This window comes from Podarcis raffonei, chromosome 2, assembly GCF_027172205.1.
Source record: "Podarcis raffonei isolate rPodRaf1 chromosome 2, rPodRaf1.pri, whole genome shotgun sequence".
In the NCBI taxonomy this organism is placed as follows: Eukaryota; Metazoa; Chordata; class Lepidosauria; order Squamata; family Lacertidae; genus Podarcis; species Podarcis raffonei.
The window spans coordinates 6,776,430-6,893,543 of NC_070603.1; the positions used below are offsets into that span (position 1 = coordinate 6,776,430).

At 44.7% G+C, this 117,114-nt stretch overlaps 4 protein-coding genes across 5 annotated transcripts; all 4 read left to right on the forward strand.

Moving 5' to 3' along the window:
- The first annotated feature begins 6,260 nt into the window (after window positions 1-6,260).
- On the forward strand, window positions 6,261-23,435 carry LOC128405510 (keratin, type II cytoskeletal 4-like). Its single transcript, XM_053372225.1, has 9 exons — window positions 6,261-7,077; window positions 10,389-10,603; window positions 11,305-11,365; window positions 13,673-13,768; window positions 13,907-14,071; window positions 15,741-15,866; window positions 18,504-18,724; window positions 21,521-21,555; window positions 23,192-23,435. Exons 1-9 carry the CDS (start codon window positions 6,598-6,600, stop codon window positions 23,380-23,382), a joined length of 1,590 nt encoding a protein of 529 aa, XP_053228200.1. The 5' UTR covers window positions 6,261-6,597; the 3' UTR covers window positions 23,383-23,435.
- Window positions 23,436-31,545: 8,110 nt separating this feature from the next.
- Window positions 31,546-55,562, forward strand: LOC128405484 (keratin, type II cytoskeletal 6A-like). The gene is made up of 9 exons (XM_053372210.1): window positions 31,546-32,192; window positions 34,264-34,478; window positions 36,608-36,668; window positions 38,390-38,485; window positions 41,821-41,985; window positions 43,897-44,022; window positions 46,096-46,316; window positions 51,624-51,658; window positions 53,441-55,562. Exons 1-9 carry the CDS (start codon window positions 31,638-31,640, stop codon window positions 53,758-53,760), a joined length of 1,794 nt encoding a protein of 597 aa, XP_053228185.1. The 5' UTR covers window positions 31,546-31,637; the 3' UTR covers window positions 53,761-55,562.
- Window positions 55,563-72,518: 16,956 nt separating this feature from the next.
- On the forward strand, window positions 72,519-89,820 carry LOC128405471 (keratin, type II cytoskeletal 6B-like). Of its 2 annotated transcripts, XM_053372191.1 has the most exons (10): window positions 72,520-73,282; window positions 78,377-78,591; window positions 80,258-80,318; window positions 80,837-80,932; window positions 82,940-83,104; window positions 85,065-85,190; window positions 86,810-87,030; window positions 89,249-89,283; window positions 89,380-89,490; window positions 89,521-89,820. In XM_053372191.1, exons 1-10 carry the CDS (start codon window positions 72,734-72,736, stop codon window positions 89,727-89,729), a joined length of 1,788 nt encoding a protein of 595 aa, XP_053228166.1. In that variant the 5' UTR covers window positions 72,520-72,733; the 3' UTR covers window positions 89,730-89,820. The 2 variants fall into 2 exon arrangements, with proteins under 2 accessions (XP_053228156.1, XP_053228166.1); XM_053372181.1 differs by having other exon boundaries at window positions 72,519-73,282; window positions 89,380-89,820.
- Window positions 89,821-103,374: 13,554 nt separating this feature from the next.
- LOC128409637 (keratin, type II cytoskeletal 7-like) lies at window positions 103,375-113,315 on the forward strand. Its single transcript, XM_053380202.1, has 9 exons — window positions 103,375-104,118; window positions 107,257-107,468; window positions 107,954-108,014; window positions 109,141-109,236; window positions 110,117-110,212; window positions 110,403-110,528; window positions 111,848-112,068; window positions 112,642-112,660; window positions 113,154-113,315. Exons 1-9 carry the CDS (start codon window positions 103,375-103,377, stop codon window positions 113,313-113,315), a joined length of 1,737 nt encoding a protein of 578 aa, XP_053236177.1.
- The last annotated feature ends 3,799 nt before the right edge of the window (window positions 113,316-117,114 follow it).

Below are 117,114 nucleotides of genomic sequence, written 5' to 3' on the forward strand. Positions count from 1 at the left end.
GAGCTCCCGTTTCTCGGTCCCTGCTCCTGCCAACCTAGCAGTTCAAAAGCACATCAAAGTGTAAGTAGATAAATAGGTACCGCTCCGGCGGGAAGGTAAACAGCGTTTCTGTGTGCTGCTCTGGTTCGCCAGAAGCGGCTTAGTCATGCTGGCCACATGACCCGGAAGCTGTATGCTGGCACCCTCGGCCAATAAAGCGAGATGAGCGCTGCAACCCCAGAGTCGGCTACATCTAGACCTAGTGGACAGGGGTCCCTTTACCTTTACCTTTACTCGTGTTTCACCATAAGGTCCCAGTACAAATGTAACAAACAATTTCTAAAAGCAATAACAAGCACTTTTACCAGCATTTAAAAGCAAACCAGAAAAACCTGCTTGGAAGGTGCCCTCTATTTCCAGCTCTTTTCTGGTCCAGGTCTGGTGTAAAGAAAGGAAAGGCGTGGCCTTGAAGTTGTCTGCCAACGTTTATTCCAAGCAGGTACACAGGTCACTTGGCCACAGTTTCCCCCACTATGGTGAGATGTACTTATTCCTACAGGAGGCAGTGATGGCTGCCAACTTGGATTAATCTAATCTTTTAAAAGAATTAGCTTTATCCTCCCTTAATTTATCTAATTCTTTCAAAAGATTAGATTAATCCACTGACACTTTTGCTCGGCCTCCGCAATTGGAGGCGGTAATGGTTCTGAATACCAGGTGCTAGAAGCCACAAGAGTGAAGAATGCTTTTGTGTTCAGGTCCTGCTTAGATTTCCCTTGGGGGCATCTGGTTGGCAACCTTGAGAACCATCATGTGGACTAGATGGGCCATTGGCCTGATCCAGTAGGGCTCTTTTTATGTATTTGGATTTGAATCTTAGAAATTATTAATAAATGTGCATCTATTCATCTAAATCAGCACCTGCCATTTTGATGCTAATCTGTGTCCTCTTTTGCCCTCTCTTTGTGATGATGCATAATTGGCCACACCCTAAGAGGTTACACCTCTGCAATACTGTTCTCTGCAATAGATAAATTCTGGACCCCACCCTAATGAATCCAGCCTGTTTATCCTGTCTCTTACCACACTTCTTCTCCTATATATGCACCTACACCTTCAAGTTGCAGTTAAGCCTGTGTTATTCTCTAAATTTCTGCTGGTTCATATGGTTCAGTGTGCCCAGATCTTTACTGCTCAGTCTAGGTGACACTGACCTCTGTCACTTTCCCATCTTGCTCACAAACAGACCTGGTTCATAGAGTCCCAGGATAACAGAGTGAGAAGGAAGCAACATACCACATAATATTCAATCTTAATGTCACAAAGACTCAGCATTTTTGCCTCCTCCTTGGACTCTAAGTAAATGATGTCTCATCCACACTACACATTAAAATCTTAGTTAAACCTCCATTTAAGTCCATTTTGGGGGCCTAATCCTGCCTGCCGGTCAGTAAAAAACCCTCAACGACCTCAATCCTAAAAGAAGCTCAACAGCTCCAACCCTAAAGAAAGCTCAACAACTTCAATCCTAAAAAAGGTCAACAACTTTGGTTGGCCCTTTGGTCGGCCCCCATGGCCCTTCACTTCATCAAATCTGGTCCTCTTTGAAAAAAGTTTGGACACCACTGACCTAAACTATGGGCGTAGGATACCTAAACTATGGGTTTTTGTGACATGCCTGACCCTAGCATGATCCAGTCCCTAGGCCAACTGCACACTTCCAGGCTCCACCTCAATCTACCAGAGACATTTTGCCACGACCTGCTAGCCTCTCAGGCTCTGCCCTGACCCCCAGGGTCTGTATCTCTGAAGATTTGGGCAATAATATCCAGACCGCCACCACAAGCCCTCAGTAACCCAAGCCTTAGTTAACAGAACACTTGAATCTAGCCAATTTATTTCATGCCAATCTGTCCAGGTGCTTCTCCACCTGACTTAGGGTTGCTTGGTCCACTGAGATCCTAAGACCCAGAGGGCAGAGGCTATAACAAGACAGGGGTGGAGAACCTGCAGATATGTTGCTGGAATACAGCTCATATCATCTCTAGTCATTAGCCATGCTGGCTAAGGCTGATGGGATTTGGAGTCCAATACCATCTGAAAGGCCACAGGTTCCCCTTTTCTGAAGTAAGGGGTGCTGCCTGATAGGTTATGGAGTGGAGTCTAGTGGAATGGGGCAGAAGCCTAGCCTAACCTGACAGGAAAGAGAACCTGGTAGATGAAGGGACCAGATCCTGGCTGTGTCTGGTGCATCAGAGGTTGGAGACTGATGAGTATGGGTGTGTGTGAAAGCTAACAGCAAAGGTTATGAAAGATGAGCAGAAATAACCCTTGTGGTCCCTTCCAACTCTGCAATTCTATGATTCTATGAAATTGGTGTGCCCTCTCTGGTTCTGATCTGTTGCCCAGATACTTTAGCTTTGATTCTCTGACAGTTTGCAGCTATGATCATCTCTTTGTCCCAAGGGTGGAGATGCTTTCCTAGCTTTCGGAATGATGCTGCAACCACAGCACAGAGTGCAAAGAGTTTGGCAATCCACCTCCCCCCCAATGTTGCCTAAGTACCTGCACAACACTTGCCAAACGAAAGCAAGCATTTCCCAGTTGCCTAGGCACCACAGGCACACACCCTACTCTTTGCACTATGTTGTAAGGATGCTGTGCAGCCTACTGAACTACATGGACCATTAGTCTGACTCAACAGAAAGCAGCTTCCTATGTTCCTTAGTCAAGCTCTAAACTCTTGCATGGCCTTTCAATTTTTCTAGGGCAGGGGTGCACAAACGTTTTTTCAAAGAGGGCCAAATTTGATGAAGTGAGCATGCATGAGGGCCGACCAAAGTTGTTGAGCTTTTTTTTATACTGATTTTTTTTATACTGATTTATACTGCCACGGGGGCCAGATTAAATTGACCGGCAGGCCCAGATTAGGCCCCCAAAACGGACTTTGGACATGCCTGTTCTAGGGTCAGATGAGCTAACCAAAGTCCAGAATGGGGTTAGACTAGAGTTGCAGGACCTTGGATAGCTCCAATCGGACTCTACCTGCCTGACTAACCACCACCAAGTGTTTGTCAGAGTAGTGGTGGTAGGTAATTTTAGATTCTGGACTTAATGATCTTATGAGAAGGCCATATGTAGTTGGTCTTATGACCATTGCACCTCTTTATGTGCTTTTGGCTACAGTAGAATGATCGTTTCAAGCCTAATTTCAGCAAGGTGGAAGGAGAGGGTCCTGTGGGCACCTGCAAAGTCTTTGAGGGGCCCATGTGTGCCCATGGGCACCATGTTGGCAACCTCTGCTTTAATATTATATTAAAAGAAACCCAAACAATTCATTTATACATTTACTACACACACACATGTACCATATCAATACAAAAAACATACAAAATTATCATTCATTATTATAGGATGGACAAACCATCCTATAATAACAGTCCCTTAAAATAAGTTACAGTGGTACCTCAGGTTAAGTACTTAATTCGTTTCGGAGGTCCGTACTTAACCTGAAACTGTTCTTAACCTGAAGCACCACTTTAGCTAATGGGGCCTCTTGCTGCTGCTGTGCCGCTGGAGCACGATTTCTGTTCTCACCCTGAAGCAAAGTTCTTAACCTGAAGCACTATTTCTGGGTTAGTGGAGTCTGTAACCTGAAGCGTATGTAACCTGAAGCGTATGTAACCCGAGGTACCACTGTATAGCCATTTTTAAAATTATTATTTCCTAATCATATTCTTACAGCATTCCAAAGATCCCAATAGGCCCACATTTTCCTTAAACTTTTTAAAAAAATCCACCTCAGTACATCTTACGTAGATATTTAACATGGTTAATGAATGCAAGTGACCCTGGTCTAGAGACACCAGAATACTAGTGGCTGGGAACTGTGGAAGGGGAGAATGCTCTTGTGCTCAGGCCCTGCTTAAGGGTTTTCCCATGGGCATCTGGGTGGCCCATGGGAGAACAGGATGTTGAACTAGATGGGCCATTGGTCTGATCCAGCAGAACTCTTCTTAGGTTCTTGTGACACTCAGTTGGATGTCTGTAAGTGGTGCTCCATGTTAGGATTCTTGCTCCATGTTTGCAGTCATGGGATTGTTGTTTAGCACATGATGGTGTATGTTTTCAATCAACAGTGTGGGAAGTGACGGAGACAGGATGTTTTGTGTTACTGTGTTCCGCGATGTAAGACTATTGTCCTTTGTTTCTTTCTCTCTTTGCTTTCTGATGAGAAAGAGGAAGGGGCTAAGGCAGAATGCTCTGAGTGTATTATATGTAAATACAGTGGTACCTCGGGTTACATACGCTTCAGGTTACATACACTTCAGGTTACAGACTCTGCTAACCCAGAAATAGTACCTCGGGTTAAGAACTTTGCTTCAGGATGAGAACAGAAATCGTGCTCCGGTGGTATCAGTTGCTGTGATGTTCGGGCTGAAGAAAGCTTTTGAAGCTTCCGAACGACAGACCAGGAGGGAGAGAACTTGCCTCTGCCAGGGTCCTACACGAGAGTAAAGGTAAAGGGACCCCTGACAGTTAAGTCCAGTCGTGAATGACTCTGGGGTTGCGGCGCTCATCTCGCTTTACAAGCCGAGTGAGCCAACGTTTGTCCGCAGACAGTTTTTCCGGGTCATGTGGCCAGCATGACTAAGCCGCTTCTGGCGAAACCAGAGCAGTGCATGGAAACGCCGTTTACCTTCCCACCGGAGTGGTACCTATTTATCTACTTGCACTTCGTGCTTTTGAACTGCTAGGTTGGCAGGAGCAGGGACTGAGCAACGGGAGCTCACCCCGTTGCAGGGATTCAAACTGCTGACCTTTTGATTGGCAAGTCCAAGGCTTAGTGGTTTATACCACAGCGCCACACAAGAGTAGGACGATCCTAACATGGTTATGGGCCCAGGAATCGGGGCCACAGACCCAGTGCCAGCAGATGAAGGACCGGGGGCTGTAAAGTTGTCTGGGTTCTACACAGACACTCTAATAAACAGGAATGGGGTAAGTGTCCCTCTTCTCACACATGCATTCACTGCCCAAGGCCTCCTTAGCATTTTAAAGGGGGTTTGTTTTTTCCTTGGTAATCAGGTCATTTCCCCTCCTAAAACATAGCATTTGTAGCTGGAGGACTGTCTGTGGCAGGAAGTCAATTTCAAAATTCTTAACTTAGAAATCCACATGTCTCCCTTTCTGTATTTACAGATTGCCTTTCAGAATTGTCCCTCAAAGTGGATAATTAAATAATAATATATGCAACAATGGCAGCGAGAATGCTACTAGCCCAGAGATGGAAGGAAGGAGAAGTACCAACGAAAGAAGAATGGCAGACGAAACTGATGGGGTATGCAGAGATGGCAAAACTGATGGGGAAGATCCCTAACCAGGAAGATCAAGTATTTTTAAAAGAAAGTAGGAGTAATTTTTTAATTTATTTAGAAGACCACTGTAAATAGTTAAAATCACTGGCGGGGATGTAATGACACTTGTAATGTGGAATTAACTATGGTAACTATGGATATATAACAGATGGACAATGGTAAAAGATGCAGTAAATTTAATCTTAAATATGGAACACATTGAGGGACGCAGGTGGTGCTGTGGTCTAAACCACTGAACCTAGAGCTTGCCGATCGGAAGGTCAGCAGTTCGAATCCCTGTGACTGGGTGAGCTCCTGTTGCTCAGTCCCAGCTCCTGCCCACCTAGCAGTTCAAAAGCACATCAAAGTGCAAGTAGATAAATAGGTACCACTCCGGCGGGAAGGTAAATGGCATTTCCGTGCGCTGCTCTGGTTCACCAGAAGCAGCTTAGTCATGCTGGCCACATGAGCTGGAAAAACTGTCTGCGGACAAACGTCAGCACCCTCGGCCAGTAAAGTGAGATGAGTGCCGCAACCCCAGAGTCGTTCACGACTGGACTTAACTGTCAGGGGTCCTTGTCCTTTATCTTTATGGAACCTATGGAGGGAGGGAGGGAGGACTCAAGGTTCAAAAGAACCTTTTATTTTAATGCTTGAAATGGTTAAGTTAAAATGTATAAAATTGTGAAAAAACCAATAATATTCTTTCTTTAAAAGATAATTAAATAATAATAACTTCTGAATGGAAGGGGGAGGGGCAATATATTTCACAAATTGTCAACCACTCCCATAAATTACCAGTGAGGGAGGGATAGATTTACTTGACTTCAGTAAATAGTAGAAAGAAACTAAAGGGGGGGGGGGAATAAAAGCTTTCTGAATATTTATAGCTGACAATTTAATACCTATGTTGGTCATGAGTGACAAGGATGATGAAATATGGATTTCAACTAGAGGCAGATACTGTGTTAATTATATAGGGGTAGGCTTCTGGAGTTAAAATGTTTGCAAGGTGAACGTCTGATAATCTCAATGAAAGTCATTTTTTGCATTTCACCCAGACCCACTAGGTGTGAACATATTATTTAGTGGGTTTCAAGAAAGGATGGGCTGGTGCCAGACTAACCAAGCCTGTGAATAGTTCGAATTTCTTTCATTTCACTTCTCCAACCAAGCCCAGCTTCTGAAAGCCATATAAAGGAAGACTCGGAGAGGATTTTGGACTGTTCATCTCTCTCTACGCCGCCACCTTTATGCCGCAATGAGTCGACAGCTGAATGCCAGAGCTCTGAATGGAGGGAGGGGGTTTAGTGCTGGTTCTGCAATTGTTTTCGGAGGGGCCAGGATCAATGCCTCCTCTCCTAGCCGAAGAAGCGCCGGAGCAGCAAGTGGAATTGGTGGCATTTACAGTAGAAGCCTTTACAATCTGGGGGGTACTAAGCGCATCTCCCAGAGTGTGGTTCCTGGAGGTGCACATCGCGGAGGTGGATTTGGTAGCAATGCTGGGCTTAGTTTTGGTGGATTTCTTGGTGGTGGATGGGCCAATGGCAACTTTGGCAATGGAAGAAATGGCCCTGGGTTTCTTTCCCATCCTCCGGGTAGCATCCCAGAAGTCATCATTAACCAGAGCCTCCTGGCGCCACTTAACCTGGAAATTGATCCTGAGATCCAGAAAGTACGCAGAGAAGAAAGAGAGCAGATCAAGAACCTCAATGACAAATTTGCTTCCTTTATAGACAAGGTAGGATTTTTGAGCTCCTGTGTTAACTAACCGTTTCGTACTGTTGTTACATATTACTAAACTGTTACTAAATTCCTTTGTCAAACAGGAAATATTTAGCAGTACTCCAAATTGATATCGCTGTGATTATGTTAGTTCATACATTTTTGAATTATATATAATTTATCTGCCTCTTTCCCCCTTCGTGCAAACACTTTATGATTCTTATCTCACTTGTCACCACCAATGGACACACTGACGGTTATATTGTTGTTGTTTAGTCGTTTAGTCGTGTCCGACTCTTCGTGACCCCATGGACCAGAACACGCCAGGCACTCCTGTCTTCCACTGCCTCCCGCAGTTTGGTCAAACTCATGCTGGTAACCTCGAAAACACTATCCAACCATCTCGTCCTCTGTCGCCCCCTTCTCCTTGTGCCCTCCATCTTTCCCAGCATCAGTGTCTTCTCCAGGGAGTCTTCTCTTCTCATGAGGTGGCCAAAGTACTGGAGCCTCAGCTTCACGATCTGTCCTTCCAGTGAGCACTCAGGGCTGATTTCCTTAAGAATGGATGTGTTTGATCTTATTGCAGTCCATGGGACTCTCAAGAGTCTTCTCCAGCACCATAATTCAAAAGCATCAATTCTTCGGCGATCAGCCTTCTTTATGGTCCAGGCTCTCACTTCCATACATCACTACTGGGAAAACCATGGCTTTAACTATACGGACCTTTGTTGTCAAGGTGACGTCTCTACTTCTCAAGATGCTATCTAGGCCTGTCATTGCCCTTCTCCCAAGAAGCAGGCGTCTTTTAATTTCGTGGCTGCTGTCACCATCTGCAGTGATCATGGAGCCCAAGAAAGTAAAATCTCTCACTGCCTCCATTTCTTCCCCTTCTATTTGCCTTGCCTTGGATCACTGCCTTGCTGTGGCGAAGGGGCTTGAAGAACTCAGAGAAGCTATGAACTACGCCAAGCAGGGCACACAAGATGAATAGGTCATAGTGGAGAGTTTTGACCAAACGTGATCCACCTGGAGGAGGAACCGGCAAGCCACTCCAGTATCCTTGCCAAGAAAACTCCATGGACAAAGACAACAGACGGTTATATAGGCATCTACTTTGGCCAATTATTATCTAAATCTGGGAATGGGTCAGCTTTCTTGGATTCTGCCTGTCTTTTCATTATGGCAAATTAAAATACTTTAAATGAAAAATAGACATTTTAGTAGAAACACTGAACCTTAATTCACAGAATGGGGACAGATGGATGATTTAATAAGACTGTCCTTTTTCAAATTGATTTCCAAATCTAACGAAGCTTGGTGATGTTAAGGAAATGGGCTCTTTTCAGTTAGCCAGTGTGGTGTAGTGGTTAAGAGCGGTGGACTCGTAATCTGGTGAACCGGGTTCGATTCCCCACTCCTCCACATGCAGCTGCTGGGTGACCTTCAGCTAGTCACACTTCTTTGAAGTCTCTCAGCCCCACTCACCTCACAGAGTGTTTGTTGTGGGGGAGGAAGGGAAAGGAGAATGTTACCCGCTTTGAGACTCCTTTGGGTAGTGATAAAGTGGCATATCAAATCCAAACTTTTCTTCCTATTTACATTTGTAAGAAGATCTTCTAACAATGTATTCTGGGTACATCCCCTGTTTCCATTTCAGAGAAAACATCATGTGGTAATATGGCATGAAGCATTTGGGTTGAAGTTACTTTTTGGACAATTCTTAAAACCTGCTGTGATAGATAGATAGATAGATAGATATAGATGATAGATGATAGAGAGATAGATGATAGATGCTAGCTAGCTAGCTAGCTAGATATAGAATATTGAAAGGCAACTCCATAATGTAACACCACTCCATAACACATATCTTGACAAGTCTTGTGGGAGCCCAACAAACTCTCAGCATTGTTCTTGCTGGGGGGGGGGAATGAGACGCAAAGCCCAAGGAGGATAAACAAACAAACAAACAAATAAACAAACTGTAGAGCAGCTTCTCGTTGTTCAGGAAGCATGTCTGAATCAAATTCCATACTCTAATATTTGTAAATTAAAATTCATAGTTTTCCATCTAAGCCAGAGGAAATTTACCTGGCCATTTTAGTGTAGGGGAACATGGGTTGCAAGCTACATAGTAAAGCAGTCAGGTGATTTCTTCAATGTAGACTGGATGGGACACACAATACACCACAAGACTTTCTGTGATGCTGCTTCCTATGTGCTAGAGAAGAAATAAAATTGAAAAGAAATTTTCCTAATTTGATTCTCTTCCCCCAATTTGAAAGCTTTATGATTGCTTATTAAGGCATGCGTCTCCATCCAGCAAGTGATATCCATTTGCAGAAGTAGACATTTGTGTGTGCAGCCAGTCAATGGATATTAACATCTTATTGCTCATGCATACTGCAGTGTTTATCCAAATCATATTGAACAGAGAGTAAGACCACTTTCATCCAAGGCCAACAATTGTTTCTGCAACCACAGCTGAATCAGGACCAGGGTGTTTAGAAAACATCTGGTATGTACAGGATTTGGCAAGGAAAATAATAATAGAATGTTAAGCATTATCATCCAGACTTAACATTTATTCAGTCAGTCATGCATCCAATGTCACAGTGTGGAGTGTTCCAGTTAAGGGTTCCAGCCAGCCAGCCAGCCAGCCATGCCCTTTTCCAGGACTCCATTCCATTTCCTCTCCCTCCTCTCAGGAAGTTTTCCATGCTCTCCTTCAATAGCCAGCATTTTGTGGTCCACAATGTGCTGCTTTGGAAGTTCCCCTTTCCACATGGTGTTCTGATTTTGTGTGTGTGTGCTTTTGCAAAATTGGGGTTCCCCCATGAGTGCAGATACCACCATCTACAGCATGGAGGGAATTGTTTTGACTACACAAGGATCCATACCTTTGCAATTCATATCAGGAATAGCCAGTATTGTGAGCTCCAGTCAGATGCTGCTAAACCACAACTCCCACCATCCCCAATCATTGACTGTGCTGGATGGAACTTATGGGAGTTGTGGTCCAACAGCTTCTGAAGGGCATTACATTGGCTACCCCTGATAGAGAGTGCCCTGTCCTTTAGAGTCGAAACCTGAATTTGAGCATTTTGGACTTCAAAATGTGCACTAAAAAAATTCAACAGTTCAGTTTCTTTTCTTTTATGTCATGTGACATTTTAGTACAATTGTTTTCCATGCTATGCCTGGAAGGGCTTAGAGCTGCAGTGTGACTACCCTTGGCCATTCCTATATGCATGTTGAAGCTGCTCACCACTGCTCTGTTGGGTGCTTGCAAAGCCACTCAGCCTCCCTTTCAATCTGTTTGATCCTCAGGTTCGATTCCTCGAGCAGCAGAACAAAGTCCTAGAGACCAAATGGAACCTCCTGCAGCAGCAACCCATCTCCCATGCGAAGAGCAACATGGATTCCCTCTTTGAGGCCTACACCAACAGCCTGAGGAAACATCTAGACTCTCTAAAGGGTGAAAGAGGGAGGCTGGGTTCAGAACTGAAGAACATGCAGGATCTAGTGGAAGACTTTAAGCGCAGGTAGGTGAGGAAAGGCAAGGCCAGCGCTCAGTTCTTCCCACCCGGAGTGCAATTCCCCAGTGATGGAGACGTACATTTTGAAGTTCAGGAGCTCATCATGACAGCCTTCATAGCTATGATCCGAACAGCAGCTCTCGAATGGAGGCAGCTGTGTTATCCATATCTTCACAGGCACTTCCCTGTACCAAAGCAGCAGTGTGTAGCATAACACTAAATTTAATTAGGAACAACTGACAAGCCATAGATGTTAAAGAACAAATTCATCTGGTAAAGCACATCAGGCTTGAACCAAAGATCTTCAGCCCAATGAAATGCAACCTTTAGCTTTTAATTAGAAATGCAAACAATCTTGCAAAAGTACCCAGCTTCTCCTTGACCATTTCCCTCATTCTCTGAGTCTTTAAGTTAATCAGTCACATATAAACTAGCAATCCTCATCAGCACCACATTCACTTGCCAGTGCATTTGCCTGCCGCTCTTTGCTCCTGTTTTGAGAAAGGTCTCTTATCATGGTTTACACATTTGATGGAAAGTGCCAATGTAGAATAGAAATTAGTAGAGCCCCTTACTCTCTCTTTCACCTTGCCAGTGGCGTTTCCCCTGGTTTTGTGCCCCCCTTTTTTACTTTAAACATATATTGAACAGATTATGGCCACAAATCCATCACAATCTTTGCTTTTGTTTTCGTTTACTCTCAAAAGGTACGAGGAAGAAATCAACAAGCGCACCACTGCTGAGAATGAATTTGTGCTGCTAAAAAAGGTAAGTCTTGAAATGCACACAAAGTGATGACACTCGTTATAAATCAGGGGTGAAATACCTCAGGCCTGAGGTCTGAATATAGCTCTGCCCAGGCCTCTTTCTGGCTCTGGGGAATCATCCTGCACAACCACACACTCTGTCTCCTCACTGTCCTGGCTTCATAGCCTCCAGGCTGTAACATGAACTCTGATATTGACTCTTGTGTGCCAGGGTGAAGGCTAGAGCCTCTCTCTCTGTGTGTGTGTGTGTGTAAAAGCCAACCTTCTGTACAAATGTAAAATCTACCTTCCTTTCCCTGCCCACATGGGCCTCTGGCCCTACCCATTATTGCCATGGGGCGCCTGGGGGGCTGCACAGAAGGGAGTGTGGCCTTTGCTCTGAAAAAGGTTCTCCACATCTATTCCAAATGGAGGTAAATGAAGGGGTATGTGAGTGTGGGAATATGTAAATATACAGATGACCTACCCAACAACTGTCCTGCTTTAAGCGGTACATCCTGGAATTACAGAAGCTTCTGATCAGATCCCATGATGTCCTGTTTTGGCTCACATGAGAGCGCAGCCCTGGAAGATGTGCATTTGGGGGGGGGGGCACGTTCTCACACAAGTCACATGACTCATGCAGGAGCTGCTCTCCCAATTTTCCTCTGTGGCATGTTGGAGGGTATGCAACTAGTGAATTTACAATCAAAGCAGTGCATGAGTTTTGTTAAATTAAAAACAAACAAACGAACGAATGAACACATATGTCTAGAATGAGCTCCGTGTTTGAGTGGGCACTGGGAAAAAATAAAGCCCTCTGGTGTGCCTCCTCTGATGTTGATCTCTCCTGGTGGGCTTACCTGCTAGAGATTATGGTGGCAGCAGTGGCAGGCAGCTGTAGCAGGACTGGTGGCAAAGGCAGCACGGTAAGTCATCTGCCATGTAGATTTCCCACAGTGCTCTAGAATGATGCTATGTTGGGGGTGTTATGAGTATCTGAAATGGTGGGTGACTTCCAAATCCACCATCATCTGTACTGGGCCCTGCCACAGCACTGGAGCCCTAGCAGCTGCTCAAGGATATCAACTGCTGATGCCATTGACGATAGATAGATAGATAGATAGATAGATATAGATAGATAGATATAGATAGATACAGTGGCGTAGCGTGGGTTGTCAGCACCCGGGGCAAGGCAAGTAATTTGCGCCCCCTAACCCGTGGATTTTAGGTAGGGGCAGAGAGCTGTGAGTGCGAGCGCGCCCCCTCCAGATGTTGCGCCCGGTGCGGCCGGCCCCCCCTGCACCCCCCACGCTACGCCACTGGATAGATTAGATAGATACATAGATAGATAGATAGATAGATAGATAGATGATAGATGATAGATAGATGATGATATAGATAGATAGATAGATAGATAGATAGATAGATAGATGATGATAGATAGATAGATCGATAGATAGATAGATAGATAGATAGATAGATAGATGATAGATAGATAGATGATGATAGATAGATAGATGATAGATAGATGATGATATAGATAGATAGATAGATAGATAGATAGATAGATAGATGATAGATAGATGATAGATAGATAGATGATGATAGAGATAGATAGATAGATAGATAGATAGATAGATAGATAGATAGATGATAGATAGATAGATAGATAGATAGATAGATGATAGATAGATAGATAGATAGATGGATAGATAGATGATAGATAGATAATGATAGATAGATAGATAGATGATAGATAGATATAGATAGATGATAGATATAGACTGATGATAGATAGATGATAGATACATACATAGGTAGATGATAGATAGATAGATGGATGATGATAGATAGATAGATGATAGATAGATAGATAGATAGATAGATAGATAGATAGATAGATAGATAGAAGATAGATGCACAATCTCTTCCATTCAACACAGGATTTAAGTTTGGGAGAGTGGGGGGGGCACAAATCTCAGATCTAAGATGGTAATTTCAGGGCTTTTAGCACTTCCAAAAAAATGAGGGCCTATGTTTGGAAGGTGGGATGCAACGTGTTTCCATTTTTACCTTCCTGCTCCAACTGGATTCACCTTTTTTTGGTGTGTGGGAGGTGTGTTTTCAATGTTCTTCCCCTGCAGGCCCAGGACCTTGCATTGTAGATTTGAAAGGACCCTAGAGTAAAGGAGGAATGCCCCACAGTCTGTGATTTACTCCCTGCCGTTTCATCAAATGCTTAGCTTAGGCTATACCTCTACTGCTGTGTGTTCATTTGACTGGTTCTTAACCCTTTATGATCTTCAATGTAATTTCCCCCTCCCAGGATGTAGATGCGGCCTACATGAACAAGGTGGAGCTGGAGACCAGGGTGGCTTCTCTGACAGATGAACTCAACTTCTTGAGATCCCTGTATGAAGTGGTAAGGATACTTTGTGCTCTCCTAAGGACCACCTGAGATTCCCTGCATGAAATAAACTGATTTCAAACATTCCTACCCTTATCTGGATTCCATAGAGCAATGGCTACCCGATGATTAAGATTTTTGTGTGACTTACAGGAGCTCTCACAGATGCAAGGGCAGCTAAGTGACACCAGCATCATCCTCTCAATGGACAACAACCGTGACCTGGACTTGGACAGCATCATTGCAGAAGTCAAAGCTCAGTATGAAGATATGGCCAACAGGAGCCGAGCAGAAGCAGATGCCATGTACCAAAGCAAGGTGTGTACATATGGCTTGGGCAAGTAACATGACAAGCGATGCAAAATGTGGCTGTTAAAATGCCACTCGAATCCATATGAAACTTGACAAATTCATCAGAAGAAATTTGGACACCTGGAGCAGATTGAAGCTATCCTTTTTAGGAAGGCTCTCTATAATAAAAATGAATGTGCTCCCCAAACTATTGTTTCTCCTTCAATCGATCCCGATATTGGGTGGGACGGACTGTCTCAGGGAATGGCAATGATATATTTCAAAATTCATCTAGCAGGGGAAGAGTCCCAGAACAAAACACCTAGTCTTAATTGATATTAAGGACAGAGGAGGCTTCTCACTGCCAGGTATACTGTAAGTCTATACTATGAGGTGGTCTGTCTCACCTGATTGAGGGACTGGTGTTCATTGGGGAACCCAGACTTACTAGATCTTGAAGGATTTAATATCAGGTACGGTTGGCATGCGTATCTGATCTATGGGAAGTACATAAGGACTTTACCAATCATATTATCAGAAAATCCTTATTTATAGCCTGGGAGAAATACAGAGACCTTCTAGAACAGAAGATGCCATAGTGGATCTCACCAATTGAGGCAGTGGCTGTAAGGAGGAAAAACTCAAGTGGAAAGTGGCCCACGTACTGAACATTACTTAAAGAAACTTGACAAATTCCAAACAGGAGAGTTAATGAGAATTTCCCACCTAAAAATAATTCCCGCAGTTAGAGCACTGTAAAGGTAAAGGGACCCCTGACCGTTAGGTCCAGTCGCAAACAACTCTGGGGTTGCGGTGGTCATCTCGCTATACTGGCCAAGGGAGCCGGCGTACACCTTCCGGGTCATGTAGCCAGCATGAATAAGCTGCTTCTGGAGAACCAGAGCAGCACAGGGAAATGCCGTTTACCTTCCCACCGGAGTGGTACCTATTTATCTACTTGCACTTGATGTGCTTTCAAACTGCTAGGTTGGCAGGAGCAGGGACCAAGCAACGGGAGCTCACCTCATCATGGGGATTTGAACCGCCAACCTTCTGATCGGCAAGCCCTAGGCTCATGCTTTCTTGTTGCAAAGAAGAGCTCAAAACAATAAAAATCTATTGACTTGCTTCTAAAAAAAAATCTAGTCCACTCTTGTCTACTCTGGCTGGCTGCTATGGCTCCTCAAGGTCTTGGGCAGAGAGAGGGAGAGGGCTTTCTCATCACATGTCCCTTGATCCTATTGATTGGAGATGCCCAGGGACCTCCTGTATGTAAACGCATGCTTTGCCACTGAGCTAAGATCCTTCTTGTCTGGGAATTTCTGCATTCAAAAGCCAAAGATGAGAATCTGAGGGACACTCAAGATTCGGAGGGTTTTTTTTGTTTTTGTTTTTGTTTTATCGCTTCTTGCTCTTGCAATTGTATGCTGAAACATGCCATTGAACTAATGGGTGGAATTCAACTTAGTGCTAGGTGCGGTATGCACTTGCGGATCAAGGTCTGCTTGCGCAATGAGACAAACCCACTCTATTCCACCTGCATGCCTCCTAAACCTGTTTTGGGGGCATAGTGCTTCCCCCCAACTCCTCTTTAACCTTCAGCCACTGGTAGCTACAGGCAGTTGCAACTGGTGATGGATTTGGCCTAAGACTGGCTGCTGCTGCTGTTACGCTTTATGATGTCACTTAAAATCAGTTTCAGGAACTTCAGCTCACAGCGAGGAAACATGACGATGCCTTGAAAAATTCCAAGATGGAGATTTCTGAGTTGAATCGACTCATCCACAGACTAAGATCAGAAACGGAAAGTGTGAAGAAACAAGTAAGATGCACATTGCTTTAGCAGATATGCATAGCAAAGGTTGTTTGTTTGCATCCAGTGAATGCTCTGCTGCGGAGGTTCTCCATAAGTTGTTGGAATTCAGTTCCTATCAGCCTCAGCTAGCAAAATCAGAGGTCATGGATGATGGGAGTTGTAGTCCAATAATGTTTGGAGAGCCACATGGTTCTCATCCATGGTCTAATAATGTTACAGTGAATAGTGCACATTGCAGTGGTTTGGGAAAAGACTTTTAATGGAGTGAATATATTGTTAGCTAATTAAGAATTTAATAGCAGTAATGCTTTCTGGAAAACAAGTCAATCCAGCACTAATTAGCTCCAGCAGTTCTACTATGGTTTTGCAATATTTGGGGTGAGTTTATATACACTCAGGGTGGGGAAACTGTGGCTTTCCAGATTCTGTTGGACTCCAACTCCCATCAGCTCCAGACAGCCTGGCCGATGGTCAATGATGATGGGAGTTGTAGTTCATCAAGATTTGAAGTGCCACAGGTTCCCCACCTGTGATATTCACCCTGCTTTCAGGATGTTTTAGCATCACCTTGTGAAGAAATGATCTTGAGTTAAGCCCAAGGCTGGCAATAATATTTATGTTTGATTCTACAAATATGCCTTGAATCCATTTCAACTAAATAATTCAGTTCCTGGTTTATAAATATTTTTGCTGATTCCACAACACAGTATGATTCTCTCATTTACCTGTTTGGCATTCCATAAATGCAGGTGTGTCACGGATCCTTTAAATTATGACTGCTACAAACTTCAAAATGTAAATATGGATTTTTGAGTTGTGAACATTTTTTTAAAAAGTTTTCTTTTTAAAAGATGTATTCTAGTCTGATAATCTGTAACATGCTATGCCTCAAGAAGTGCAGGACATAATTTTACTTTTGAAAGAATTGGGGGTTAAATCATTCTTATTAGTCATTCTGGCTGGGGTTGCTGGGAGCTGGAGTCCATCTAGAACAGGGGTAGGCAACCTAAGGCCCAGGGGCAGGATGCGGCCCAATCACCTTCTCAATACAGCCCGCAGACGGTCCAGGAATCAGTGTGTTTTTACATGAGTAGAATGTGTCCTTTTATTTAAAATGCATCTCTGGGTTATTTGTGGGGCATAGGAATTCATGTCCCCCCCAAAAATATAGTCTGGCCCACCACATGGTCTGAGGCATAGCTGTCAACTGTCCCTTATTTGGTGGGAAACTCCCTTATCCCAGCGCCGTGTCACGCCGCTGTCCCTTACTGATGATGTCCCTTAAATTTCCTGGGTTTCAAAGGAAGCAGCTCCTCTCCCTCCCTGCCTGCCGGCCAGGGAGGAAGGAGGCTCCAACTGGGTTGCTTGGCTGCATTGCTCACCCAATAAGGAGTCTAAGAACGACTGTGGGGGGGTGGAGCTTGCATGCCTTGTGCTGATCAAATCGGCCGCGTTGTCTGGGGACTTGCCTTTGCTCAGCGCTTCCCAGCAGAGAAGTGACAGTGGTTTTCCTTGCTGCATCCCCTTTGCCGGGTTGCTGCGCTGTGAGAACCACCCCTTGAGGCTTTGTTTGGCTGATGGCTGGGCTTTCTGCTTTTGGCTCAGAGGGGCTCAAAAGTTGAACATACCTGTGCCCGGAAAATCCCTTATTTTGGCTGCTGCTCCCTTATTTTCAAATCTGTGAGTTGACAGCTATGGCCTGAGGGACGGTGGACCGGCTCATGGCTGAAAAAGGTTGCTGACCCCTGATCTAGAAGGCACCAAATTTTATGCACTACAATGATTCCTAAGTTGTTTTTGACTTACTGCATAGCTACATCTGAGAGTTAAGGGCATAAAAATGGACTCCAGGAATCCAAATGAATGAATCATTCATTTAGAGGCAGAAAGAAGCATTTGAAACATTCAAAGCACTGTCACTTGTGGTGTAAATTCTTAAAGCCCCAATTATTAAATTTATGGGTAGACCTTTCGTCAAGACGTTTCCTAACTTGTACTTGACAATGAAATGGAGATTGTGATTGTGTAAGGACTTTTGCCTATGGCTCTGTTATTTCAATTTGTTAGAAAGCTGTGCGCTATGTTCTTAAGAGGGATGCGGGTGGTGCTGTGGGTTAAACCACAGAGCCTAGAACTTGCTGATCAGAAAGTTGGTGGTTTGAATCCAAGTGACGGGGTGAGCTCCTGTGGCTTGGTCCCTGCTCCTGCCAACCTAGCAGTTCAAAAGCACGTCAAAGTGCAAGTAGATAAATAGGTACCACTCCGGCAGGAAGGCAAGCGGCGTTTCCGTGCGCTGCTCTAGTTTGCCAGAAGCGGCTTTGTCATGCTGGCCACATGACCCAGAAGCTCTCCGCCAGCTCCCTCGGCCAATAAAGTGAGATGAGCACCGCAACCCCAGAGTCGGTCACGACTGGACTTAATGGTCAGGGGTCCCTTTACCTTTATGTTCTTAAGTTAGTGTTCTTATGGTAATTCTTGTATTAGTTTGAGACTGTACTGGGCATATGGAAAGTTTCTGAAAATAAGAAATAATAATTAAAATGGCTAATGCTTGCCCTGAAAAAAAGCTCCCTAAAAGAAGCTCTGGTGATATGGGCTGATTTCTATGTGAGCTTATTTCTGTTCTTTGCGTTTTCTCCATAGTGTGTCCATCTTCAGTCATCTATTGCTGAAGCTGAGGAACGTGGAGAGATAGCCCTCAAAGATGCAAGGGAAAAGCTGTTGGAACTGGAGAATGCCATGCAGAAGGCTAAGGAGGAGCTGGCACGCCTTTTGCGTGATTATCAGGAACTTTTGAATATTAAGCTAGCCTTGGATATTGAGATTGCTACCTACAGGACCCTCTTGGAAGGAGAAGAATGGAGGTGGGTTTGGTGAAAACCAATGTCATGGCTGATAGGCTGTCCACACTAGGACTAGTTGCGTGGTGAGTTCTTGCCTCCCCCCTCAGAAATAACGACACGAGACACAAGAATTCGGGTTAATGGGTCAAATTAGGCCACAACTTTATTGATTACAGGAATTGAGCGTTATTGGCTTAGGCACTGGTCCTAACAACTACCCGGCTTCAGCCCGCTTGCTAGAAGGGTTAACCACCAGTAGGGGGAGTCCTGCTGAGGCACGTCAACTAGGAGCTCCCCCCAGAGTTACCGCTTGGGGGCGTGCCGTGGGCCCACACCTCCATAGGCTTAGGACAAGGCCACGCCCCCCGGAATCCTTTACCGGACTACCCTTTTGTTTTGGGGGAAGGTGATGGCGCTTCCTTCCCCCTTCATCTGCATGGGTCGGAGGGAAGGGAAAAACCTGGCTAGCTGCAGCGCGGAAAAAAGGAAGAGCCTCGGCCGTGCCAGACCTAAATGTAGCGTGGCCATGCCCCCCGGGCCAGCCGATTGGCTGGCCTGGGGATGACGCGTCTGAGGATTCCCTGATATCGCGGGGGCGGAAGGCAGCCCCCGTGAGTGTGGGGAGGGGTGTGAAGCCCGCAACCCCACCTCCTCCCTAGCTCGGAAGTGGCTTTGTTTCCATACTCACCATTTTCTCTGGCATTGATGCGTTTTACTCCTCAATTTATTCTTGAGAATCCAGGAACTGATCTCGAAAGGTTCTGTTCTCATTTACCCTGTTGCCCTGTCTACTTCAAATGTTGATTTGTTCTTTTGTTGTTGTTGTTGTTGTTGTTTAAATCTCATCACAATCTTCTGAGATCAGAACAAACACTGGACTCAGCTATACAGCTGCAAATAAAACCTTTTAAGTGCAATATACAACGTGACACTGGATGGCGATGGTGAGCCTTATGGAAAATTCAATGTATTTTTTAAAATGCTGTAAAAAAGCATTTTCAGAACATTTTAAATATGTGTTTAGATTCCACCACCATTGTCTCATGTAACGACAAGCAATTTTACATTGTTAATGTTGCCTCCTACATCTTCATCCTCCTGTACAGTCAGTGTTGGAGCAATAATAATAATAATAATAATAGCAATAATAATAAATAAGCCTGGGTGATACTAACAAGCTTCTAGCTAGTTTGATGAAGCTCAGTGCTATTGGGGCAGGGGAAGCCAGTTTTGCCAGCAAATCCTGAAGAGGGCACATGATCAGGATCATTCAGTGCTGCTTGAAAAAATAATGGAAAATGTTGCTTTCCCCTTTATATAAAGACTAAATAATGCATTCACCCAGTGAACAGTGGCAGTACTAGTATAGCACTAATGCTTGTTTGTTTTAAAAAAGTTGTCTGGCAGTATTCACTGTATGTGACTACAATCTACACAATGTAAGTAGATTATCAAGCAATTTGCTTTGCTAACAATAATGCTAGCAAGTACAAATGAATTCAGTCTAGCAATGCTCATATTCAGAATGGGAATCCTATGATCCTCCATGTGTTGATGGTCTACAGTTCTCATCATCCGTGATTGTTGGTCATGCTGGCTGGGAGTTTGATTCCGACAATGTCTGGAGGGCATGGGATCCTCATCCCTATACAGAGGTGATGCTTTGCCACATTTATGAGCCATAAGCAACAACGGATAACAACAGCAAGGCTGCAATCCTATACTGTACTTACATTCTCAATGGCAGGGGTATACTTGAATGTTGTAGAAATCGAGTTTTCATTCACACTTTAGCCAAATTTCCTTGACGAAGAGCATCAGCAACTGCTGCTGAATCACTACTGCACTCTGAGCCATTTTTTTTATTATTTATCAGAACCTATTCCTGCAATTGTTCGAAAGCACATCAAAATGCAAGTAGATAAATAGGTACCACTCCAGCGGGGAGGTAAATGGCATTTCCATGCTCTGCTTTGGTTCACCAGAAGCGGCTTAGTCATGCTGGCCACATGACCTGGAAACTGTATGCCGGCTCCCTCAGCCAATAAAGCGAGATGAGCGCCGCAACCCCAGAGTCAGCCACGACTGGAGCTAATGGTCGGGGTCCCTTTACCTTTATTCCTGCAATTGCTGCAGAAAGAATGAGTCTGACTGCATTTTAGCAAATGCAGTGACTCAAATTGCACCACCAATTTCTGTGTCAACTCTGTTTTCCCCATTGAAGCAAATTTATAAAATTTATCCTTTCACAACAATTCTAAAACAACAACAACAAACAACAACTGGCAGATTTAAACTTTTCAAGCTAAGAGAGACAACCAGTCTTTCATGGAGAAGAAAGCAAGTTGCAGGCAGGTGTAAGGTGGGAATTTTGTTTTGTTTTGCTGAGAACAAAGACACCACAAGAGCCTGGGGCACAATAGCATCCCTGCAGCCCAGAATAATCAACATGCTGTTAATGTTAGCTGTGCCATCAGTTGCAACTGACATTTCAAGAAACAACGAGACAATTGAAATCAATTTTGCAATGGACAATTTCAGGTTGATTTACAAGGCATTTTGTTAGCTGAATGATTTTATGAGACCCTTTTGGGCAAGGTAATTTCAGCAGCCAACAAGCACCCAAATACCAGTGAGTTCCATCCCTGCTCAACAGTAAGATCCATTGAACCCTATATACTCTTACTTGGGAGTAAGTCCTATTGAATTCAGTGGGGCTTAGCTTGGAGTAGACCTGAAAGTATCTGCAGACTAGCTTGAGAAGGAGGACATAGAGTACTGAATTGCTCGCTTTTTTCTTTTTCTTTCCCCAAACAGGATGTCTGGAGAATATGGCAGTGCTGTAAACATATGTAAGTAGCCAAAGATTTTGTGCTGGCATTCTGGGTTTCCAACAACAGCATGTTTCTGAAGCACCTGGGCCAGATTCAAGTACACTATTCCACTGGCAAGGACTGTCGCTGGTGCAGTGAAGCTTTCCCTCTCTCCTCTCTCTGCACTTCACCAAATCCACTCTCCAGATGCACGAGATGCCCAGTACAGCATGTGGGGGCAGGAGAGAAGATAGTCCCTTATACAGTGGTACCTCGGGTTACATACGCTTCAGGTTACAGACTCCGCTAACCCAGAAATAGTGCTTCATGTTAAGAACTTTGCTTCAGGATGAGAACAGAAACCGTGCTCCGGCGGCACGGTGGCAGCAGGAGGCCCCATTAGCTAAAGTGGTGCTTCAAGTTAAGAACAGTTTCAGGTTAAGTACGGACCTCCAGAACAAATTAAGTACCATATTTTTCGCTCTATAGGACACACCAGACCATAGGACGCACCGGACCATAGGAGGGGGAGAATAGGGGGAAAAAATTCTCCCCCTCTCTGCTCAGCGCCCCTTCAGAAAAGTGGCAGGAGAAACGGAGCCCCTTCCATTTCTCCCCCCGCTTCGCTGAAGGGGCGCTGCACAGATCTCCCTCTCCGCTGAAGTCAGGAGAGTCTTGCTCTCCCGGCTTCAGCAAAAGGAACCCGAAGCCTTCGGGGCGCAGCGCGAGGTCCCACTGCGCTCCAAAGGCTTCAGGCAGCTATCCCTGAAGCACCGACCCCTCTCGCTCTCCAGGCTTCAGCGAAAGCAACGCGAAGCCTCCGGAGCATGGAGGGAGCTCTCCCTCTGCACTTCGGAGGCTTCGCGTTGCTATCGCTGAAGCCAAGGAGCCTGCATTCGCCCCATAGGACGCACACACAATTTCCCTTAATTTTTGGAGGGGAAAAAGTGCGTCCTATAGAGCGAAAAATACGGTACTTAACTCGAGGTACCACTGTACTGCATCAGACCATTGGTCCATTAGCTCAGCACTGTCTACTCTGACTGGCAGTAGTTCTCTGGGGTTTCAGGCAGAAATCCTTTTACCTGCTCTACCTGGGGATACCTGAGGTTGCAGCTGGGACCTTCTGCGTGCAAAGCAGTTGCTGTACCACTGAGCTATGAACCTTCCCCAAGTTACAGCCCCTAATGAATAAGGATTCAGATTGTTTGCACATTAAATGTTCCGAATATTCCCAAAGCTTTGAAGTGTGAATATCATACACTAACAGGGAACTCTTTCTCCTAAAGTGGACCCTTAGTTTGCTGAAGTACTTTTTAAAAAAAGTAGGAGGACAAGACCAAAAACAACTCATTGGGGACTGAACATCCTCAGATGGTGTAGAATAGTCACTGTTAAGAGAAAAATGGGGAAAAAATGGATGAGGGGAGGTGGGTGAGATGGAATTTCTTAGAAAAGGACCTGGCTGGCTGGCTGGCTGGCTAGCTGCTGGATTTCAGAAAAAAAAGGAACTCGTCTCTACAATGTTTTGATGCATGGGCAATTTGTATTATGCCAAATTGTATCATATCCTGTACAGGCTTAACTAAATGAGTGTCTCACTTGGGAATCTCTCTAAAATTAGTGTGTCACAATTAAAATGATTTTCTTCTTCTTCTTCTTCTTCTTTCTGAAGCTGTAGTTAGCAACAGCGGCATGGGAGGAGGAAATGGACTGAGCCGCAGAGAAGGGCTCAGCATCAGAAGTGGTTCAAGTTCTGGAAGTGGCAGGGGCATTGTGGGATATGGCTCTGGAGGAGGAGGAAGTTGCTCCGGCCTGAAAATCATATCAACAACTTCTACGAGCAAAAGGACAACCATCAGATGAACCATAATCATAATGTACTGAAGGACCAAAGTGACCACTTGCAAAGCCTAGAGGCTGTCAACACTAAATATCTGCTGTGAAGAAACTTGCCCTTTGTGTGCAACAACTCTTTTTCATGGCTTCAGAACGGGGTTGGGAAACCTGTGGCACTCCACATGTTGCTAGACTATATCTCTCAGCAACCTTAGCCACTGACCATGTTGGCTGGCACTGATATATATAAAATCTCCTACAAGCATTTAACTTTAACTGCTATGGCTCCCCACGCTTCCAAATCCTAAGAACAGCACAATGCTTAGAAGCCTCTAGTTAGGCTTCACTAACCACCCTTGCACAAAGAACTACAATTCCCAGGGTTCCCTTTAAAGAGAGGGTGACAGTTAATTCAATAAAGTGGTACCTCTAGTTACGGACTTGATCCGTTCCAGGGTGCTGTTCACACCCTGAAAAGTCCGCAACTAGAGCACCGCTTCTGTGCATGCGCACAGTGCGATAGAGCGCTTCTGCACACGTGCGAATTGCGCAGAGCACTTCTGCGCATGCGTGCACGGTGAAACCCAGAAGTATACACTTCTGGGTTTGCTGCGTTCGTATCCTGAAAAAATGCAACCGGAGAATGATGTAACAAGAGGTAAAGGTAAAGGGACCCCTGACCATTAGGTCTAGTCGTGGCTGACTCTGGGGTTGCGGTGCTCATCTCACTTTATTGGCCGAGGGAGCCGGTGTACAGCTTCTGGGTCATGTGGCCAGCATGACTAAGCCGCTTCTGGCAAACCAGAGCAGCGTACGGAAACGCCGTTTACCTTCCCGATGGAGCGGTACCTATTTATCTAATTGCACTTTGACGTGCTTTCGAACTGCTAGGTTGGCAGAAGCTGGGACTGAGCAACAGGAGCTCACCCCGTCACGGGGATTCAAACCACCGACCTTCTGATCGGCAAGTCCTAGGCTCTGTGGTTTAACCCACAGTGCCACCCGCGTCCCCCGTAACAAGAGGTACAACTGTATAAATCTGTGGTGTGCTGGGCTGTTAATATGCTGTCAATATTATTCCGCACTGTTGCTTTGTGTTGCAAAAAATGGTTTGTGACACAGCAGCTCAGAATGGCACCCTAACACACATTCTCTCTCTGCTTCCCCCATTCAAACAGTTTGATCTTGCAAGCTTGAGTTCATCTAAAGTGGGCCTGGCTACCATTATGGCCCTTTAGGTGAGGGGCCCACTGCCCAATCACCCATCACTTGCTCTCACCGTGCTTTCCTTCTGGGATGTCAGGACCTCCCCAAAAGTACTGATCTTTCACTTTACTGATGAGCTTGTATGGCACAATCCCAGAATGAGAAAAGAATCGCAGGCCTACCAATGCTTGTTTGTGAGAACATACTATCTCCCAGGTTTTTTGAGGAGGGGGAGGGAGAGGGGACTAAGGGAACATCCCATCTATAGCTCCCATCCTGAAAGAGAAAATCCCTGGAGGACAGAAAGTTAGCAAGAATGCACTTTTCTGCAATGACTAATGAGCAAACATCCCCAATGGAATCCCATTTCCTCATTGGCTGTGAGTAGAGCATATGTTATCTCAGCAGTGAGCAAAGGGCATGAACCTCCTGAGCCACCTGGTTGTGCCTACACTAAAGTTGGGGACTGCCTGCTGACCCAGCCAATAAGCCCTAGCCAGGCATTACATGGGTGTTGGGCATTCACCTTTTGGAAGTAGGAATGCTCAATGGGTGGATGTCCGGGGGAGGGGGGGTTAAGGGGCGGGGCTTGTGATATCAGGGACTGTAGTGCAAGACTGCTTCCCCTTCAACACAGGAGTGTCCTAAAGGTAAAGGTAAAGGGACCCCTGACCATTAGGTCCAGTTGTGACCGACTCTGGGGTTGTGGCACTCATCTTGCTTTATTGGCCGAGGGAACCGGTATACAGCTTCCGGGTCATGTGGCCAGCATGACTAAGCGGCTTCTGGCGAACCAGAGCAGCGCATGGAAACGCTGTATACCTTCCCGCCGGAGCGGTACCTATTTATCTAATTGCACTTTGACGTGCTTTCGAACTGCCAGGTTGGCAGGAGCAGGGACCGAGCAACGGGAGCTCACCCCATCACGGGGATTCGAACCACCGACCTTCTGATCGGCAAGTCCTAGGCTCTGTGGTTTAACCCACAGCGCCACCTGCATCCCCAGGAGTGCCCTACACGTCTGTAATAGATGAACAGGGCTACTCAGAGGCTCGTGGCTGGAGTTCAGGGTGGGGCCTAGCACTGGACACTTCTCACCATCACAGAAAGTCTCTGAGCTCATGGGCAATTATAAGTTACTGTGAAATGTCACCGTTTTTATTATGGCATCTTTTTCATCTATCCACACATTGGCTAGGGAAAAGAGGCATGTCACACTCACATATCGTCCTGGCATCTGTGTTCTATGTACATCATAGGCACCAACTCCTCGGGGCCAAGGGTCTTTCCCCCCCGCTCAATAAAATATTTGAGGGTGCCAGGACCCCCCCAAATCAATGGGCATTGCTATTCAAATAGTGTACATGCACCATGTCATGTGCTCTATTATGTGGGGCATGGCTTACCTGGCCTCCCTCCCCAATATTTTATTCAAGTTGGCTTCCCTGATGTACAGTGAGGTGAGGTGGAGACTGTGGTTCACATACAACTTCCTTTCCCTCCCACGTAGAGTAAGGTAAAGGTAAAGGGACCCCTGACCATTAGGTCCAGTCGTGACCGACTCTGGGGTTGCGGCACTCATCTCGCTTTATTGGCCGAGGGAGCCAGCATACAGCTTCCAGGTCATGTGGCCAGCATGACTAAGCTGCTTCTGGTGAACCAGAGCAGCGCACCGAAACACCGTTTATCTTCCCACCGGAGTGGTACCTATTTATCTACTTGCACTTTGATGTTCTTTCGAACTGCTAGGATGGCAGGAGCAGGGACCGAGCAACGGGAGCTCACCCCGTCACGGGGATTCGAACTGCTGACCTTCTGATTGACAAGTCATAGGCTCTGTGGTTTAACCCACAGTGCCACCTGCGTCCCTCCCACGTAGAGTAGGGGTAGGGAATGGCCCTCTAGACGCAGTTCAACGACAACCCCCATCAGCCATCGGCCATTGGCTATATTGCAGCATAGTTTGAACTGCGGAAAGGTGGCATACAATTGCAGGTATGTCTGAATGTATGGTGCGAGTTAGAGTCTACCAATATCTGGTGGGTTACAGGTTTCTTATGCCTGACACAGAACATAGGGAAGGGACCATAGTTCAGCAGCAGAGCACATGTTTGCATGCAGAAGGTCCTGGATTTAACTCCCTTCTCCATTTTTTTAAAAAAGCAATATTCATATGGCGAGTGATGTGAAAGACCTCTGACTGAGGAACATTTGGGCCCATCAGCGTAGACAATACTGGACTAGATGGACAAATAATCTGGCCCCATGCTGGGTGGCTTCTTATGTTCCTAGAGTGTGTGATGTGAAGCATGCATGCTTACACCTCTTTGGGTGGATGGAATCTGCACACATGCACAAGCCTGAGGGTGAACATCACATGATTATTTCCTACATGTTCCTTATGTTTAAAGACCATCACTGCCAGAGTTGTATGTGAGCCAGCCCTACATTTGTCATACGCCAACCCCTGTACCAGAACTCCTGATACACAATTCCAGAATGGAACTTGTTCTGTGCTTGGGGAGAAGAAAGGCATCTGGTCCTCTGGACTGGTGACAGCAGTCATATTTGAACGCTTTCCTACATAAAAAAAGTCTCTGCTTATTAAGAAGTCATCATTGCCAACACATGTTTTATAGCCTTAATCATCCCGAAATCTTAATTTTCTATGAGCAAGTAGTTACTGCATTGGGGAGAATTCATATATGTGACCCCCTTCCCTTCCATCATGCATTTGAGTCCAAAGTGGCACTGTCTGCGGAAAGTTGTACCATGCACTCTTTCTGAATGTGTAGATTGGCTTCACCGGCCGCTATATGTTATGTGTCATGGCAGCGCATGCAGTTTCATCACATGAGGCAAAATGGGAAGGCGCCTCCCTGCTCTGATGTTGCTGCACCCCCAATGCCCCCCTTAACTGCCCAGTACAGTGATACTGGAGGCAGTTAGGGGTGCATTGCCTCTTGAGCGTCTGCCGCCTGAGGTGGTTGCCTCAGTCTACCTCGTGGGTAGGCTGGCCCCAATATGTGCTTATCTGTTTTTACTATATTCTTGATCCCTCTAACCCTCCAGAATGAAAGCATATCCTTACTTTAATGATGCCAGTAGGAGACCTCCTTAAAAACAGGAAGATGCAACACACATACAACCTGTGGCTATACTCACAAAGAAAAGGTAGAAAAGACTGGTAGTTGAGAATGAGACCTATCAAGAAGCTATAGAATAATCAGGTCACGAGGAAACAGAGGAATTCCCCCCCCCCCAACACCTCATATTAGATTTTTAATAAACATCCCTCTCTTTGCCCCCTGAGGCACATGGCAGTTTGAAGCAACTCCAGCTTGGAACATGAAACATGAAACAATGTGCTCCCCAGGGATGGTATTTGATAGGACCCACCTGCCTTGGATCCCCCAACATTTGGCTGCTTTTGACTGACTGTGTGCAACATTACTGCCTACTCAGATAATACATTGCTTCAGGCCAAGGCAGGTTCTTTCAAATAATGAAGTTAATATCCTGCCAAGGAGTGGGCTTTCTGCCAGGTTGTTTAGTACTGTTGGCACTGTGGCATCTGCCTGTAACGTACGAAGGACCAGAGCTCTTCACCTGTAGCATAAGATGCTATACTGTGCATAAGACCAGGGGTGCTCTGTATTCCACTACCACTATTACTACTAGTGGTAAATAATATGATAATTTTATCATATTATTTAGAACACAGATAGCATATGTGGTTCTCTCCAGTTGTTGGGCTACAATTTCCATCATCCCATAACCTCTGGCCATGCTGTTTGGGGATGATGGGTGCTAGTAAAGGTAAAGGTACCCCTGCCCGTACAGGCCAGCCGTGTCCGACTCTAGGGTTGCGCGCTCATCTCACTCAAGAGGCCGGGAGCCAGCGCTCTCTGGAGACACTTCCGGGTCACATGGCCAGCATGACTAAGCGGCATCTGGCGAGCCAGCACCAGTGCTGCACACGGAAACGCCGTTTACCTTCCCGCTATAAAGCGGTACCTATTTATCTACTTGCACTTAGGGGTGCTTTCGAACTGCTAGGTGGGCAGGAGCTGGGACTGAACGATGGGAGCTCACCCCGCCGCGGGGATTCGAACCGCCGACCTTGCGATCAGCAAGTCCTAGGCACTGAGGTTTTACCCACAGTGCCACGCGCATCCCATGGGCTACAATTTCCATCATCCCATAACCTCTGGCCATGCTGTTTGGGGATGATGGGAGCTGTGGTCCAACAAATATCAGGCTACCTCTGATTTAGAATGCTTCTGTTCCATTTCTGAGCCCAGAGAGGCTCTCCAAGTGGCTTACAAAAAGTTCTCAAAACACAAACTCAAATCTAGAACAGGAACAGAAATCACATAGTGTCCACAAAGAATCAAGATTATTCAGGTAGCAACTCCTGGATTCATCCTGCCCCCCTACCCCCCCCAGAATCATACAGTGGTAGGAACGGTAGAGTGATTTGATTTCTGTGAATTCCAACATGAACGCACCTGATCCGCACCTCCCAAACCAATGCGTGGATCGTTATTTTTTTGTGAGAACTAGGCCAACCAGATATCCAAACTCCCACCAGTCCCAATCAGCATGGGTAGTGGTCAGGGAGAATACACATAGGTGATCTTCCCTGCAGAATGATGGTGGGAAGATCACAAAGCTTGTCTCTATGCATCACTGGATTCATGACACTGGGGGACTTGAAAACAAAACAAAACACCTATCTGCAGAGCAGATGGAGATGCACAGATGTTGCTTTGTTGTTGTTTAGTCGTTTAGTCGTGTCTGACTCTTCGTGACCCCATGGATCAGAGCATGCCAGGCACTCCGGTGTTCCACTGCCTCCCGCAGTTTGGTCAAACTCATGCTAGTAGCTTCGAGAACACTGTCCAACCATCTTGTCCTCTGTCGTCCCCTTCTCCTTGTGCCCTCAATCTTCCCCAACATCAGGGTCTTTTCCAGGGAGTCTTCTCTTCTCACGAGGTGGCCAAAGTATTGGAGCCTCAGCTTCAGGATCTGTCCTTCCTGTGAGCACTCAGGGCTGATTTCCTTAAGAATGGATAGGTTTGATCTTCTTACAGTCCATGGGACTCCCAAGAGTCTCCTCCAGCACCATAATTCAAAAGCATCAATTCTTCGGCGATCAGCCTTCTTTATGGTCCAGCTCTCACTCCCATATATCACTACTGGGAAAATCATAGCTTTTACTATACAGACCTTTGTTGGCAAGGTGATGTCTCCGCTTTTTAAGATGCTGTCTAGGTTTGTCATTGCTTTTCTCCCAAGAAGCAGGCGTCTTTTAATTTCATGGCTGCTGTCACCATCTGCAGTGATCATGGAGCCCAAGAAAGTAAAATCTCTCACTGCCTCCATGTTGCTACAACTCCCTTAATCCCTGACCATTATCCTTCCTGGATTTGGGGCTGATGCGTGTCGGACTCCAACAGCATTCAGAGGGCACCATGTAGGCTACCGCTGCTTTAGAGTAGCAATTTTCAAGCTTTCAACTTTGAAATAATCGAAAGGATCCACAGACTCTTTCATGCATCCTCTTTAACCATGTGGAAGGGAGAGACTGTAATGTAAAACACTGACTGGGCAGGTCTTCACACCACACCATGGAGGGAAGCCTACATGCTTAGAGAAGGTTCTCTTCTGCAGACATGACCCCCAGTGTGTAGATGGTGGGGAACCAGCATTCAGTGCCTCTCCCCCATTTCTATTCCACTGCATTCAGGTCAGCCACATGTTGCAGAGGATTCTGTGCCTGTTGTAGGCAGCAAGGTTGGCTCAGGCAGAGCCCTGGCTTAGATCTGCTGGGCTCCTTTTTAACACCTGCATAGACTAAGGTTGCAAGGACTAAACCTTCTCTCTCCTTCACATGTAGGGCGAGAGATGAGCAAGCCTCCTTTCCAGGACCTCTTGTTCTGCTGCTTAAAAGTCCTCTGATGTTTGGGGAACTGCTGCTTTCTAGCTTTGTTAGGCCTTCCTTTGGCTTCTGCTGTTCTTAAGGTAGAAGAAAGAAGCACATGTCTCTCTCTTTTTTTTAATTAATTTTTATTAAAGGGTTTTTTTATAACAACAGAAACAAAACAAAACAATACAATACAATAAACACAACAAACAAACAAACAAAACCAAGTACAATTTCAGATCTTATTTTCTTGTACCTTACTTCTCCAACTTCCTCATGCCTCCCCTTTCTGTATTCCAATTTCTAATCATTTATTCAGCAAATCTTCCCTTATTTTAACTTAATTTAATCTTACTTATTCTCCTTATCTTATCCATTACCAATAGTAACTAAAGAAGCACATGTCTCAAGGTTCCTGGGGAAAGGCTGTCCTTTCAACTACAGCGGCAGAAGCAGCAAATGCTGTTGCCCAGGGCAGCTGCTGGGACTGGCCTTGGGCTAAGAAATGTACTGTTCTTGTTCCAAAAGAAGATGAATGTCATTCCATGGCTATATGGGAAAGAGAGCAAAAAAGAGAATTGAACCAGAATCACCTCAGGGATTCCATGTGATTCATCATAGCTCTCGGAGGCACTATGGATTTCAAGCCAATGATGTGGGGAGGGGAAAATAGGGAGCTTTGAAGTAAGATGCTGAAGAGGGATAATCCACAATTAAAGCAACTTTTTAAAAAAATAGTTGGGAAAAGAACCATTTGCTGAGGTGTATTTATTATTATTTGGCTGAGGTGTGGAGGTGGTGGTGAGAAAATTAATTTGTTAGCATAGTTTTTGTGCCATTAAAGCCTGCAAGCCAAGCAATTTTGGTGCTTTGCTTCACTTCAAAGGAACACTTAGAGGACGTTTTTTAAAACAATCTGTTGCTGCCAAACATAGCCCAGCCCATTAACGAGCTTATTCTTGATTAATTACCTAACTCCAGCCAAGCCCACCTCAACATACATATGCGTGTATATATAGGGAGAGGAGACAGAATTTCTATCTCAGAGAGGGGTCTGGCGTCCTTCTCTCTCTTTCTCCCTCTCTCTCCCTCTTTTCCATAATAACTTTTTGCTAAATATTCTTCCCTATACTTTGAATAAGACACAATGAACAGGCAGTTCAGTTCCAGGTCTGGGGGTGGGGTCAGGGTCTCCCGCGGCTACAGTTCTTCGACTGCGGCCATTCCTGGAGGGACAAAAGGCAGTTTCACCTCAGTTTCTTTATCCCGGGCTGGGAGAAGCAGTGGAGGGCTAGGCGGTGGCTTTGGGAGCAGAAGCCTATACAGCCTAGGAGTTAACAAAAGCAGCTCCATTAGTCATGGTACAGGTGGAATTGGAGGCTTCTGGGGTGGTGGGATGAGTAGTGGTGGTGGGTTTGGTGCAGGTGGGTTTGGTGGTGGAGGATTTTCAGTTGGGGGGTACGGAGCTGGAGGTGGTTCCTTTGCAGGCTTTGGTGGTGGTGCATCAGGAATGGGGGGCTTTGGTGGTGGTCCAAGGATGGGCTTAATAGTTCCTCCTGGGGGCATTCAGCAAGTGACCGTCAACTCCAACCTCCTGTCACCACTCAACTTAGAGATTGACCCCGAGATCCAAAAAGTGCGTGTGCATGAAAGGGAGCAGATCAAATCCCTCAACAACAAGTTTGCATCCTTCATTGACAAGGTGAGTCAATTGAACGCAACATTGTGGTAGAGTTTGCAGGAAAGGGATGGGCCGCTCAAGGGTACGCTGGATGAAAGCAGATTGCAGGCATCATTCTTCCCAACCAAGGTTTCAGTCTGCCTCCTCTGTAGTTTCCCACAAACCATGTCTGGAATTGTAGATTGTTAGATGTCACGGATCTCTTTCACAGGACTACATTTCCCAGAATCCCATGGGAAGAGGGAATGACTATTAAAGCATAGTGTGGGTTTGCCTGCTGCTGCTTCTTCTCCAGCTGTTTGCCTTATTAAAGCAGCTGCCACACCCCATCCCCATTAACAAACCTTAGGTTAAGGTAGTGGGCCTTATTTTTAGTAGAAGACATTTTCAAGCCTGAGTCACCATTATAAGCAAGAGCATTTATGTCCATGTTCATAGATGTTATGGATTTAGTTCAGGGGTAGTCAATGTGGTAACCTCCACATCATGGGTAGGCAAACTAAGGCCCGGGGGCCAGATCTGGCCCTTCTAAATCCAGCCCGCAGACGGTCCGGGAATCAGCGTGTTTTTACATGAGTAGAATGTGTCCTTTTATTTAAAATGCACATCTGGGTTATTTGTGGGGCATAGGAATTCATTCTTTTTCTTTCTTTCCAAAATATAGTCTGGCCCCCCACAAGGTCTGAGGGACAGTGGACTGGCCCCCTGCTGAAAAAGTTTGCTGACCCCTGCTCCACATGTTGTGGCCTGCAACTCCCATCAGCCACCTATCCATTGGCTATGCACTGGAAACCCTGATTTAGATTATGAGTTGCCAGCTTGTAGCATGGGAGGGGCAGAAGAAGCAGGGCTTTCTTGTGGCACTCCTGGAGAGAAGCAGAATGGCCTGTGAGCCTGGCTATGCTATAAAGGCTAACCTACATTCTTGCCTGGCTCTCCCATGTTGTGCTGCTGCTTGTTCTCCTGCTCAGTAGATCAGAGGCAAAACACCCTGAAGTTGCCTATATACTATAGTGCACACTACTAAGATGTTATGTAATACATTGGGCTTGACTTTTTGGTAGGATTGCTACCTTCTCAGTTTTCAACTAGCCACTTAAGTTGTGCCTAACAGGACCTTTATGTGAGGTTTTAGCTGGTGAAAATACTCCCCCCTCCCATGCTGCGGAAACTAAATTTTCGCTTGCAAAGCTGCTGTTCAAAGGCACAAGCAAAAGCACATCTGTTTTGCCACCGTCAGCTGGCAACCTGGGTCACTCAGTGCTCTCAACAGCACAGCTATTTTAGGACTAGGTGGGGGTAGATTGAGATTAAAGTAGCATACAGGTTGACTCCTCGTAAGTAAAGAGTCTCCAAGAAGATTCTGGAGGCAAAGGCATGCTCATTTTAAGACTGTCATGTTTTGGTGAAGAACAAGCTGCTGTCACGGGTAGAAGACCAGTCCAGGAATGGGGAGGAGGCATGTTTTTGGTCATTTGGCAGTACTATTTATGGGACTCTTGTCGGAAAGGCTGGCTGCCATTGATTTAGAATCATGTTTCACAAAAAGGAGGGTACTGAATTCCCTTTATATGTAGCAATGATGATTAGTTGAAGCTTATTTTTGCTGTAGGAGGCCTCAGGATCCCACCAACACAAGCAAAGGCAAGATTCCTGCATCCTCCTTATGATGTCTTGAGAGAGATGCTGGCACAGCAGAGTGGCCAGGAGTGTGAGCCAGAAAATTCCCAATTCTAGTTTCATCTCAGAGAGGTGGATTTAGGCAAGCCTCCATTGTCAGCCTCTGTTGCCATTGCAAAATGTGGATAATAATACTGGTCTGCCTTACAGGAGTGCTGTAAGTGCTTTGAAAACTTGAAACATTCAGCGGTATGCATGGCAATTTAAGCCATTCCCGGGGTGTTTTGCATTCATTCAAATATGTGTATCTCCAGGGTTTTTGATGATTTAAGGGGATTCGTTGAAGAGTGCATCTAATCCTCATTGGTCAGTATGTAATAAGGACTGGGCTCTGGTTCCAGTATGCTTTTGACTCAGTTTATAGTTGTGATGATATGACTTTACATACCATGGGTCTCTTGATGGGTTTCAGGTACGGTTTCTGGAGCAACAGAATAAGGTTCTAGAGACCAAATGGGACCTACTACAGCAACACAGCAGCACAGGTACTAAGATCAACATCGAGCCAATGTTCGAGGCTTACATCGCTAATCTCAGGAGACAGCTGGATACCCTGACTGGTGATCGTGGGAGGCTGGATGGAGAACTCAGAAATGTGCAGGATCAGGTCGAAGACTTTAGAAAGAGGTGAGTGAGCCATGAGGGCCTACTTGGGTAAGAAGACTCAGCATACTCATTGATGCAGCAGAATAGTAAAGAAAAGGGACCCCTGACCATTAGGTCCAGTCGTGGCCGACTCTGGGGTTGCGATGCTCATCTCGCTTTACTGGCCGAGGGAGCCGGCGTACAGCTTCCGGGTCATGTGGCCAGCATGACCAAGCCGCTTCTGGTGAACCAGAGCAGCGCACGGAAACACCGTTTACCTTCCCACTGGAGCGGTACCTATTTATCTACTTGCACTTCGTGCTTTCGAACTGCTAGGTTGGCAGGAGCAGGGACCGAGCAATGGGAGCTCACCCCGTTGCGGGGATTCGAACCCCCAACCTTCTGATCGGCAAGTCCTAGGCTCTGTGGTTTAACCCACCTTGAAAAGGAGGCATGGACTGTACCATTTCAGACTGCAGGAGTGTGTGTGTGTGTGTGTGTGTGTGTGTGTGTGTATGATTCCATTTTTAATGCCCGCCTTAATATAAACTGGAACAAATCTTCCTGGAAGTAGAAAATGGGCATGTAATTATGAAAAGTAGCATAGCCTGGCTCTCTATATCATCATCATCAAACCTTTTATTGGCATCACATACAAACATCCAAAACAGATCAATACAGAATTACCACTTCTCCAGTGGCACAAAACATTTGCTAAAAGAAAGGAGGCAGAGCCGTCTATCATCACATCTCCAGGTCTCCAGGGAGATCAGACATCTGCAGTGTATTTCGACGACAAGAAACCAAATAGAGATATTTAGACACTAACTTGGTGAGCTCCTGATCAGGTGCTGTATATGCTGTGTTTATTTTCTGCTTGCAAGGAGGTTGTTGTTGTTTTTTAATGTAGGGATTGGGAGCATTTTTTTTAAAAAAGAATTCTGTTCCTGCTGTCTGAAATGGGGAGAGTGCCTCATGAGAAGCCCATAGGCTTCTGGTTGGCCACTGTGAGAGAAGGATGTTGGACTAGATCAGCCATTGGCCTGATGCCACAGGCTCCTCTCAAGTGGCAAATTCCATCCTACTGCCATCTCAGGTCTCTGATGAGCTCAGTGGTCTGTCATGTGTCAATCCAGCATTAGGAATGAGCTGAAGATGCAATCTAGGTGTTTTCTGGCCTCATAGCAATGCTATCTTCTTTTCTTGGCATGGATTCCACCTTGCGGTTTAGGCTGGAGAAGTTTTCATTGCATATTAAAGAAATGAGGGCATTTAAAGCAAGTATTTACAGGATCATAAAATGCAGCTTGGCTCACAAAAAGAGCCATAAAAACGTGCAGCAGCAAATTCTGTCATATATATTCATGATTCCTTGGCCTGTTGAAAAGTGTGTTGGTAGAAAAACACTGTAGAAACTTAGGGGCACAACTGCTTTAAAGGCAAGTGGGACTGAGGCACTTGAGACAGACTTTTAGGACCCCCACACAGATGGGATAGTCATTATCCTCTGACTTGGCTGATTTGAAGAATATTTTTGTATGCACTCCCTCACATATATGCAGCACACACAGATGGCCATGCATGCTGCTTGCATGCCTACAGCAAAACCCAACAAGTGTAATCTAGGCCCCATCTGCACTATACCTTTAAAGCACTATTATCCCACTTTAAACAGTCATAACCAGGTACCCCCAAACTCAGCCCTCCAGATGTTTTGGGACTACAACTCCCATCATCCCTAGCTAACGGGACCAGTGGTCAGGAATGTTGGGAATTGTAGTCCCAAAACATCTGGAGGGCTGAGTTTGGGGATGCCTGGTTATAACTTCACCCCCTAGAATCCTGGGAATTGTAGTTTGTTAAAGAGCTGTAGTTTGCAGAGAGTTGCTAGCAGACGTTTTACTTCCCTTCCCAGGAAGGGGGATGGACTGTGAATTGTATCCCTTTGAGGAGAATAGGGGTGTCTCCTAATAACTCTTAGTGAAACTTACTTCTGTGTAATGCATTTAACACTAGTATGTAAGGTTGCAATCCAGATTTCTAAGTAGCAACTAACCTACTCATCTGAACCAGAATCGCATCAAAGGAGGGAACCATTTTATTGCTATTCTTCCTCTCTCTCAGTTCTCCTTGTTCTCAGGAGAATCCAAATCTGTTTCTTCTCTTAATAGATATGAAGATGAAATCAACAAGCGCACTGCAGCTGAAAATGAGTTTGTTGGCATCAAGAAGGTGACTTTTTATTTTTTTAAAAGCAGCAGCAATAAGTAGGAGTCTACTTTCAAGGGGAAATAGCATTTTGTCTCAGCTCTTAGAGGAGTCCAGATTAAATGAGTTTCAAATTCCAGCTCAGCTGGCTGTTTCCGGAATAGTTGTCTACTGGCTTTATTATTATCAATAATCAATGAAAGGAAGATGTAGTCAACTGATTGAGGCTGCAATTCTATACCCACTTACCTCAAAGCAAGCATTATTGACCTCTATGGGTCTTACTTCTGAGTAGATATGTAGGACACTTGGCTCTGAGTCAGGAGGCCCTTGGTTCAAACCTTTGCAATGTAAGGCTAATAGTACTGACCTTCTTTACAGATTTCTTGTGACAAATAGTGAAATAACATATGTGAAGCTCTGCATATGCTTTAGCATGGCTAATAGGAGCCTCCATAATACAGAAGAAGCAGTGGCGTAGCGTGGGGGGTGCAGGGGGGGCCGGCCGCACCGGGCGCAACATCTGGGGTTAGGGCAAATCCATGGGTTAGGGGGCGCAAATCCACGGGTTAGGGGGCGCAAATTACTTGCCTTGCCCCGGGTGCTGACAACCCACGCTACGCCACTGAGAAGAAGCACATAAGTGGATCACCACTTCTAGGGGACAAACAGCATTGCCTTGCGTGTCGAGGTCCCCAGGGCCACCCCAATAACTCACACATCATACCAAATTTTTTGTTTAAGGTTTTTGGCATAATTTTGGCCACAACTTTTTAAAATTAGAAACATGTGAGTGGTTGCTTAGGCATTGGTTGCGACTATCTGCCCCCACCGTGGGGGACAGACTGACATTCCGCACGCCTGCGAAAGTCAGAAAAGGGGAATACACTTGGGGGTAGCGATGGAGCAGGGAACCTGCCCTCAGCCCTCCCCAAATGCAGCCAGGAGCTCTTGCAATGGCCCGAGTCCCCTTGACAGGGTGGACAAGCAATAGTTAGCCCCTGATTCCTTTAACGGAGTCCCTTGCAGCAGCAGCATTGGAGGGGCAGGCACAGCCAATCCATGCCCCTCCACCAACCAAACCATAAACCAATGCCTAACCGCAACCTTACAAGTTGTGACGATTTGCTACGCAGTAGGCAAAAACCAAATGGCCCCAGCCAATCAGCCAGGTGGACAAAATTCCTAACGGGCCCCTGCCCCAAGAGCAGACGACCCCATGACAGGCATAGCAAGGTCAAAGCGAACAATCCTAATTCTAGGGAGGGGGGGACGGGCAATCCGATGCACAGGCGAAAAGAGGAAGCCCTAGCCTCGTGCAAGGAGTTTTAGCATTTCTGGCTGTCAATCAACAAATGGCAACATTAACTTCTTCCCAACAACAAGGGAAGCCCAATCGCATCAGTGGGCAACAATCAATTAGCCTGCCCCACAACTTTGGAGTGTCCTGGCAGCCCCCACCTCAACACGTGCTCTCCATGAAGGAGAACACGCTTTCTTTGTGTCCTGCTCATAAGCTTCCAGACGCATATTGGAAAATTATGCAGAACTTCATGGAAAACACATGCTTTGGTTGAAGGAGGTCCCTTAAAGTATCTTTAAGGTTTTCTAATGCCCCCGGGAAAGTCCTCTACCAAGTTGGCTGCCAGTCAGAGTTACTGGGCTGAGCACCAACAGCTGTCTATGACTTCTAGCTCGACTCTAGTCATGTTTAATGTAACACGAATTCAATGCATTTATTTCAGGATGTGGATGGTTCCTTCATGCACAAAATAGAGTTGCAAGCAAAAGGTGATAAACTGAGAGATGAAATCGACTTCTTGAGAGCCCTCTTTGAGGCAGTAAGTGCTTAACTTTCTTGATTCAAAGAAATCAGAGTAATATGGAAACTGATGGGCTGTGTCCTCACTGCTGGAAGCCAAGTTACTTCTTGCAGAAAGAAGTGGGCTGACTCACGTGAGAAAGAGCACATGCAAAAGATGTTTCAGCTGAATAAGTTGAAAATGGGACATGTGACTGGCTCCTTGGCAGATTCTGGAGGACAACATTTCATAGGTCTGCTGGGGAGTTAAATGTGAGCCTTGTTCAGTCATTTTTGAATTTTGCACAGACCTAGGAATGATTCATGGGAGTTATGAGTGAACTGCCCTCAATATTGCATTGATGGTGCTCTAAAATATTTGTTTTAGAGTTGGTTAACTCTCCATAAGTTCAAAGTGGTGTTAGGAATCAGAAATGGGATACTGCAGGACAGCAAGGGAGGCAAAATGAAAACAAAACCAGTTACTCCTATCAGGCAGAGCCTTGTTGTTGTTGCTTAGTCGTTTAGTCGTGTCCGACTCTTCGTGACCCCCTGGACCAGAGCACGCCAGGCACTCCTGTCTTCCACTGCCTCCCGCAGTTTGGTCAAACTCATGCTGGTAGCTTCGAGAACACTATCCAACCATCTCATCCTCTTTCGTCCCCTTCTCCTTGTGCCCTCCATCTTTCCCAACATCAGGGTCTTTTCCAGGGAGTCTTCTCTTCTCATGAGGTGGCCAAAGTATTGGAGCCTCAGCTTCACGATCTGTCCTTCCAGTGAGCACCCAGGGTTGATTTCCTTAAGAATGGATAGGTTTGATCTTCTTGCAGTCCATGGGACTCTCAAGAGTCTCCTCCAGCACCATAATTCAAAAGCATCAATTCTTCGGCGATCAGCCTTCTTTATGGTCCAGCTCTCACTTCCATACATCACTACTGGGAAAACTAAAGCCTTACAAGGGGACAAAATCTGGCATGCATTAGACATAACCTGGGGTTTTTTTTGGGGGGGGGGTTATTGGGTTGTCGTTTTTATTTTGATTATATATTTTTATTTTGCTCTGTAAGACCTCTGGGTATAGGGCGGTATATGAATAAAAATAAAATAAAATAACCCAGTTATTTTATGTGATGGGGAAAGCCCTATACATTCAAAGGAAAACATCTGATAGGGAAACATGAATGCACAGGAGTGCCCTTTGCATGTCACAACATAAACTCTGCTATGGGTCAGATGGTTCTTTGTAGAACTGGATGGGGAACCTGTGTTTCTCCAGACGCTGCTGGACTACAACTCCCATCATCCCTGCCCATTGGCTGGGGCTGATGGGAGCTGGAGTCCATCCACTTCTGGAGGTGCCACAGATTCCCCATCTCTGTTTCAGAGCTTTACTTTAAATGAAGGACAAAAAAGTTATTTAGAGTCTAGCCAGAGAGTGAAGAATGTATGAGAGGGAAATTCTATGCAAGTTTATTTCTAAGTAAGTAAGTAAGTAAGTAAGTAAGTAAGTAAGTAAGTGGTACTAACTCCCAGGTAGGTAGGTGTGCATAGAATTTCACTGTGAGTCACATTTTATAATATGGCTGCCACACCCAGTATGCCTGAAACTAATGGCTGTTCCACATGCTAGAGTGGTAAGAAATTAAGGTTGCCATATATCCAGAATTTCCCAGACACAGCCGGGATTTGGCCATCAAAAAAAGTGTCTGTGCGGAAATCGCTGTAAACGGCCTCGGCCCAGTATACCTGAACGGGCGTCTCCACCCCCATTGTTCTGCCCAGATGCTGAGGTCCAGCGCCGAGGGCCTTCTGGTGGTTCCCTCATTGCGAGAAGCAAAGCTACAGGGAACCAGGCAGAGGGCCTTCTCGGTAGTGGTGCCCGCTCTGTGGAATGCCCTCCCATCAGATGTCAAAGCGATAAACATCTACCTGACATTCAGAAGACATCTGAAGGCAGCCCTGTTCAGGGAAGTTTTTAATATGTGACATTTTAGTGTATCTTTCATCTTTGTTGGAAGCCGCCCAGAGTGGCTGGGGAAACCCAGCCAGATGGGCGGGGTACAAATAATAAATTATTATTATTATTATTATTATTATTATTATTATTATTATTATTTCCAGGAAAATCCATACGTATGGCAACCCCTGTCAGAAGTGTAGAATTTGGCAAATTTCTTTCAAAAAAGCTCAAAAACTTTGGTGTCCGGATTTCCCGTTTTTGAAATATGGCAACCCTAAAGAAATCATTTCAGAATTATTATGTTTTTGGCGGGGGATGTTCCTCCTGCTATTTGAGAGCAGCTAAACTCCTTGATTCCATTTCAGATTTGAGGCTTGCCATACTGGGCTCACAAACAAACATATGCCAGGTTTTGCCATGAATGCTCAAAGGCCTCCTGCACTTGGCACTGGTCAGTCATGTCACTGACCCATGTTGTTGTGAGACTCATGGCCAGGCATAGCAAGAACAGTGAGTCTGAAATGGTAGAGGTCTTTGCAGAATGTGCCACATGATGCTGAACTCTGCTAAGTCTCTTGTATAATTCTGTTGTATAATTCTACAATATCTCTAGTAGCAAGCCATATGGCCTGGGCCAACACGTGGGTGGTCCCCCAACCACCCTCTGTGTGGTTTATCTCCATGCCACTGCCATCCATTGGCAGGAATGTTTGATAGCAGGATGGGCGATGAATCACATAGTGGAGGCCTGGTCTGTGTTTTGAGCTGGTACACACATTATAAAGGTTTCCATGTGGAGCAACTGCCATGCAGAGGCAGAGAAAGATGGTCTCCCTGTGGTGGTCCCATCATGGAAAGGTTTTCTCATTTAGCCACTTCTTAATAATTAAATTTTTCACTCAGCTGTAATCCTAAAATCCCTGGGTAGGTTGTTGTTGTTGTTTAGTTGTTTAGTTGCACATAGGATGCAGCTGTCTGCCCCTGTTGTTGTTTAGTCATTTAGTCATGTCCACCTCATGGACCAGAGCATGCCAGGCACTCCTCTCTTCCACTGCCTCCCGCAGTTTGGTCAGACTCATGTTTGTAGCTTCGAGAACAGTGTCCAACCATCTCATCCTCTGTCGTCCCCTTCTCCTTGTGCCCTCCATCTTTCCCAACATCAGGGTCTTTTCCAGGGAGTCTTCTCTTCTGATGAGGTGGCCAAAGTATTGGAGCCTCAGCTTCACGATCTGTCCTTCCAGTGAGCACTCAGGGCTGATTTCCTTCAGAATGGATAGGTTTGATCTTCTTGCAGTCCACGGGACTCTCAAGCGTCTCCTCCAGCACCATAATTCAAAAGCATCAATTCTTCGGCGATCAGCCTTCTTTATGGTCCAGCTCTCAATGGGATACTAAGAACTTATTTTTTCATGCAGGAACTGGCTCAGATCCACGGACAGATCAGCGACACCAGCGTCATCCTACAGATGGACAACAACCGAGATCTAGACCTCAATAGCATCATTGCTGAGGTGAAAGCACAGTATGAAGACATTGCTAACAGGAGCCGGGCCGAAGCAGAAGCTTGGTATCAAAGCAAGGTGAGACCTTCTGTAGACTTTATCTCTGGCGCTCAGTGACTAAGAGACCTCTGGTCCATATCTGGGCCCTATTTTTCAGTCAACAGAGAAGCCTGAGGCAAATGAAAACTACGTTGAACTTGCAGACCAAAAATATTTTAAATCCAAAATGTTCCATTTTAATGGGAATATTTGCCAAATTGGATCTCAATTCCTAGTTTCAAAATTCTAGTTGGATCTGGAAGAGAGTAAAATCAACCACCGGTGGAAAGCCTCTGTTAAGCAAAAGGCCTACTACACCCAATAGCACTGCCGTTCTTACTTGATATGGGAACATCCTGGATAGCTCAGTTGGTTAGACCATGGTGCTGATAACACTCAAGGTTGCAGGTTCAATCCCTGTATGGACCAGCTGCATATTCCTGCATTGCAGGGGGTTGGACTAGATGATCCTCAGGGTCCCTTCCAACTCTACAGTGCTATGCTGTGCTATCCCAGAAGCTCACAGGACCCTAGACATATTTCTTTATTGTGCATTCATGATTATTTTTTGCTCATGGCGGCATGAGGGTGATTATATCTGCAATCCCACTTCCGATGACATTTGTGACTGGAAAAAGTTTCGGGGTGAACATACTGCTTTGATTTCAATTGTTGCATGTCCCATGGCTTCCTGTGGAAACCCTGTAAGTTTTTGTGCCACAGATATTTGGAGCTCCTCTTTGTCCTGCCCCTCCAAATGCAATAACGTAGAACCATCAGGTAAGCATCACAGAAGGATGTGCAGACAATGCAGTAGAGAGCCAACACTAATGCACTATTATTGACTCAGTGACATGTTGCAGAATACACCCTTCTTTAAAAAGTGTGGAAGGATTCAAAGAGGCAGTGCAAGAAGAATCTTCTGGGTGGCAAGCCTATTACTCAGGTTGCCTAGACTATTATTCTGGTTGTTGTTGTAGTATTTATTTATGTCCCACCTTTCTTCCTGGTGGAATGCAAGGCAGCTTACAGATTAAAGCATGAATTGCTAAAAACATAGAAAAATAATAAACATTAATAGATTCAAAAGTATTGTTGTTGTTGTTTAGTTGTTTAGTCGTGTCCGACTCTTCATGACCCCATGGACCAGAGCACGCCAGGCACTCCTGTGTTCCACTGCCTCTTGCAGTTTGGTCAAACTCATGCTGGTAGCTTTGAGAACACTGTCCAACCATATAGTATATAGTATATTGTATATAGTATATAAAGGTAAAGGTACCCCTGATCATTAGGTCCAGTTGCGGACGACTGGGGTTGCGGTACTCATCTCGCTTTATTGGCCGAGGGAGCCGGCGTTCAGCCATGTGGCCAGCAGGACTAAGCCGCTTCTGGCGAACCAGAGCAGTGCACGGAAATGCCGTTTACCTTCCCGCCAGAGGGGTACCTATTTATCTACTTGAACTTTGATGTGCTTTTGAACTGCTAGGTTGGCAGGAGCTGGGACCGAGCAATGGGAGCTCACCCCGTCGTGGGGATTCGAACTGCTGACCTTCTGATCGGCAAGTCTTGGCTCTGTGGTTTAATCCACAGCACAACCTGCGTCCCATTATATAGTATATAGTATATATATATATATATATATATATATATATATATATATATATATATATACTATATAGTATATAGATATATTTAAAAATTCAAGCATTTTCTACCAAGGAAGCTATCAAACCACTTATAATTATAATAAAAACAGCACGGCACCAGCACTTTAGTTAAAAGCAGTCCTTTCTCAAAAGCCTATTGAAACCAGAAGGACAACAAGGAGGGAGCCAGTCTCGCTTCTCCAAGGAGGGAGTACCAGAGCCTAACCAAGCTCCCCTTTCCCAAATCCTAGAACTGGTAGTGCTTAAAGTAGCTCAGTTACCGAAATGTGTTTCTGCATTGCAGTTTCAGGAACTTCAGAGTACAGCAGCTGGTCACGGTGATGACCTGAAGAGTACCAAGAACGAGATTGCAGAGCTGAATCGAATGATCCACAGAATGAAATCAGAAATTGATAACGTTAAGAAACAGGTGGGGACCATTTTAATATAGCAACGACTGAATCTATGGCATGTGTGTATTTCATCCCCCTCCTTCTTTTTTTCCTTCTTTTTATTATTTATTCAATTTGTATTTTCTTGCAAGTTCAGGCTGGGTGGAGCCTTTGCTCAATGGCAGAACACATGGACGGTATGCACAAGGTTGCAGGTTCAATCTCTGCCTGGTGATGCACATGGTGGGGGAATATGGGCTAGCATTTTGATGTCAGTGACATGGTGTGGGTGGTGCATGCATGAGTAGTGCTGGTCCCACAATAGACACCCACCTGGAAGCAGCCACAGACAGCAGTTCCTGACAGTTCTCCACCACTCACCATTCTTCCATTCCAGATCTCTCTCACACTATAAACTTACTAAAACAGGAGCTAGAACCCTTCTCAAAAGTGTCATCAGGCCTAATATTTGTCACCGCTGTTTGGTGCTCAGCACTAAACTGGGGAAAGCTGAGAAAATCTCAGTGGACACGGTGAAATTTATTTCTGTCCTGCTGCCACTTCTGCTTTTCCTCCTGAGCCCCTTGATTGAAATAGCAGCAGAAGAGGAATAAAGACAGGAACTGTTATAGATTCACTTTCATGGCTAATAGTGGCTTTGGGGCTGTAATGGGAAATAGTTCAAGGTAACAAATCCTGCAACCCTGACTCAATTTGTGCCTGCTGCAGCTACTTTTACTTTAGACTTGCATTTAAGCAAAGGTTTTTATAGAGCCAGACATGGATCTCTCAGTCCACTGGGGGACGTCTGTTCATGCACCGTGATACTAAAATAATGTATTGGTATTTGACACATCAAATCCATGCTAACTTAAGATGTTTTAAGTTAAAGCTGGGTGTATAATTCCAAACTACTCCTGAAAAGAATCCGTTTGGCCCTGTAAGTTACCTGGTTGAGAAACTGCCTAGGAATTGTATTGGGCAGCCCATATGAGTTCCTTGGAGCAGGATTGTGTAAATAAATACATATATACATACAATAGGTAAAGGTAAAGGGACCCCTGACTGTTAGGTCCAGTCGCGGACAACTCTGGGGTTGCGGCACTCATCTCACTTTATTGGCTGAGGGAGCCGGCGTACAGCTTCCGGGTCATGTGGCCAGCATGACTAAGCCGCTTCTGGCGAACCAGAGCAGTGCACGGAAATGCTGTTTACCTTCCCACCGGAGTGGTACCTATTTATCTACTTGCACTTTGACGCATTTTCGAACTGTTAGGTTGGCAGGAGCAGGGACCGAGCAACGGGAGCTCACCCCGTCGCAGGGATTCGAACCGCCGACCTTCTGATCAGCAAGTCCTAGGCTCAGTGGCTTAGACCTCAGCGCCACCTGTGTCCCTATACATACCATCGATAGCCTTAATTATAGTGAGAGACAGAAAATAATCAAAATTCGCAGAGGATTCTATGAGCTACACTTTAAATTGATCGCCTTTCGGTTTGATGTTTATCTGGCCAGCAATCCAGACTATCATCTGGAATATTTAGACTGACCTCTTGAGAAATTTACAATGCCTCCAGCTGACCCTTTCCATTCTGACACCGAAATGGGAACCAAGGTATGACTGTGTGTTCACGAGGAAAACTGCTATCACTTCATGAAAACAGGGTTAGGTGTCTCTGCGCTTCTTCCGTAGCAGATGTATGGAAATAATAATAATAATAATAATAATAATAATAATAATAATAATAATTTTTATTTATATCCCGCCCTCCCCAGCCGAAGCCGGGCTCAGGGCAGCTAACAACAATAAAACAATACAAAAGTACAACACAAACAACACTCTAAAATCATTCATTATAAAATTAATTAAATTCAAGCCACTGGCCACCATTGGGCCAGAGCTCCGCGAAGATTGCCGAGGGAGGGAGTCAGGCTGTGCCCTGGCCAAAGGCCTGGCAGAACAGCTCTGTCTGATTTGTGGCCAGTGGGCTCTTGAACTATCTACACGTAATGCTGACAAGGCAATATTACATATTATGGTGTATGTAAAATAAACACTTTAGGAAGTAGGAAGCTACTGACTATTTGACTTTCCTGATACCTGCTGCAGATTGCTCAGCTCCAGACAGCTATTGCTGATGCTGAACAGCGAGGGGAAATGGCCCTGAAAGATGCCAGGATGAAACTCACTGATCTTCAGCATGCCCTACAAAGTGCCAAGGATGAGCTGGCGCGCCTACTGCGGGATTACCAGGAGCTCATGAATGTCAAATTATCCCTGGATATTGAGATTGCTACATACAGAACTCTGCTGGAAGGAGAGGAATGCAGGTGGGTTCCATCTTGCGATGGTTTTATTTCATACCAGGTGCAGTAGCGTACTTTCGTTTGACACAACATGGCTAATGCCAGCATACTTGGGGTGTGAGTATCCATATTCAAATCTACACCTATTTTAATACCCTAAAACTATACATTTGGTTTTGTATAACTATCAGATACCTTCAGCAAAGATATGCCTGGTTAGTTTGTTCACGTCAGGGTGTGAAATGCTGCCTGCCCACTCTTTGCCCTTCAGTGTTGCCTTAGGTCTCTGATCTTAGCCTCCCAGTTTCTCCTGCTTGCCCATTCTTTGATCGTGGGTTACGAAGACCATACTTGGGCCTGCCTCCTTTCTCTTTGGCTCCTCCTCCCATTGAGCTGATGTTTCCTCTGTCCCACTTCCCCTCAGATCTTTGCTTCCTCCAACCATTATTCACAAGTCCAACTCACTTAGCATGCTCTCTCCCTTCAGCAATGCTGCCCCAGGATTCCCTGCTCCTTAGATGCCTTCTCTCTCTCACTTGGTCTTCCTGCCCCTACCTGCCCTCTCTCACCTTCCACTCCCCTTCCTATCAGCAATATATACAGTGGTACCTCTGGTTAAGAACTTAATTCTTTCCGGAGGTCCGTTCTTAACCTGAAACTGTTCTTAACCTGAGGTACCACTTTAGCTATTGGGGCCTCCCGCTGCCGCCGTCATGCTATTTCTGTTCTCATCCTGAAGCAAAGTTCTTAACCCGAGGTACTACTTTTGGGTTAGTGGAGTCTGTAACCTGAAGCGTTTGTAACCTGAAGCGTTTGTAACCTGAGGTATCACTGTACAGCAGCGGGAGGCCCCATTAGGTAAAGTTGGTACCTCAGGTTAAGAACAGTTTCAGGTTAAGGAATGGACTTCCAGAATGAATTAAGTTCTTAACCTGAGGTACCACTGTACTCCCTCTTGCCCAGGGGAACCAGATACACAGACGTATGCACACACACCCTTCCACACACACAAAGTTAGTTTCTATATTTTTAATGGTTGTGTAGGAGAGGTTATGTTAGTACAAGAGGCCTTTCACTCTCATTCAAAAGTTTTCTCTTCTGTACAACTATCAAAGGTTGTACAGGACTCTGTACGAAACAAATGCAAGAACTCTGTATTTGAATCTGGTCACCCTACTCCTGTACCTAAAACCTATGTGAGATATTTTGTAGCCAAATGGATAGTACACATTTCTGTGTGGGAAGTGAAATATCTCAGCCTAGACTGATCCTTTGCCCCACATTCCACCATACCATGCAGAATACTCATGGACATGCTATGCCATCATGGTAGCTCAGAAAATACAGTGGTACCTCGGGTTAAGTACGTAATTCGTTCCGGAGGTCTGTACTTAATCTGAAACTGTTTTTAACCTGAAGCACCACTTTAGCTAATGGGGCCTCCCGTGCCGCTGTGCCGCCAGGGCACGATTTCTGTTCTCAACCTGAAGCAAAGTTCTTAACCTGAAGCACTTATTTCTGGGTTAGCGGACTCTGTAACCTGAAGCGTATGTAACCTGAAGCGTATGTAAGCCGTGGTACCACTGTAGTTAGAAGGGGGTTTCAAATGATAGGCATCAGCCAGTTTATAAACATAGAACTTGGCATGATTCGCCCAGTTTGGGATTTTGCAAGAGAATCATTCAGGTGGTGGCACACATTATTCCTGCTTTTTATTACATTTATTCATGTGGGCATTGAAACGCAGATACATTTGCATGGCATTTATCCAATCATGTAAAATGTCTCATATTTAATGGATCTCTTAGCCAATATCTATGTGCATACTTAGGAAGTATTGCCTGCTGTTGCACATCATAAGTAACATTGCATGCATATGTCATAGAATTTTGTGTTTCCACATGCATTTTATTTGCATTCATATTAGCTGAAGCAGCTTATAACATTGGGTGGATTTTAAAAATGCAAATGCACAAATGTTTTACATGCATATAAGTAAGTCTGTGTTTATTTATTAGTAGATGTGTATCTAATGCATTTTTAAAAAACATAATGCTACTTAGAGACTATTCATAAAAGGAATCTCTATTCATAAAAGGGTCTCTTAGCCCCTATCTCAGGCATGAAAGGCCTACTGACAGTTATGCAATGGTGAAAAACAGGTACTCTGTGCATGCTTAGAGGAACCTGCAACTTTATTATTATTTGCTTATGTGCCTAAGGCTGACGTCTGGCATTCAAAACAGATTCCAAGTATGACTCATGTTGCTAGCATGATAAGTCTCAATGAGGAAAAGGACCATCCATTCATTCCTGGTCAAAGTGCTCCCACATATAAGCACCCTGGCCACTTGAGGGAGCTCTTTGGTGATTGCTCCATGGCTGAAGTTGCTTCGGCTATTAATTGGCCCCTGGGGGCAGGTTTTGCAACTGGGGAAGGGAGAGGGAGTGTGCATGGCAATGTCAGGGGTGATTACATGGACTTACACCATAGTCCCAGTGGCAAAATGTTTCCCATTGAGATCTGAGCTAAACCGCACAATGACAGCAACCGTGTAATGTAGACTATCTCAGAAGCAGAGCACTGGTTCCACTAGTTCGACTGGTGTGTCCTCCACCCCAGGATTGTGAGAAATGGTTAAGCCTGAAGCTGGCAAACAACCCCAGAAACCACTGTCAGTCTTTCACTCTGAGGCTGTGATTGCAGAATCCCCAGAGGCAGGGATAATGAAACGGCTTAGGACTGCAGCAACTGGGGAAACAAAATGGTGTGAACTGCCCCTCTGCTTACCAAATCAGAGCCCCCTTTTCTTCACAAGCCACTCCCCTTCATACGCCTCCAGGGGGCAGGTCCAAGGCCTTTTGTTTCTGAGATGATAGACAAGACACTGACTCCCTTCCCTAATTTGATGTACAGAAACCAAATGGACCGGCAGCTGAATTGTATTTCAATGCTGGCTAGCCTCTACTACACCTGACAGCTTAGCTTATTAGGAGTGGAGCAGACTGTGTGGCATCAATCCCTACCTCCCAGTATTTGCTGGGAGAGCATGTTGAATTTTTCAAATTCCAGTTATGAGGGGTGCTACAAAGTTGTGACATTACTTGGAAATTCAAAAAACATTCAGGTTAAATTAATATAATTTAGTTTTACTTGGTAAAATTAAAAGTATGTAAAATTGCATAGGAAAAATTAAAAATGGTTGTCAGACACTTGCATTATATAATATTATAAAATACATAATACACAATACATAATATTAATTATATTATATTCTTACTATTTATTCTTATTATTACTACTCCCTGACATTTTCAGAAGGTAAAATTAAATTTCTTTGGTTTTCTGAAAGCTTTGTCATCAAATGTAGACTTACCAAGCTAAATGTTGTCCAAACACAAAAATAATAGCGGATTTGAATTCTTCACACCCAAAAACATACGGTGGAACCTCGGGTTACATACCACCCTCCTCATCCTCCTTATGAATGCTTTGGGTAACGAGCTCCAGTAACCCGGAAGTAGATGCCCCTAGTTGTGAACTTTGCCCCGGGATGCAAGTGGAAGTTGCACGCCAGTGGCGCGGCGGCAGCGGGAGGCGCCATTAGCGAAAGCGCACCTCATGTTAAGAACGGTTTTGGCTTAAGAACGGACCTCTGGAACGAATTAAGTTCGTAACCGGAGGTACCACTGTATTTTAAAGACTGCTCACTGGAAAACATTGCAAAATTATGTTTCACCCCCTAAAATGACACACCCTATTGTGGTTGCATCATCCTGGCCAATGGTGGGGCCAGCCCTTTGAGGCCTCCCACAAGCTCAAACCAAACCTGTGTCCCTTTCTGCCATTTAGTCAACATGTCAGAACAGCCATTTGGTTGAGGAAAAGGGCAATCTCACGGTCACTTCCTAGAGGCCCCCCGCTTTCAAGTGTTGGAGGACGGGATAGTTTGTCAGAAGGTCAGGCACATGAATTCCTTTTAAAAGGGGGGAAATTCTCAAGGAACAATGTGCAGTTTCACCTGAGAGCAGTATCTCCTGTTCCTGTAGTGGCTCTAAAATATACTCTGAGTTGAAAGGTCTCTCTCTCCACTCACAGTATGTATGGTGAGGTGCTGGGCATTTCTGTGAATTTGCAAATCATAAACCTATGGCCAGTACCATCTGTAAGGCTGTGAGTTGCCCATTTCTGCCTTAGGACTGCTGGGCCAGAGCAATGTGGAAACCTGCTATATGTAATTTTACACCAACAACCCAGGTTAGGGTGGAAGATGTTGCCGGCCGTGACACCAGTGATGGACAAGGGCAGGAAATGCTGCCTGACTAATCCTGGTAGTGTAAACGAACCATTGAGCCTCCCCAGGCTACAGAGTGGGGCCTTCCAGATGATGCTGGACTACAGCTCCCATCATGCCTGATGCTCGCTGGGAATGATGGGAGTTGGAGTCAATGATATTTGGAGGGCAAGAAGTTCCCCATCCTTGGTCTAAGGTATGCAGATGCAGGACTGGGATCTAGAGGAGGGCTCTTTAGTAGGTTTTCTTGCAGGGAGAGACATGCAGCTTCTCTTGACCTTGGATGGCATGCTTCATTTACTAGGAAATCTCCTTTTGTATGCAAGATACCAGGGGCCCTAACTTCCTCCATGTCTGATCTCCCCACTGAGTGACTAAAGTGCCAGGCAGAGTTTCTTGCTCTGTGTCTGGAAACTGTCCTTATGACTTCTTCTTCTTGTTGTTGTTTAGTTGTTTAGTCGTGTCTGACTCTTCGTGACCCCCTGGACCAGAGCACGCCAGGCACTCCTGTCTTCCACTGCCTCCCACAGTTTGGTCAAACTCATGCTGGTAGCTTCGAGAACATTGTCCAACCATCTCATCCTCTGTCATCCCCTTCTCCTTGTGCCCTCCATTTTCCCAACATCAGGGTCTTTTCCAGGGAGTCTTCTTTTCTCATGAGGTGGCCAAGGTATTGGAGCCTCAGCTTCACAATCAGTCCTTCCAGTGAGCACTCAGGGCTGATTTCCTTAAGAATGGAGAGGTTTGATCTTCTTGCAGTCCATGGGACTCTCAAGAGTCTCCTCCAGCACCATAATTCAAAAGCATCAATTCTTCAGCGATCAGCCTTCTTTATGGTCCAGCTCTCACTTCCATACATCACTACTGGGAAAACCATAGCTTTTATTATACGGACCTTATGACTTAGCAGACATATTTATTTTGCCTGGGCACTGTTTCAAAGGATTGTACTGTGACGCACCTTAATCATTTTGCTCAAAAGCATTTCATCCTTGAATGATTGGCTGACTTGCCTTCAATGTTTTTCTCTCGCTAGGATGTCTGGAGAACTCACCACCCCTGTAAGCATGTGTAAGTATTTTAGTTATACTACTTTTCACTATGAATGTCCATGATACCGCACTCTCTCCCATAGGGTTTACCTCTGGGCTGAAGTTCCTGGGCTGAAGTTCTCCCAATCTAGAATTGTGCAGGACTTCCGAAGGCTCTTTTGAGAACTTCATAGAGTTGGGAAGAACGAAGGGACAGGGAAGCTTAGATGGGGTTCATCTGCTTTGTGTGCAGGAGGTCTCAGATTTCATCCTTAGCATCTCCAGATAGCAGATTAAGCTGAATTAAACTGAAATCCCACATGGCTGCTGCCAGTCAATGTACTGAACTAGATGGAACAATGGTCTGACTTGCTATTAGGCAGCTTCCTATGTTGCTATGAATCTCACATCCATACCATACATTTAAAGTATATGACTTCTCCCAAAGAACCCTGGGAACTGCAGTTTCATTGGGGTGCTGGGAACTTTTAGTTCTATGAGGGCTGAGCTACAGTTCCCAGGATACTTTGGGGGAAGCTTTGTGTGTTAAATATGTTTTAAATGTATAGTGTGGTTTCTAACAGACGCCTTGCCACGTATCCCATCAAGAACCTCCAGGGAACAAAATTTCATAGCTTCTAAGTGGCCAACTTTGACTGAAGACACAAAATAGTTTCCTTCCAGAAACCCTAGACAGTCTGAAGGAGGGGTCCTTGCCTGTAGTGTCTGCACTCATCCCCTCTGTTGACTGTAGTAAAGAGATTTTGTAGGTTTTTGTATTGTTTTAAAAATACTAAAACATGTGGTTATGTGTACACCACTGGCAGTGATGCTTCTTATATACCATACCTTGCCAAAGCCCCTTTCAGGCTTTATACTCATATATATTTCTCTATATGATCTCTTTGGATGGAAACTTACTTAAAAAGTTTATTGGTACTATTGCGTCACCTCACATCTCAAACCAAAAGTTTGATGGTGATCTGTAGATGAAAATATATATACAGGAGAAGCCAGCGGTGGATGTTGTAATTATGAGTTAGCAAATACCACAGGTTTACCAAAACGCATTAAGGTTACAACAGAGAGATCACATTTCTAGATACAATAAATGATGCCACCCTAGGAATAATCTAACTAGAAAGGAGGCAAGCTTTGAAGTAATCGTGAGTGCTGCCCTGGATCTGGTGAAAGATGTAAGTGTTCTCATACCAGCTGGTGCAAATAAGTCCAAGGGGATGCCTGTGTGGTTAACAAGCAGAATCAAGGAATAAAAGCAGAATAAAAGGCAAGAAGGATTCTTTTGGGAAAATGTAAGCCTTGCCCAAATGAGGAATATAAAAAGGGGCACAAATTTTGGCGGGAACAAAAACGCAAGTTGACAAGAAGGCAGGTGAAAAAATAATAGTAATTTGAGAAGGGTATGTAAATAAGAATAATTAAAACTTATGATAAGTAATGTATCAGAGGCAGGGAAATAAATCAGAGGCAGGAAACAAGTTGGCTTGGCCTCTCAATGGGGTGCTGAATTGGACAGATCCTCGGTCTGATTCAGCAGCGCTCAGTCCTGAAACAAATTTATATATTATATTTGTTTTATTGCATTTATACCCCATCTTTCCTCCAGAAAGCTCAAGGTGGCTTACTTCCTTCTCCCTTGACCGATTTTATTCTCACAGTCACCCTGTGGGTTAGGTTAGGCTGTGAGGCAGCGATGGGCCCAAGGTTACCCAGCGAGCTTTGCAGTGTTTTGCACGCCGTGGCATCTGCTTGGAGAATTTCTCTGGAGCATCTTCCAGTAAAATGCCTTTTTTCCCCCCAGCGGTGATCAGCAGTTCTTCTACCATGGGCGGAAGCAGTTACGGCCTTGGCGGCAGTGGCGGCGGCGGCCGAGTGAGCAGCGGAGGATTTTCCCTGGGTGGTGGTGGAGGAGGAGGAGGCAGCGGCGGCGGCGGCAGCCTTCATCTCGGAATGGGGGGTGGCAGTGGCGGCGGTTATGGCATGAGCAGTGCGGTCACTGCAGGAGGGGGCAGTTACAGCTCTGGCTTTGGTGGGGGGCTGAGTTCAGGAGGGGGAGGGGGCTCCTCGAGTGTGAGATACAGCTCAACAACCTCATCATCAAGCAAGAAAGTAGTCAGATAAAAAGGGAAACAACCATGCTCACACAAGTGCAGCCACTTCTAGAAAATGTTCATATCTGTTCTAACTGCCCGCAGCAACACCCAGCTTCCAAGCTAGTTGTCCTTGACTCAATGCTGGGAGAAATGGTCCCCCAAATGATCACACACAGAAATGCAGTGGATATTCATGAAGAATGCCTTTCCACAGTGCCCCCTAGCCTATAGATTCTGTTGTTTAAGGCTATATTTCCCAATTAACATCATCATTGTGGCTGCACAAACATCTAGACCTCATTGGAATAAATGAGAGCAAACTTGACCAGAGAGCAGCGCAACTCCCACTTTGTTTATCTTTTCCATTCAGTCCCTGTTTTCCCGCTTCTCTCTGACACGGTTAACATTGGCTGCAGTGCAAGAATTCAGAACCACTTGCAGCGTGAATGAATCGAGGCACCCACATTAAATTACGTCAGCTGCTGTCTCTGTTCCAGTTGTTTGGGAGGGAGCGGGGACGGAACTGGCATGACAGTTTGAAATCTTTCAAAAAGTCCGACAAAACCAGCAGGAAATTTACTTCAAATTTTGGGTATATTTTTTCTCTCCATTGAAGGCAAATAATATGACACTTGGATCCCATTGTAATATTGCAATCATTTGGGGGCGTGCTCCAACTGCAAAAAAATAAAGCACTTTAATGCCCTGCTGATTTCAGTGAGAGAATTAAGGATGTAATTCAACTTTGCCCACTGAAATGAAAGTGGCTGATAAAATGCTTAATCTTTGGCTGGATTGTACTGCTTAAAAACAAAACAAAACAACACCCTAGAAAACTTGAGTATGTCAAAGAATGACATTTATTTTAGATCATAGCTTCACTTCAAAAGACACATTTAAAATAAATCCCTACTTCTAATGACTTTGTTCTAAACTTTAGGCAGCAACTGAATGTACAGTTACACACAGGGTTTTAGAATGTGTAACACTATGTGAATTGAAACCTTAACGTCTGTGTTTTTTCCTATGAAATTCCATTGCTCCATTTGCAGATTTGTGGACTGATCTCTTGGAGCATTAAGAAGTGTGGCATACAATGTATATCATCCTCCAGCCAAGGTGACACTGGGAATATCAAGTACCATTTTACATATTGAAATAATTTTGCTATAAAAGGCATCTGATATCCCCGTCAGTGCAATCTGATGCACATCTACTCAGAACTAAGCCCCATTATGTTCAGTAGGACTTACTCACAGGTAAATGGCTGTACTCTTATGAATCCTATACCCACTTGCCTGAGTGTAAGTCCCCTTGAACTTAGGGGTCTTTACTACAAAGTAGACATATTGCGGATTGCACTGTTCATTTATTTTGAATTATTACAAACCACTTCTGACACCATGTGCCACAGGCACAGTCGGAACAGGGAATTGTTTAATGAACAAAAGGAGCAAGTGCACCAATCAATCAGCTTTGATTCCTTTTTAATTTTCATGAGTACCCAGGACAATGATAGAGTTTGGCTTCATCAACCTCACAGCATTCATTCCAGTGTAGTGGTCTTTAGGTCACATACCACTTGCAGCTCCTAAGTGGAGCACATATTTGCCTTGGTTGGGTTGTTTTGCAAAGTGATGAATTTTACAAGTTTGAATAGAATTGACACACTGTTGAAGATTTTAAGGAATCCATAACTTAGCAAGCACATTCACCTTGATTGGTTTCTGTCTGCTAGTGCTTATTGTAAATAAAATTGCAGAGGCCTGTCCTTTTCTCACTGTTCATTTTCCTGCATGATCTTTATTGCCAATAAACTGCATTGTAATATTTCTTTCCTGCAAGTGTTTTTCTTAAAAAATAAAAATTTAAAGTATAATGGAAGGATACTATGCAGCCCTGCAGAATTGCCTGGATCACATACAATCTGGGCAAGGAAGAGTCTAGTATAGGGAGCCTGTTGGGTCTCTGGTGAGACCAGAACATACTACCACATGGAAATACAGGAGTGAACTGAGCTCCTGTAAACGAGGATGGCAGGAAATGTGGTTTTGTGTGTGGATGTGTGTCTGTGGATGTGCTTTAAATGTATGATGCACACACAGTCAGAGTTTCAGAATTCAGTTGTCATCCCAGCTGAAGACGGCTAAAACTCAGAGTCAAATCACCTACTGAAGTTTATTAGATCAGTCGCAGCATCCCTAGTGCCATGGGCCACATGACAAAAGAAAGCTCAACTCCAGTATAGTCTGATGAAGCATGGAAAGATTACTACTGCCCCTATATCTATGTGCATATATTAAGAAGGAAGTTACATTGAGATTGTATTTGGTAATGCCAACTAAGAATAGGACACAGACTTACACCTTGATGCCAATTAGGGTTGTTCCGATGTAAGACTCATTGAGCCCAAGGGACCTCACTCCCAAAGAAGTATGGAAAAGACTGAAACTCTTATTGTGGAGGACATCAGATGATGGCCAGGCTGACAATACAATTTATTTGCTGTCATTTGCAGCGTTAGCATACTAGATGATAGATAGACATAAGATGTTGCTGTTTAGTTGTTTAGTCGTGTCCGACTCTTCATGACACCATGGACCAGAGCACGCCAGGCACTCCTGTCTTCCACTGCCTCCTGCAGTTTGGTCAAACTCATGCTGGTAGCTTCGAGAACACTGTCCAACCATCTCATCCTCTGTCGTCCCCTTCTCCTTGTGCCCTCCATCTTTCCCAACATCAGGGTCTTTTCCAGGGAGTCTTCTCTTCTCATGAGGTGGCCACAAGTACTGGAGCCTCAGCTTCAGGATCTGTCCTTCTAGTGAGCAGATATAAGATAGATATAGATATAGATACAGATATAGATACAAATATAGATAGATGATAGATAAATGATAGATAAAATATTTTTTCCACTGGATAAATTTGGTGAAATGTTCTCCCCCTCCCCAGTTTCTCTGACCACAAGTAAGATGGAGAATGGCAAAAGGTCATGTGCTCAGAGCTCACATACAGGAAATGTGAGAGTCAGTAGATAACTGTTTTCTGACCTGATCATTGGACCTGAAGGTGCAGATCAAGACAGTTTATATCAGAATCAAATAAACAGATCGAATTCCTAAATGAATCCATTTGGATTAGACACAGCGCATAATACATTCCAGGCTACCGCCATGACCTACATGCATGCCAAATTTTCTGTGTGAACCTTCTGGGAGAAAGAAGGCTGTGGCATGAAGACTTTTCCTGCAATCACCCACACCCACAAGAGGATTTGGACATCCTGCCTTTGAAGTAGAAGCCTGGTATATTAATTATAAGGTTTCATGATGTCCACAGCCATATATGCATGGTACTTGTCAATGATAACTCAGGTGCACCCAAGATACCAGCTCCAGCTTGCTGTTCCAAACTGCTATAGCGAGAAGAAATTTCCTAAGACAGCCATGGAAATGTTCTTGTGGTCTTCTCCATTTCACACCTTTGTGTGAATCTCCAAGCTCCTGCCAGCTAGAAGCTCAAGATGTAGCCCAGTCAGAGATCCATGAGGCAGGAGATCATAGTAGCCAATCACTCCAAACTAAATCTGTCCCAAATGAACAGATGTGGATCCAAAGAGGGATGGTCAAATCAGTCTATCTTTAGATGGATATCACTGTTGTATGTGTTTACTTGCAAATTTGTTCTGTTTCATTTATGTATAAATTGGTGAATAAAAAAAAAATCAGTATAAATGTATTTTGATCAAAATATGCATTTCTACAAAATGTATTTGGATACTATTTTCCCCACACAGGAACTGTACAAGCCAGCAGAGATGCTGTAGTGGTGGTTCCTGAGTCTGGATAATGGGGCTATTGCCTGTTTGGATGGGGCCACACTCCTGTTGAAGGAGCAGGTTCATAGAGGCAGGGTGTGCTACTACTGGATCCATCTCTGTCACTAGTGCCCCAAGTGACCTCAGTGGTTAGGATTGCCTTTTCCCAGCTTTGGTCCATGTGCTGGTGACCTCCAGATTGGATTACTGCCATATATAGAGTGAGAATGACCTGGAAGCTGCAGCTAGTGCAAAAGTGCAGTGACTCGACTGCTCCTTGGGAAAGAAGATCACCATTATATTATGCCAGAAAGAATGGCATTGGCTGCCCATCAGCTAACTGCCTAATTCCAACCTGCTGGTGCAGATGAACAAAGCCATATATAGCTCAGGACCAGGAAACTTAAAACAGTGTATTATATATACTCAACTGATTGCTGAGTTCTGCAGGAGAAGACATCCTGCAGATACCGTATTTTTCGCTCTATAACACGCACCCGACCATAACACGCACGTAGTTTTTAGAGGAGGAAAATCCGTAGGCATGCCACCCGTAGGCATTCCCTCCATAACACGCACAGACATTTCCCCTTACTTTCTAGGAGGAAAAAAGTGAGTGTTATGGTGCAAAAAATACGGTAATCATCTTTCTTTGGTCCCTTTTACAAGTCCCAAACTGTGTCCCAAATTCAATTCTATTTCTGGAAACAGGTGAATGCCCACTCTCCACCAAAGCATGGTAGGCTGCCTTGAGATACTGGCTCAAGATCTCAGTATTTGGCCGGGGGAAGGGATTATTAGTACATTTAACCAACGAGATGGCTGAAAACTATGGCCAGAAAAGCCTCCTCGATTGGACTACCATCATCCCTCTTATATCATCTGGGTTACGACACTGCCCTTGAATCCCTGAGGCAAAGGCTTTGGGACATCTCACATAGCGACCTGCGATCCCAATCATATGTAATTTGTAGCCCAGTCACAGCTGGAATCCAATACAGGTACGACTTTCAGATATCCTCATACCTTACGAATTTGTCTGTACCTACCTATCGGCATTTATTTACCAAAGCCAAACTAAATGTATTTCCCTCAGAAGTTCTAAATGGCAGACTGAGGGGCATCCCCTATCAGAATAGGCTTTATTTATGTTCCCAGGACTTCGATTGTATGAAGCATATCCTACTGCATTTGTGGGCAATATGAGCAAGCAAGGGATCAACTGATCAAACCCTTACTGACAAATTTGCTGGGAAAATCCGAAGCCTCCCATATTAAATATCTTTTGGAAGACACGTCAAACGATATTCCACTGGCCGTGGCAAAGTTTCTTTCAGGGGTTATAATAAATAAAGATCATTATGCCCTAGACGGGACGCGGGTGGCGCTGTGGGTGAAACCTCAGCGCCTAGGACTTGCCGATCGTATGGTCGGTGGTTCGAATCCCCGCGGCAGGGTGAGCTCCTGTCTTCGGTCCCAGCTCCTGCCCACCTAGCAGTTCGAAAGCATCCCTAAGTGCAAGTAGATAAATAGGTACCGCTTTCTAGCGGGAAGGTAAACGGCGTTTCCATGTGCTGCGCTGGTGCAGGCTCGCCAGAGCAGCTTCGTCACACTGTCCACGTGACTTGGAAGTGTCTCCGGATAGCGCTGGCCCCCGGCCTCTTAAGTGAGATGGGCGCACAACCCTAGAGTCGGACACGACTGGCCCGTATGGGCAGGGGTACCTTTACCTTTTTATGCCCTAGATACAACAAAATGACTGCCTTGGTTTCTTCCACCTGTCTGTCTGGTTGATTTAACTGTATCTAGTTTTGAAATTGTTTTATGTTTTATGGGTCTTTGGACCGCAATAAAATATTGTTTGATTGATATCATCTTTATAAGGAGGTACATTCTGCATGAAGCCAGAATTGGGCCTTTAGTGTGGTGGCACCTCCCCTTTAAAACTGCCCCTCTTTGTATATTATGCAGGATATTATTTTTGGTGTATGTTGAAGAGTTGCCTCTTTCAACAAACCTTCCAAGTGCAGCTTTTTTTTAAAAAAAGAAGATTTTAATTGGTATCTGTATAACATCTGAAACTGTGTAATCGGCACATTAGTATAGGAGCTGCAGGATCAGATCCGTTCCCACCAGAGTTCACAAGAATTGAATTTTTCAAGCACTCCTTGAAGGGGGCAAGTTTCCATGCAAAATGAGCACTATAGCTTTGCACATTTAAGAAGTGTAATAACATTCCCTTCTCCATATGCATTTTTTTTAAAATGATGCAAAGGTGGTAATGATTAGAGGAAGAAGGGGGAAGTTGGTACCCTCTCAGGAATCTGCTGCCTTTATTCACAGCTTCACTGTGCTTCATTGTTGGTACAGCCCTGCATGTAGGGACTTGTGCTCCCACAATTAAAGCCCAACCCAATGCCTGGGAAGTAGGGCAGGCTTGCCATATATGGCTGCTGTAAGTTTGCATGGGCCTCTGTGGATGCTGTCTGGGCTGGAGGCTCATATATGATGGCTAGTGGGATCTGCTTAAGGTGTTACACAAAGGAGACCCAGTGCGTTCCCATCAGAATCATCATACAGTGGACCCTCCGGATATGAACTCAATTCATTCCGGGGGTCCGTTCACACCTGAAAATTACGTAAATAGAGGCGCGCTTCTGCGCACGTGCACGGCGTGTTTAAGCGCTTCTGCGCATGTGCGTGTAGCAATACACTTCTGGGTTTGTCATGGCTGTAACCCAAAGATTCTGTATCCAGAGGGATACGTAAGTAGAGGTACGACTGTACTTTTTCATTCATTCATAAACTTTATTGCGCTAGCCAAAGGCCATGGCATTGTTCACAGGGGGAACAAAAGGAAAAACAGCAATAACCATTAAAACCTTAAAAAAAAACATTTAGAACTACCGGTGCAATAAACCACGGTCAAGTCTCCTAGAGATTATTTGTTGCATAAGCTAGAATAGCAGGGAAATCTCAGGTAAAATATGCCAGCTTAAATGTCCAAATCCCCTTTGCAGTTGACCGCTATTTTCTCTAGCTCTTTTCTCCTGATCTTCTTAGCTGCCAACGCATATAATGCTACTTTATAAGTTACAAAGGACTGTACTTCCTTTGCCTGGTACACTCAGGGCAGGGCAAAGGCAGGAGGTAGCAGGCGGGCCAACACTAGAGGCCAAGGGGTCTTTGGTCCCCTCAATATCTAGAAGAAACAGGCCAGGGGCCCTGAATGTTTGAGACCTCCTTCCAATGGCTGGCTATTGGCCTCCTACAGTCTCACATATGACACACGAAGTTCCAAGGTGCACTGTGCTCATCAACAGAGCCATGCCGGAGGGCTGGATCTTCAGCATGACCCTTTGAGGAGCCCAGCACACCAGTGCTGCTGTATGGTGTCACACATGTTTGATGTCATTCATGTGTGACATCATGCAAACCCTCAATGTTGGGTGCAACTTGGTGCCTCTGGGAGGTTGCCTAGCAGTTGAGTTTGTTTATGTTTGTTTATTTAGCAATAATTATATACCACTTGATTGAAACAAAACCTCCAAGCAGTTTACCAGAAATATTAAATTTATCAATAAAAACTTTCAAAACTATTAAAATCCAGAACCAGCAGGACTAGGCTTTTCAGAAAGACTGGAAAAAAATTATGCTATATTTGAAAGACAACTGTAAACTATTAACATCGTTGGTAGGGTTATAAGAAGTTTTGTAAGGATAAAATTATCATTCATTACTAATTGTATTTAAGTAATTCTATAAGGATATAATTTAATAGGAATAAGAAATATAGGAAATTGCAGTATATGGAGATTAGATTTGAAAACCATCATTCGGGGAGGAGGGAAGTCACAGGCTCACGGAGCCAATTGTTTTATTTTTGCAAAGTATGATGTTATGTAAGAAAATATCTGTAAAAACCAATAAAAATGTTTTTTAAAAACGCAATCTACCGTATTTTTCGCTCTATAGGACGCACTTTTCCCCCTTCAAAAATGAAGGGGAAATGTGTGTGCGTCCTATGGAGCGAAGACACAATAACCCCGCGGCCCTCTCCCGGCTGGAGAGGTAACGCGCGGCTATGGCAGGAGCCTCCATAGCCGTGCGTCACCTCTCCAGCTGGGAGAGCGTGCGCGGAGCTAAAGCAGCCCCCCCGCGACCCTCTCCCGGCTGGAGAGGTGACGCGCGGCTATGGCAGGAGCCTCTCCGCTGCGCCTTTCCGCTGCTCCCTGACCTGCTCTTTGGGGCTGGTGGTGGGCTTCCCCCTGCCAGCCCCAAAGAGCAGGTCGAAAGGAACCTGAAGCCTGGAGAGCGAGAGGGGTCGGTGCGCACTGACCCCTCTAGCTCTCCAGGCTTCCAAGGTAGCCGCCTGAAGGCGACTGAATGCACCTTAAACGGCACCTTGTTTTAGAGTGGGAAAACAAGAGGGGGAAAATTCTCCCACTCTCTGCGCAGCACTTCCTGCCGCTTCGCTGAAGGGGCGCTGGACAGAGAGCGGAAGAATTTTTTCCCCTTGTTCTCCCCCCTCTAAAACAAGGTGCGTCCTATTGTCCAGTGCGTCCTATGGTGTGAAAAATACGGTAAATCAGCAGTAAACTAAAAAGGGATTAAAGCATGTCAACATCTGTGTACCTGGGTGGGCTTGTCTAAGCAAAAAAATGTTTTTGCACAGTTTGGAAAGGTATAAATACAAATATAATACATTGGAATAAATTGAGACTCTCCATCATCTAAAATGATGATTGTAACTCAATTCCTTTTTTTGTTTGTTGTTTGTTTCAGATGCTGCCAATTTGGATACCAATAGCTCATCTGAACAAATGGCATTAAAACAATTAATAAGTTTATATTTCAATTGGACTGATCACGTATTTAAGAAATCTTTATTATACCCAGGGCTTTTTTTCAGCCGGAACTTTCCAGAACTCAGTTCTGGCACCTCTCATTGCCATGATAAGAAGAGAACAAGGTAGGCATTTATGGAGAGTTCTGGTACATCTTTTTACAGAAAAAAATAGCACTGATTATACTTCCACCAATCAGGCAGCAGTTGGGGCATTCCAAACTTAAGTAGCTATTATGAAGGGAGCCAATTTAGCCATACGGTGGAATTGTTGTTGTCTAATAAGAGAACCCATTGGTCAAAACTGGTGGATAAAGAAATCCATATTGTTCCTATAGGGGTATTGACATTAATAATAAAAAAAAGCTTTGATCTCTGAGTTGGCTTACTAATTCCTATACACACAAATCATTTAGAATATGGAAAAAATGGACATTTTATCATGCTTGGTGAACATGTAAAAAAGCCAAAACATATTGAATACAAATACATGCATTGATATGGAGAATTTTGAAGACTAACTATCAACTGAAGCCAGAATTCTTCCTGCTGGAACATATAGATAAACAGTTAGAAAAGGACTATGGAACTTTGCTTCAATATTTGATTATGACAGCGAGACTTTTAGATGCACAAAGATGGAAGGGCTCATCACTACCAACAATGGAAGAATGACTATTAAAATTAACAGATTCAGCTGAGATGGAGAAACTGACATGTTTAATGAGAGAAAAGTCATTGTTAACATTTATTAAAGAGTAGAAACCTCCCATATTTTTGCATGAAAAAGAAAACGAAATAATGACATTTGGATCTGAGGATGGAAGATAATGTTTGTTTATAAGAAGTGGCTTTTTAGGGTGTTATACTGGAGTGGTTGAAATGAATATTGTATATATACAGTGGTCAGACGAAGAAACGAAAGTTCTTTAATTTCTGAATTTTATTTCTCTCTCTCTTTCTTTCTATTTACCTGCTTTTATTTCTCTCTTTTTTCTATGTTCTTATTGTACAGTGGTACCTCGGGTTAAGTACTTAATTCATTCTGGAGGTCCGTACTTAACCTGAAACTGTTCTTAACCTGAAGCACCACTTTAGCTAATGGGGCCTTCTGCTGCTGCTGCGCCGCCGGAGCACGATTTCTGTTCTCATCCTGAAGCAAAGTTCTTAACCTGAAGCACTATTTCTGGGTTAGCGGAGTCTGTAACCTGAAGCGTATGTAACCCGAGGTACCACTATATTTAGATTAATGTTTTAGTTATATATATATATATATTTAAAGGCTATTTAATATTAAGCCGATAAAATATAAAATATTTGAGAAGGCCTGGCCCACCCAAAGTTACTGGGCATTGCCATTCAAATGATCTTGTGATCAATTGTGTGGTACAGGGCCCCAATATGTTATTCAAGTTGGCACTCCTACCTCTGGCCATACAAACAGAGCTCTATATGATGCATGTTCCCCCCAATGTCTCAGATGTGGTGGAAGATACTTCTCTCCCCCGCCTCTTACTGTCAAATTAAGAGTCAATTGACAGCCTTATCAGATTGTTTGTGGAAGAGGGAGGGATGCTATCTTATCCTTCACTTCAGGAAACAAAATATATTGGCCCAGTCTTGAGCTTAGATTGATAAACAGTGCGTCCATGACATATTAGCTGATAGGACCAATGCCTAAGCCAATACCCCTCAATTCCTGTAATCAATAAAGTTGTGGCCTAATTTGACCCATTAACCTTAAACTCTGGTGTCTTCTGTCTTTATTTCCCTGGGGGGGGGGGCGGGAACTCGCCACGCAAGAGAAGACTCCCTGGAAAAGACCCCGATGTTGGGAAAGATAGAGGGCACAAGGAGAAGGGCACAGAGGACGAGATGGTTGGACAGTGTTCTTGAAGCTACGAACATGAGTTTGACCAAACTGCAGGAGGCAGTGGAAGACAGGAGTGCTTGGTGTGCTCTGGTCCATGGGGTCACGAAGAGTCGGACACGACTAAATGACAACAACAACAGTAGTTCAACCAAGAGGTTACTAGAGCATAGTCAACAGAAGATAGGCTGCCCCTGTCCAGATAAACTCTAATCTGATGGAAGGCACACTGGGCCACTGAGGCTACTTGAGCCTCAAGCGACAGGAATGGTTCCAGAAGTACCCATAGATATGTTCCTGCTCCTACACAGAGAGTGTTTCCCCACCCAGAGCAAGCCACATCTTACCCATCCAGTCTAGGGAGCCACCTTGGGACTTGTGTCCCTTCTTAGCATCCCTTTTGAAAAAGCGCCCTGATGTTTTGCCTGACCTTGGCATCCCTCACCATCAGAAATGCTGTACGTCTCTTGGAGTCAAACATGTGCAGGCACGATCAGAAAGGAGTCTCTTCGTTTTAAGGCTTGATGTTATCAAGGCAACACAATTCCTCCTATCATGTTCAGTCCTGTATTATTAAATGGTGGGTTGGCCACTACGCTGGCCTAGGATGAATGAAAATGCTTTGAGTTCACAAGGGAAAGAGACGGAGCAGGTGGAAGCCTCATTCCTGCCCATCTTGCTCGGCATCAGCCACCTTAGGTGTGGCTTCCTGAGCATTATCCTGGATGGCACCACAAGTTTTGGCCAACTCCGTAGCTATACAGGAGAAGGCTTCAGGATATAGAGTGATGAAAAGAGCTCCTTTGGTGCTTAGGGATTCTACAGAAGGTTCATTATGCCATTTCTCATTTTCTCCTTCTCTGGGTGGGGAACCATTTTCAGCCTGAGGATTTCATTCCCTTCTGGATAACCTTCTGAGGGCCTTATGCTAGTGGTGGGCGGGAGCAGAGGCAGAGAAATGAATGTAGGGTTGACCTTTGTGCAGTAGGCTAGTTTCTAGAAACTCACATGCCCTTCTCTACTGTCTTGGCATGCAAGAGGCAGTATCAGAGTACAAGGCCACATCTCAGACAGGGAAAAACAATGACTGAAGCAAGGGCCAGTGAGAGATGTGGCCTGAGGAGAGTATGAGGGCCAAACAGAGTTACATTAGACACACATTTGGGCACATTCCCCACCCTTGTGTGCTCTCTCGCTCCCCCCCCCCCGGCCAAACAGATTGGAATATTTCCATAGCAGGGAAAATAGATGAAAACTGAGGAAAGGAAAAGCTAAACTGATGGACTTCTTTGTGGCCTGACACCAAGAAGAGGTTGTGTGGCTGGGGAGATGGTGTGGTCTGTGCAGAGTCCCAAGGGCTGCAAAGAGTGCCCTGGAGGGCCACATTTGGCCTGAGGTCCTCCCCAAAAAATACATGTTTAAATATGCCCTCGTCAGCTGCATACCCAATGTAACCTTACTGCTCGCACTGCCCTAAATTTGCTGATTTGATTTTTTTGAGGAATCTTAAACAATGACCACTCCCTGCTTAAAACGGGGGGCGCCCTTTGCGTGGACACGCGCAGCCCCTGGATCTGGAGCGGCTCCATCAGCATAGGCTTGGCTTTGCCTTCCCTCAGGTGGGATACCTAGAGGTCTCCGCCTACCTCAGTCAGTTGTCCAATCCCACCTGGGGGAAGCGTTGCCAAGGAGACCAGGCCAGGTAGGGGAGGGATTACCTGCCCACACAATAGAGGGAGGATCTTACCTGGGAATCCTCACTTGGCTCCAGAGCTTCTCCCACCCTACCCACCCTCAGTTAATGTCTTATTTTGCAGGTTAACTTTTCTTCACAGGTATGTGGGCGCTGCTACGTTAAGGTCGCTGTTAAAGGGCCAGAAAGGAATTTCCCTGCATTGGCAGGTTTCGCCTTTCCCGTAGCAAAACGTCACAACTTTGGCGGTATCAGGCCTTGGGCGGAATCCTTTAGTCCATCTTCCTCTTTGCGGCGGCGATACCAGGGTTCCCAATTAAAGGGGGTTTCTGAAGGGAGGCTTTGACCGTACGCCGAAAGGTCGTCATTGCTCTCCCCTGCGGCGGTGGCGTAACGGGGGCGGCTATCTCTGCTTGAACATATGTTCTCTAGAGCCGGCCCATCCCCCACCACACACTGGATAACCCTGATGCTCCCTAGGTCCCCGGCTGGGGACTGGGGAGGGAGAACGCCCAATGCCTGAGCCAAGGTCTACCCACATTTGAAATTTAATAAAGTTGTGGCCAATTTAATCCCATAGCACGTTGTCTTGAGTCGTTATTCCACATGACGGGGGGGACCGCTCGGGATCTGGGGACCTGTCCACACAAATGCTTAAGAACTTGAGAGTCTGTTTGGAGCAGGGTTCAAATCCAGGGTTCAAATCCCCACTTAACCATGAGGCTCACTGGGTGACTTTTGCTTATGGAGATCAGCATCTTCAACACTTTCCATTTCCTAATGGTGAGTTGCCCTGCTCTTTCATCATACATGCTGGGAAGTTGGGGGAACATTCTCCTATATGAGTAGTCTTCAATCTTTTCAGATCTAGGAGCCACCTTAAACCCCTCATATAATTGTACTGTTGTTGTGGCCCAACTTGGATCAGGCTGCAAGCCATAATGGGTCCCAACTGAAGAACAATGCCCTAGATTGAGCCTTATTTGGATTGCAGAGAAACTGAGAAAGTTTTGTTTCATAAACACCCAATTTTGCTTTAACTGTTTTTTTGGGAAAATGCCCATTTTGAGCCTACCCTTATTTTTTATTTTTTGTATTTCTAAGATCTCTTGATTCCATGGGCATGTTGATATCCTCCCTCTTGTGCATGGCTACAGAATCATCCTTGATGGATGTTGGGTCCATTATGTAATTGGCAGTGCTGTTTTGGCAGCATAAACAACAGCACCTACCCCCTGAAGATTGATGTTAAAGGGAATGATAGCTGCCTTGGTGGGAGGGTCCAGATAAGGCCACAAAGCATTCAGATGAGATGCAAAATCTTGCCTGAAGAATGTTTGACGACTTCAGATACTCACCACATAATGAAGAGGAAAAGCTTGTATGTCCTCGCATGGTTCTAAGGGCTGTAAAGAAGTATGGGAGCATCTTTGTGAGTACTAAAGAGCCCTAGTAGAGAAGGCAAGACTTCAGAACTAAGTGGACTGTGATCTTCCAGATGTTGTGGGCTCCAATTCTATCAGCATCAGTCAACATGGCCAAAGGCCAGGGATGTTGAGATCTGTAGTCTTAGAACATTTGGAGGGTCATGTGTGCCTCATCTCTGGTTTAGCATGAGGGTTTTTAGGGTTTGTTTGTTTTTTAGACTAGACTACTGGTGTATATGACTTATGAATGAATGAATGAAACTTTATTTGCATCAGTCATCAGCCATAGCAACAAAAGAACATTGCAATATACACAGAACAAAATTAATAGTCGATTATATAAAACACAGTTTAGGGTCCTGAATCAGCAGTCAAATAGTGGACCTTATTCTGATTGTCCCAGCTAAAAACCTTGCAACTGTTGCTGTCATCTGCTCCTCTTGATCTGCCAGGAGAAAAGACACTGTGGCAGTGGTTGGGTGACCCGGAATGGACAATAAAAGAGGGGTGATAATCTCATTCCTCAGGTCTTTATAAAGAGTGCAAGCCAGGAGGGCATGTGCCACTGATTCGGTGATGCCATCTCCGTAGGGACATAAGCGTTTTTCGTGTGGAATTTGTTGGAATTGTCCCTCAAGTACAGCTGAGGGCAATACATTCAATCTTGAGAGGGTAAAATCGCATCTATATTTTGAAATTGCTAGGTTATACAGATGGGGTGCCAGAAAATCGAAGTGGGAAGATGGAAAACGGTCGTACCATGGGGAAAATTTCCTTATTGTGGCCAAGTTGTTCTGATGCTCGAAATCATTTAGGCATTGACAAATTAGACTGTTGCTTTACTGAAACCTACGGTGAGTAGCTGTTGTGGGGATAAACCACAAGAGTGAAGTTTTTGATAGACAATTTTAGACCAGGCACTTTTGTGCCAGTCTTGTAGCACTAGGGATATTAGACTGGGGGGATTTGAGTTTAGCCGAAGCCAGAAGTTAAATGTCCTGTCCCAGATCCGTGGCTTATGTGCTAACAGAGAGACAAAGAGTGGGGAATTTCTGGTCTCTCTCAGGTATAGTGCTTCCCAGTGCTTGGGGGACTAGTCAGATCTAGGCAGATGATTCAAGTTCAGCTCAAGAACAAACATAGCACAAATTAACATAAACATCCATATTTTGCCCACCCTGGTTGTGCCCACTCTGAGGGCATGCACAGCCCATGGGGGAAAGGTGCAGTGTGCATGTATCCACTTGAAACATTTGCAGCTGCAGAAATTGACAACCTAGTTCAGAAACACATCCTGCAGAAAGACTCTGAAGGGAGTGAGTCTTGGACCGGCTACTTGTTGCATTCCATTGGCCTTTCTGCCTGTTTAAACTTCTGACATCCTGAACATTTGCTCCTATATGACAACAAGAGTAGAGTACTGTGTCTCTGCAGTGCAGGCATGCCACCATGAACCGTGACAGATGGAACTCTGTATCCTAAATATTAATTGTATAGTACAGCTAGTCTTAGGATTGGGCCGTAATAAGTCATAACTATAAATGAAAAGAAAAGAAGGTAACTCTGTGTGTGACTTGGAAGGGGAAAGGAGATTCTTGTGACTTGATGCTATATTTAAAGCATAATCATACCACTTTAAACTGCAAAGGCTTCCCTCAAATAATCCTGGGAGCTGAAGTTAGTCAAGGGTGTGGATAGTTGTTAGGGGGCCCTATTCCCCTTAAAAGGTCAAGGTAAAGGGACCCCTGACCATTAGGTCCAGTCGTGGCCGACTCTGGGGTTGCGGTGCTCGTCTCGCTTTATTGGCCGAGGGAGCCGGCGTACATCTTTTGGGTCATGTGGCCAGCATGACTAAGCCGCTTCTGGCAAACCAGAGCAGCTCACGGAAATGCCGTTTACCTTCCTGCCAGAGTGGTACCTATTTATCTACTTGCACTTTGACGTGCTTTCAAACTGCTAGGTTGGCAGGAGCTGGGACTGAGCAACCGAAGCTCACCCCGTTGCAGGGATTCGAACCACCGACCTTCTGATCGGCAAGTCCTAGGCTCAGTGGTTTAACCCACAGCGCCACCCGTGTCCCTCCTTATTCCCCTTACAGAGCTACAATTCTCAGAGTCAGTGCCTTTTTTCTAAAAAATGTTTAGGGGTACTCTCATTTTGACTCAAGAAAACCACCATTTTATAGTTCAAATCGGGGAAAATAAATACAGTAAATGGACAAAAGTACAAAGATTCACAAAATGTTTGGGGGTATGCGTGCCCCTGCGTACCCCCAGGGGAAAAACAACAACACTGCTCAATCCCTCTTCCCAGATAACTCTTGAAATTGTAACTCTGTGGGGGTGATCAGGGTCTTTTAGCAACTCTCAACACCTTCAGCTAACTACAGTCCCCAGGAAGTTTGGGGGAGAAGCCGTGGCTGTTTAAAGTTGTATGATACTGCTTTAAATGTTTCGTGAAAATGGGGCTAAAGAGTCTTGACGCCAAGGGTGGTCGTGGTTATGACTCAGAAAAACCTTCTTCGAAAAAGTGACCAAGTGGACAGAAAGAATGCGTTGTTAACTAGCCTCACATACCTGCCAACATTTATATGATGAAAATAGGGATGTCCCATTCCACAATGGTGATTTTACTATTTAGACCCCACACGTCTTATTGGGTTGCCCCAGCGCTCTGGGCAGCTTCCAACATGTATAAAACATAATAAAACATTAAACATTTTTTTAAAAAAAACTTCCCTATACAGGATTGTCTTCAGACGGCTCGGGGGTCAGATAACTCCAAACCCTCCAACATTTCTCTAATGAAAAAAAAGGATGTCCTAAGGAAAAGCAGGACCTTTCAGGATCAAATCAGAAACCAGGACGGCTTCTCTAAATCAGGGATGTCCCTGGAAAATAGGGACATTTGGAGGGTCTGGCCTCAGGGTTGGGACAGCCTCATCCACCTTTAGTCAGCAGGAGGTGGTTGTGGCAGCTTCTATCCTTAGCAAACACATGCATAGTTTGTTCCATTGCAGATCTCATTTGTGCAAAGTTATTAAAGTTGTGGCTTTACTTTACCCAAAGTCAAGTTATTTTATTTCTGAGTGTGAGTGCAATCAAACCGCAAGCTATTACCTGCAAAAATAGTTCCGAGTGTGAGCAGATAAGTGTGACTCAAAACATAGCCCTAAGACACATCAATTCCCCCCCCCCCGCTCCCATCATTGATTTTTGGGCACCACCATTAACGGATGCAGTCTATTTATGCCACACTGTAAACCCTGGCAGGCCAACCGACTAAGCATTGGGTTCAAAAGAAGACAAAAAACCATTTGTATAAAGACAGAAACAAAGTGATTACTTATGACATGTATTCAAGGACATAATTTGCTTCTTGTCAAGGGTGTAGACTGGTGTTAGTGCATTTGCTTTGCTGTGGAGGTAGCCGATTCTGATCTAGGCTGTTCTCAAATTCTAAAACAAAATCATTAGGGGTTGTGTACCATGCTGCATGAGTGAAGTTCCACTTGTATAATGAAACTTCCCCTTCATCTTTTGTCCCTGTGTGACTCCCAAATCTTCTATGGGAGACCCCAAGCCCTGTGGAGGGCATTTTAAAGTTGTGGGCAGCAGTGAAGATGAGAAGAAACACAAGTTGCATTGCACAAATGGAGGTCTGTTGCAAGAGCAGCACCTAAGTGCTGTTTACAGTGGAACCTCGGGTTGCGAACGTGATGCGTGCAGGAGGCACGTTCGCAACCTGTAGCATTCGCAACCAGCAGCACCGCGTCTGCGCACGCACGTGGCATGATTCGGTGCTTCTGCACATGCGCTAAGCGCGATTTAGTGTTTTTGCGCATGCGCGAGCGCCAAAACTGGCAACCCGTTCCGGTACTTCTGGGTTTGGCACATCCGTAACCCGAAAATGCGCAACCTGCAGCGATTGCAACCCGAGGTATAACTGTACAGCCCTTAATCAATATTTTCCTGATATTTGCAGGTTGCATAATGGCATTTCTGAGCTGAAATTGATTTACGACTTATTGAACATAACATGATTTTCATCTTGTACGTTGCTCTTATTGGTTGTAGCTCTTATCACTATTTTACTATTTTGAATGTTTAAATGAATATGCTGAAATGAAGGATGCAAAAGAAGGAACCAATAAACATAAGACATATAAAAATCCAATTAAAAAGTGACTGGATGGAATCCAACCAATGCATCCCAGGAGTGCAAAGATTTCTGCTTGTGAAGTGGGACTCCTGCCCCTCCCCCCCTCCAATGCATTCTGCTCGAATCTGCTATGTAGGGTTTGGGACACCCCTAGTACAGATTTAGGAGATGTTCAGGGAGAAGGGAGTAGGGAAGTCCCATTGTACATGCAGGAATCCTTGCATCGATGCGTCAGTGAATTTGTGCTGCTTTGGATACAACCCATTGAAGTTCTCGCCGCATGTAAATTTGAAATGGAATACCCATGAAAGTCTTGGAAAGTGTGTGTTAGGCAACTTTGTATGTGAAGTTTCTTCCCCCATCTCTAGTCTCTGTGTGGTACACATAGATCTGTTTAGTCCAGCTAACAAGCAAACAAATGAAAAGCAACAATTGTGGGTAGATAGACCTTGCATATCAGTGATGCTCTAGCATGAAGTAAAATATGTTGTTACCCAATGGCTCTATCTTTGCTAGTTTCTTCTCACATCACCATGGGCTCATGAGGAATGGAAGTGAGTAGAGACACTGCAGCTAGCAATTCCTCCTCTCCTCCTCACTGAACGACTTCTGTATTTTATTGCACACAAAACGTCAGTCTCCCTTTTCCATGTCTCACGTTCTCTAAAGGATATCACCCTAAAGGTGTGCAAATTATGGCTTCTGCAGAACATTCTTCATCCCGACGCATACTTAGATCTCTCTACGCAAGACCATTAATGGGTAGAGAATATATCTCTTGGTTAGCATCATCCTACATTGCGTTATCTCACCTTTGTGTCCCATAGCTTAAAGCCGTTTGCAGGAGGCAAACATGGTAGCGGTTAACATGAAAGAGATGCTAATGAGCAAGTATTGCATGGCAAGCAATTTCGACAAATTAAAAGCTATCTAATAGGTGTGTTGCATTTGGTGTTGAGCCGTTAGTGGAGAACTCATTGCTTGAAGGCAAGCCAAGCCCTTGATGAATATTTTGCCTTAATCTTCCCATTCCCAGGCAACCAAGCCCAGCTCTCCAAACACATATAAGGAGAAATATCCCACTCCCACATCACAGGGGGCTCTCGGTCTCCTCCAGTCTCCGCTCGTCTCTCCCTGCTTTGCAACTTTTGCCATCCTACCTTTTGCCATCCTCCCAAGGAGCCACAATGAACCGGCAATTCAGTTCCAGATCGTTCTCAACAGGTGGAAGAAGGGGCTATTCTGTTTCTGGCAGTGGCTTTCGAATGGGCAGCGGCTCAACTTCCGTTGTTCCTGTTGGAGGAGTGGGAGCCTTCAGCGGTGGCTTTGGCAGCAGAAGTCTCTACAACCTTAATGGAAGCAGGCGGATATCCACGGGCCTAGTTTCTGGTGGTGGTGGTCACTTTGGAGGAGGCTTTGGCGCACGAAGTGTTGGGGGCGGTCTAGGATTCAGCAGTTTTAGCAGCGGTTATGGAGGTTATGGTGGTGGGGTAGGCTTTGGTGGTGGTCTTGGCATGGGCAGTCATGTTGGAGGCTTTGGTGGTGGTGGTGGTGGATATGCCCTTGCAGGCCCTGCTCCCTGTCCAGCTCCGGGACGAATCCACAATGTCATTGTAAACAAGAGCCTATTGGCTCCTCTGCACATGGAGGTTGATCCTGACATCCAGAGGGTCCGGGTGCAAGAGAGGGAACAGATCAAGACCCTCAACAACAAATTTGCCTCTTTCATCGATAAGGTAAGATGGAACAGGGAGGAAGTTGTATTGCAAAAGGGGAGAAAGGAAGACAAAAATGACCTGTTGGTATTCTAAAATAGGAAATGAAGTAACTTTTTCTCGCAATACAAGTGGTTAGAATGATGCTATTTCATGTATGGGTATCTTGGTGAACACAAAGCAGTCTAAGGGGGGATAGCATCACTAGGCCTGAAGCAATAAAATGTTGGTTTTCAATTGCTTGTAATTCTAGGGCAAGGGCAAATAACTTTAATCTATGGATGTAGGTTAAGCACTAAGATACTATGCAAGCATAGTTCAGCAGCAGAATTAGCTTCTTTAAGGGGATTGTAGAATATCCTTGTTGTTCAAAGCCTGGACAAGCAGCTGTCAAGGATGCTACAGATATGAGAAGGAGCTAATTTTTTAGGATAAGATGAGTAGTTGGTTCCTTTTAACTCTGTGATTCTATCTACTTATACCTATGTAAAAAGATAAACTATTGAGATTTGTAAGCTCCTAAAGATTCCATACATCATGCCATCTGGGCAATTTAGATGTTTATGAGCCATGAAGTTTGTGGACCATACCTTACTGTTGATCACATATGCTTAAAAGGCTGGTTCTATGTTTTGTGGATGCTTACATGTTTAGGACATTTAATATTAGCGTAACATGGAATGAGTAGAGCTCCCATTATCAGAGTATATGTGCAAGGACCTAAATTCTATCCACAGCATTTCTAGCACACGGGCTAGGAAAGATCTCTGACTGAGAAATTCAATAGTGATAATGCTATTCTAGTGTTCTAGGTAGCCTTGCAAGCAAATGTAGGACCAGCAACGTCAGTTATATTGACTTATAAGCATCCATGAGGCACAAACCATTTTGATTCCTCAACAGACATTAATCTGCAGAGCAAGTCATTTGGGGCAAATATTTCATTGCTGCTTCTCAAAAGAGGATTTTGTGTTCCTAAAATTGAGATGCATCCAAGTAAATATAGTCCTGCTGGATACACAGTAGATTTTTTACAAGAGCAGAGAATGGCTGGAATGTACACAGAACTCATTGCATCCATTTTATTGGTTTCCCCCCTGAGGTTCAAACTTCCCACATGCAAGGTGATTCTGAGGACCAAACTACTTTTAAACATACATCTATTCCAAATGGAATGGAAACGAAAGTCAACAGTTAGCAAGATTCCAGAACTTACCTTTTTGAATTTGGAAACGCTACAGATTCTGTGTTTGAAATTTGTCTTTGAGAGAGTTACATCATCATCATCATCATCATCATCATGACAACAGCAATAATACACATAAATCTTAAATCTTTGATTAGTTTTACAGCAGTAATGTCAAGGGTAAATTTTATGTTGTGAACAGCCCTGAGATTTACAGATGACAGGCAGTACACAAATTTTGAAAAGAAAAAAGAAAAGGAAGAATTAAATCCAATGGCAAAGATACAAAGAACTGTGGATCCAGTACTGGGGTGGGGAAGCTAGTGTCACATGATACTTCTGAAGTCACAATGTAGCTGAAGGCTCACTAAATTCCTTCATGTTCAGCACGATCATTTTTGTAGCTCTTCAATGTAGCCTTTAAAACGTGTTAATAATCTTCTAGATGGACAAATTCCAGCAATTTTAAAGGTGTATTGATGTCTCGCCTCAGTTAGAATTGTCTCTGACATTTACCTTGTCAATTTCATGCCAAACACTGATTCAAAACATTCCCCTTTGGGAAGCTCATTGCTTTCCAAAGCCTTGACAAAGTTATCAAATGCTGCATATCTACAGTTTGCCAGGAGAACGTCATTGTTTTCCCCTTTTAAAATGCAAATGGAGAAAGAGAGTGGAAGATTGCGTAACTGAGATGGGCACTATCTATAGCTGTACTGTAATGCTATAATCATAATAATTTAATTCAAAGCTACTGAATAACCCCACTCTCTCCCCAATATTTAAGGCTGCAGTCGTGTTCTCATTTCCCTAAGAGCAAATCCCACTGGGACTTATCAGCAGACAGGCATAGGGCTCTGCTGTAATTAGACCTTTTAGCTATACAGTGCTACCTTGGGTTACATACGCTTCAGGTTACATATGCATCAGGTTACAAACTCCGCTAACTCAGAAATATTACCTCGGGTTAAGAACTTTGCTTCAGGATGAGAACAGAAATCGTGCTCCAGCGGTGTATCAGCAGCAGGAGGCCCCATTAGCTAAAGTGGTGCTTCAGGTTAAGAACAGTTTCAGGTTAAGTACGGACCTCTGGAATGAATTAAGTACTTAACCTGAGGTACCACTGTACATTTTGATGAAGAAGGGACTATAAAAATGTATTGCAGCCACATGTGATAGCCCAAGCACTGAATTTAGCAACTGATTACCAAAATATAAATATTAGTGTTTTCAAAATGTAGGAATAGGTGAGGAATTCAATTCAATTTGCACTTTCTGAATCAAGATGTGAACAGAAACACATCCTTTACGATTTGAAATACAGTTCTCCAGCCAATAATGTCTACAAAGTGCATATGCTAAAGTCTGCATGTACATGCAAATATTAGTAAACATACAGACATACATTACATCAGGGGAAATTGTTTTGCAAAAATGTCTCTGTTAGGCAGATTGCACACAAAAATGTATATTCACACTAAATTCACACTAAAATGATGATAACTTTTCACTAGGATTTTTTTATTATTATTGCAAACTGATATGGAAATGCGAAGGATGGGGGGAAAGAAGAAATAAAAAGAAACTGAAATTTACAGATTGGCCCATCCCTATTGAAATATTAGGCAGAAATTTTCACAGATGTTGAACACAGATGTTTCATCAGGAAAGTGCTCCTTTGTGAAAAATTCAGGGACACTTGTACATATATACAGTAGTATTGAATTTATACAAAAACCAGTTCAGGCTACTTCTTGTATGTCACTCTTGTTCTATTGTGGCTGCCATAGGTGAGATAGATCAGATATGGAGTCAGGGGCTGTGTGCATTCTTGTGCTGAAGGGGGAAATGGAGATCAAGTGATGACAGTCTTATGCTTCCTTGCCCTATCAGTAGAGGAATATGTAGCTTGTGGGGAGGGATGTCATTTCCCTTATTGGTTTCCTAAAAAATATATTGGGAGGATATTCTGGCCCTGTCTTCTCACATTAAATACGATGTGCACACTTAACACCCTCAAGGAACACAGGATGTGCTTCACGCATAGTTACGCATAGGCCTGATTTATGTCATCATGGTTTCATCCATATGATTCCACGCAGGTTCTTGTTGCTCCCCTGTGAGATGATATGGTGTCAAAAGCCTGCATGCAGCCCGTACCAGTTATGGCCTGTTGTGGAATCAGATGTTAACTCGGATCGCAGCTTTGGGATTAGGGTGCAGGCTACTAGTGTTTAATGTTAATCTGAATCCATGTTATGCATGGAATTCAGGTATCTCCTCACCCTCCTACCCATAAAAGGGAGATGGAAAGGCCTTATTTTAGACATAGCATTATTTTCAAAGAACAGCAGACATGCAGCCTGCTCCTGTGCAGAATCTAAAACCTAAAGACACTCTCGATATAATTTCACACTTTCCAGCAGTTTCTCTGTACCTGTACTTCTTATAAGCAAAGTTTTCCTACTGCTTATGTCAGAATTAGGGGACGCGGGTGGCGCTGTGGGTTAAACCACAGAGCCTAGGACTTGCCGATCAGAAGGTCGGCGGTTCGAATCCCCACGACGGGGTGAGCTCCCGTTGCTCGGTCCCTGCTCCTGCCAACCTAGCAGTTCGAAAGCACGTAAAAGTGCAAGTAGATAAATAGGTACCACTCCGGCGAGAAGGTAAACGGCGTTTTCGTGCGCTGCTCTGGTTCACCAGAAGCAGATTAGTCATGCTGGCCACATGACCTGGAAGCTGTATGCTGGCTCCCTCGGCCAATAAAGCAAGATGAGCGCCGCAACCCCAGAATCAGTCATGACTGGACCTAATGGTCAGGGGGTCCCTTTACCTTTACGTCAGAATTACTTCCCTCCCCGTGCAAAGACGTCCAGGGCTCTGCGCTCTACTAATGGGGAATGATCATCTTCATCCAAGTGAGCAAGCAAGGGTTTCAGAGTCCCATGTTGGGAATAGTCTTGCAACTGTGCTACACTTGCACCAAGCTTCAAAAACCATTATCCCATTAATTCTTCCAACATCCCTTTAGGCTCAGTTCCTTATTACTATGTCTCTTGTTGTACAGATTAAGGAGCTGAAACTGTGAGATAGATAGTTTGCCCAAGGCCACCCAGAGACTCCTTGGCAGAGTTCCAGTGTGCATTCAGTTCCCACAGTATAAAAGCCTGTATTCTGGAATAATTTGAGAGTTTGAATTACTGTTAGGAAATGGGTTTCTGTGCTTGATTTATATCTTAATAATAAATATGTTTTAACTGAAAATCATTTATCAGCACCACCCAATTCCCCCTTTCCTACATTTTCACTCTCACTTTAGGGGCTCCGTGATCAAGAACGGATCATGCTCACACCCAAAATGGCTTTCATTTTATAAGAGTTCTTATGAGTTAGAAAAAACATTTCTATTTTTTCACTTCCCCAAATGTACTGAGCATATCTTCACTAAGGGCCCCTCTGGACTGGGCAGTTTTGTTGTTGCTGCAGCAAATATACTTATGGTCTTAATGGTCATTCACAATAAAATTTTGAAAGTCACCATTTTAAAAAGTCACAGTTCTGCCTTTTAGAACATAATATTTCAAATATTGCTGAGTTATAAATTCATGCATGATTTCATTTCAGTTTTAATTGGCTTTTAAAATGCACTGAAGGGGTACACGAAAGGTTGAAGGAAGCTATGCCTCCCCTGGTACTAATATATTGTGAGACAGGTATACCTGTGGTGGTATAGTCCTACAAGAGGAGTGTAATACCTTAGAATGTGCATGGCAGGTATTTAGTACAGGGCCAGAGACTCACCATCCTCTTTTTACATGATGAAAACTCTGTGAATTGACTCTAACCACATTCACACCACGCCTTTAAAGTACGTGGTTTTCCTCAATAACCTCTAGTCTCATCTCTGCCCTTTCCTTCTTGTGTTTCAGGTGCGATTCCTTGAGCAACAGAACAAAGTGCTGGAGACCAAATGGGACTTGCTCTACCAGCAGGGCAGCCCAGCTCTGAGGGACAATCTTGAGCCGCTTTATGAGGCTTACATTGACACTCTCCGAAGGCAGCTTGACCACCTAGTCAACGATAAAAACCACCTGGACATCGAACTGAAGAACACACAGGAGCTTGTAGAAGATTTCAAGAACAAGTATGTGGCAGAAAAGGTGGCAGTGAGGGTGATAATGCCTCTTGCTTGCCTGCTTGGAGGACAAATAGATGTGTGTCTTGTGTGTGAGTGTGTGTGACTTTAGCTTGACTGAAATCGAGCCTACCTTGCAAAAGTAAGAGTGACATCCATTGTTCTGCCCACTTTTTTTGCCTCTGGAAGGTTCTCTATGGGGGAATATGGCCCTCAAGCTGAAAAGTATTTTCCACCTCTGGATTTTTGGGAGGTCACTTCCATTCATCATCATCAGTTAATTTCCCACAAGGATAGCATACTCCTCAACCATCCCAATTTGAGCAGGACATCCCAGAATTACAGAAACCATCCTTGTTTCTGATTGGATCCTGGCATGTCCTGTTTTTGGCCCAGCGCAGGAATTTTGGACCAAAAAGTGAGTGTCTTGATTTTGATCAGCAGGAAGTTGGAGGGTGTAAGATGGCTGTGATCCAACAGAATGACCACTCCCCACATCAAATGGGGCACCTTTTGCGTGGTCGCACACAGCTCCCCAGATCCCAGTGCGCCTCCCAGTTGTACGGGCTGGCTTCGCCCTCCCCAGGCTGGATACCTGGAGGTCTCCACCTACCTCAGCCAATCACCCAATCCCGCCTGGGGAGGCGTTGCCAGGGGATTGGCCAGGTAGGGGGAGAGACCACCCTGCCCACACAACAGAAGGTCAATCTTACCTGCAAAGGGTCAGTTGGCTCCAGAGCTTCTCCCACCCTGCCCTCCTTCAGTTAAGCCTTCTTTTGCAGGTTAACCTTTTCTCCACAGGTACGCGGGCGCTGCTACGTCATGGTTGCTGTTGAAGGGCCAGAAAGGAATTTTCCTGCATTGGCAGGTTTTGCCTTTCCCGTAGCAAAATGTCACAACTTTGGCGGTTTCAGGCCTTGGGCGGAATCCTTTAGTCTATCTTCCTAAATGGGTGTGTGTGTGTGAAGTGGTGACCCACGCCTCCCTTGTGGCGATGATCCCAGGGTTCCCTGTTAAAGGGGCCGTGAGGGGAGGCATTGGCCATACGCCAAGTGGTTTTCATTGCTCTCCCCTGCGATGGTGGCAAAATGGGGGCCGGGCTCTCTGCTTGAACATATGTTCTCCAGAGCCAGCCCAATCCCGACACATTCTGGACAACCATGATGTCTCCCAGATCCCTGGCTGGGGACTGGGAAGGATAAACGCCCAATGCCTGAGCCAAGGTCTCCCTACATCTGAAGCTTAATAAAGTTGTGGCCAATTTTAATCCCATAGCACGTTGTTTTGAGTCATTATTCCGCTTGGGGGTCGCCTGGGGTTGGGGGGACTCCACCTGTCCACGCAAAGCATAATCTCTTGGGATAAAGCAGTCTTCCAAAACATGGGGCTTCCTGTAACACTTTGAGTAAATCACTGTCTCATAGCTTCATCTGCCTCACAATGTTGTTATGAAGATATATGCTACTGGATAGCTCAGTTGGTTAGAGCGTAGTGCTGATAACACCAAGGTTGCAGGTTCAGTCCCCATACGGGACACTGCATTGCACGAGGTTGTACTAGATGACCCTCAGAGTCCTTTTCAAGTGTATAATTCTATGATTCTATGCCTGTAAGGTTTGTATTTCATGCACTTAAATTATCATGGTGACAATAATTATTTCCCCCTTTTTAACAGATATGAAGATGAAATTAATAAACGTACAGCTTGTGAAAATGACTTTGTGGTGCTCAAAAAGGTAAGTGGCATTAGGAAAGTTTAAAACCAGAATGGCAGACCACTCTTATTTCCTATTTCTTATACACCCTGATCCTAAATATCTGTATTCGTGTATTCATCTGTGAATGTGCAAGAATAATGACTAAAGTCAGCACTTTTGCATTTTGTAGTTCCACTTGTGCAAAACCCAGACCTAAGCCATGGTTTGTGCCATTTGACTGGTGAAGCAGACAATAGTCAGAGCTGGCATGAAAGCTCACACACTTACTTCTCAGTTAATGTTTAAAATCATCTAAAGCTCAGCTTTGGGTGGATTTTGATTGTTAAATTCAATTTTGAGGAAGACTTTTGACAAAACAGAAGCCTAGCTGTTGAGGTTAGTTCTTAATCAACAGATTCACATCAGGGAATTCCACTTCACTTTGTTCCAGGGTGTATCACACCAATATGTTTTGGAGTTTGCCCCTAATATTGGGCCTTATTGCACACACACTCTGCTCTGCTTATGCTAACAGTGATTTTATGTTCACCCCTAAGGATGTGGATGGCTCCTACATGCACAAGATAGATCTGGGATCCAAGGCTGACTCCTTGACTCAGCACATCCAGTTCTTAAGAGCGCTCTTCGATGCGGTAAAGATTATTATCTCCTTTTCTAACTGTATGGGAATGTATTACTAAACCAACTTCATCATCCAAAATGTGACAAATAACTACAGCCCCACAAACAACAGATCCCTTGAACAGACTAAACTACAGTCGTATCTTGGCTCCCGAATGCCTTGGGGGTTGAATGTTCTGGCTCCTGAATGATCGAAAACCGGAAGTGAGTGTTCTGGTTTTCGAATGTTTTTTTTGGAAGCCGAACGTCCGGTGCAGCTCCCACTATTGTTTCTGGTGTGCCTGTGCAATTGGGACGCAATTGGAAGCCGTGCCTTGGTTTTCAAACTTTTCAGAAGTTGAACGGACTTCCAGAATGGATTCCATTCGACTTCTGAGGTACGCCTGTACTTCAACAAATTCATATCCACCTGCCAACCTATTCCCCAAGGACTTGACTTTATTCCAGTTTGTTAAAAACAAGCAAACATCCTAAACTGAACTTCTCTCTTCAAGCCAGTTATTAATTTTAGCACCAGCTAAACCAATTCCTGTTATTATGGCAGGGTGAGTGTCAGGGTCCTTGGTTGGGATGTGCACAGGCGGAAGAAGGGGTGTGTGGTGGGTACGGTCCGCCCCGAGTGTCACCACTGAGGGGGGTGACAAAATGCCGTGCAGCACTCACCGCAGGGCCTGCAGTGCACCCGAGCCATGCGTCTCTCCTGGGAGAGACACGGTGGCTTGGGCGCACACAGGCTCCACACTGCCCAAACGGTCTGCCTGCTGCCTCCCCCCAGCTGTAGGGCAGCTGAGGCGGAGGAGGTAGGCAGACTCTGCGGTGTGCCCTGCCCTTGCCCTGGCCCTATGGGCAGCTCGCCCCGTCCCTGGGCATGCCGCCCCAGGCTCCCGAGCGGCTTCTTCCACCGCTGGGGATGTGCTATGCTGTTATGTGCTCTGTGCATACAAGCACATGAAGGCCCGGCTGTCAGGCACCAGGAGTCAGGGAAGAGTTTCCCCCTTTTGCAACAGCACCTTCAAGTGCAGTCTCTGCTTTCCCCCATAAGGATCTCTTACAGTATCTCTGATAGTGGTGTTTGCAGCAAGGCTATTACCATATTTTTCGCCCTATAGGACGCACTTTTCCCCCTCCAAAAATGAAGGGGAAATCTGGGTGTGTCCTATGGGGTGAATGCAGGCTTTCGCTGAAGCTTGGAGAGCGAGAGGGGTCTGTGCGCACCGACCCCTCTTGCTCTCCAGGCTTCAGGAAGACATCCGCAGCCTAGGCAGCCCTGCGGGAGGTCCCGCAGAGCTGTCTAGGCTGCGGATAGCAGCCTGCTTCCCGGAGCGCCGGGCGCGCTGAAAGCAGAGCGCCCGGCACTTCGGGAACACATACGCAGCCTACGCAGCCCTGCGGGAGGTCCCGCAGGGTTGTCTAGGCTGCGGATAGCACTCTGCTTCCCGGAGTGCCAGGCGCGCTGAAAGCAGAGTGCCTGGCGCTTCGGGAACACATCCGCAGCCTGCCGCCCGGCGTGAGGAGTTCCCCGCAGGAGTTCCCCGCAGGAGTTCCCCACAGGGCTCCCCACGCTGCGGATAGCAGCCTGCCACCCGGCGCGCGGGGCACCCCGAAGCAGAGCGCCCCGCGCGCCGGGCAGACATCGGCCAGCCCCACAAGCTCGGGGGACAGCAGGGAGGCGCAGCACCACCATCCCGCTGTTCCTCGACCTGGTTCAGTTTCCCCGACCTTCTTTTGGGGGGAAATAAAGGAAAAAATTTTTCCTTTATTTCCCCCCCAAAAAACTAGGTGCGTCCTATGGGACAGAGCGTCCTATGGGACAAAAAATACGGTAATAAAATCCATTTCTTTTCAGCAACCACAGGTTTCAGTCCAGTTTGCAGGCTATCTTGAAAGTTCCTTTTAGTTGAAAGGAAGGATTAAAAATACCTTGGACAAATGAAGTCCAAGAAACCGCAAGATGTAAAGACCAAGATATCACAAAAGTTTTTCAATTGATAATAAAAATTCTTTAATAATTCCCACAGGAACTGACTCAAGTACAGGCACAGGTTAAAGACACCAATGTCGTCCTACAAATGGACAACAACAGAGATCTGGACCTGAACAGCATCATTGCTGAAGTGAGAGCTCAGTATGAAGATATTGCCAACAGGAGCAGAGCTGAGGCAGAGGCTTGGTACCAAAATAAGGTAAAATTTTGGTGTAACTCAGACACAAAGTGTTGCCAAAAACTGAAATTCAAAGGCCCTCCTGAATTTGAAAGTAGATTTTTGAACTGTTCCAAATCATTTATTGGAATTCAAGGCTGAATTTAGTGCCCCATGTTAAATTTCAGAATCCTTTATATTTGACAGTCAATAGTTGGCAATATTAAATTAAAAATATTAAATTATTTTTCAGAAATGTGTAAGATTTTATGGATATTAAAGTTTGAACAATATGAGTTCAAAAAATTATAATTTTAAATTGGCACTTTATTTTTCACATGGTGACTTATAGAACCACTAGTTCCCCCCCGTCCCCATTAGCCAATGCTCATCTTTTCAAGTGGTTGGGCTAAGTCTTTAGGAAAATGAAAATAATAGTTTGTCACACAAAATAAATCCAAACTGATATAAAACTTTTGCAATATGAAAATTCTCTCTATTCTTATTTTCTTTTTTGAGCTCCAAAATTGCTAAACTATGATCCAGTTATAGCAACTGAGAAGCACGACAATTTGAGCAATAGTTTTTATGACCTGATGTGGAGCATCTCTCCTCGCATCACTCTAATAATAGTTGACAGAACTATTTATGTTGGGCCAAAGCCATGGTTTCTTCCTGCCTCAACATCACCCTCCCCAGCTAGCTGATGTTAATGTAGGAATGAAGTAACTACAATACCAATTCATAGGCATCACAGAATAGACAATGTTTATGACTGCCTACTTCACACATTGGGTGAGATTCAGCTAGCAAAGCATGCCAGCAGAAGCTCATGCAATGACTTGCATTAGCACAATGGGGCTTACCCTCCCCCTATTCCCCATGCTCCCCTAATTGGTTTAGGGGTGTCAGGAGAACCCCCAAAACAGCATGCAGGGGGAGATCATTCCATCAAGCCAGCAGAAATGCTTGTCTCAATGGAGCAATCAGCTTAGTGCCACATTGAATTCCTTCCATTAAGTATTTCCAGATGAGTCCATTCACAAGGACACAAATATTTCCTCCCATGTGTCTTTGCTGGCTTATATAGACAAGCTGAACAATATAACACAACACGATGGCCAATAACAATAGCACTAAACACTATTTATAGACTAATACAAATGATCAGAAATTACAACCAAAGTCTCTAAACCTTCTTCACCAGTCGCGGTAGAATAATTCAAAAGTTCGATATATACATAATCTGTCACCAAATATTGCTGAAACAGAGTTTCTGGATAACCAATCTGTTTCGTTCAATGCTTCATCAGCCAATCTTGATCAATTCTTCATCAGCCAGATTTGTAAGAATTAATATGAGAAGGATGGAGTTCAATTTCTAACAAGCCAATTTGACATGTAAGCAAATATAAATATAAAATATGCTCTGGATCAGTGCTTGTATGATACTGTAGTCACTGATGAAGAAGATTTAGAGACTTTGGTTACAATTTCTGATCATTTGTATTAGTCTATATATAGTGTTTAGTGCCATTGTTATTGGCCATTGTGTTGTGTTATATTGTTCAACTCATCTTTCTTGGCTTAAGCAGAAAATATTCACACATTACACTTTAGTACAAAGATATGGTCCATATGGCCTTTCTGGTGTTGTTGGACTCCAACAGTTTCCAGCTCAAGCAAGCATGACAAATTGGGAGGGGTGGTGGAAGTTGTAGTCCAACATTTAGATGGCCGCAGGTCCCACATCCTTGGTTTAATACCATCCAGAACTTGATCTGTTTCCAACATCTGTGTAGAAATGAATTCATTATACCTTCCTTTGTAAAATTGCAACAATGTGTCCTTTCTAATCGATGCAACATGCTACCAACTGAAATCTAACTGAGCACCAGCTCCTTTATCTATATCCATTTACAGACATGTACTTAGAAGAACTTGTTGACACGAGTTGCTTATGGAGTATATGATGATTGCTATTTTGTTTTGTGGATATCAGTTCCAGGAACTCCAAACTACAGCTTTCAAACACGGCGATGACTTGAAATCCACCAAAGATGAGATCGCAGAGATGAGCCGGCTTGTCCAAAGACTTCGCTCTGAAATTGAAATTGTGCAGAAAGCTGTAAGACATAACTCCCCCCCCCCCTCCGCATAGCCTGTAGGCAACCAATTGAGGCAGCTAGGGGCTTCATGAGGCTCAAGGTTCCTTCTCCTATAATATGCTGTATAAATCTACAACAAGCTCAGCCCATCCTGGATACGTTTTGATCAAGTCACAAGATATCCAAACAATTCCTTCTGATCGCTCTTACTCAGTTTGTCAAGGACCTGTGTTGTTGCTATTTGTGTCTTATGTTTGTACATCCTGTTCTTCCTCCTAGGAGCTTAAAGCAGCTTATATATAGCTCACTATACAATTGTCCCTTCCACGCAACTCCCAGGTCCAGACCTGAATAACATGCCTTCAGACAGCTCTCATATATTCTAACCCTCCTAACACCTTCCTCACCCCCAGGATTTAACCTGGGCTTACCGTATGCAATTATCGATGATTGGGCGCATTTTTGGCTTATGAAAGGAAGGTGGATTTAAGAAATAGCAGGGGCAGGAGGGAGTGGAGAGCCATGGGACACCATAAACCATAGGCAAGGCAATAAGTATTAAAGTTTCAGAGGGAAAGGTAGGTGAGGAATAGGGATGTTTCAAGGCATCATTTCCCACTCTGCCCTATATTTGTTGCATACAGTGCTGCTTCTGCTCTGCTGCAGTTCATCTTCTGCCAAAACCTACATTATTCATCTCACTGTCCACTGTGGCTTATATTACATAAATTATGCAATGACAGCATCCACCCCATTCATTTCAGTGCAAAGGAAATGCAATGAAAATAGTGGGGGGAATGCAATCAATTTTGTATTGTTCGTGGATTGAAAGCAACAACAGCAGTGAATGCCAACTGTATTCTCTGGATTAGTTTCCATTCCAGACATGAAACAAATAAGAGAACATTGTTGTCACTGGAATTATCTGACATCTCTAATGAGAAGAACCAACAACAGTTATGGCAAGACTCTTGCAATACCAGATGTTAAAAACCTTTCTCTTGAATGTTTGTGTGAACAACTATGGTGTCAAAGTAAGATTTTGTAGATAGACTCAGTGGGTCAAGTTGGCAATAGCCAATAGAATGAAAGAAAGTTCCAAGCTGGCCTTCCCTTTGCATTTTTTATTTATTATTTTTTTGGCCTCATTCCTTCCTACAGAGTACTTCTTTAGTCCTAACCTGTTCCTCATCCCTTATGCCATAAAACAAAAAATTCACCTCTCGTTGTAACAAGCAACAGCATCACAAATGAAAGCAGCAATATGAGGGCAGGGTGTTCCTTTCAGGGACAGGACTTAGGATATGTACACTACCCGTCCAATAGATTGGTCAGCTTTGAGTGTGGAGAGATGAGAAGTCTTGCATGATGATGAAGAAAGTGGAAAGACCAATGGAAAGCGGAAAGCAAAACCTACTTATTTTACTGGATTCTGTATCGTAAAATGGATGTTGACAGAACCCACAAAATCTTTGATTAAGACATCTCCGGATGCACAGTTGCCTTGGCAATTGCCATCTTTGATACTCCCCCTTTCTTTCAGAATAGCGTTTGGGGGAAAGATGTAGGAAATCAACCCCCATGATTAATAACTAGTAACCAAAGGAGGCACTTCTCCATTTTTTATTTTATTTTTTAGATTAATGGCCTGCAATCTTCCATAGCAGAATGTGAGCAGCGTGGGGAAATGGCCCTCAAAGATGCCAGGACAAAACTGGTCGACTTGCAGACTGCCCTGCACACAGCAAAGGACGAGCTGGCTCGTCTGCTGCGGGACTACCAGGAACTGATGAATGTGAAACTGTCCCTGGATGTTGAAATTGCTACATACAAGACACTGCTGGAGGGAGAGGAGATCAGGTAGGCACTGGGAAATCAGACATATCTGACGGCATGTGGATCCAGGTGCAAAATATGTCTGCTATTTTGTGGCTGGATGTTTTGAATGGGACTCCTAGTTCTTTTTAGAATGTGGAACATAGGAGGCTGATTTATACTAAGACTGACTATTGGTTCACCTATCTCAGAACTGCCTACACTGACCGACAGCTGCTCTCCAGGGTTTCAGAATGGAGTCGGTCCCCAACAGTACCTGGAGCAAACAGGGATTGGATAGGCATATGAGGCGCATGATCTGTCACTGAGCTCTGCCCCTGCCCTGTATCCAGTTCATGGAGCAGCCACTGCCTAGTAGCCCTTGGGGAGTTTCTTCAATGAGGAATGTACTCTGTTGAATGTAAATCTGTTGAATTTTCAAGTACCACGCAATGTTCATTCTGCTGTTGTCAGGTGTCAATCCATCAATGTGGCAGTGCCTTTGCTTTGGAACTCCCTTCCTGTTAACATCAGACAGGCACCCTCACTATCCTGTTTTAAATGTCTGTTTAAAACCTTTTTATAGTCATACCTCGGTTTGCAAACGTGATCCGTGCGGGAGGCACGTTCGCAACCCGCAGCATTCGCAGCCTGAAGAGCCGCGTCTGCCCACATGTGTGAAGTGATTTGGTGTTTCTGTGCATGTGTGTGATGTCATTTTGTGCTTCTGCACATGCGTGAGCGCTGAAACCCAGAAGTAACCCATTCTGGTACTTCCGGGTTCAGCGCGGTCCGCAACCCGAAAACGCGCAACCCGCAGCGTTTGTAACCCGAGGTATGACTATATTTCAGGATTTTTCTTAGAAGGGTTGTGGGAATGGGTGATTGGCTAATGGGTGTGGTGAACCTGTTGACGACTGTTGATTACTGTAATTGGTCCTACATGAAAAAGCAAGGGATGCTTGCTAAAGCAATTTTTGGTCACTATCTCTTTAAAAATCCCTTGCTTTTTCCTATCAGACCAATTGCAGTCATCAGTCCTTCCCTCCTTCTTATTATATATAAGGGTTTGGTGACTTCTGTCTCAGAGTATCTGAAGAAGTGTACATATACACAAAAGCTTATACCCAGAACAAACTTAGTTGGTCTCTAAGGTGCTATTCGAAGGATTCTTTTATAGACTTTCTTAGGACAAATAGACTTGATTCTTTTAAGGGAGTTTCTTTGGAAGAGCTTTTTAACAATCTTTTTAAAGAATTTTTTTGTTTTACATTGGTTTGTGTACATTGATTGCCAGGACAGTCTTTAGCATATGCGTCGCAGGGTGCAAAGATCAGCCCAGCACTCCTGAATTTAGTTTAGCTGGCGCATTTTTGAGGAAATGAAAAACTAAAATCACGTGCTGAAATGCATGTGTAGCAGAGCCCTAAGTACTAAGTAGTTAGTCAAAAAAATGCCAACAATTAGTGAAAATTAACATTTTCTCGCTGGCATGAGATCAGTTGTGTTAGAGGTGCTGCTGACCCTGTTGACGCATAGTAGCTCAATACAATACATAACATAATCTTAGGCAGTTTCAACAGTGGGCTGGTGCCCCCCAGAATTCAGCACCCAGGTGCCCCGCACCCCTCCACCCCCAGGTAAAGACGGCCCTGTACACTGCTTAGATTTTTTAAAATCAAGATATATAAATTATATATATCCCTCCCCCCCTAAATAGAATGAATGTACGTAGATTCAAGTACTGGAGCAGGGCTGGGGAAGCAGTGGCCCTCCAAATTAGGAGGCACTGTTTTCTATTCCACCTTGTTTTTGTCACATGCAGCACTGTTTCCGTTTGCTGCAGTTTGACTTCTGCCAAAAGCTACATTATTCATCTCAGGGCTTATCCACACTTACCTTTCCTCCACTCTTAAATTGTGGCACAGCCCACAATTGAAAGCTCTGTGTCCCAGTCCCCCCCCCCTTTTGCTCCGGAGCTTTCCCCATGAAAACCCACTCTTGGAAGCTGAATTGGAGCAAATGTCCATCTGCGAAAAACCCAACTTGACATTTGCTCTGACAGAGCACTAAAGAGTGGGTTGGACTGCACCCCTGAACATTGACCATGCCGGCTGGGGCTGATGGGAATTGTAGTCCAAAACATCTAGAGGGCAATAGGTTGAGGAAGGCTGAGCTAAATCAATCCCTATAACTAATGAAATTACCAAGCTGGTCTAGCATGGTTTGCTCTCGCTTCAATAGGTTGTGTTTATCTTTTCAGGATGTCTGGAGAATTCTCAACCCCTGTTAACGTATGTAAGTATGTGCCATAGCATCTGACTCCGTTAAGAAACAAGGCTCTTTGCTTGAGGGACAGAAGGACATCTCTAATATGATTTTCCTACCCCACAGCTGTGGTCAGCAGTTCTAGCACCATCAGTGGTGGCGGTGGAGGAGGAGGATATGGCCTTGGAGGCGGAAGCGGATACGGCCTTGGAGGAGGAAGTGGATATGGTGTCGGAGGTGCAGCAGGAAGCGGATATGGCATCGGAGGAGGAAGTGGGATGAGCCTTGGTGGTGGAGGCGGCGGGAGCTGTGGACATGGCCATGTCAGTGTTGGAGGAGGAAGAGTCAGCAGAATTAGTACCGGAGGCAGTTTAAGCGGTTCCGGAAGCCTCACCGGTGGAGGATATGGCTATGGAGGAGGCAGTTCAAGTGTGAAGATCGTACATTCCTCTTCAAGCAAGAGAATAAGCAGCTAAGGTGTCCTTGCTCGCACCCTCCAAAAGTACGCACCATTCCTTGCTTCAAGAAAACAAAGATTCTCCCCCAATTATGTACATCCCCCTCAAAGCCCATTAACACACACATACACTTACTGGTGGATTTTCACCTGTATAACTTCCCCCTCAACAATGCAACAAGGAAAGTGCCAAATATTCAATTATTCTGTTTATGCCACTCTTTGAGTCATGATGAGAAAGGTTAGCCGGTACAGCTTTGTACCAGGCTGTAAGTCAGAGAATCCCAGTCTTGAATATGTAGGCATATTTTTTAAAGAAAGAAAGAAAATGAATTCCTAAATTAGTGTTAAGGAGGAGGGTTTCTTGTTCAGCTTTCTCGCTGGCATGCTAGTTTTGTGTGGACAGGGAGGCTTTGTAATAAATGGGAAGCAGTTAAAAATGTGCTTGCTCTCCTCACCCAAGCAAAGGGCTGAAGTGGTACAGTACAGGAGAAATTGTACCACGCGACATGACTGTTCCAGTAGTGTGGTGTCTTCAGCCCAATGCTCAGTCACAATAAGGTTGTAGAGAGTTGCTTTTTCCTTGCGCTCTAGTATTCTCTGTTGATACTTGATCTTCTCCACCCATGGGGTGCTTCTTCCAGAGCACTCTCATCCTTTTCGTTACAGTTGCATAATTCTGAAGCAAACTGGTGCATAGCCTTGTCCCAGAATTTCTCTTTTCTCACCCAAGTGGCTCCTCCCCAAGCCCATTTCATGGCAAAGAAAAGGAATGTCCGGAAGCGAAATGAGAAATGAATAAAAAAGGTGGTGCAAAACAACAGAAGTGCTTTCATAAGCTCCCTTTAAAAATAATAATAATTGTGTTGTATATTCCATTTTAAAATACACAGTCTGTGTGTGTTTCCAATGTTAAACATTGCTGACAACAAGCTACAATTCAAGTATTCAACAATTTCATTGGCCATTCCGTGAGTCCGATGAAGTATGCTCTTGTCTATGGAAGCTCATACTGCAATAAATCTGTTAGCTTTTATGGTATACCAAGACTCTTTGTTGTTTTTACAGTTCAAAGCATTGGTATCTCTCTAGGCAACAGGTAGAAATGTGCTTACAGATCAGGCCCAGGAAGACTACGCTGGAGACCGCTTATGTCAGGCATGGCCAAACCTGGCCCTCCCCCTGTTTTGGGACTACTGTTCCCATCATCCCTGACCACTGGTCCTGTTAGCTAAGGATGATGGGAGTTGTAGTCCCAAAACAGCTGGAGGGCCAAGTTTGGCCATGCCTGGCTTATGTTAAGTACATGTGTTCATGCTGCTCCAGTGGCGAGAGAGGGAGACATGTGAGAGAAATCAAAATGGACAGATACTCCCATCTCTAAAACCAGGGTGGAACCCACATGGTGCCTTCTGTTGGACTCCAAATTCCCACTGAACAAAGTGAATGCAAGCAATATTCAGGGATAAAGATTGGTGGAGCAGGTACATCCTAATCCAGATAGGAGCTCAGTCAATGCTAATTCCAACCTCATACACTGATGTAATGCCTTTGCAAAGGAGGAATTTCAGAAGCTAAGTCAAAATCTGAAAATCAAAACATACCTCTGCTGCAAGGACTGCTTACCATATTCCGGTGTGAACATAAGTAGGCAGCTCATCTGTATGCCTTGCTCTGGAACTATTCAGCTGCCGTATTTGGGGCTAAGAAGGAATTTGCCGGCAGACAAATTGGGCTTGCCTGGGGTTTTTGCCTACCTCATAGCAATTGTCACAACTTTTGCAAAAAAGGCATTGATTCTTAGTCAAGACCTAGGGGGTGGCTGGGTGCCCGACCCCCAGGTCCAGGATCAAATTCAGGATACCCCAGTAAAAGGGTATAGGGGTTGGGTTCTCCCCAAAGCTCCACATGGGGGACTGATGGGCCTTAGGATATACCAAAATCGCAACCCATTAGATTTGTGTCAGTGGGATATCTTTACCACCAGGTTCCACCCTAATGGAGGTATCAGCAAACAGTTGGTTTGGCTGATTCAAGATAAAGATCCTTGCCAATGTCAAAGTCAACTTACACCTGAAGTCAATAAAGTTATGGCCATTTCAATCCCAAGCTGATGCCATATGTTTTTCTCTTCCCTCTCCCCCACCTCATATATTTGGCCCCACTGCACTGTTGTCTGCAACTTACATTATTCTCAGCTCTGTGGTGTGAGAGGCCTTATTTTGGGCTCAAAATGTAAACATTTAAAAACATGGACTCTCTTTCTGCAGACCAGATAACACCACTCTCCATACACACTGTAGCCTTTCAGACCTTTCCCATTGGTGGGGTCTGCATTGCTCCCGGGAGGGAGGAAAGCGTCAAGAGACACCGAGGGCTGGTTCAGAGAAATAGTTTATTTCTGTTCTTCGGATAGCAGAAAGGCACTGCGTGATCAGTAAGGCACTGCGTGATCAGTTCACAGCAAGCACACTTGTGAAGAAGTTACATTCAGCTTATATCCCCTTCAGGCCCCCTCCCCCCTCCCCAGGAATCCAGCCTCATGAGTTTGCACATGTAAGATTACATCCTTGAGCCTAAACAGATATTCCTATTCCTGTACTCTTATCTTGGGGTAAGAAGGTCACCCAACTATAGGGGTACTCCTGGCGCTGTCTCCAGGCGTGGGGGCTGACAGGCCTGACAGGCAAGGTCTGTGCATCAGCGTGGTCAGGATATTTACAACCTACAGGATAAGACCCAGATCTTCCATCCCGTCTCCACTCGGAACTGACAAGGCCATCCATTAAGCCTTCATGGACTGATAAGGGAGACGGCTTTGTTTGTACAGGTGGGTTCCTGTTTTATGCAGCTCAAGTTAATGGATTTTAGCTAACGGATCCTTGAAGAAGGAATTTGGGAGTCTTGGGGCCTGGTTCGGGTGACTGCACAGTCAGGTTTGAGTAACCTGTTCCTTCAACACAGACACTGCTGTTTATTGCAATAAATAGATTCTTGCCCTGCAGGGGGTTGGACTAGGTGACTCTTGGTGTCCTTTCCAACTCTACAATTCTGTAATTCTACAGTGGGAAGGAACCCTCCATCAACACCAGTGGAGGATTCCCTCCAGTAGGGGAAGAGACATAGCTCAGTGGCAGAGCATCGACTTTGCATACAGAAGATCCCAGGTTCAATCTCTGGCATCTCCAGGTAGGGCTCTGAATGTCCCCTGTCTGAAACCATGGGGAGGTGCTGCCAATCCGTGTAGGCAATACTGAGCTAGATGGGCCAGTGGCAGCTTTCTAAGTTCTTCCTATGGTGCATATAACAGGATCCTCTGTTATAGTGGGGTGACTAGTGGGGTGCCACAGGGTTCTGTCTTGGGCCCGGTCTTATTCAACATCTTTATCAATGACTTGGATGATGGACTCAAGGGCATCCTGATCAAATTTGCAGATGACACCAAACTGGGAGGGGTGGCTAACACCCCAGAGGACAGCATCACACTTCAAAACGACCTTGACAGATTAGAGAACTGGGCCAAAACAAACAAGATGAATTTTAACAGGGAGAAATGTAAAGTATTGCACTTGGGCAAAAAAAATGAGAGGCACAAATACAAGATGGGTGACACCTGGCTTGAGAGCAGTACATGTGAAAAGGATCTAGGAGTCTTGGTTGACCACAAACTTGACATGAGCCAACAGTGTGACGCGGCAGCTAAGAAAGCCAATACAATTCTGGGCTGCATCAACAGGAGTATAGCATCTAGATCAAGGGAAGTAATAGTGCCACTGTATTCTGCTCTGGTCAGACCTCACCTGGAGTACTGTGTCCAGTTCTGGGCACCACAGTTCAAGAAGAACACTGACAAACTGGAACGTGTCCAGAGGAGGGCAACCAAAATGGTCAAAGGCCTGGAAACGATGCTTTATGAAGAACGGCTAAGGGAGCTGGGCATGTTTAGCCTGGAGAAGAGGAGGATAAGGGGTGATATGATAGCCATGTTCAAATATATAAAAGGATGTCACATAGAGGAGGGAGAAAGGTTGTTTTCTGCTGCTCCAGAGAAGCGGACACGGAGCAATGGTTCCAAACTACAAGAAAGAAGATTCCACCTAAACCTTAGGAAGAACTTCCTGACAGTAAGAGCTGTTCGACAGTGGACTTTGCTGCCAAGGAGTGTGGTGGAGTCTCCTTCTTTGGAGGTCTTTAAGCAGAGGCTTGACAACCATATGTCAGGAGTGCTCTGATGGTGTTTCCTGCTTGGCAGGGGGTTGGACTCGATGGCCCTTGTGGTCTCTTCCAACTCTATGATTCTATGATTCTATGATTTGTTATTCTTTACATAACAAAACAGGGATGTGGGTGGCGCTGTGGTCCAAACCACAGAGCCTTGGGCTTGCTGATTGGAAGGTCGGCGGTTCGAATCGGCGGTTCTGTGATCTTCTTGTGATCCCTACCAGCTCTACAGTTCTATGACTGTATGACCTGAGCCATCTTCCTGTGGTCAGGTTGTTTACCTCGTCTTAAACACCTGTCAGGTGAGATCACTGGACGGCCTGTTCTATGCTGACATTATTTCCCCCCTGAAGTGTTGCATTGACTTCATGGCTATGGTTCTTCTTCCCAAAAGCTGCTTTGTGGACCTATTTTGGCTGGGCAAAAGGCCTCAAACAAATCAACCAGCATGGGCCAACTGCAACAAAAGAGAAGTTTTCAGTGTTCCCATGGAAATACTTGAGTGTGCAGAAAAACAACAATATTAGCTTCTAAAATTAGTTGATACATTTTATTCCTGCCACACACAGGGGCATAGCAACGGGGGTGCGATAGGGGCGCTCCGTACCGGGTGCCACCACTGAAAGGGTGACAAATTCCGGGTGGCACTCACCATGGAGCCTGCAGCGTGCCCGAGCCATGCATCTCTCCTGGGAGAGATTCAGTGTCTCAGGCACGCACAGGCTCCGCTGCCGAAAAGGTCTGCCTGCTGCCTCCCTCAGCTGTAGAGCAGCTGAGGGGGAGGAGGCAGGCGGACACCTCATAGCCCCACAGACAGCTGGCCTCGCCCCTGCCCCGGACACCCAGCCAGCTTACCTCACCACCGGTCACATATACCCCACCTGGAAGTCTGGGGGTTGCACGGGACTGCAATCTTGGCACCCCAAAGGCAACACAGAAGCAGGCACACATCCTCAGCAGGCTAGGATGCCAATAGACTGGAGGCAAGTGAAGATTTTGTGGCAGGTCCCCACTTGTATTGGAGCCTAGTTAGATACTGTTCCTTCTGACGGTGGGACTGTATGCATTAGCTTCTTCTAGGAATATCACACAGCAGACTAGTATGGTTTAGTGGTTAATGAGTTGGACGAAGACTTGGGAGACCAGATTCAAATATCCACTCATCCATCATGCTCACTGGGCGACTTTGGGACAGTCGCCATCTCTTAGACTAAGCTACCTCACAGAGTTGTTCTGAGGATAAAATGTACAAGTGAGCACCATGAAAGCCATCTTGACCTCCTTGGAGGAAAAATGGAGTAGAAATATAATCAAGAATTGGCTTAAAATGTGTACCGATTTGAATTTCTCATCCATCTTTAGTCCACACTGCTTGTCTCAGACTCTGTCACTGCTTCTCAGCAGTGTTATCAGTCTTCTTGGCCAGCTGCACATCCTCTGGGAAGTACAACATTAATTATAGCGCTTGTTCTGCTTCTAGCACATGCTTGTTGCAGGACAAGACTTGGCATGGAGCACTGGAGCAAGCACTTGAGCCAAAGAAATTCCTGCTGAAGATTAAGCCATTTGAAAATTAACAGAGTTAATTGTTCCCTTAGCTGCTATTTGGTCTGCAGGAAAGGCCTCTTATGCTTAGCTTTTCTGCTTATTTTCATGCTATGAATGGATGAAACACATAAGAGTTTGGATTTGATATCCCGCTTTATCACTACCCGAAGGAGTCTCAAAGCGGCTAACATTCTCCTTTCCCTTTCTCCCCCACAACAAACACTCTGTGAGGTGAGTGAGACTGAGAGACTTCAGAGAAGTGTGAGTGGCCCAAGGTCACCCAGCAGCTGCATGTGGAGGAGTGGAGACCCGAACCCGGTTCCCCAGATTACAAGACTACCGCTCTTAACCACTACACCACACTGGCACTCATAAGGGGGAAGGGCTTGGGACTGGGCTAAATTAAATTGTGCTGGTTGGGGGAGGTATTGGGCGCAGGATCCTATAAAGTTCATATTTAAATTACTGCCTTTGAAGCATACCACAATGAATTTTCAGAATAAAAAAAAATGCATTTTGAGGAGTTATTTCACCTATGAGAAGTCTGCATGAGATTTTTGTTCTCTCCCTGCAATTCCCTTCAGTTTTTTTGTTGTTCTTTTGTTTTGCATCATGTTTTGGATCCAGTTCCAGTTCCTTGAGCAGCAGATGATGCTACCGACCAAATGGGAAATGCTACAGCAACGCCACAGGTGCCTTTGACTGGACTTAACTGTCCAGTGGTCCTTTTTCTTTAGGGACACGGGTGATGCTGTGGTCTAAACCACTAAGCCTCTTGGGCTTGCCGATCAGAAGGTCAGCGGTTCTAATCCCCACGATGGGGTGAGCTCCTGCCAACCTAGCAGTTTGAAAGCACGCCAAAAAGCGCAAGCAAATAAATAGGTACTGCTCCAGCGGGAGGGTAAATGGCGTTTCTGTGCGCTGCTCTGGTTTCGAGTTTCCATTGTGCCAGAAACAGCTTAGTCATGCTTGCCACATGACCCAGAAAAACTGCAGACAAACACTGGCTCCCTTGGCCAGTAAAGTGAGATGAGCACTGCAACCCCAGAGTTGTCTGCGACTGGACTTAACTGTCAGGGGTCCTTTACCTTTACCTTTTTACAGCACTATAGTCTGCAAAGTGTGAACCTTCAAAGTACTGAATCGCTTTTTCCAGTCTTCTACCCAAAACTTGAGGATGCACCCAAGCGGAGTGCAAGGACAGAAGGGACTGCTGTTATCAGAACCCCAGCTACTGCAAGTGGTTGTGGAAAACCGAGCTACAAGGTTGGAGGATATAGTTAAAAAGGAACAAGCACTTTGGAAATTGCCTCAGACAATTGGAAAACTGGAGGTTATGCAAAACAATGGATAGGGTCTTGCTCTGACACTGCAATTGGTGGAGATATCTCAGGTGGCCTTCTGTTGTTCTACAAGTCAGAGATATAGCTCTGGAAGGGTAGGGTGTTGCTCCAGATGCATTACCTGCTCTAGTGGTAGCATAGGTAGATCAGAATCTTGTGGGAGTGAAGGATATGCTTCTCCCATTTTTGTAGAAGTAGTGTATATGACACTAGAGGCAAAGAGAGCTCTGAGATATGTGTAGCTCTAGAAGTTCAGGTTGCAGCTCCAAAGATAAGAGATACAATTGTATGCATGAGGAATGTGATTACAAAGACTTATGGAAGTGCTGCAGGAAGAGTGTTTGTCGAGAAGATTGTAGAGTTGAAGGAAGCTTTTTGGGTACTATGTTTGGCTCCAAACCTTCTGGAGATGAGCAGTTCTGGAAGTAAGAGACCCAGTTTTGGAAGTGGGAAGGGGAAGGGTGGATCTAGAAGTATTAGTAGTTTAGAGCAGGGAATGAATAGCCCACCAGAATCTGGAAGTGGACGGTTTCATTTTGGGACAGTTGACTGTGAGTCAACTGAAGGTGAAGGACATGCCTTCTGGGCAAGGAACTACTGTGTGAACATTGGGGTTCATGGAGTTACCTGGGCAGGGAAGATTGGTTGTTAAACCATTCTGGAAACTGTAGATTTGTAAGGGGAAATGGTCTCCTAACCGCTCTCAGAACCCTTCACAGACGGATGGACGTGGGTAGCGCTGTGGGTTAAACCACAGAGCCTAGGGTCTTGCCAATGAGAAGGTCGGTGGTTCGACCGAAGCAGCTTAGTCATGCTGGCCACATGACCTGGAAGCTGTACGCCAGCTTCCTCGGCCAATAAAGCGAGATGAGCGCTGCAACCCCAGAGTCGTCCACGACTGGACCTAATGGTCAGGGGTCCCTTTACCTTTTTACATAACAAAACAGTGTGCATGTTACTTACATTATGGCTGTGTTTAGCACGTTTACGAAAGGTGTGTGTGTTGGGGAAAACAGCATCAGCCACGACTGGACCTAACAGTCAGGGGTCCCTTTACCCTTTACCTTTATGAATGTTTAAAGTGGCATGATATTGTTTTAAATGTATCATGCAGATGGTTTCTATTGCACTATTGCATCAAGAATATGTGGCAGAATACACCCACAAGAAAATACACCCGTCTGGAGAAGCCTGAAGTATATGGCAGACTGTACTCTTCTGAGTAACCATAAGAATATTCTATTCATCCAGCAAAAAAAAAAAATTTCCTCTGTAGGTTTTTTCTTTCTTCCCCCCGCCCACCTTAATAGATTCTGTTCTTGAAATCTTTAGTAGCCCTAAGCAGTTGTCAAATTACAAGAGGCATATATTTAATGGAGCAAATTGCATCTTAGATGGAAAAGGATCCTCCCTGCAGAAGGCGGTGAGCCTGGCATTCCTCATGAACCCGATAAAATTAACGAATGCCTAAGTGAGGGGATTAACAAGGCAAATGAGTCTGGTCTAACTTTGCCACAGACACAGGGCTCAATAAATGCTGCCCGTTCTGTCTCAAAGGCAGACATGCCTTTCAAATGAAAGGGAGTTGGTTGCTGGATCAAGGCTGGAACAGAATCCCAGGGAGGTCCTTCCTCTTCTTGCCCCACAGTCATCAGACTTGGTGGCACCTCCTGAACAGGGCATGGTGATCTTTGGACGTGTCAGCTGGTCCAGAGGAATGTGATGAACAAGTGAATAGCCCAAGTGTATGGCCCCCTGCAGACACACACAAACCCAACCCACACACCCAAAATCAAAACAACCATCTCCTCCCACAAAGACATTAAAACTTTGTGCCAGTTGAACCATTTTTGAAAGAGTTACTTACAAGGAGATGTCTGATCATGCAAGTATAGCTGTCTAGATCCAAATGCCAGAGGCAGATGCTTTTATTCCAGCCTCACAGAATCCCCTTTCCTTCATTATGTGGAACTGTGTGAACATAACAACACCAACCACATTTATATCCTGCCTTTTCTCCAAAGCATTCAGGGAGGCATACATGACTCTCTCCCTGTCCCTTTTATCTGCAGAACAAACCTGTGAGGTATGTTAGCCTGAAAGAGAGTGGCATATCCAAGGTCCCCAGTCTACCCATTCATGGCTGACTGTGGATTTGAACTCTGTCTCTGAGATCTTAGTCCAGCAGTCTAACCACTACACTAGCTTTCACATCCTTTCTTCCCCTCCATTCGCTTCTCAGGAAAATGTCTGTCCGCCCCTTGACCATATACAATAAGATACATGAAAGCATTAAGTGGGAAGAGAGAGTTTCATTTATTGCCATCATGGATGTTTGCACTTTGCAAGCTGGTTTCCGTCTGCCATCTGTGTAAAAAGGTAAAGGACCCCTGACCGTTAAGTCCAGTCGCAGACGACTCTGGGGTTGCAGTGCTCATCTCGCTTTAGTGGCCGAGGGAGCCAGCGTTTGTCCACGGACAGCTTCCAGGTCATGTGGCCAGCATGACTAAGCCACTTCTGGTGAACCAGAGCAGCGCACAGAAACAGCATTTACCTTCCCGCCAGAGCGGTACCTATTTATCTACTTTCACTTTGATGTGCTAGGTTGGCAGGAGCAGTGACCGAGCAATGGGAGCTCACCCCGTCGCGGGGATTCGAACCGCTGACCTTCTGATTGGCAAGCCTTAGGCTTTGTGGTTTAGACCACAGCGCCACCCGCGTCCCTTGCCATTTGTGTACAACAGCACTTATTTCCATGCAAGCTGCTTGTCTCAGAAATACTGATGGTATTTCTCATTTAAGTCAGCAAATGACTCACTTGCTGGGTTGTAGCTTAGCCTTGATGCTTTCTTCAGCTCCACCATTGCAGGTTGCTTGCCTGGTTTCATATTTACTCAAAGGTCCAGACCTTAACTAGCATTCCAGTCCTGAAAAGTAGCTGAGTGACCAAGAACTGCTAGAGGCTGGGCTATTCCAAATTAAAAAAAAATGATTATGAGGCATGTGAACCACAGCACTTGCTGTCCTTGCTGAGCGAGAGGCAGGAGAGCCAGTGGCTTCAATTAGAATGCTTCTTACTGACAGATGTACAGCTGCTGGCATTTTGCCACACATGAAGAAATATGTTAAATCCAGGACGACAAATCAACATACTACATTGCAGGCAGTTTTTCAGGCCTTGATGAGGAGAATGGAACTGCTATTGCAGGGGCTCTCTCCAGTAACTCTCCTGCAAGATCATCTGGTGTACATACTACCTCAGAAGGTGCTGGGCTCTCCTGTAATGGAAGTTTTAAAGCAGAGGTTGGGTGTCCATCTGCCATGGGTGCTTTAATAATAATAATAAATTTTATTTATATCCCACCCTCCCCAGTCGAAGCCGGGCTCAGGACGGCTAACAACAATAAAACAGTACAAAAGTACAACACAAACAACACTCTAAAATCATTCATTATAAAATTAATTAAATTCAAGCCACTGGCCACCATTGGGCCAGAGCTCCGCGAAAATTGCCGAGGGAGAGAGTCAGGCTGTGCCCTAGCCAAAGGCCTGGCGGAACAGCTCTGTCTTGCAGGCCCTGCGGAAAGATGTCAAGTCCCGCAGGGCCCTAGTCTCTTGTGACAGAGTGTTCCACCAGGTCGGAGCCACAGCCGAAAAAGCCCTGGCTCTAGCTGAGGCCAGCCTAACTTCTCTGTGGCCTGGGACCTTCAAGATGTTTTTATTTGAAGACCGTAAGTTTCTCTGTGGGGCATACCAGGAGAGGCGGTCCCGTAGGTACGAGGGTCCTAGGCCGTATAGGGCTTTAAAGGTTAAAACCAGCACCTTAAACCTGATCCTGTACTCCACCGGGAGCCAGTGCAGTTGATATAGCACTGGATGAATGTGATCTCGCAGCGAAGACCCCGTAAGGAGTCTTGCTGCAGCATTCTGCACCCGCTGGAGTTTCTGGGTCAGTCTTAAGGGCAGCCCCACGTAGAGTGAGTTACAATAATCCAGTCTGGAGGTGACCGTCGCGTGGATCACAGTGGCTAGGTCAGGGCGAGAGAGGTAAGGAGCCAACTGCTTAGCTTGGCGGAGATGGAAAAATGCCGCCTTTGTTATAGCTGCAATCTGCGCCTCCATGGAAAGGGAGGTGTCGAAGATTACACCCAAACTCTTAACGGACGGTGCTGGCACTAACTGCACCCCCGCAAGAGATGGGAGTTGCCCCCCCAATCCCATATCGTCCCGTCCCAGCCACAGGACCTCTTAGTTGAGATTCCTGCATTGCAATGGGTTGGGTTAGATGACCCATACAATTCTATGGTTCTATGATTCCGTTGTATGCATGCGTGGGTATAAATGCAGCTGGTGTGATTCCTGCCAGCAGGATCTAGTGTAATGCCTCAAAATGAAGCAATGGGGGGGGGCAGGACAGAGTTTGCCTGGGTCTATTGGATCATGAGCCGGCCCCACTGCCATCACATGACAGCATTTCTGATGGTTTCTATGAATTTGCGCCTTTGTAGAAAACTGGATGATGCTAATGGTTCTCTTCATTTCTTGTTGCTTGCATTAATTGTGTGTCTACACAACACCATTCCAGTACAGTGGAACCTCTACTTACCACCATAATCTGTTCCAGCGGCCCATCCTTTAGGCAAAATGGGTTGCTGGTAGAAGCGCCGTTGTGCGCATGTGCAGATGGCAGCAGCCGTTTCTACTGTACAGTGGTACCTTGGTTTACAACCATAATCTGTTCCGGAAGTCCAGTTGTAAACCAAAACAGGTTGTATCCCAAGGTGCGCTTTCACCAATGGAGCCTTCCCCCCAAAATGGGTTGTAATCCAAAAAAAGGGACACACACTTCTGGGTTTGACGTGGTTGTAATCCAAAATGGTTGTAATCCAAAAAAAGGGACACGCACTTCCGGGTTTGACGTGGTTGTAATCCAAAAAAAGGGACACGCACTTCCGGGTTTGACGTGGTTGTGATCCAAAATGGTTGTAATCCAAAGCAGGTGCAAACCAAGGTACCACTGTATTAGAAACATCTTCTGAACAAATAAGGGTGACAGTAGCAACAAACAATAATGCTTCAGCTTTTATATTGCATCCCCCCCCAAAGGCATTATTGCAATAATCATTACAACAACACTGTAAGCTATACAGAAGCAGGGAGAAGAGTGTGTTCATGTTTTCATAATTTTCCAGCCAACCAGCTGGCTCCACTCACTGATCTGTTCATGCTATAAATAATAAAAGGGTAGATGTGCCAGCTGTGCATGTTAAAGGCACAATCATTTGATTGAAAATGGAATGGCTTTTTGAGATGTGTCAATAATAATGAGCAACAAAAATAGTCGGCATGAGAAGTAGTCTTGATTTACGCCCGCCCCCCCCCATGTAATCCTGATTATGTCAGAGGTAGGCAACCTGGGTGCATTATAGCACAGTTGGACTCCAACTCTCATCAGCTGTAGTCCAGTAAGGACTGGAGGGTCTCATGTTACCCATACCTGTTACATATCTTAGAGAGGACTTTCACACCTTGTTTTTTATGATTTTAGTTCTGAATTTCAAAAGTTTGCAAAACGATACATACATTCCAAATACACATCCGTTTCACATTTGACTTCCCCTCCATGGTTTCCCCTGCAATTTCTAAATTTGTTGCATATTATAAATATTCTGTCTTTTCCAAATTGCACTCCAATAAGTCTTCAACTGCTGTTCTTCATTCAAATCCTACCTGCATTTTTACATGTTTACAATAATTCTTTAAATATTCAACAAAAGGTTTCCACTCCGCCTTAAAGTTTGCCTCTTTTTGATCTCTTGATAGTTAAATTTGCTAATTCAGCATATTCCATCAGTTTTAGCTGCCACACTTCTTTAGTACGTATCGCCTGATTTTGCCATTTTTGTGCATTTAAGTGCCAGCCTCTGCAGTGTGGCGCCCAGTGCCAGTCACGCTTCGTTGCGTTTGTTGACTGAACTAAAAAGTTTCGTGAGCCTATTTATTTATTTATTTATTGTGAAACTCATATTTTGTCACACACACACACCCTCAGTGATGACACCCGGGGCAGCCTGCACCCACCGCAGCCCCCTTCCTTCGCCGCTGCATGGAAGATGGGGCAGGATGATGGCATCTGCATGAGGCAAATTGCAAAGGGCCTTCCTGAAGCCATTTAGCTTGAGCCTAATTGTCTTATGGAAAACAGATTAATTAGATAACACAACATCATCACCCAGCTGCTTGCAAGCCAAGCGACTTCTCCCCATTTCAGATTACTTCATTGGCATAAGGTTCTCTTTCTTTGATGTCTCCTTTTGTATGCATGTTGAAAAATGCATTTCATTTGCCATTTATGACTTCCAAGTCAACCAGTCGCATGGATTAAACTGATTGCTACCTTGAGGCCAAGCCCATCTTATTGAAGGTATATAAAGCCTCAACTTCCAGTGGACATGTGAAAAGGGGTTCCATTCTCTTCCTCTCTCTCTGGGACACCTGGTTGCAGCTCAGCTTTGCTTCAATAATCTCTGTCCCATCTCTGATTAAGCCATCATGAGCCGGCAGTGCTTCAGTTCCCGGTCCCTTAATGGAAGACGGCCATCATCTGGCTCGGCCATCAGCAGTGGATTTAGGGGTGGCAACAGTCTGTCTTCCATCTGCTACACCGGAGCAGGCAGATGTGGTGGCTACAGCAGCATAAGCCACTATAATATTGGCCGTAGCAGAAGACTTTCTGGAGGAAGCCTTGGTGGATACGGAGGAAGTTCTGGTGGATACAGTGCAGGCTTTAGGGACTTCAGTGGTTTGGGCTATGGTCCTGGGCCACTGGGCTATGGTTTTGGGCATGTAGGTTATGGTGCTGGCATTGGCAGGCCTGGAGGCTTCAGTAGTCGAAGTGCAGGGGCCTATGGCACAGCTGGAGGAGTCGGCAGCCAAAGCCTTGGAGGCTACGGTGGCGATGGAAGTGGTAGCTACAGATATGGTGGCTTCAGCAGCCGAAGTTTTGGTGGTGTTTGTGGCAGAGGCTATAGGACAGTTGGCTTTGGCAGCCCGAGTCTGGGTGGTGGTGTGTATGGCAGCAGAAGCATTATTTGTGGCCGTCCTGTTTGTGGGGGATTGGGCTATGAGCCCATTGGCCGTTTTGGTGACAGCAGGGGGATCCAGTCGGTCAGGGTCAATACAAACCTCTTGAGGCCCCTTTGCATACAGGTTGATCCAGAGATCTCTAGAGTGAAGGTGGAGGAGCGAGAGCAAATCAAATGCCTCAATGACAAGTTTGCCTGCTTCATCGATAAGGTGAGATTGTATGGTGAGGCTGCTCTGTTGCATTCTGTTTGAGTTAGCCTCTTGTGAAGAGACAAAGAGATGTTTTACTTTTCAAAGAGCTTCTAGTAGTTTTTGTGTCTGGGATTAAGTGGAGAAATGCAAGGATGTGCCACCATTTGGACTGCATGTTTAGTTTCCGAGTTACTCAAATTATGATTACATTTCTCCTTGCCTTTTAAAAACAGATTTCATTTCTAGGCCTGTCAATCTACGAAATAAAACTGACTAATCAACTATGTTTATTTACTAATCAACTAATCAAAATGTTTATTTAAATATTAATTATTTAAATAGTTTTGCATATAACTAAAAAATACAGGGCAAATATCCTTTTAGAGCATTAAAGGGCTGTGTCCACACTACAGTAACACACCAGAACCAAAATAGCCCTTATTAACAAAATAATAATAATAATATTTTTTTATTATTTATATCCCGCCCTCCCCAGCCGAAGCTGGGCTCAGAGTGGATAACAACAGTAAAATAATACAACATTCTAAAATCATTTCATTATAAAATTAATTCAAATCAGATTAATGGCAAAAGTGATTCTAATGCCTCCAGACTGATTAAAATTGGCCTGCATTGGTTATTTTATTTCTTTTTTAAGATGTATATTGTGTATGGTGTTGGAATGGGTCACAACAAACAAGATAAAGAGATAAAACAGAGTTTAAAACAAAAATCCAGCAAAAGTAATAGTCCTTCAATCTGGACATACTATCATAAAAGGCCTGCAAGAAGAAAGCAAGCTTTTATTGGGTGCCAAAATATATACAAAGCAGAAGCAAGACAGAGCTCAGAGGGGAGAATATTCCACAGGTGGGGTGCTACTGGGCAAGACTGCATGGGGAATGGCATTCCTTCAGGCACTCAGACCCCAAGTCATTTAGGGTTTTGCATATTGTACTGGTGACTAATAGGCATCTAGCTCTAATATTTAAGAACTGGTGTCATAAGATCCCTTGCAAATGTGCCTGATGATCATCTGGCTGCTGCATTTAGAACTAGTTATAATCTCCAGACCGTCTACATGGGTAGACCCTTGTAGAATGCTTTTCAGTAATCCAACTGTGAGATTACCAGGGCATGGATAAAATAGGCTAGAATCCTAGTGTGAAACCCTGCAGAACCAAACTGTGCAGATTCCTAAAATCCTGACCAGCAGCCTCTTGGAGACTGCGTGAAAAGAGGCAAGTTGCAGCACAGCACTCAGCAGTGGCCAGCACAACTCATGGCCAGAATGAGCAAGAGGGAGTTTAGCTGTGAGTTGTGCCATGTTGCTGGATGCTCTTCATCCTCCAACTTCTTTCCTATGGTCTATGGACGCAGGTGGCGCTGTTGTCTAAACCACAGAGCCTAGGGCTTGCCAATCGGAAGATCGGCGGTTCGAATCCCCATGACGGGGTGAGCTCCCGTTGCTCAGTCCCAGCTCCTGCCAACCTAGCAGTTCGAAAGCACGTCAAAGTGCAAGTAGATAAATAGGTACCACTCTGGTGGGAAGGTAAATAATGTTTCTGTATGCTGCTTTGGTTTTGCCAGAAGCAGCTTAGTCATGCTGGCCACATGACCCAGAAAAACTGTCTGCAGACAAACGCCAGCTCCCTCGGCCAGTAAAGCGAGATGAGCGCCGCAACCCCAGAGTCGTCTGCGACTGGACTTAACTGTCAGGGGTCCTTTACCTTTTTACCAAGCAGGGCCTCCTTCTCCAGCTGCTTTAAAGCAAGAGGCCCATGGAAGCAAATAAATCCCTCTGGGTTTTCACATGCATTGAGTGTGTGGGTGCAAATGGCCCCTTTTCTTGGCTGCTCTAACTTACGGAGGTGATGGAAATGCACAATTTCCAGCTGCCTTGTAAAAACCCAGTGGGGTCTCAAAATTTCAGTAGCACCCTGCGCAATGCCAAAATTCAATGACTCCCACCTCTCGTCTTCCATTCTACATGGCAGCACTGCCTGCAGTGCCCCCAAGGCTCTGCGCCCAGTGCAACCAAACCAGTCGTGCTCTCCTAAATCTGCCTCGGACAAACCCCACCCAACCCAGTATTGGCTTTGCAAACAGACAACAGCTCTCTAGGGGTTCAGACAGGGGAGACTCCCAGCCCTATTGGGAGGTGCTGGGAAAATGAACCTGGGACCTTCTGTACCACTGTCCTGTGGCCCTTCCCCAATTCTATTTAAGCAGAAATGGACTGAACACTTTCAGACCCTTTGGAATTTAAACTTGAAGATTATTGTGTGTGTGTGTGTGTGTGTGTGTGTGTGTGTGTGTGTGTAATATTAAACTACTTATATTCCACTGTGTGTATTTTGATGTTTCCTTTGGATGAATTTGAACTGGGAACTGAATGTGAACCAAACTAGTTTCTTTAGTAAAGCGACAAATGTGAACTGGACTTATTTATTTATTATTATTATTAATGGACTTTCCAAGCTCTGGTTCTGTGTGGCTTGCTCCCTGGCCAAACCTTAACTTGATTAACAATTAAATTGATTATGACTGCACGCTTAGATAAAACTTGCTTGGGAGTAAGCCCCATTCAACACAGGAGGGCAAACTGTCGATTCTGAGTCAATAAACATAGGATTGCACTATAAGGCTTGCAGCTCTGTCTATTTGCAAACCATTCTTTTTTCCAATGGCAGATTTAAATGCTCTTGTTCTATAGTTTGTCACTGTATACTTAAAAGTAGTCATTTCTTCTCCAATAGCATTCCCTAAGCAATTACAGCTGTACTGCATAGTATACTATCCATCAACCCAGTTCCTGGGAATCACACGTGGGAGAATGCTGTTACACACAAGGTACTGCTTGTGGGTTTCTGGGCAGCTACTGTGAGAACAGAACAATGGTCTACAATGGGCCTTTGGCTTGATCCAGCAGAGCTCTTTATGTTCCTAGATAATTGTGGGTTCACTCTGTTTCTTCATTGTCAACTCAAATCTTCTGTTTGCTTTAGAAATGCATGAAATGCCAATGCCTGGTTCTGGCAAAACAACCCAACCCACTGGATTCAAGAACTGAGGAGATTTTTCTCCACCTCATAGGAAGACCTAATAAGTTCCTGTGTTTAGTAAACTATCACCATGGCTCCATTTTAATTGCAGGTGAGGCACTTGGAGCAGCAAAACAAACTTTTGGAAACCAAATGGAATTGCCTGCAGCAACAGGGGCCTGTTGAGAAGAAAACCATTGACCACCTGTTTGAGAACTACATCGCAACCCTGAGGAGGCAGCTGGATCTTTTGCTGAATGAGCGGGAGCAGCTGCAATGTGAGCAAGCTAAATTCCAGGATGTGGTTGAAGAGTACAAATGCAGGTAAATGGTGGGCTGTCTTCCCCAAAAAAGGTCTGGTTTAAGAAATGAGTAAGGGGCCTATTTCTCCTGGGCTGCTGTGTCCTCTAACCATTTATGATGGTTCTAAGGCACAGCTATCAGCAATTTGAGAAGAATAATGCTGGCCCACCTTATAGGGCTATTGTAGAGATTATGGTGGCAGTGTGACTAAAATGTTTGGACACTTGAAATGTGCTTTATAAAACAAGTGCTAAGTGTTACCTTGATGTTATTTTCAATCTGAGTTCTATGAGGTAGATTCAGTGGAGAAATATTGCCTGGTTCAATACGATGAACATGCTCGCCCTTCTTTCACCCTGTGCTTCTCAGCCATGCTGAGTCCCAAGCCAGAATCTCCCCAATGCAAGTCCAGCCTTCTGTCCATGCCCAGACAGTGGCTCCCAGACACTTTGCAGTAGAGTTGATTCTCAGGAACCTTTGTATCTCCTTCTGTTCTCCACTGCAAGGTATGAAGAAGAAATCAACCGGCGTATGGCTGCGGAAAATGAATTTGTGTTGCTGAAAAAGGTGAGTCAAATTGGTTTCGAAGAATGGAAAAAGCAATTAATTAAAATGTTCAGAGAGTTGGAGACATGGCATGGTCATGACACTTTGCCCTGCTTGAGAAGGACCCCCCAAAGCATCTTCTAAGCACAGTGCTGGAAAAAGATCTTTCTTTTTATCCATCATATTCTTCTTACTAGGTACCTTATAATAGGCCTTTCTTTGCATGTTGTCTATATTATAGCAGAAGTAGGGAACTGATGGCCTTCCAGATGTTCATAGACTCAGCCCCACCATCGGCTCCAGCCAGGTGGATGGAATTTGTAGTCTGGCAACATCTAGACAGTTGTGTGTACCCTATACCCTTTTATATATATTTTTAGAAAGGCCCGATAAAATCATAGTATACATACATATGCAATGCTACAGTGATTTTTTTTCTTTTAATCTAAGAATCGAAAGCACGTCAAGTGCAAGTAAATAAATAGGTACCGCTCCGGCAGGAAGGTAAATGGCATTTCCGTGCGCTGCTCTGGTTCTCCAGAAGCAGCTTAGTCATGCTGGCCACATGACCCGGAAAACCTGTCTGCGGACAAATGCCGGCTCCCTCGGCCTATAGAGTGAGATGAGCGCCACAACCCCAGAGTCGTCCGCGACTGGACCTAATGGTCAGGGGTACTTTTACCTTTTTTAAAATCAAGCAAATATCATTGGATGTCAGGTTATGGACAGTAAAACTTTGGGGTTCACTCTGTGGCAGCTACAGTGGATTGCAGGAAGTGACATGGTGCAATTCTAAACATCTCTATTCAGAAGAAAGTCCCATTGAGTGTAGTAGTGAGAGCCACTTCAAATGCATGGAAATATACCAATATGGGAAGCACAGTCCCATAAGTATATATTGTTTAAAAGTTCTGGGAAGCTGCACATTGACAGAAAGGTGCCCTTTTCCTCTGACTGTGCCACTACTCTCTCCCAACTCCATTTGAGACAAGTAGATAACACAAGAATGGTTGATTTAATTATCTGCCATATTAAAGCTCAGGTCTTTCTTGACTGAAAGTATGGAGACCTCCTCTCCTGTCTTTCTTAAGCAAGGCTTGTTGTCACTGAATTACAAGAGAAGTATTTATTGTGTCTTGTCTTTCAGGATGTAGACTGTGCTTACACCGGCAAAGTGGAGCTGGAGGTGAAAGTGGAAGCTCTAAGACAGGAGCTGGAGTTCCTCAGATGTGTCCATGAAGCAGTAAGTATTTCTCATGATTTATTTTGGATCTCTGTTTTCTTAACTTAAATTCAATTTTTCACATTTCTGCAGCAATTCGCAATTTTTGAAATAAGAAAAACAAATCCTCGTGAAATTTCGCCTGCAGTTTAGTTTGAATATCTCCTGATAAACACATTTTATATGAAGTTTTCACCAATGTACAATTTTTTTCAAGCAATGTCCCCTAAAATAAAGCAGTTTTGCATGCTATTTCCCCCAGCATATGCATTCTTGTGAACATTGGTTGGAGAACTGCATTGTGAAATTCGATAGATCCACCTTTAAATGTGAGCTGAATCAAACTAATTCCCCATGCCAATTTCCAAGGCAACCGGAAGACAACTTTAGATAGTTCCTCCATCTCTACAGCTAATGAAGTAGTGTCTGCTATTAATACTGGATACAGCAGAAAGCTTTAAAAATACAAACTAATCATAATTCACATTAAAATTATTACCTGCCCTTCACCATCAGGTACCCGGGTGGGTTACCACACTTTAAAAGTCAGAACTAAAACCATTTAATAGGTGTTACAGTCACAAGAATAGAGTGGCCACGTGGATAAGAACTTGCTGAACTAACATTTTGAATTGGAATATAAGAAGGGGAGGTGTGGGGAAGTCAGGGAAATATGTTATAGAAAAATAAGGATTGTGAACTTTATGTGTTTTTAAACCTTTTTGTTTTTCCTTTTTTGATTCTTTTTTAATGTATTAAAGTTGAAAATTTCAATAAATATCTTTTTTTAAAAAAAAGAATAGAGTGGCCACGTGGAACAGCCCAAACTGTCTCCCTCCAGTATGGACAATTAATGACCTGCTAAAAAAAATTAAAAATCAATTATATGTTTTCTTTTCAGGAAATAGAAAGCTTACAGACAACAACAGCTGACACCAATGTTGTTGTGTCTATGGACAACAACCGAGAACTAGACATGGAGGGGATCATTAACTCTGTGAGGTGTCAGTATGAGGAGATTGTACAGAGAAGCAAGGATGAGGTCAACACTCTTTATGAAACCAAGGTAAATATGATATAGGCCTGTCTGCAACAGAGAGAAGCAAATGCCATCGATTGTTATCACTGTTTTAGATAACTGAATCTATAGAGGCAAAAATAAAGTCATCCTTTCTCTTTGATTTTAGTTCAAAGATCTACAGTCCACCTATGGGCATCACTGTGACGCTTTGGCTAAGGGCCGCCATGAAATCCAGGACCTGACTCGCCTTATCCAGCGACTCAAGGCTGATATGGAAAATGCCAAGAAACAGGTGAGAGAGGTGAAGTCGAACAGGAGAGGTTTGAGCAGCAGAAATCCTTTTCCTGGTCTTGATGTACACCAGGGTTAGTCAATGAGGAGCCTTCCAGGTACTTTTTGTCAATGGGAGATGTAGTCCATCAGGGATGGTAGGAGCCAACAGCAACTGGAGGTCACCTCATTGGCCACCCCCAGATTCACACTGTCCTTTGTGCTCATCCTTCAGAACTGAATATTTTTTTATATCTATTCAAAAATGGGAGGCGAAGGAAGGAAAATTCCCGGTCTTGCTGTAATAAAAGTTAAGGCATTAATGCTGTCTTAGCTTGCTAGATTCATTGGTTTATATTTTACTCATTCCAAAACCTGAAACCTCATTGATAATTAAAAAAAACCCACCTGCTCATACATAATTTCCATTCCTGTTTCTACCAGCTGCCTTCCTTTCTGATTCTCCCCTCCGAAAAGTCATCTGATTTCCCCACCACCACCCTACGTTTCCCCTTTCCTGCCCCAGCTGTTTCCTTCACACCATAGAGTTTAGACACATCTGGCTGCTGCTCATTTCTTAATTTCTAATGATTAGCCTGGACCAAACTGAATCAGAAGAATCACATACGGCTCCAGAATCTGGGGCTGCATGCATACCATACTCTTAAAGCGCATTCTGCTGCCCTCCCCCAATAATCCTGGAACCTACAGTTTACCCCTCAGAGAACTATAATTCTTAGCCCCTTAAGAAACTACATTTATCAGGATTCTTGGGTGTGTGTGTGCTTTGAATGTGCTTCAAAAGTATGGAATGCATGTAGTCTGTGACTATCTACTTAGACTGGGCCAGGAGGCAGAGTAGATGAAGATCTTTCTCCTACTCATTGAATGTTATTACACTGAGGATGACCTTTCAAGCCCTAAACGGCCTCGGCCCAGTATACCTGAAGGAGCATCTCCACTCCCATCGTTCTGCCTGGACACTGAGGTCCAGCTTTGAGGGCCTTCTGGCGGTTCCCTCGCTAGGAGAAGCAAAGTTACAGGGAAAGAGGCAGAGAGCCTTCTCGGTAGTGGCGCCCGCCCTGTGGAACGCCCTCCCATCAGATGTCAAAGAAATAAACAACTGTCTGATGTTTAGAAAACATCTGAAGGCTGTCCTGTTTAGGGAAGCTTTTAATGACTGATGTTTTAATGTATTTTTAATCTTTTGTTGGAAGCCACCCAGAGTGGCTGGGGAAACCCAGCCAGATGGGTGGGGTATAAATAATAAATAATAAATTATGATTATGATTATTAATTCATGGACCAACTCTTTTCTCTCTTTATCTGTGCCTTTTGAAGATTGATGTACTACAGACAGCTATTGCTGACAATGAACAGCGTGGCGACTGTGCCCTGAAGGATGCCAAGGCAAAACTTGCGGAGGTGGAGAATGCCCTGCAGTGCTCTAAGGATGAACTTGCCCGCCTGCTAAGGGATTACCAGGATTTGCTAAATGTCAAGATGGCTTTGGACATCGAGATTGCTATGTACAGGTCACTTCTGGAAGGAGAAGAGAGCAGGTGGGTGGGAAAAAATTAGCGCCCATGCAATACTCATACATCCTTGCTGGAACGTTGCTTATATTGCTCTTTGGAATGTAAATATAGAGATTTTGATGAACAACCTAAAGTCAACAATAATATTGCATTGATAAAATGAATACAGAATAAATGAATAGATCAGATTACTACATCATAGAAGTATAACTCCTCAGGAAGTGCTTGGGTTAAGATGCTGAATTAATCAGCTGGGATCCAGGAGGAAATCCTGTTATCAAGTTATCTCAATAATGTGTGGCTGATTCTTCACTATTACTAAGTTTTGAAACGTGGCCAAATAATATATATGATTGAACCTAGCAAGCTTACACAAAAATCTTGCCTTTCAATTATTCACTAAGCCTCCAAGTCACATTTCAAAAGTGAGATTCAAAAATATTAAAGAAAATTTGAAAATAATTAGAATTCTGAAATATTGGGGGGGATTAACATTTTGACTACTTCTGCTACTTCTGCTGCTATTATTAAATTCCCGATTACTACAGAATTGTGGCACTCTTGGAATATTAACATTTTCTTCTCTTTTCTCAACAGGATATGTAGTTCTACTCCAGTTAACATAGGTAAGTAACTTTAAAGCTATATATTATTGCATTTGGACGTGGGTGGTGCTGTGGTCTAAACCACAGAGCCCAGGGCTTGCTGATCAGAAGGTCGGCAGTTTATATCCCTGAGACAGGGTGAGCTCCTGTTGTTCGGTCCCTGCTCCTGCCAACCTAGCAGTTCAAAAGCACATCAAAGTGCAAGTAGATAAATAGGTACCACTCCGGCGGGAAGGTAAACGGCATTTCCGTGCGCTGCTCTGGTTCACCAGAAGCGGCTTAGTCATGATGGCCACATTGCCTGGAAGCTGTCTGCAGACAAACACCGGCTCCCTTGGCTTATAGAGCAAGATGAGTGCCGCAACCCCAGAGTCGTCCGTGACTGGACCTAATGGTCAGGGGTGCCTTTACCTTTATTATTGCATTGAAAAATGCTATTCATTTCACTGAGAGGCCTTAGATGTGTGTGTCTGAGTAACTGTTTCTTTTCCTCTACTCTTGTAGCTGTGTTGGGTTGCTCCAACATCTCTCCAGGCGGTGGAGCTGCATATGGTGGTACCTTGGGAGGAGGTGGTGGATTTGGAAGGAGATGTGTCTATGGACTTGGATCAGAAGGACAAAGTGCCAGCGGCGGTGGAGGATTCAGTTCCAGAAGCGGAAGGCTGAACTACAGAGCTGGATTTAGCTCTAGGAGTGGAGGGTATCTTTCGAGATGCACAATGAGCTCTGGATTTGGGCAATGCAATACCAGTAGTGTGGCTCCCTGTGGACCTAGGGATTGTGGCTTAGGATCCATAGGTAGTGGAGGTTTTAGTTCTAGGAGCAGAGGATACAGTTCGAGAAGCGGGGGTTACAGCTCAAGTGGACCATGCATTTCCTCAGCTGGTGGAGGCTACACCACTGAGAGCACAGGAGGCTGTGGAGTGACCCACACCTCTGAGTGTTCAAGTGGTGGCTACGCCACTGGTGCTGCTTCTTCTGCTAATGCCGGATGCAGCAGTGGAGACGCGAGACGCAACTCTGGGAGTGGATGTCGAACAGGGTATGGAGGAAGCTGCTCCATCATCAGATAAAGTTCAGGCCCAGAATATTGTTTGGGGGCAGTGGGGGATATTTCTGTCTGCTGAGGAAAACAATATACCATTATCCATCACTGCAATTTGTGTTAAAAACGAGGAAGATCTTGGTATTAGGGAATCCCCTTTCTTTGGCCTTTTAACTCCCCCCACCCCTCCCAAAGTCATAATATATGTTGGTCCAGAACACCTTGATTCTGAACATCACTACAGAAGTGATGGGTTTTTGCCACATGATGGGTTTTGCCATAGGGGTGAGAAGGGTGTCAGAGAGGGCAACCTCACTGAGAAACCCCCACCATTTCAGTCATTGCATTGTATCCAACTAAGTTATAATCAGAGTACACCCATTTAAATTAATGGACCTAAGTTAGTCATGTGTCCACTAGCTTCAGTGGGTCTCCTTTGAGAAGGGCTAACTTTGGTTACAACCCATAATTATTGACAACCTCTTGCCTCATGATATGGCACCAACCTTTCATGAAGATTTCTGGACCTAGTAATGTTGGCTATTTGCTGGGTGACTTAAAGTAGTCAATGATATTCATACTGAAGCCCAGAATCCCAGGGAAGACACTTTGGGTGAATTTCAGCATCATGCTCTGGTGAATGTCCCACCAGCACAAGCATTGCAACTTGCCCGGTGGAATGGTCCTCTCTCTTTGCCCCTTGTGTGTTGTTCTGGAGGTTCTCCCGATGCCCTCCAAGCCAATTTCAGGGTTGCCAGGGGGCATGAGGGGAGAGAAAAAGGTGAAAAGCCCTTTTGCATGAGGGGTGGCCCTCACACAGGGCTTGTGCTGATGGGACTCATTAGGTGAATCCCAGACTATGTCAAGGGCATTGTAGGAAATTAAAATGGCTGATGTTCAGGCTCAGCCATGTAGTATGAGCAGGGCTTCCCACCCGGGTGCTGGAATCCCAGCAGCTATATGAGGACGCTGTGGGTTGTATTCAACCAACCCTTACTTGGGTAGATCCATCAAAATCAGTGGCCAAGACTAACGGGGGCCCCATCTGTACTATGGATTTAAAGCAGTATCATGCCACTTAAAAAGTCATTACTCCTCCCAGATAGAATTCTGGGAACTGTAGTTTGTTGAGGGTGCTTGGGAGATCCCATTCCCCTCACAGGATGACAGCCCCAGAGATCCCTGGGAAGAGATACTGATGGATAAATCACTCTGGGAACTGTAGTTTTGTGAAGGGAATAGGGCTCATCTAGCAACTCTTGGCACCCTTGACAAACACTGTTCCCTTGATTTTTTAAGAGAAGCCAAAACTGTTTAAAGTGGTGTGATACTGCTTTAAATGTATGGCACATGTCTCACGTGCATTCGTTTTATGGGTCTGCCTTGAATAAAAGTTACTTGAACACAACCCTGTGTTTCTAATGCTAGCCTTTGTGAACAGGTTCAGAAACTTAATCTTAACAATTTTTGGAGGTAGTTTAATTGACCTGTGAGATGGTGGAGGTTGATTCCTCCCATTATAGTATTTATTACTCAATGGATCAGAGAAAACCATTTTAGGTCCATTACATTAGATGAGGGGTAGGGAACCTCTGGTCATCCAGATGTTTTTGAATTATGCTGACTGGGGTTGGTGGGAGTTGGAAGCCAACAGCATCTGGAGGGCCACATGTCCCTCATCCCTGCATCCCACGGAACATCTGCATTTCTTTGATCATATGTGAACTATGCTTGCATCAAAGTTATATTTGTTTAATTATGAAGTCTCAGAATGAGGCCTGGGAATTATTGTTTGGTGAAGATGCTGTCTGTTCCTAGCTCAGATAAGTACTGTTTCCAATTGTTCATGGGAAAGCAAATACTGTTATATATCCTTTTTTGTAGTTCCCAGTGGAAATAACACTTTCCTCCTCAGTGCTACTGGTGGGAACAGATTTAATAGTTATTCCCATTTTCCAGATATCCCAAGGGATTGTCATTCTGTGAGAAGGAGCTAGAATATTCTATAACAGAAAATGTTCAGTACTCCACTAAAGTATCACTCTCAACATCCTTGGGGTATCTGTTAAATGTTCAAAAAAACAACACGTATTTCTCATGTAAATATGGCTTCATCTCTCTGCTGTGTAATTGTATCTTCTGAGGTTAAATAAGGATCAGTTGATACATCTCTTTGTAGTAACTTGAACAAAGAGTACTAATGGCTTACACTTCTTATTTTCCACTCAATATACATGAAAGGAAAGCTTTGGGATTATTATGCATATATGTGATTACTATCACACTGCCTGCCCGCCACTTATCAAACAGCTTTCCCCTTTTCTTTGTCTGGCAAATAAACAGTATCTGTAAATCTTCTTGTGTCAGATGATTATTTTTAATATGAGGTGGTTCAAGGTAGGGATTGGGGATAGATTTGATTCTGTTCACGTTTAAAAGTGAACCTACCTATTTTACAATTTTACAATTTCTGAAACAATGAGTGAACAAAAACGCATCCATCCTTCAAAATCTACACTTTTCTGAATTTTGCAATGCAAGTAGTGTGTACGGCAAGGCATATATTAGGGTAAAAAGTGTGCATAAAATGCATATATTAATAAAATACAACAAAGGTGCATTATATTAGGGAGAACTGCTTTGCAAATATGTATGTATTAGGCATACAAGTATAGACATTAGGAGAAATTTGCACTAAAACGCTGATGAATTCTCAAACTGCCTATCTGTAGCTTATGGTCAACCTGTAAAACAGGGGTAGTCAATGTCCTCCAGCTGCTGTTGGATTCAAAGTCCCATCAGCCCAAGCCACCACATTCAGTGGGTCAGAGACGATGGGAGTTGTTGTCTAACAATATTTGGAGTATGGCAGACTGGCTGCTCTTGCTTAAAGATTCCAAGTGTTCACCAATGGCCATCTAAACCAGGCTTCCTCAACCTGTGCCCTCCAGATGTTTGGAGACTACAATTCCCATAATCCCTGACCACTGGTCCTGCTAGCTGGGGATCATGGGAGTTGTAGGCCAAAACATCTGGAGGGTCGAGGTTGAGGAAGCCTGATCTAAACTATAGGATACAGCTATATTATCACAACTGCTCAGAAACTGAACACATCGATTGAAAGTTGGCTTCCTTTGGAATGATAGTTATAGGTGGAATATTATGCTTCGAAATAACATTGCTTCATTTATAATTTTGATTGGAAAGTTATATGGCCTTGAATTTGATTTTTTATTTATTTATTTTTATAATATTTTTTATTAAACAATTTTTATATTAACACAAACAAAACATAGAAAAACAAACAACAAACATTAACAGAACAAAAAAACAAGTACCATTTCATGTCCTAATTTCTTAAACCTTACTTCCTCGACTTCCTCTTGCTTCCCATTTCTGTATTCCAAGTTCTTACAGTTA

What these genes read in the sequence shown, in the direction of transcription:
- LOC128405510 (XM_053372225.1), top strand. Translation starts at nt 6,598, where the DNA reads ATGAGTCGACAGCTGAATGCCAGAGCTCTGAATGGAGGGAGGGGGTTT. An exon ending in TTGCTTCCTTTATAGACAAG is followed by an intron (nt 7,078 to 10,388) that starts GTAGGATTTTTG and finishes TTTGATCCTCAG; the next exon opens with GTTCGATTCCTCGAGCAGCA. An exon ending in ATGCCATGTACCAAAGCAAG is followed by an intron (nt 14,072 to 15,740) that starts GTGTGTACATAT and finishes ACTTAAAATCAG; the next exon opens with TTTCAGGAACTTCAGCTCAC.
- LOC128405484 (XM_053372210.1), top strand. Translation starts at nt 31,638, where the DNA reads ATGAACAGGCAGTTCAGTTCCAGGTCTGGGGGTGGGGTCAGGGTCTCC. An exon ending in AGTTTGTTGGCATCAAGAAG is followed by an intron (nt 36,669 to 38,389) that starts GTGACTTTTTAT and finishes CATTTATTTCAG; the next exon opens with GATGTGGATGGTTCCTTCAT. An exon ending in TTGATAACGTTAAGAAACAG is followed by an intron (nt 44,023 to 46,095) that starts GTGGGGACCATT and finishes TACCTGCTGCAG; the next exon opens with ATTGCTCAGCTCCAGACAGC.
- LOC128405471 (XM_053372181.1), top strand. Translation starts at nt 72,734, where the DNA reads ATGAACCGGCAATTCAGTTCCAGATCGTTCTCAACAGGTGGAAGAAGG. An exon ending in TTGCCTCTTTCATCGATAAG is followed by an intron (nt 73,283 to 78,376) that starts GTAAGATGGAAC and finishes CTTGTGTTTCAG; the next exon opens with GTGCGATTCCTTGAGCAACA. An exon ending in TAAGAGCGCTCTTCGATGCG is followed by an intron (nt 80,933 to 82,939) that starts GTAAAGATTATT and finishes TAATTCCCACAG; the next exon opens with GAACTGACTCAAGTACAGGC.
- LOC128409637 (XM_053380202.1), top strand. Translation starts at nt 103,375, where the DNA reads ATGAGCCGGCAGTGCTTCAGTTCCCGGTCCCTTAATGGAAGACGGCCA. An exon ending in TCAGATGTGTCCATGAAGCA is followed by an intron (nt 109,237 to 110,116) that starts GTAAGTATTTCT and finishes TTTTCTTTTCAG; the next exon opens with GAAATAGAAAGCTTACAGAC. An exon ending in TGGAGGGGATCATTAACTCT is followed by an intron (nt 110,213 to 110,402) that starts GTGAGGTGTCAG and finishes CTTTGATTTTAG; the next exon opens with TTCAAAGATCTACAGTCCAC.